Raw genomic sequence first — 137,289 nt, forward strand, 5'->3', positions numbered from 1 at the left:
GGTGCAATGCCAAAAGTACGACTAAGATACAAGTGAGAGTAAGTGTACAGCTCAAAGTCCAGCTGCTCGAGCAAAAGAGTGCGTGAATCGAAATGATAACAGATCGCGAGGTCTGGCCACAGCCCATGTCTCTCGCTCAGCCTCTGACAATTGCCCCGGCTCTTGCTGCAAGACCTCGTGCAGATACGAGGGCACGCTTGGCCACTTTGACGATAGCATCAGAAGATCCGTCCTTGCTACCACGGACTTGGCCTCCTGAGACAACCTCTGGGCCAGGGACGTCTGGATATTCAGTGATATCAGCTCCCCAAATGCTGAAGTTGATACTGGCATCGTCAACAGCGTAGACACCAGGGATTTTGACGGTTGGTGAAGGAGCGGAGCCATTGGATCCCCCAGCGAGTTCGACCTGGGCGCAAGCGTAGTAGAATTCCGCCTCTCCGACGTGGGCGCCATGAAGAGGGATGTGTTCGGCGCGAACCAGATATTGACCGTCGGGAATGGTCGATGGCATGGTGAACTCGATCCGGTCTTCACCGTATGTGCACCAGGCGTTGTCGAGAATGGCTTCGTTGCCAGGACTGGAGCACAAGAGCTGCTCGCTGACTTTGAACCAATCGCCACTTCCGTCGTAGCTCTTGACGTCTCCGGAAGGTGCTTTACTCATGTAGACTTGAACTGGACCTGGATGTTCCATGCCGGTACCGCCGAAGGCCTGCTTCAATGCGATCTTGTCTCCTGACTTCACGCTGTAGACGTCGGTACCTGCACCAGAGGCTCCACCAGGCTGGCAGCGAAAGTCGTTCTCCAGGATCTCACTGCCTTTGGTTGGCATGTAGCCACGAGTGTGCTCGCGAATGTACGTCCAGTCAGAGCCGACCAGCTCGTCGTTGACGACGAGCTGAGAGAACGTGTAGTGGGCAGTGGCCGTAGAGATGGCCGAAGCCAGGAGTGTGATTTTCCGGATCTGCATGTCGACGGCGAGAAGTGAATGTGATGCGCTTGGCTCTGAGATGCAAAGAAAATGAGTGATTGGCCTCGATCAACGAAGGTGGAATGTAGTCAACATCGCCATGTGCCATGCGGAGGAGATATTATATCTTTTTCGTACGATGAGTGAGTGGCTGACGTCGCCGGAGAAACCAAGATGGCATGGCGTGCCGCATAGAATAGAGCAAAATGCATGGTGTGCCACATAGTATGGAGCGAAATGCCAAGTCAGACGGTGAGACTCATAGTAATCTAGAAGGCGATATTGATCTGAATCTTCCGTAGCAGTGAGTACGTCCTTATGGTGGACCTTCCGCGAGCCGAGAGACTCTCCAGGTTGGACTTATATGTGCTTGGCACCAGAAAGTGTTTCGAAACGGCGCTAATAAACGAGGACAAGTTGTGTTGACCGTTCAAGCACCCAGTGACCGCCAAGTGATGGACATTTCAGGAGCTGCGTGTATTGATTGTCCGTTCCATCCTCCTCGGCTACTAGAGAAGCTCGTGGCGATGTTACGATTAGAATCAATGCTGCATGGCGGTTTTAGACAGATACAGATTGCATATCAACTTGTTCCCGAAAGATTAGGCGGCAAGCTCGCGCACGGGTGTTTCTCGGGCGAGTTATGTAGGGAGGCCTATATATACTAGATTGTTAATAGAGGTTCTTACCGCCTCTACTAACCTACCTCTACGACTAACTTTCTATATTTGCCCTCGCACTATACTCGCTATTAACTCGCAAAATGCCTCTATATATCGATCTCTCGCTATAAAGGGCTTAGATAATCTTATAAGTTAATAGCGGTACTATATAAGGCGAAATCCTATAGTACCTTATATAAGAGACTAGTTACTAGATAGCTCTTTCTACGCTTTATCGGAGGCTTAAGGAATAGAGGGTTAACTATAGCTATTACGCTTACTATAACCGAGTTAATAATATCGAGGTACTAAAAATCCGAGTCGTATATACCTTCTCCGCTTTACGCTTAACTAATAAAGAAGCGGTTAAAGTACTAAAGATAGATAGATTTAATATTAGCTAGCGGAGATATTAACGGATACGTTAAAAGCTTAAATTAAAATTTAAAGAAGGTATTATTATAAGATAGATAGATAGAAGTAGAAGAGGAGATAGTAAAGGTCTTATAGGAAGAGCTCGAGAAGTCTATAGTAGAGTCCTTCGGCTAACGGTACCTATATACCTATATTAGGTCTAAATATAATATTATTAGTAGAGATCGGCTATATCGTATAGCTTACTTACTAAATCCTAAAGGGTTGCGAGTCCGCTATAAGCGGGCGCGAGAGCACTATAGAGCGATTATTATACTAGGCCCTAGCTACGTAATATTAATAGATGCTTACTATAAATTCGAGTATTAGGGAATATAGATCTACGTAGCTATTAATATCTACTCGCGTTATATTATCTAGGTCTACGTAGGGATTACTAGCCGTATAGCTATATCCGTACTCGCTTAATATATTACAACGATTAAGAATAGTAGTATAATACTATAGATTATTCGATTAGACCGTAGAGCGGAAACGATTCTAGCCGTAGACGCTTACTATACGACTCGCCTTACGACTCGTAGTAACCTAGAACTAGAACTAGAACTAGAACTAGAACTAGAACTACTAGCTTTCGAAGACTGCTTTAAATACAGTATAAGTAAGATAAACTAGCGGATCGAGGTATAGTAGCGCTAGTAAGCACCTATATTAAATAGCTAGAGGGGCTATTTTTACAAGTTGCTACGCGAGTTACTATACGATACTAAATTGCTAGCCGATCGGATTGCCTTCCTTATAGTCTATATACTAATTATACGCTATAAAGTCCTCGAATTTATTTACCTCTAGAATAGCTATCGGATTAGGAAGTAGGCTAATCGACTATACGTCGTACTAGGTATTCCGTATATTCTATACTATTATCTAGAGCTAAGCGGGCATTCTTATTAAGGTATTCCTATACCTAACGGCGTACTTAATAATATAGAGGAAGACCTTTAAGGATTCGGTATATATTAGATTCTATAGTACTCGCTATAGACTCGCTAATAGACTCGCTCCTAGATCTTAAAGCCTACCTGCCCGAGGCTACGCCTACTTAGTATAAGACAGCATCACAGACTCGCGGCTTCTCGTATCTAGTTAGTAGTAGCGAGAATAATAGCGATAGAGAGCGAGTTTACCGCTAGGTATACTATAAAGGGCTACGCCCTAGGTAGAAAGCGCTAGCCTTAGGTATTCGGCCTACGCGACTCTAACCTACTACTTAGCGCTTAGCGCACCGTATAAAACTATTCGGATTTGCGTAGATAGACCTAGCTCTTTATTAAACCTATTAAGTCTTATATCTAGTATCTACGTACGCGTTACTTGTCCGTAATGTTAGGTTCGATCTTTGTTATAGGAAACGCTAAGGTTTACTAGGAACCCGAGTAAGAAGGCTAGGGGAACGCTGCCCCTACTACGCTAGAGATAACTAGGGATAAGATTTATCGCGCCTTCGAGAGTCTCTATACTAGGTAATAGACAATAGAAGCCTAGCTATAAGCTACGCGCTCTACGCTCTAATAGGCGGAAGTATCTCGCTAGGCCGGGTCTACCGAAAACATTACGACGCGAGACTAGTCTACGAACGAGATCCTAAAAGGACTCCTAGAAACCCTCTCGGCTACTAGCTAAAATGTAACGGCGTTACGCGAATAGAAGCTACTATCGTAGGATAGAAAAGCTAAGACGTTTTAGGACTACCTACTACGACTAAGAAGTTCGTACCGAGTTCGTTCTAGGTTAAAACCGAAGCTCTCCGAAGATTACTACTAGGATACTATCTACGATACCCTACCGGCGAAGGAACGCGCTAGAATACGCTACTTCTAGGAAAGAGGAAGCCTTACGAAAGGAAAGGACCCTAAGGCTTTCTTCTAGTAACTTAAGGACGTATTCGCGGATAGTAACGAAGCCGCTAAGGCGCTAGAGCAACTCTAAGCCCTAGGATGTGCTTAGAGACAACCCTAGTACGACTAATAGCTAGAATTCGACGGCCTTCTACTAAGCGTAGGCAGAGACCGCTAGACCGACGATACAAAAATCGGATACTTAAAGAATACCTTCTCGAACGCGGCTAAGACTTGTGCCGCCGCTATACTAAAGATTAAGGATTACTACCTCTATATAGAGGAAGTCGAGCAAATTATAACGAACCTCGAATCGACGGACTAGTTTAAATAGGCTACGAAACGCTAGTAAGAAAGGAAGAAGGAGACCGCGAGCTCTTCGGTAGTTATCCTACCTTATATAGCTCCTATAGCGAACCCGAAGGTCGACTCCGATAGGGACGTAGTTATAAACCCCGCCTAAACAAACGCCTTCTATAAGAAGAACCGCGGAGGTTAGTAAAGAATAGTAGGGAAGCCTAGAGCTAAATAGGTCGACTCTATAGAGAGAGAGAAACGTAAAAAGAAAAGGCTCTACTTTCGCTATAGAGCGAGCGGATACTATATTCGCGACTACCCGTACGTACCGCCGGTTTAACCTGCTAAGATTAGCGTTACCTCCGTATAACCTATACTAGAAGATATAGAGGAATAGTCGGACTTAAGCAGTTCCGACTCGGGAAAAGAATAACTCTCGCTTAGAGTTAGGAGTCGAGAGTAGATAAAGTACGGGTAAGGAAATAGGAAGAAGTTAAAAAGGATATAAACGGGAACCTTATATATACCGATATAGTCCTCGAAAATAACGTCGGAACTTCTACTCTTATCGACGAAGGATACTAGTACTACGCTACGATTAATACGGGCCTAGCTAGAGGCCTCGGGCTTAGCTATATTAGCCGAGAGTCCCGAGAAGTAAAAGGAGCGTCGTCTACGATATAGGACGCGAAGATTGTCGGAGTCGTCGCCTTCTAGATAGAAATTAATAGGTTCTAGTAGATAGTATATACTTACGTCGTACCGGGATTAACCTTCCCTCTTATCCTAGGAACCTATAGAAGGTATATAATAAGGTTAGGACTATACCTAAAAAGCGTCGGTACTATTATAGAAGGGCCCGGTATTAGGTTAACGAAGGGTATTACTACCGCGAATTCGATATAAGCGGGAATATCGCTACGATCGACGCTACTAGAAGCCTACTTACCGCTACAATTACCGAGGATATTAAAAAGGCCCTAAAGACGAAAGAATATCCGACGATCGAGGAGCTAAAGAAAAAGCTACCTCCGGAGGTTCGTAATATAGCTACGCTATTTTATTAAAAGGAAGCCGATAAGTTAGCGCCCTATCGCCCTAGTATCGACTATATAATAGAACTCCGTAAAAACCTAGACAAATCCTAGCCGTAGCTCCCCTAGAGCCCGCTCTATAGTATATCGAAATAGGAGCTTTTAGTCTTACGAAAGTTACTTAACGAACTCCTAAAGAAGGGATTTATTAGATCCGCGAACTCCGAAGCGGCGGCGCCCGTATTATTCGTTAAGAAACCTAGCGGTAGGCTCTAGTTCTACTACGACTATAGGGCGCTTAACGCTCTAACGAAGCAAGATAGATATCCCCTCCTACTAATCCCGGATACTATAAGGAACCTAACAGAGGCCCGGTAGTTAACTAAGGTTAACGTAGTCTCGGCCTTTTATAAGATTAGAATAGTAAAAGGATACAAGTATAAGACGGCCTTCCGGACTAGGCTAGGCTCGTTCGAATAGCTAGTATACCTATTTAGTTTGTCCGGAGCCCCGGCTATATTTTAACGGTATATTAATGCTCTCTTACGGGAGTATCTAGACGACTTCGTATTAGCGTATATAGACGACGTAGTTGTCTACTCGAGCGGGTCGAGGGAAGACTATTTCCGTAAGGTAAGGGCGGTTCTTAAGAAGCTTTAGGACGGAGGCCTTTACCTCGATATTAAAAAGAGCGAATTCGCCTAGAAAAAGATTAAGTACCTAGGATTTGTCGTCTATGCCGACGGAGGAGGAGTATTAGCCGACCCCGAAAAGGTAGAAGCTATATAAAAATAGGTAGTGCCTAAGACCTAAAAGGAAGTTCGTCGTTTCTTAGGATTTACGAACTACTACTATATATTCGTACCGAACTATTCTAAGATCTCTGTACTATTAACCGCGCTTACTAGTAAGAGAACCCTATTCTCCTAGGGAGAAGAATAGGACAAAGCGTTTAAGACGCTAAAGGATAAATTCTACCGCGCCCCGGTACTTACCTAGTAGGACCCGTCTCTTCCTACTTTCCTTAAGACGGATTATAGCGAGTTCGCGATTAGGGGCGCTCTTATAAGTTATCTAAGAAAAGGCAGGGATCCGCCGACCGGTAGGTTTCTTTTCGAAGAAACTAAATAAAGCGGAGATTAATTACGATATCTACGATAAGGAAATGCTCGTAGTCGTATCTAGTATTAAGTTTTAGGACTCCGAGCTAAAATTATATAGCCCCTTTACGATTTAGACGAACTATAAGAACCTAGAATACTTTATAGTAAAGCGCTAGCTATCCGAAAGATAGATCCGATAGTAGGAAGAACTAGCGAAGTACTAGTTTACCCTAGTCTACCGGCCGGGAATCGAAGCTATCCTACTAGATACCTTATCGAGGAGAGAATAAGATGCATTAGGCTAAGACGATAAGCTTTCGAGGTTCCGGAGATTCTTAGAGCCGGACCTCTCTCTAAACTAGCCGGAAAACGTCTAGATTTCTAGTACTACTATCCGTAGCTTCCCGCGTATAATAAAGGCGAGCCCGTTATCCCTACTCGCGAACGAAACGGAGCCCGCGTAGCCTTCGCTAGAAAGCGCTAAACTATTCTAGGACCTAGAGATAAACGATATATAGAAGAGTATTATCGAGAAAGATACGGTATACTAGATAGTAGTACGGAAAGTCCGTAAGGGAAGTAGAATATTACAACCGGAAATTAAAGTAAAAATTTAGATCGGGGATTATATAATAGATCCTAAGGGGTTCCTTCGCTACTACGGTAAGCTCTAGGTTCTAGGAGCCCTAGCGACGACAGAAACCGAAAATAAAGATATAGAGGCCGAGGAACTATAGTAGGATATACTATATACGAAGATTATCTAGTCGATCTATAACTCGCTACTCTACGGCTACCCTAGCCGGGATTCTACTACTTCTATACTAGGTCGCGACTTTTACTAGCCGCTATAGTCGAAGCAGGTACGGCAATTCCTACGGAACTGTAACTATTATAGACGTAATAAGGTATAGAGGGAATATAAACACAGCCTCCTAAAACTACTACCGGTACCCGACCGTTTCTTCTAGGAAATTTCGATAGACTTTATAACTAACCTACCGGAGTTAGATAGGAACTAGTATCTATAGGTAATTAAAGACCGCCTTAGTAAATAGATTGCCCTTATCGGTACTCTCTCTATAAAAGTAGAGGAATGCGCGGTTTTATTTCTAAAATACTAGGTTAGGTATTACGGACTACCTCGTACTATTACTAGCGATAGAGATACGAATTAGATAAGCACTTTCTAGAGGGAGATATATCGACTACTTAGCGTAAAGTAGAGGTTAAGCTCCGCCTACTACCTACAAACCGATAGGGGTCCGGAGCGCGTAAACTAAGATATATAAGCTTACCTATAGAACTATATTAACTAGATATAGTCCGATTAGAACTAATAGCTTCCTATAGTAGAACTAGCGTTTAACGGGAGATACTAAGCGGGGTTAGGAACAAGCTCCGCCTTCGCGACTTATAGTTACGAATCTACCTCCCCCGTTACGTTAGAAGAGGACTTAGCTATCGATAGATAGCTAACTATAGCGAAACGGGCGGAGGAGTTCGTAGACAAGATTAAGAAGATCTTAGATCTGTACTAAGTATAGATAGCGGAAGCCGTATAGAAACAAGAGGATAGCGCGAACAAGACTAGAACTCTAGCGCCGGTATATTATATTAGAGATAAGGTCTAGCTCAACCTAAGGAATTACTAGACCGGTAGACTAAAGAAGAGCCTCGACTCGAAGTACGCTAAGTATACGGTAGAAGAGGTATTATCGCCTATCTTAGTATAACTCTTAAAGATACCTAGTAATATTTACCCGATATTCTATACCGACCTTCTAAGACTTACGAGCCGGGACCCCCTTCTAGGGTAAGTAACTAACGACGAATAGCCGGACCCTATCTTATTCGAGACGTATAAAGAGTAGTAGGTCGAAGAAATCCTATATACCCGGAAAAAGAAGTAGGGCCGAGGGCGAGAAGTACTCGTAAAATAGAGCGGGTACTATAAACCTATATAGGAACCCCTAGACAATATTACGGATACCTCCGCGCTAGACGACTTCGAAGCGAAATATAGACAAATCGAGGAGAACGACGGGCCTCTAGGAAATTAGGAGAAGAGAGGAAAACGGAAGAAATAACGCGGTAACCTAGAGTTTTTCTACGGAGTAACGGGTTTACAGATTCTAGGGACTTTTGCTAACTTCTAGAGTTTGGATTTTCTTACTAACTTATTAGACTTAGGTTTACTAGAACACTAGAGAAGAGAAACACAATTTAGAGTTAAGAAGAATTTTATTTAGGTATTTATAAGTAAGTATCGGGTCTCCGCCCGAAATTAGAAGGTTACCTTAGGACTATAACAAAAATAATAATAACATATCCGAAACTACCTAGAGCCTACTAGAAAACCTACGGAAACCTTTACTCCTCTAGCGGACTTAGACGATTATTACCGAGGTAGAGGGCAGTCGGAACGCTACTAAAAAAGAGAGGTTAGTAAGAGAAAGTCGAAGGGTAGCGAGGAACTTACGTCTAAGTCTATTAAGCTACGATATTAGCGACGGTATTCGTTACCTCCGAAGCGATAGCGCTAAAACAAACGGTTAGCGAGGGTTTTATCGCGGGAAACGGGGAATCTTACCTAGATAATAACCCCTACAGCTAGAGAGACTTAAGAGCTTTCTATACTTTAAGAACCTTAAGAAGCTCGGAGTGCTTCTTAGCGATATTAGCGCGGGTCGCGCGGGTATAGCTAGCGTAGGCTACGTAGGCTATTTAAGGACTAAATAGTTAGCGAGAGATTCGGTACAAGAATCGCGATAACCTATAGTAGGGCGTAAGCAATTCTCTTACGAGCGTAATTAGCGCAAGCCCTCGAGCTAGCGGGCTTAAGAAAAGTTAGCGGACCCTACGACAAATCGGACGGGAACCTTATAGATTAGTCGGCGCAGTCTTCGTAGGAGTTATAGCAACTAACGTAGTAAATTCGACGAGCTATCTAAGACAAGTTAATTTTACGAAGGGAACTAAGGAGGAAGGGGAGGGACTTACGGTATTAGTAGTAGTAGTAGTAGTAGTAAAGGTATATATAGAGAAAAGAGGAAGAAGACGAAGAAGAGAGAAATATTAATACTTATAGAAAGCGATATAGAAGTAAAGGTCGCGAAGGCAACGGAAGGCGCGAGTATAAGTAAGGCGCGTTTTAGGAAGCGGTAAGTAGGTAAAAGAGCGCGGTTTAGTAGTCGCGAAGAAAGTTATAGCCCTTAAAGCCTAAGATATAGTAACCCCGACCGGAAAGTAGCGGAAACCCCGATTGTAAGGGAGGATACTACGAGCGCGTTACTTTAGAGAAGCTTAGATAGGTACAGATCTAATAGATAAAGTAATAGCGATAGAAACCGCGATAGAAGGGGAGGAGGACGGGGGTAATATAAAGGGCTACGCCCTAGGTAGAAAGCGCTAGCCTTAGGCATTCGGCCTACGCGACTCTAACCTACTACTTAGCGCTTAGCGTACCGCACAAAACTATTCGGATTTACGTAGATAGACCTAGCTCTTTATCGAACCTATTAGGTCTTGTGTCTAGCATCTGCGTACGCGTTACTTACTCGTAATATATACTTACTTCTTCGATAGCTAATTGCCGAGTATATAGCTATAGGGTTAGGGCCTAAACTAATAGAGTTAGACAAGCTATTAGCAGCTCGTAATTAGACGTTAGGTAGGGCGAATACCGGGGCTAGATTAATTAAGTTTGCAAATAATATATACTAATCTAAAATAAGGGATCTACGAGCCGGCCGCGAGCCGGCCGCAAGTCGCTTATTTTAGTTCTATTTACTTTTTAATCTTTTGATTCCTATCTTGTTCTACCTTAGTTCTACTACTAATAATGCCTATCTAGGGTACCTTTTATACTATTACCGGCGCTAACTATATAACACTATTAAAAACATACGTATTCTATAACTAATATAGTCTTAAGAACCCTAATCTACTAACCGAGCGATTTGTACGCGAGCCGTTAGTAGTAGCAGCTACTACCGCTGCTGCTACTACGAGTTTAACTACGAGTATAGTACGAGGCTTTAATACGTTCCCTTCTCTACCTAAGGCGGCGAATACTATACGCAATACTACTATTTAGTAGTATAAGCTAACTTCTCGACTAAATGCTAGATCTCGGAGCCTCTCGCAACGTCTACTAATACCTATATAAGCATTAAAGGAGCTAATAAAGGTATTATTTACCTACCGCTATTTAGTTTTTAGCTAGCGAGTAGAGGTTTCTTATAGAGGTAGAGTCGACCTATAGGAATATAATTAGCTAGTTCTATAGACTTCTATTACTAATATCTAGTCTAATAAAGACTTCGAAGAAGCTAATATATTACTTATAGACTAGGTTCTTAGTCGGATTAACGCTAAGGACCTACTATAAGGTAGCGTCTATTAGGTCGACGACTATACGGAGCACTTCTTCTATACTAATTTCGATAATAAGCGCTTATTACTAGATAAAGTCGCATCCAAAGCACTCGGCCTAGGACTAGTTAAAGAGGCTCTTATACTCTTTAAACCGCAAATAGGGAAAGCAATAAAGTAGCTACTAATCTATTACCTTAAAATTTAATCTAATAATAGTAGAAGCTATAGCAATAAAGGTAACTAAAGCGGAAGTACCGGCTAAGTACTCCTACTACGAGTAGTAGCGCGAGTGCTATAGCGAGTTAGGACGGGGTTGTTCTATCTATAGAGATTAAGTAAAAGAAGCTATAGAAGGAGAAGGTAATCGATATAAAAAAGCCGCCTAAGTTTATTAACCTAAGCAGTAAGGACACCGCGAGGCTACTACGAGTTACGCCTATTCTAAAAGAGTCGAGCGAAGCTAAGGACTAGCAATATAGTTAGCAAGATAGTTAGCAAGATAGCTAGTAAGAAGGCTAGTAAGGTTAGTAAGGTTAGTAAGGTTAGTAAGGCTAGCAAGGTTAGCAAGATAGCTAGCAAGATAGTTAGTAATATAGTTAGTAAGATAGTTAGAGCGGATAGAAGAGTTAGAAGCTAAAGCGTACTTAGAAGCTAGTTAATCTATTATCTATAGAGATACGATCGAAGAAGATAGGAAATTAAAATATAGACTCGCTACAGACTCGCTACAGACTCGCTCCTTAAACATTATCTACTAGTAGCTCGCGATCGCTATTTAGCTATAGCTCCTTCTATATCGTATATATATTCTTAGACTTAATAATAGCCTTATTCTTAAGCTATTTAAACTACGAGAGGTAATATTCTTCTAACTTATCGAACCTAGCTTCTAATGCCTTAATCTTTGCCTCTAATATAGTATTCTTTGCCTCTATAGCCTCGACTCGCGCCTATATCGCGGCTAGCTCGCTATTTCTATCGTCTTCTTTAACCTCTTCTATACTAGCTATATAGCTAGACTTACCCTTATACTTATAATAAGCGTAGATACGCTCGCCCTTACTATTAAGTATACGATACTTAAAGTTGTTAGAGCGTATACAGTAGTAGTATAGCGCTAGTATAAGCTTACTAGAGTCCGTTTCTATAATAAGTCTAGTAGCCTTATATTTCCGTAGTCTATTTAATACCGCCTTCTTCTTATCCGGTATTACTATTTAATCGAGTAGCTCTTACTATATCTACGCGCTATAATACTAGAAATCGTAGGTATTTATAGTCGCAGGGCGTCGAAGTCTAGAGCGAGTTAGTAGCGAGTCTATAGCGATGTGCCTCGCGATTTATAATAAATATTCTCCTCCTTCTACTAGTAAGTATACTACTAAAGTTAAAGCTAAAGCTAAAGCTACTAAAGCTACGCTAAGAATAAGGTCTCGCGGAATACTAGTTATAGCGGCTACTACTATTAGTGTCGCTATCGCTATCGCTATCGCTATCGCTATCGGTAGAAGAAGAATATTACAAAGCAAGGCGCGAAAGTATAGCGAGTCTAAGTAAGGTTTATCGCGATAATAGGTATAGTAAGGTTAGTAAGGAAGGCGTAACAGGAAGCGACAATAGACTAAAGTGAAGCTAACCCTCTATTAACAATCTAGTATATATAGAGCTCCGTCGCTATGCCCGTACTCGAGCTAATATCCTAAAGAGCGATTTCTACTTCTAGAATAATAAGTCGATTAACGTCCTTAAGAAGTCTAGTTAGATATCCTATAATTCTAGCACGAGCGGCGCCGAGTCTGTTAAGACAGATAGAACAAATTATCCCTCCGAGCCGTATATTCTCCCCTTCTCGTCTAAAACAACGCTAGGTATGCTACTACTACGTAGTTTCGTATATAGCCGGGAAGTAGGACTATAGTAAACGGGGTTTAGGTTAGCGCGAGATTAGCGCGAAGATAAGAACGCATATTCTTATACGTAGCGTACTTATTCTACTAGTTAGCGCAAGCCGATCCGATTCCTTCTTTATACATTACTTAAATGTAACTAATAATTGTATTTAGAAGAAGGGCTAATTATAGAAAGCCTAAAGATAAAGTATAGCAGTTACAGCCTTAGGTATTAGGTACGTAATGAACCCTAATACTACACACTCTAAGTTACCCCCTTAGTACGTATATATCGCTATAGAATAAAGGAAACACAATAGCTATTCGTTAGTAAAGCAAACAAGGGGGTATTAGGTAAGTGGGAATAACTAGACTAGGCTATTTAAACAAAGCAAACAAAAGCAAACAAGACCCTCCTTAGTACTTAGTAGCTAGCTTTATAGCGCTCTTAATAGCAGCCTTGCAATCTACTAGGTTTAGTTGTTTAATAAAGCGGCTATGCTTAATCTTGTTAGGTAGCTTAGTAAAGCTATTAGTAATCTAATCGTGTATACTAACCTATTAAACGATAATAGAGCTATTAGCAATCTTCTCTCGGATATAGTAGATACGAGTATCTATATGCTTCGTATAGCTATTAATGCTAGTCGACTTAGTAATAGCGATAGCCGACTAATTGTCCTTATAGAGCGTAACTAGAAAAATGTAGCCCTTATAGCCGATTTCCTTTAAGGAACGAGCTAAGGCAATCGCCTCCTTAGCGCCTATAGTAAGTTAGATATACTTAGCTTTAGTTAACGATAGTATAATAAGCGTCTAGCGTCCGGACTTATACAATAGAGGTCCGCCTATAATAGTAAAGTAGAATCCGCTAGTAGAACGTCGAGTAACTAGATTATTAGCCTACGAGGCGTTATAGTATCTAGCAAAGCTTAGCTTATCGTTCTATATGCCTTAGAAACGCATGCTACAACTAAGGGTACTAACTAGGTACTTAATTAGCTAAAGGAGTGCGGTATAATGTTCTTTAGTTAGGTTAGAGATAAATCGTAATAACAGGCCTATAGTATAGCAAGCATTAGGTCGTATAATTATAGCTAGCTATAGCGCCTCGCTAATACCTTCTTAATACTAAGTCTTAAAGGCGGTACTAGCTGTATAGCCCTTAGGTGCGCGTTAAATAGACGTCTTAATATAGCGAGGTGCTATTAGAGTAGCTAGACCGATACGGCTACGTATACTATATTTCTTACTAAGCCTATTTAAATAGGCATCTTAAACGACGTAAATAGTGCGCTAACCGCGGTTAAGGATGATCCGTATACCGAGATAGTAGTATAGGTCGCCTAGTTCTCGTATATTAAAACGGTCCTTTAGTAACTAAGTAACGGCCTCTAGTACTAATAGGCTATAGGTAATAATAATTATATCGTCGACGTAGATAACGATAATCGAGCCGCTAAGAACGTGTTTGAACATACACACGTTAGTTATTATTAGTACAAAGTCTAGGCTCTTTAAGTACTTCCGAAGCTCTTTATACTATAGTATTAGTAACTGCTTTAGACTATACAGTACCTTTAGCAATAGGCAAACTATGCCCTTGCTACTACAGTCCTTAAAGCTATATAGCTACTTAACGTAGATCTTATACTTATCGCTAATTAGGGCATTAAGGAAGGCTATTAGAATGTCGTACTACTTAGCTTCTAAGTTATAGTATACAATTAGGCTAAACAAGGCTCGAAGTGTATACGGCTTAGCGATAGCCGTATAGGTCTCGTTATAATCCTGTCCTTTAACCTATATAAAGCTACGGACGACCTAACGAGCCTTAAACCGGCTTACTTTACTATTAGCGTCTCGCTTAATAGTAAAGACCTATCGGCTACGAACTACCTTACGACCTCTAGGCACTTCTAGCCGAGAAACGTATACCTATATATAGTTGTCGATTAGCAACTTGTATTTAGCCTTATAGGCCTCTTTCTACTATAGCTAATATAGCGACTAGGTAGCCTCCTTATAGCTCTTCGGAATAGGAATAGCCTCCTTAGGCTTGTTAGACTGTTTAGCAATATAATAGGAAGCTGTAAAACCCTTAATATAGGCTATCGGTATGTTAGCTATTATACGTCGAGTCGACCGCTTAATACTATAATCGGCTAGATAGCTACGCAACAGCTCACGAGCGCTCTTATTGCTTCGTGTCTTGCGTATAGAACGACTACTAACGTTGTCTAGTCGCTTAAACCTAGGCAGCTAGCTAGGCTCGCCCTTCTTAGCGTTTAGATTATATACTAGCTCTTCCTTAGCTAACTAAAAGCTATCTTTATTACTTGAAGCTAGTAGTTAAACGTCTAGAAGGTCGTTATCGATAGGTAATAGACTAGCGACCTTATTAGCTATTTCCTATATAGGTCCTTATATAGGCTATTCTTCCTACTAAGCTAGAAGCGGCTAGACTATACTAGTAGCCTCGGTAGGCGACAGAGCCTTGTTACTTACAGAATTGAACAAAGCTAGCATAATAGACTCAAGGGTAACAAACTCGTTCTTAGACAAGTCGTTAGTATTAGTATATAGCTTTATACCATCTAGAAGTAGGAGGTTAAGGTTACCCCCTAACTTAATAAACTAGACGTCCTTAGAAGCGATAACCTTATACTAATTAGGCAGGTAAATTATGTATTTTCCGGAGTCTATAGAGCCCTTAGTATAGCTAACTAGCTTGCTAACTAGGCCTCTGCTATCTATCTTCTTTCTACGAGCAACACTATAATCGTAGGCAATTAACGTATAGCTATATACTCGAAGGTACTAAAGACGCGGCTGTATTCGTAACTAATTAAGCTCCTTAGCGACAATAGTATATAGGCTTCCTCCGTTAGCGGTTAGCGTAATATTAAGAACCTATATAGCGGAGGCAATAGTATATAGCTATAGGAACTTAGGAAGGTTAGCCTATAGTATTATCTTTCTCGCAGTCGTATATACGATATAATTGCTAACCTTAGTAAGGCTATTCTAAGTCGAAGAGTAAGGTGCTATAACTTGTAGTATAATGCCCTAATTACGAGCCTAACTTAATAACTAATTTCCGCCGTATTTACCCCCTCTATCGAGTCGGTAGATCGGGATCGAGTAACTAGTCTATATACGGACGTATATACGATATTCCTTAATAGCTACTACAGCCCCTAACTTAAGTAAGCTAGCATACTCGTAACGATAGCCTAACTTAGCGTATATAAACAGCGTAAAGTAGCGTTCCTATAATAGACTAGGGTTAGTAATAGTAACTATATCTATACAGACAATGTAATAGATTGTAGATAGTCGTACGCGCGGCAGCCGATTGTATTCCTTATATAATATAGCTATACGATAGGCAATGCAGTTGCGGAAGTCCTTCTTAGCACTAGTAATAACAATTTGACCCTTAGATTCTATTCTTAGCAGCTTATAGTAATAAATATAGCTATATCGCAGATGCTATTTATCTATAGTACCTATAGGCACCCCCTTCTTCGACAAAAGGGCAACTACCTTACTATCTAGACTAGAGGTTAGTATATAGAGGTAGGGGAGACTATTCTTACAGTACGTCTAAGCGATAGTAACCTTATTGCCCTCTACTATCGTAAACAGTATACGCTTATTATTACGGTAGAAACAACCCTTATTAGCAAGCTTCTTAGTAGATAGAAGGTTAGCTACTAGACTAGGCATATATAGTATATTAGACAACTTTATATTGCTTATACTACGCTTATTAACAACCTCTGTCTAAGCTATGCTAACTATCGTAGCGTGCTTCGTATTGCCTCTAAACCGGATAGGGATGTAGTAGCCTTTATATTTAATAAGTAGCGAGGGGTCGTTAACTATATATATACTAGTACCTAAGTCGACAACCTAATTAGTAGTCCGAGTGCTAGTAGTAAGAGCCGTAGACACCTAGTCGCTAATAGTAACTATAGTATTTGTAGTAAAGGCGTAATTGTCGCTTAGGCCTAATAATACCCCCGGGGTAGCATTAGCCGTATATAGCCCCTAAGCACTATTCTAACTAGATAGCGGCTGCTACTATTACTAAGTAGTTAGTCTACGCTACTACTATTGCTATACCCCCTTCTTCTTAGCCTTCTACTGTTTACGACGTAGTCGGTCTTCCTCCTTTAGGTAAGGGTACTTAGTATAGTAGCGGTTAGAAGGGTGTAATCCCTAACAATAGGCGCACTTCTTACGGTTAGACTAATAACTATTCTAGTTGCTTCTACCGCGGCCTCGACCGTTGTTATTATTTCCGTAGCTACTACGACCGCTACGGTTCGAGTTACCTCGACTATTGCTATTGCTATTGCTACCTTACTATTATAGTTAGCGTTAAAGACTAAAGAATCTATTATATTAGGCCTAGTTTAATTAAGCTATATTCTTATTAAGTAACGCGCTAATAATGTTATTAAGGGTGCTATTATTAATAGTATATTCTAAGGCGCGCATCTGCTTACGGCGTATCTATATAAAAGCCTCGTAGAATAGAGAGATCTATATAATAAATATATAGACAGCCTAATATTAGCTAATAGCTAATTTAGTATCCTTTAAGGCACCGAGCTTCTTCTTACATTCGTTATAGAACTTCTCGACGTCCTTACTATCGTAGCGAAGGGTAATATAGTCCTAGAAGAGTATAAATTTAGTAGACCTGCCTTTACTAGTATATTTCTTATATAGATAATCCTATACTACCTTAGAGGTATCGAGTCTAAGTAACGACTACTAGATCTCCGACATATAGTTAGCGAATATCTACGTACGCGCTAACTGGTCCTTTGCCTCCTATTTATCTTAGCGGTCTTTAAATTGCTCCTATGTTTTAGTAGATAATAGTTTAATCTTAGGCTTTAGACGGGTCCCTTAGATATAGCGCTATACCTATATGCCTTTAAGGGCACCCTTAGCGGTATAGGCCTATACTAGATAATTCTCCTTGTTCTTTAGCTTAGGGATGTTGCTTATATAAGCGTTAGTAGTTATAGGGGAAGCTATTATAGATAGTAACAGCGATATAGAAAGAGACTATAAACTTGTCTTAAAAGGCGGCCGATAGGCGCGCCTAGGTTTTAGTATAGCGGACAGCCGACACTATTGTTATTAACCGACTCGAGTCGGACTAGCACCTGCTAGAACACTCGAGGGCGGCGGCGGCGATAATAATAGTATTAGCGCAATTTTTAGTAATAAGCGCTAGCTACGTAGCAGTCGGAGTAACTATTAGAATACGTAGTAAACGTATCGTGCGCGTTAGAAACGCAGGGGGCTTATAACCACTTGAATGTAACTAATAATTGTATTTAGAAGAAGGGCTAATTACAGAAAGCCTAAAGATGAAGTGTGGCAGTTACAGCCTTAGGCATCAGGCACGTAATGAACCCTAACACTACACACTCCAAGTGCATCCGCGAAGCTCGAATGCAGCCTTCAAAATAGAGCAGAACAACGACCGAGGCTTGGAAGACTGACAGGAGATAGATAGGAATGCTTGACGTCCTCTAATTTATTCTGCAAACTGCTAATGCATGGCCAAAACGTAAGCTGCTTCTCCGGGCGACAGGCATTAGCTTAGTGCGGAGACGTCTAAGAAAATCACTAATCGCGCTTCGACATAGTCCTTCTACGACCTTAGAATATTGCAACGACATCGACAAAACGCACGTCTGCGCTATTGCACCGAACACATTACTGCAGCACTCGTTAAAAGACGGAGAGAGGCATAGCATAGCATAGGCCTTTGCTAGAACACAGTTAAGCTATAAGTAAATAAAGAGCCGGATGAAAGAAATGTGAAAGCTTAATAAGATGTATAGGTGGCTACTAGGGAGCGCTAGTAGATTGATTAGACATTACCGGAACAGCACAGAGCCGCAGACTCTCGTGGCCTCGGTGATAGGTGCTACTATACGGCGCAACTCCAAGACGGCGACCTCTAATAGAGTCTCCAGTTTTCAGTCAGGTTTGCTGTTAGGTTTCAAATAACGTCGAACGTATACTTAACGGGTAATGGCATAGCGATGTGATCTAGGAAACACAGCGGGCGTTCTAGTCTACGAGTCTCTAACATCATCTCTTAGGTATGCAAGCTCAGACAGTTCAAACTGCGCTTTCGTTCCGACGGTACCGTCTCTTCTACTCTCTAAATTCATAATCGGTTGCACTTGAAACGTTAGGCTATTAGCTAACTCCATTTGTAGGCGCTGCCCTATGCCTTATATAAAAGCTCCCCCTTCGCTAAACTTCCGTTCTCTACTGTACCTCGACTAGTAACTTGCTCCTTATAGAGAGCGGAACCAAATCAAAAGCAACACCTAGCAGTAGCGGAAGCTTGACTAGACACGAGCAGTCTACTATCTAAATGCTAGCATTGTTTATTACCGAACTAGCCTTACTAGAACTTCTCTTAGTCGGGAGCTAATACTTAGCTATAATAACTAGGGAAGAATCTAGAATACTTAGGAGTAAGGCTAACTTTACGACGAAGGCGTTTAAAATCCCTTAGACTACTTTTAGGGAGTTACTATCTAATAGCGATAAATACTTAATATCCTTCCTAACGACTATAGAACAGATAGTTAGTCCTAACTATAAGGCGAGGGAGTATCGTACTCGTAGTTAGAATATCTAGGCTTAGTAGAGCGAAGTAAAGTAATATTTACCTTATATAATCTTATAAAGGAATGCGACTATATAATCGGTATAGAAGGCGTTAAAAAATAGTAGCGAACAATTAGAGACGAAGGGAAGACAGTTAAGAAGGAAGGGAGGACGAATAGAAAGTACTATATACTAGGGTAGAGGAGGTACTAAAGGCAGAAGATAGAAGAACCCCTAAGAGGGTATATAAGATAATAATCTTAGAACTCCTTAGAGGACTAAAAGCAATCTACAACTAGGCAAGCTACGTAATTATAAAGGTAGCTAATATAGTCGTAGCAAAGATTACGAAGAAACAATAGGAGACAAGCCTAAACTACCGCACCTAGGCAGCAGTAGCTAGTTAGGAGGCGCTAAAACCCCCGAGGATAGTAGTTAGAGTCTATATTACGGACCTATAGGAGCAAAAGGAGATCTAAGGACTTATAGGGAAAGAGATTATAGAAAGAATTATAGTTAAAGAGGTAATTAGGGCTAGGAACGAAGGTAAAGGGGTAATTAAGCTATTTATAGCATAAGAGCAGGACAAAAAGAAGCTAGAAACATAAAAAGAATAGACAACCAAGATAGGGAAAACAGTAAAGGTCTCCTAATAGCAATTTATAATTATAGCCTATAGCATAATAAGAAGCTTTAAGGAAGAATAGGATATTAAGAGCCTATAGAGACAAAACTAAGCTATATACCTAGGCCTGAAGATTATAAAAGTAGTATAGATTAAAAGGAAAATCGAAGAGACTAAGAAGTAGTCTTCCCTAATTATCTAGGTAGGGAGTGTAGAGCAAGCTAATATAGTACTAGACTAGGGGTTGTTCTAGGACTTTAAAAGATTAGAAATAGAGATATATAGAAGCAACTATAGGATAATGTAGTACTTTAAATGTCAACACTATAGACACTTAGCAGCTAAGTACACAAAGACAACTAATACCTACTCCTACTATATAGGGGATTACTAGGTCAAGGAATGTAAAGCATATAAGGGAGAAGCAAGATATGTATGCTGCACTAAAAGACACCCCTCTTAGGCGAAGGAATGCCTAGTAAGAATACAGGCAGCTAGAAAGGCAAAGGAAGCTAGAATCAATATACTAAAAAGATATACAATAAGCTAGGGCAGCTAGGTACAGAAGCAACCTAGCTAAGTACTATAAAAGAGGTCTAGACAAGATAATAGGTTTATATTTAGGGCCTTACTAGTATAAGAGAGTCACTAGCTACTAGGGAGACTAAGATACCTTAACATTATAGGAAAGGAAGCAGGGCAGACAAAGCTTAGTCAAATATTAGTCTAAAGTAAGGGAAGACTAAAGGAAAACTTATAGGGAAATAATATAGATAAAACCTAATAAATATTGCAACATTACTAAACATTATACAGTATAATGTCAACAAAAGCAAAGACAAGGTATAGAGGAGCTTCCTTTAAGTACTAAACCTAAAAGAATATTACATTATTGCAATCTAAGAGCCCTAGCTCAACCTATATATAAAGAGACTAGCAACAGTTAAAGACCTAAGATACTACCTAATTATCTATAACTAGGGAGCCCTAAGGATATGCATCTATATTAGTAAGGAGATAGATATAGAAACCTAGTAGGCTATACTATAGGAGGATAGGGACCTAATATCAGTTTAAGTAGAGAAATCCTAAGGTACACTCTAAGTCTACTATATATACAACCCACTACTAGACTTAAGAAGCAGTACCTAACTGAAAACCCTAGAGAGACTACCTAGAGTTATCTAGGGGAACACCTACTAAATCCTACTTAGGGATTTCAACCTCTACTACCCCCTCTAGGGCTTAGACTTTACCCTAGCTTACTACTTCCTAGTAGGAAGACTAATTAATATATTAGAGAGGGAAGGAATAGAAATTGTTACCCTAAAGGGACTAATTACCTAGGAGGCAAGAGGAAGCAGTAGTATACTAGACCTATGCTTTGTATTACATTAGATTAAGAATAGGATTATAAGATATAGGGTCAACTAGGAACTAGAAGAATTATTAGACCACTTCCCGGTATAGATTAAGCTAAATATCTAAGCTAATTAGGAAAGGGAACTAGAGGAGAAGCTTAACTAGAAAGGTACCTAATAGGGCAGGATTAGGGAGGAACTAGAAAGGGACCTAAAACTAGAGGAACTCTTAACAAAACACCTACTAAGACTAGAGGACATTAATAAGGTAGTAGAAGAACTAATAGGAATCCTAAAATAGGTAGCTAGAAAGCATACCCTAGCAAAGAAACATTCACTATACTAGCAACTATACTAGACTAGTAAGTATACAAGGAAGGTTAAAGTAGTAAGGAAGGCTAGGAGGTAGTAGATATAAACCTATACCTAGGAAGCATAGGACAACTATAATAAAGCCTACTAGGAAAAGAAGATCTAGATTAAGAAGGACAAGATACAAGAATGGAGATCTATAATAGGAATAATTACAAAGAAACTAGAGGAGATATAGAGGATAGCTAAATAGGCAAGGAGACCTAAATAGGATAAGGACATACTACTACAATTCCCGGACATTATAGACTAATAAGGACAAATATAGACTATAATAGAAGGGAAAGCAAGAGCCTTAGGCTAATACTTCTTCTATAGAAAAGTATAAGCAGATCTATTAGATATAAAGGAGAAAGAATAAGAGACTCTACTACTAGGTATACTAGGAGACACCTAGGTCAAACCCGAAACTATTAAAAGGATCCTGAAGAAAATTCTAGGCAATAAGGCACTAGGAGAAGACAAGATCTACAACAAACTTCTAAAAGTATATAGGAAGGGGCTAGCCTTAGCACTAGCTAATATCTTTTTATAGAGCCTAGCACTAGGACACTACCTAAGACTATTTAGGAAGTCCCTAATAGTAGTGCTAAGGAAGCCCTAGAAGGAAGACTACATATAGCTTAAGGCCTATAGACTAATAGCCCTACTTAATATAATAGGCAAGGTGCTAGAAAAAATTGTCGCTAAAAGGCTAACAACCTTTACCGAGGAAAGGAACATCCTTCCTAAAGGCTAGATAGGAGGAAGAAAGAAGAGGTCAATACTAATAGCTATAGAACTAATTACAGAACAGATTAAGCATATCTAGCACTATAGTTAAAACTAGGTAGCAACCCTCCTCTCCCTTAACATCTTAGGAGCCTTTAACAATATCTCCTATAAAAGGCTCCTATATATACTTAAATAGAAAGCTATACTAAACTGGATAGTCTAATTTATCTAGTCCTTCCTATAGGAAAGATTAATATAGCTTATTCTAGGCAAATTTAAATCAGACCTAATACTAACTAAAAAGGGAATCCCCTAAGGATTAATACTCTCCCTAATCCTCTTCCTTATCTTTATAGTAGACCTACTCCTACTCCTAGAATCAAAAAACACATTAGCATTAGGATTTGTAGATAATACAAACATCCTAGCCTAGTCTAAGACAATAGAAACCAACTACAAGATCCTAGAAGAGAAGCACTAGGAGTATAAGAAATAGGTAAGGAGGTATAGAGCAAAATTCGCCCTAGAAAAGTACTAGCTTATCCACTTTAGCAAGGCTAAATCAACCTATAATATAAAGCAATCAATCACTATCTAGGGCTTTAAAACCCAACTATTAGCAGAACTTAGGGTACTAGGGATCTAGCTGGATCTAAAACTAAATTAGGGACTATAAGTAAAGAAGGCAAAGCAGAGGGCAGATACTAATATACAATCCATTAATAGGCTTATAGCCTCTATATAGGGGGCTATATTCGAGAAAGCTAAAGTTATATACAAAGCAATTGTTAAGCTAGTAATGCTATATAGAGTATAGATATAGACAGCCTAGGAGAAAACACTAAAGAGGATTAAGCAACTAGTTAGTAGGTCCTAAACCTAAAGCCTAAAGAAAATCCTAGGAGCATACAAAACTACACTAATAAGGGTAGTAGAAATAGAATTAGGGATCCTACTAGTCAAACAATACTTCAAGGGACTAAGACACTAATATATAGCAAAGACAATAGAATACCTAGCCTAACAGACTATCTAAAAGGCACTAGACAAGATAAAAGCCTAGTACATTAGGACTAGGAGGCGAGACAGACTACAAATAACTCCCTAGAAAGTTAAAGACCTAGAGCAATATAGAGTCTTAATAAGAGAAATGCTAGAGAAAGAGCTTTAGGGACCAAATATAAGGCTAAAGGAAGACAAGCTAAAGGGAGAGAAACAAAGCCTAGTAGAATTAATTGCTAGATACCTATAGGAGTAGGAATAGAACAAAACATAAGTTAGACTAGGAACCCTAAAGGCACTAATCAAATTTAGTTAACATAACTACTAGCTCTATAAGGACCTAAATAGGGCCGAGGCAAGCCTAGCTATCCAAATCAGATTTGAATATATTAGACTTAGATCTTACCTATTTAGAAGAAACGTCCTAGGAATTGAAAGTAGAGCTTGCTAATATAGCTACCAATCTTAGAACCCTAAGCATATACTACTAGTCTGCCCTTAATAGTTAGAAGGTAGAAGTAATTAGAGACTAAAAGCAATAGAAAGGGAATACGACAAGCTAATCTAGAGCAAAGAAGACCTAAAGAGGATAGTAAAGTGGATCATTAAACAGGGATTTGTATAACAATTCGCACTAGTAAAGGAAACTAAAGAGTAGATAAGAAGGAGGGAAGAAGAGGGGGAAAGAAGGGCAGGGTAGCAGGCAAGGTAGTTAGAGGGTAACAACTATAACACTAGTACACCCTAGAGGAAGGAAAACAAGGAAACGAGGAAGATTAACACTTATAAATAGGACAGGAGGGAGGTTTTTACTAACTAAGTTAGTTTCCTACCTAAAACAATACATAGAAACAGACCTGCATAGGCCGAAAGGCACTATAATAGGCAAATGAAATATCTATCTATCTATCTATATAATCTTATAGCGTTAATCGAGTAGAAAGTCGAAAGGTAAAAGAGATATAAAAATACTCTTACTTAAATATTAGCGACTATTCGGACTACCTATCTACGGACTAGTTACGTTTCTAGGCACTAAAGAAGTCGACTAGGTAGTAGGTACTTTATAACGACTACGCTATACTAAATTTCCCTTTCCTAATAGCGAACGTAATTACTAGCAATCGGATCTAAAGTAAATAAGTAGGATAAGCTTTATTTAATATTACCGATAGAATCTATATAACTAAGTTAAAAGAGTAGCTAACTAGATAGCTAAGTACTTAAATGATTTGAAATAGTATAGCGGTATTTACTTTCTACCTAGAGCCTATTAACTTATATTCGTAGATAGTAATATAAACTCTAGCGCTACTTATCTCTAAGGTAGTAATACCCCCTTCTCTCGCCTTTATAATCGTAATAAATAACTAGTATAGGCTAGCGAGTACTATACCTATAATTTTGCTTATAATAGTCTCTAAGATCGTTCTTTAGTAGCTTCGAAAGAAATTAAACTCTATCGTAGCGGCGGTAGCGCTAGAAAAGTATCTAAAACTTTTAGATACTTTTCTATTCGTTCTAAGAGTTAGCTTATCGAAAGTAGGTTATAATCGATCTCGGGTATATATAAAACGTCCGGAATCGTAGTCGGAATCTCCTTAAACCGGACGAGGATTATATCGGATTCTACGACCTTTACTATTTTACTATTCGCTAGAGTAACTTTTCCGGTTATTTCCTTATAGTCTATAAAGTAGTTCTTATTATTAGATATATATCTAGTATATCTAGAGTCTAGGATCTAATCTCCTTTATTAGATAGTGGAGTCGTAGAATCGATAGCTATCTATTAGAGGCTATACGTAATTAGTATATAACCGGCTCGAGTAAAGCTAGGGTCTTAGTGCCTTAGGTAGGGCTTAGCGCTTAGCGTTAGGCTAACTAGCCTGCCTTCCTTCTTCTCCTCCTAGGTCTCTATCGAATACTATACTAACCTACTACTACCCTATCTACCTACTAATATAACCCTTCTTATACTATCTAAGCCGCAATCTTAGATTCCTCCTTATTATTTTCTTAGATTATTCCGTTCTTTTAGTCCTATTTACACTTCTAACAGTCCTACTTAAAGTGCCCGACCTTTTAGTAATAGTAATACGTCTTTCCTTTAGCTTTATTAGGTATATTAGGTATATTACTCTTCTTTCTATTACCGGCCTTATCTTTCGCTACTTCCTTAGTATATCGGGCTACTACTTTATTGCTTTTAGAAGTAGTAACAGCACATTTAACGTCCCACAGTCGTTAAACTAGTTCCTTATAGGAAAGAGTAGATAAACCGGCCGCCTTTAAGGCGAGTATAGTAGACGAATACTCTTCTCCTAAAAACGATATAAAGACTACCTTCTTAGAGGCCTTCGAGGGAGCTTTACCTTTAGCTACGGCCTTAATCTCGGATTAGATTTACGTAGGGGTAAAGCTATAGTATTAATATCCTTAAGAGCTTTAAAGAAATAGAAACGGAAGAGTAGTATCGAGACCCGTTCCTTTATTAATACCTCGCTTACTTCCTTTACCTTATCGATTACCTTCTTAGTTATACGTAGTCCTAGGAGGTATATACGCTTATCCCTAGCCGTAGACTTAATAAACGTAACCGCTCTTATATCTTCTTCTTTAGTCTCTCTTACTTTAGCCGAATCTTAGCTTATAGATTCTAGTATACCGTTCCTATACTTCTAAAAGCCTTATTCGAATAAATAGTCTTAAATTAGATTAATCTAGATAGTATAGTTCTTAGTAGTAAGTTACGAAATTTCCTTTATTATACTAATAGTAGTCTTAGTAGTAGATATCTTTATTATTAGATTTCTCGACTTGTACTAGTCGTATTATTAGGATTTTTAGATTGTTTAATTTATATTAGTCGGTTCTTTTCGCCTATAGACTAGCGTCTATAGCGGAGTAAGAAATATTATCTTACTATTATTTAAAGTTAGTCGCTTTTTTCGACCTATAGAGTAACGTTAGATAAGGTCTAAGCTTACGTAAGCGGACTGCCTAATCGGGTAATTCCTCGAACTTTCTTATTTCTTTACTTATATTCTAGGCTTATAACTATTATAGATAAGCGGTAAACTAATAGAATTATTTACTATTTAAATAAAGAACTTACTAGCTACTTATATACCCTAGCGCTAAGCATTATAAGCTATTACTACGCTATAAGTAAATAATCCTTTAACTTCCTTATCCTTCTCTTACTTATAAATTTTACTAGCCTTATATAGTATTCTAATATAAACTTTAATTATCTTTCTTTCGCGATCTGCCTCCTACTATATAAGTATAAGGAAGTAGTATATAGGGAGTATTAATACGAGTAAATAGTAGTCTTAGCATTTAACGATATCGCCTAAGGAACGAGCGATTCTCGAGGTAGGAATAGGCGCCTTATCCTATAGTACTAAGAGTTAGGTAACTCGGGGTTACCGGCGAGGCACCTCTAGGGTGCCTTACAGGTGCCTAGTAAGGGTCTCGGCGGTATAGAAGGGTATTCCCTTATAGTATCCCCCCCCCTCGATAGCCTATCCTTAGGTTATATGTTTTTCCCGCGCCGCTACCTCCTCTACTACTTGCGCTTTCCTACGCCGCTACTAGATTAGTATAGCGATACGCGGTCTAGTAGTAGAAATATTACTACGGAACGTTAATAGTAGGATAGAGGTACCTCTAAGGTATCTCTATATAGGGCTTACGCCTCGAGAAAAGTAGGGCGCTAGGGAGTAGTTCTATATAGACCTTCGCCCTACTTCTAGTAGAAACCTCTAGCATCGACGGCAAGCGCTAAACGACTAAAGAGCTATTCGCTAAGGCGTAGTCGTTGCCGTATATATAGGTATCCGCTCGGCGGTTACGCTTATTAGGCTTAGCCTTAGAACGTGCTATTTGTTCCTATTACCTTTAAGATAGGGTTACGGTACCTTTGCGGTACTTGCTCCTTTACTTAGGGAACTTTTATATATAGGGTTTGTTTGCTACTAGGAATTAGACAATCGCGTATTTTTCTTCTACTTTCTCCTTCTCCTAATTTCGCCCTCGATATCTACTAAACACTATAGTTTCCCCGGGAAATATAAAGAGTGCTTATACGCTAAAGCGTAGAAGTAGTCGAGGTCGGTACGCTTAGTTTTTACTACGTTATATACGCTTCACTCGCGACCTCTTAGAGTTACCGCCGAGGTGCCTATAAGGTACTAGAAGCGTCTATACGCGAAGTAAGTATAGGTCGCTAGGGTTAAAAGCGCGCGTTTCGTTAAACAACCTTCTTCTTCTTTTTATTAATACTAACTAGTATTAGATCGCCCGCTCGATACTACTCCGCTCTAATACACTTCTCCTAGTCCCTTAAACACTAAGGCTAACACCTCTTAAGCACTACTATTACCGCTATTATTATAAGAGCTAACTCTCGCCGACCCTTTTATTATAGCTTTAGGTTCCGGTAGTAGTAGCAGTTATAACTTTACTCCTATTAATTAAGGCGGTAGCGGTATACCGCGTAATGCTTCGGACAACTCGTTTACGTACGCTTAGAAGACCTTAGGTCGCGGTAGCCTCTTAGAGTACTATAACGATAGCCGCCTCTATATCGATAGCGAGGCTAATACCCCTTCTAAGGACGTCCTATTTAACTTCTATAAAGTAAGTCCGGTTCTCAAACCTCGCCTAGAGCTTCGTACTAGCTGCGCTATCTGCCTCGAGTGCGTCCGTAGGAGCTAGAATATCGGTACGAATAAGATAACTATCGGTAAGTAGCTCTCTATACTAGATAGCTGCGAATTTAAGGAAGATATAAAGTGCGGCCGATATAGACCTATATAGGGTTAGGGTTGCAAGCCTATAAGTATTACCTACGAGGCGCCTTAGAGGCACCCGCTAATCCGCTATATAGATCCCTCCTATAATATAGCGTATAGCTAATTTTCTCGAGTACCTCCGTCGCCGCGCTAAGGTAAGTATTAACAACTATAGCGCTCTTTATTAAGATACCCTTCGCCGTAAGGCGGATTAGCGTAACTACGCCGACAAGATATAGGTAGGCTATAACCGTATCCGCCTTTGCCTAAAGAACGACAATCTCCTTAACCGCGAACCCTCTAGCTAGGATTAGTCGAATTACGATAACTAGCTAAAGGCTAACTATTAGGCGGCTTAGGAGGCTTTCTCGAAGGGTCGCTTAGTCGATCTAACCGCCGAGGGTTAGAATATAACTATCGATAGGGAGATAGAGTAGTAGTACTTTAAGGCGATTAGTAAGGAGTATCTTAGTACGAAGTATTAGCGTCTAATCTTCCTTAGCTATAAAGTCCGCTAAGGGATTTTCGAGAGGTATCGGAGGTACCTACGAGGGGCTTAGGTTAAGCGGGTAGGGTATAGAGTATTGTTTTTATAAATTTTCGAGCGAGAATATACGCGACTCGAGAATACCTTAAGTACGCTTAGCGTATAGGTAGAGATAGGAAGGTTCTACAAATAGGCATGCTTTTAATACTATTATCCTAAATAAGAAGAGGATACTTTAGATAGCTAGGAAATTAATAACGGTCGCCTGGTAATATTAATAACTTCTATAAAGTTTATCTACTAGTACTATCTTAATTTGCCCTTAGTCGGAGACTAGGCCGACGAGAAGAAGATACTTTAGTCGTCGGTAGGGTCTTACGAGCCCTCTTAGAGGGCCTCCGAGGTACCTCTATAGTGCTTTAGGTACCGGCGGCGTTTTTAATCTTCTCCTTATACTCTACGAGTAGATTTAGAGAATAAGCTAACTACTCTTCCGTTATCTAATCGTCCTATTCGGGTAAATATCCCTTCTATCTAACCTTAAACTTCTTATTCTTTCCTCTTCCTTTATAAGCGACGATCTCCTCGACCTTATATTCTTCCTCCGATCTATCCTCCTTAATATCGTCGATAGAGGGTAGCTAGTAGCCTTTACGAGCGTTATATCCTTCTAGTAGCGATATATAGAATACCGGGTATAAGCGCTTTATCGACGGAGGTAGGTTAAGCTTATAAGCCTAGCTTCCGAAGCGCTCTATAATAGTAAAAGGTCTAAGATATTTATTATCGAGCTTACGGTAAGGACGCTTCGTACGAATATTCTTTACTAACAATAGGACTTAATTACCGATAGCGAAGTGCTTATCCTTCGTTGCTCTATCGTAGTAGCGTTATTACAGCTCCTAAGTATACTAGAGCGAGGAGCGAGCTTCTTCGAAGTCTTTTAGTCTATCGGATAGAAACGTATACGCTTCTTCCGCGAGCTTCTTAGTCCTCGGCGGTACTAGCGAGGTACTATCGAGGTACCCTAGAGGTAGGTACTCCCTACTCGATACGATCTTAATACTATTAGGAAGGTTCGGTTTAATACCGAAGGCAACCTTAATTAGAGATTTGCTACTAAGTCTATTATACGGCTTGCTATTATAAGCAAACGTAGTAGTATATAGCAACCGAGCCTAATCGTCTTAGTCCTAATTATAGTAGATACGAAGATAGTTCTTAAGCTACTAGTTTATACGCTCGGTCTAACTATCGGTCTAAGGATAAAAAGTAGTGCTAAGACGGCGTTTAATAGCGAGATAGTAATAGAAAGCACTCTAGTAAGCACTAGTAAAGATTAATCCCCGATTAGAAACTAACTTATTAGAAGCTCCGGTATTATAGACGACCTTATTAAAGAAAAGCTCTACTAGTGTAACCGCGTTAATGTCCTTTATAACAGGGAAGTAACGTACTATTTTAGAAAATCGATCGATAATAACTAAGACGGAATTATATATACGACCTCTAAATCTAATAGAAGGCGGCAACCTAGTAATAAAGTTTATAGAGAGGTACCTCTAGGGTACCTTAGGAACCTCTAGCGGGCGTAGCCGACTATAAGGCTTATAGTGTTTAGTTTTCGTTCTTTAATAGATATCGTATTAGGAGACGTATTTAGATACTTCTTTAGTAATCCTAGGCTAATAGTACTTAGCGGCGATAATGTATTAAGTTCGTATAGTACTATAGTGCCCGGCGATAGGATTATCGTAATTCCGTCGAAGGATCTCTTACTTAAGAGGTATAAAGCTAGGAATATATACCTTTCCGTCGCAACGAAGAAGGTTGTTATTATCGAATTCCTAGTATCTTTCTAGCCGAGGGCGCTAAGGTGCCTTTAAGGTACCTAAGAGAGGCTCTATTAGTGCCTTATCTATACCGCTTCTAGCCGCCTACGTAGCTCTAGTTTAGATATCTTCTATAAAAGCGTCCTTTTGCTAAGCTTCCCGAATAAGGTCTATAAGGGACGCCGGTAGCTCGATAGCGTACGCCGTTTTACTATCTACTACCGTAGTAATAAGATAGCAAGGTATTAAGAGGTTATAGTTCTTAGTACTAGCCGTCGGTCCTGCCCTAGTAAGGCACAGCCCGACGATATTATCGAAAGCGTAGTTGTCTAAGTCCTCGTTCTCTTCTTAGAGGCAGAGGCTTACTATCGTTAAATAATCTGTTTAACTACCCTCGAGCGAGTCCGTAGGAGAGGACTATTCTACCGATACGGTCGCGAGGGGTCCGCGAGGTACCTCTATAGCAGGCCGCGGGTCCTAGGTAACTTCTAACTAACGCTTAAGGCTAGGTAAGAGGTCCCTTAGCTCTCTACGTTTAGTATTATCCTTAAACCTATCGAAGTAGTTAGGATAGCGGGAGAGACCGTCCGATAGATTAGATATTCCCTTCTTATACTCGATCGTAAAGTTACAAGCGGTAAGGCGTTTAGCAATACGGGCTTAACGGCTATTAAGCTCCTAAGTCGTTATAAAGTACTTTAGGTTATAATAGTCCGTTATAACTCTAATCGGATACGCTACTCCTTTAAGGTAGTATCGCTAGACTTTAAAGCATTCGGAAATCGCTATTAATTCTTTGTCTAGTATACTATAACGGATCTACGCGCCTATAAAACTCTTAGAGTAGTAGGCAATAGGGTGCTAGTAGCACTAATAAGGTGCCTCCGAGGCACCTAGTTAGAGGAGGATACTAGTATAGGCCGTATCTAAGGCATTAGTAATAACTATAATCGGTAAAGTAGGGTCGAAGTGTCGCAAGATAGGAGCTTCTTAGAAGGCCTACTTTAGAGCACGAAACGATTCTTCGGTATCTTCTGTCTATTACTATAGCCCTCTAATAACCTTCTTCTTCCCCTTCCCTTTCTCTTCTAACTTCCCGCTAGCTAACAACTTATTTAATAGGCGGGCGATACGTAAATATCCCTATATAAAACGTCGATAGAAGTTAGCGAAACCTAAGAAGACTTAAACGTCTCTATAACTGCGAGGTGTAGGCTAATCTTAGATAGCCTTTACCCGCTTTTTATCTATAACGACACCCTCTAGAGTAACAATAAACCCTAAGAATTCTATATACTTAGTATAGAATTCGCACTTAGAAGGCTTAGTATATAGCTTCTATTAACGCAGTCTTTTAAGGACTATCCGGACATACTTATTATACTCTTTAGGGTTCTTAGAATAGATTAAGATGTCGTCTAAGTAGACTACGTAGATACGATTAACTAGTCCTATAAGGGCTTAATTAATATATAATTAGAAAGTAGCAGGGGCATTAGCTAGGCTAAACGGTATAACGAGATACTCAAATAGTCTATAACGAGTCTTAAAAGCCGTCTTCTATTTATCTCCTTCGCGAATACAAAGACGATAATAGGTATCTTTAAGGTCTAATTTAGAGAAGATCTTAGCCTTGCTAAGCCGATCGAGAAGCTTACTAATAAGTAGTAACGGATAGCGGTCCTTAATAGTAATCTTATTAAGGCTACGATAGTCGATATATAGACGAATACTACTATCCTTCTTAGGGACAAAGAGGATAGATATACCGTATAGGGACTTGCTAGGCCGGATCTAGCCTTTAGCTAGAGCCTAATCGATGTATTCGCGGAGTGTCTTTAATTCGTCCTACGAGAGGTTATAAATAGGAAGTTATAGAGGAACTTTACCTACTTCTAGTTTAATAGTATAGTCGTACTAAGAATACTAAGGAATAATGCTAGCAAGGTCGGTATTAAAGACATTAACGTAGTCTTTAAATACTTCGGGTACTTCTTAATAAACTTCGGTAGCAGCGATAATAGTATACTAATAGATAGAGCCGGGAAGCGAAGCTAATTTAGGGTAAGGGTCGTAAAGGGTTTTAAACCTAGAATAAGTAATAAGTGCCCCGATCTACTAACGATCTTATTAACTACAATCGATAGTAGTAGGATCGCGGTTACCTCCTCCTTAGGCGGAGAGGATTATAAGAGCCTCTACTACCGGGATATAGAGGTAGTCTAGAGGTACCTCCGAGGCACTAGCGACGTTAGGATTATTACCTAGTAGTTCTTCGTTAGTAGTTTCGGGTCTAACAATGTACCGGCTATCTTTAAGCTAGAAGGTAGCCGATCCGTTAACGATTGCTATAAGAATACGATAGATAGGATTATTCGTAAGGACCTCGTAGGAGTCTCCGAGGGGCTTATTAGGCGCCTTAAAGTAGTCCTCTAGGTCTCCGGTAATCGGGTTCTAGATAAAGGTTCCCTTTCGGAAAGAGATAAGAGGATTAGTATTAGCGAGCTAGTCCTATTCTAAAACTATATCGTATCTAGTAAAGGTCCTAGCCTAAAAGGTTTAAGGGATAGTACGCTCGGTACCCGTCTTATCCTTTACTATTAGAGAGAGGGAGTAAGCCTTGTAGATCGTTATACGATTGTTGTCGAGGAAAGTAACTTTCGGAGGGACTAGATCTAGCGGCACTAGGTCTAGGACTTTCGCTATATACTAAGAGATAAGGTTAATTTAGGTACTATAATCGATTAGTGCCTTAAGGGTGCGCGTAAGGCCCTTATAAGGCACCTTAACGTCGACGATAATACGTCGTTCTCTTCCTCTAGTATTAGGCCCTAGTCGTAGTAAGGAAAGGGAAGCGACTAGGGCTTCGTGTTTTCCGAACCGGTAGAGGCTTAGCTATCTCCGGCGGAGGAATTAGAGGTTAGGTTTACTAATCCCGGTAATCCGCCCTAGGCTTAGCCTCGGCTACGGTTTCTAAACCAACCCCGACCGCTACCTCTACCTCTAGGGCCCCTTAGAGATGCCTATAAGGTACTAGGAGGGGTGTCGGTTCTAGAACTAGATACTTGCTTAAAAGACCCGCTAGAATTGCGAGTATTCTTAGTAGTATCTTTCTTCTTTATAGACTCCGAGTCTTCGATACGGTATACCTAGTTAAAGAGATTATTAACGGTCTAAAACGAAATTAGCTTATTAATACGGATAATCTCTACTTAGATGTCCTTAAGAAGCTTAGTATAATAGAAGTCGATACGTATAGTTTTATACGATCTATCTTTAGGAAAACTATACTCGATTTAGCTTTCGACCTTCTTTATATAGGCGAGTGACTTTATTACTAGTTAATTAGCGTAGTATATAGTACCCTAGTAGGATATAGTATTCTCGGCTCGCTATATAGCCGGAGGCCTAATAGTGTCTTTAATAAGTTCTTTATACTCGGACTATCTAAACTTAGTATAGTTATTTATACACAATTAGATATATTGTTTAATAGTAGTAGTAATCTCTACTAGTTTAACCTTACTAGTCGCCTATAGAGTACGTCTAGTACCGTCTCGATCGGTACAATTTATATAGAAGAAGCGGGCCTCGTACACTTAGGCCTACTTAAGAAAAGCTTAGTTATTTATAGTAAGAAGCTCGGGAGGATCTTTCTTAAAGAGCTTAATTAAGGGGTCTCTTAGAGGCCCTAGAGGTACCTACGAGGCGCCGGTAGGACTTGCGGTCTCGTCGACGGTCTCTACCCTCTTCCTTTTAATAGCAATCTTGCTCTTAAAGGAGGTAAGGAGATCTGTAAGGGTTTTACGCTTCTAAACGTAAGCGTCGAAGGCTTAGCCTTCTAATTCCTCTAGTAGTAAGGCATCGAGGGTATTAATAAGTCGAGAAACTCGATTAATATTATTCTTTACCGTCTACTAGATATTAGCCTAAGAGTTTAGGTCCTAATCCTCTTCTTTAGGACCGGATTCCGTACGGCTACTTATACGGGAGCTACGAGGTCCCTTTAAGGTACTTATAGTGTCGTCCGGAGTAGTATCGTTATCTTCTTCGTTATCGTCCTAAAGTTAGTCTCTAGGTCTAGTAGGGAATGTTTATTCTTCTACTAGAGGGTTAATATTAGGACCTTTTCCCTTAGATAACGATGCACCGGTTCCGCCGGCGGCCCTACTACTTCCTTTAGAAGATATAGTACTAATAAGTAGGTAGTACTACGTTAGGAGTAGGTACGCTAGTTAGAGGTGCTTTCGGGTAGCTTAGAGGCACTTCGAAGGGGCCTAGCAGGTACCGACGACGTAGGTACTACTACTTAGAGGTCGTACTTAGTATAGCTATATTCCTAAGGAGGATTCGGAGGCAATATTCTATAAGGAAGTAGTATATAGGGAGTATTAATACGAGTAAACAGTAGTCTTAGTATTTAACGATATCGCCTAAGGAACGAGCGATTCTCGAGGTAGGAATAGGCGCCTTATCCTATAGTACTAAGAGTTAGGTAACTCGGGGTTACCGGCGAGGCACCTCTAGGGTGTCTTATAGGTACCTAGCAAGGGTCTCGGCGGTATAGAAGGGTATTCCCTTACAATAAGCTCCTACTATACTATTAGCCTACGTCTTAATAAATGCTCTTAATAATACCTACCTATCCTAGCGTAATATATACGAACGAATACGTTCTATTATTAAATTCTCTAATAAGACGTAGAGTGCAAGCCTTAATAGTACCGTCCGAGAGCCTATTATAGCTAGACAAGTTACCGAAGGTGCACTCGTAAGTCGGAATAAGCGAGACGGAACTATAAGTACTAATATCCTAAATAAAAGTATAAGTAAGGGAGCGAGATTTCTCCTTCGTAAACTTAATATTAGTGCCTAGCGAGATAACCTTAAAGAGATTAAAGCCGGCGCTAATACTAAGGGACTTTCTAGAAGATACGGTAGTATCGATAGCAATCTAGTACCCGCCCTCGCTATTGCAATTCTAAGTAGGGGATACCCTCTACTATAGGCTACCCTTAGTATACTTCTACGTTTAAGCGTAAGAATAGCTATCTCCCTAGCGCTTAGAGTATTTAGCAAGTTAAGAGGAGGCTATTAGGATACGAGTATCTTCCTAATAGACCTCTACGCCGATATCGTCGAGGAGCTCTTGCTAGATCGCTTAGCGGGTTAGGCGAAAGAGGTTATATTATCGAATTAGAGAGACGTAATAGCCGTAAAACCTTAGAGAGATACAGCACAGGCTTTAGCAGCGGTAGATATTAGAGTAGCTTCGTCGCAGTCTCCGGAGCCGTAGTAGTACTATAGTATAAAAGACTCTTAAATTAAGGTATAGTAGTACGCGGCGTTTCTCTATCTAGTTAAGTAGTAGCTATAGGCTAGTAGGGTAGTTAATACGGGGGTACGAACAATAATCTAGTAGTTTAGCTCTAGTTAACCGCTATTCTACTATACTCGGTAGCCCTATTACGAGTTAGTCTAAGCGATAATAAGATCTAGTTAGATTTCCTATATTGCTACTCCTAGTATCGTAGCTATCTAAGTTTCCGGCTAATAGGTATGTAATACAGTCTAGAAACCCCTCGGTAACGATAATATACCTTAGGTAGTCTATATAGGCTTAACCTTTGCAAGCTGCTGTTATAGTAGCTACCTAGAAAGCACCGACAAGTCCTATAAGCTAGCCGCTATGCTATAAAGTAATGTCGGATTTGAGTTGCCTTAGTAGTAGAGGCCTCTAGCGAAGTAGGTCGCCTAGTTAGCCTAGGTCGCCTAGGTCGCCTAGGTCGCCTAGGTCGCCTAGGTCGCCTAGTTAGCCGCCTATTTAGCCGCATAACGTAATATCTTAGGGACTCCCGCGGAGGCCGTATATAGTAGAACAGTACGTTATATATTAATATACGAACGACGGGACTATACTAAACTACGCGTACGTATATACGGACGATAGCAAGCGAGATATATAGAGTCGTAGGATAGATCCGAGTAGTAGGAAGGAACCGGAAGGCAGGGAAGAGCTAGGAGAAACATATTTGCTTAAGAGCGGTTAAACGAGTTCGTATACGCGCGCTACGCAAGTTAGCTAGGAGATAAAGGCGCTACGAGACAGCGGACATACGTGCTTACGCTTACGCGTCGGACGCGCTAGACGGCCGTAGGGCGGAATACTAAGGAAGGGGCTCTCCCTCTAAGGCACCCTTCTTCCTTTCTTCGCAGTTCGTCTTATATAGATAGTAGCTATATTAATTTAGTGCTCCCTTTAGTTTAGTTTAAAGTTTCGTATATATTCTTACTGCTTAGCTACTAACCCTTATATTACGAACTGCCTTAAAAAACGCCTCTATTAAGATAGATACGCCCGACGAATAGATTTAAAACATAAGACCTAACGAAGTACCCGATTTTTTAAGCTTAGTATAGAATAAAATCCCCGCTACGCGCGAACAGCTAGACTACGCCTACGCTACCGACCCGGAACTGCTCGCTAACCTACTTAAGGCTTACAAAGATGCTACTCGTTTCCTCTCGGTCTCCCGTACTAGCCTTAGTACGGCTCTTAGCGACGCGAATGCTTCTATCGCGGAAAAAGAAGACGAGGTAGGCCGCCTCTAGTCGTAGCTCGCCTCTACTCGCCTAGGCGCCGCGGTACCCGCGTCTTACCTATTTATACCTACTTCGAATAAGAGTAAGAAGCTAAGCGACCCCGAACGCTTTACTAGTAAGCGTAAAGTATACGAAGAATTTAAGATATAGGTTAAGATCCGCTTTCTCGCTAACGCCGACTACTATCCGACTAAAGCCTTAAAGACCGGATTTATGTTTTCTCTACTCGGTAGCTCCGCCCTCGATTCCTACCGTAGCCTCTTAGAAAATATAGAAACAACTATAACGGCTACTATCTAGAAGGCCCTCGACGCTAGTTTCGGCGACCCTAACTATAAGCAAACTACGCGCCTAAACTTAGACAAACTTAAGCAAGCAAACAAGACCTACTAAGAGTACTATACCGCCTTCTAATACAAGATTAGGTACGCCGAATACCCCCCGGACGTCGCTAAGTAGATCTTAGTACGCGGCCTTAGCGAAGAAATAATACTATAAGTCCGCGATAAGGATACGGAGAATCTAAATATTACCGAACTATACGCCTTACTTACGCGTATCGATAATACGACTCGAAACTTCGCGAAAATTATCGCTAACCGCGGAGGCGCCCGTACGAATACCGGTCGCTTTACGTCGCCGTTTGCTACGCTACCGTCGAAGTTATAGACAGCTTAGACGCCGGCTTTAGTACTAGCTCTAGCTATAGCCCTAATACCGCTAGGCGCCTAGCCTACCGCCGATCCGATAGATTTAAGCGCTACCTCGCTCGGCGCCCGTCTACGCGCGCCCCTAGTAAATAGTAAGCTTTTAGAAGAAGAGAAGCAGCGTCGCTATATAGTAGGAGAATATATCTACTACGAAGTAAAAGGATATATTGCTCGCCTCTGCCTGTCTCTCGTTAGCCGGCTAAATACGCTAACGATATAGCGAGTCGCCGCCGCGAATGTTACGACTCTAGATACGCCTTTACTAGCTAGCGCTACTCCGAGCGGCTAGGGAAAAGCTTAAACCTTATATATAGTCGCTTATAAGGTTTATTCGTTCTAAAACTAAGAGTATCTACTACTACCTTCCCTTTCTCTAGCTCGGCTATAGAGAAAGAGTTAGTCTACTAGCCTTTTATAGTAGAAACGTTAATAGGAAATTAAAAGAAATTATTAAAAACTGTAGCTCTTATTAATAACGGCGTAACCGGCTACTCGTTTATAGATTACGACTATACGAGAGAGCTCGGCTTAACGTTCTAAGACCTTACGTACGCTCGGGAGTTAGAAATGTTTAACGGTACGACCGCGGCCGCCGGTAAGGTAACCTAGATCTGCTACTTATCTATTACTATCGGCCTATATACCGAATATATTATATTTTTCCTTACGAAACTCCCGAAGACTTACCCCGTTATTCTTAGTCTTCCTTAGCTTAAAAAGTATAACCTAGTTATCGACTAGGCCTCCGAATCTCTATCCTTTACGAGCAAGCATTGCGCTAAGTACTACTTTAACGAATCTAGTTCTACCTCCGATACTCCCTAAGATCGTACCGTATTCGCTATTAGCGCGGCTGCCTTCTCGCGTCTTGCCCGCGACAAACGTACTTAGATCTTCGCTATAATAATATAGGATATCGAGAAGGCTATCCGAAAGTTCGACGAAGAACCGACGGATCTAAGAACGAAACTACCGAAGGAGTATTAGTACCGACTCTACTAGTTTTCGAAGAAGAACGCCGACATTCTACTACCGTACCGGCTAGGTGTCGACTACAAAATCGAGCTAATCGACGGTAAGCCGCCGCCGTACGGCCCTCTCTACTCGATATCTCGAGATAAGCTCCTCGTACTAAAGAAATACCTAGAAGACAACCTATAAAAGGGCTTTATCCGCCCTAGTTCCTCCGAAGCAGCTATACTAGTTATGTTTGCCCGGAAACCCGGCGGAGGTCTCCGTTTCTACGTAGACTACCGGGGCCTTAACGCGTTAACGAAAAAGAACCGCTACCTAATCCCTTTTATAAACGAAACGCTCGAACGCCTTTCGAAGGCTCGCTAGTTTACTAAGCTCGACGTAATCGCCGCCTTTAACGCGATCTGTATTGCCGAGGGAGACGAATAGTTAATAGCCTTCCGAACCCGTTACGGCCTTTTTAAATACCTAGTCTTACCGTTCGGGCTCTATAACGGACCTAGTACGTTCTAATTATATATTAACGATACGCTTAAAGAATTCCTAGACGCCTTCGTCTTAGCGTATATAGACGATATCCTAATTTATAGCAAAACGAAAGCGGAATACTACGAACATATCGAAAAGGTACTTTAGAAACTCGTAGAAGCTAGACTATATATCGATATCGATAAGTGCGAATTCTATAAGTAAGAGGTGAAATTCCTCGGCCTTATTATCTCTTTAGAAGGTATTCGAATAGATCCCGGTAAGATCGAAGCTATACTAAACTAGGGAGTGCTACGAAACGTAAAAGAAGTCTAGGGCTTCCTCGGTTTTGCTAACTTCTACCGGAGATTTATACGGAATTTTAGTAGAATCGCCCGTCTACTTATAGCACTTACGCGGAAAGACGTTAAATTTGAATAGTTACCGGCCTATTAAGAAGCCTTCGACTAGTTACGGTAAAGTTTTACGACCGTACCGATCCTATAGTACTTCGACTTCGATAAAGAAACGCGCCTAGAAACCGATGCTTCCGACGGTATAACTAGCGCCGTTCTCCTTTAACGAACGACCCTAGAAGATGCGTAGCTGCCCGTAGCCTACCTCTCTAAGAAAATGTCCTCCGCGGAATGCAATTACGATATCTACGATAAGGAGCTCCTCGCAATCGTTAAGGCTTTCGAAGAATAGCGTCCGGAACTCGAAGGTTCTAAGTTACCGATCTAAGTTAGCTCGGATTATAAGAACCTTATCTACTTTCTTAAGAGCAAAATCCTTAGCCGTAGGTAGGTACGCTAGAGTAAGTTTCTTTCCCGGTTTAACTTCGTTATTTAGTATACGCCCGGCAAAGCAAACTTATAGGCCGACGCACTTATAAGGCGTAACAAAGACTTGCCCTTAGATCGAGGTCCGTAGTGTAAAGAACAGTCTATCCTTAAAGAGTATAACCTTAGCTAGGAACTATATAAGCTCCTCGGAGACGACTTTACCGGCCTAGAGCCTCTCGTAGCATCCTTTATACTAATAGCCGCTCCCGCCTTTCTCGGAGACGACGATAGCTCGGACGACGAAGATACGAGTTTAGAAAGCTTAGATAGCGACTAGGAAAGCGAAGAGGAAGTATAGGACCTCCTCGAACCTACCTAGCTCGAACAGTAGCTTACGATAGCATACGCCGAAGACGCCTTTACTAAAGGTCTGATTTAAGCTTTATAGAACGAAGAGCGGTTATACGAGAATGTTTCTCTCTCGGAGTACGAGCTCCGTAGAACTCTACCGCGAGTACCCTATATAATATTTAGAAATGCCCTCTACGTCCCGGATTTCGAAGATTTACGCGACTAGATTATACGTTCCGCTTATAACCCTCTCGGAATAGTACATCCCGGTCGAGCTAAGATATTGTCTTAGCTCTAGAAGTAGTACTACTAGCCTAATCTATACCGAGATATCGACCGATTCGTTAAGAACTACGTAGTATACCGTAGAGCGAAAGCAGATACGCGTAAGCCGCAAGGGCTGCTAAAACCTCTTAAAGTCCCTCTACGACTATAGTAATACATTTTAATAGATTTTATTATAGACCTACCGAAAGGATCCGACTTTAACGGCCTCTAGTTTCAAAATATACTAGTCGTAGTTTGCCGCCTTACGAAACGCAAGAAGGTATTAAATGCCCGTAGCCTAACCGTAAAGAATACGGCTTAGGTCTTCTACCGAGACGTATAGAAAGATATAGGCCTACCTAAATTAATTATATCTAATCGCGGCCCGAATTTCGTTGCCCGTTTCTAGAAGCGCCTCTACGAACGATTAAAAATTCAAGCGCGCCTTTTAACGGCTTACTACCTATAGACCGACGGCTAAACCGAACGGGCTAACGCGTAGATCGAGTAAATTATTAGGTGCTTCTATAATTACTACTAAAACGACTAGCTAAGATTAACGCCTTCTACTAAATTTGCTATTAACAATTAGGAGTCGGCTATAACTTAGACTACGCCGTTCTACGCCTCTACTAGATTTTACCCCCGAACCGGTATAGAACTAATAGAGATCGAACTAGAGCCCCCGGTAAACGATCCGGAAAGAGACGCCGATACCTTCGCTCTTTAAATAGCCTAGACCTACTAAGAGCTCTAGGACGAGATAAGGTATGCCTAAGAAGTATACAAGTACTACGCCAATTAGCGCAGACGCGCTACGCTAGATTACTAGGTCGGAGATTACGTCTACCTCGACTTACGATATATTAGAACTAACCGACCTTCGAAAAAGCTCGACTAGAAAAATCTAGGACCCTTCCGAATTGTAAAGAAAGTCGGTATATACGTATACGAACTAGATCTCCTAGAAAATCTTAACATTTACCCGGTTAAATACGTTATTAACCTAAGAACTGCCGGAGAAATCGCAGATCTTAAAGACATCCCGCCGATACCGGAAGCTACCGAGGCTACCGATTAGGCCGAAGACGAGCTAGAATCTACCTTAGGCATAGTACGAGCGATTATCGGATAGAGCTTTAGTAACACAAATTTCGGAAATCTTAACCCTCCCGGGCCGTAGGGAGAGGTATAATAGGAGGGGTACTTAGACGAGGATACGACCTAGGAACCTCTACGCTATATTATCTTCGCCCGCGAAGCAATCGAGGAATTCCTACGAGACTATACCGACTATACGACAATAGAAGGAGCTGTTCTAGAACATTTTCTCCGAGAAGCGTACGAATAGAATTTAGATTAAGGTCTCCGACCCGAACTAGGATAAGAACACTAGTACCTATTATATACGGACCTTCTTTAGCGTCGTAGGAACTCTACGTAGAACAAGGGGGGGGCTACTATTATAGTAGCTGCCTAGAAAGCACCGACAAGTCCTATAAGCTAGCCGCTATACTATAAAGTAATATCGGATTTGAGTTGCCTTAGTAGTAGGGGCCCCTAGCGAAGCAGGTCGCCTAGTTAGCCTAGGTCGCCTAGGTCGCCCGAGTCGCCTAGGTCGCCTAGGTCGCCTAGTTAGCCGCCTATTTAGCTATATAACGTAACATCTTAGGGACTCCCGCGGAGGCCGCATATAGTAGAACAATACGTTATATATTAATATACGAACGACGGGACTGCACTAAACTACGCGTATATATATATAGACGATAGTAAGCGAGATATATAGAGTCGTAGGATAGATCCGAGTAGTAGGAAGGAACTAGAAGGCAGGGAAGAGCTAGGAGAAACATATTTGCTTAAAAGCGGTTAAACGAGTTCGTATATACGCGCTACGTAAGTTAGCTAGAAGACAAAGGCGCTACGAGATAGCGGATACACGTACTTGCGCTTACGCGTCGGACGCGCTAGACGGCCGTAGGGCGGAATACTAAGGAAGGGGCTCTCGCTCTAAGGCACCCTTCTTCCTTTCTTCGCAGTTCGTCTTATATAGATAGCAGCTATATTGATTTAGTGCTCCCTTTAGTTTAGTTTAAAGTTTCGTATACATTCTTACTACTTAGCTACTAACCCTTATAGCTACAATGTTACTATTCTCGGTATTACCTTAACTATAGGCAGCTAGTAGAATAGCTAGAACCTAGAGCGGAAGGCTTTTTAGTATCGTATTAGCTATATAAAATGCTCTTAAAGACGTCCTCGAAGGTACGCTAAGTCTAATAAGGTTAAAGGCTTATAGAATGGTTTTTAGAGCTAATACTATTTGCTACTTAGTCCGGTCGTAGTGTTTATATAACCTACGCGGACATTACCTTCGACCTCGAATATATTTATATACGCCCCCTCTGCCTCGCCTCCTACTAGCAATACTATCGCCGTGTCTCTGCCTTAGTAATTACAATCGGCTAGTAAGTAGTCTTTATTAAATTACCGATAGACTCTCGACGTCCTAAGAAAGTCGATTTATATACTTTAAGTACTTCTAAAGAGGCGCAATTACATTTACGCCGCTATCGCTATTTGTTATATCTTTACTCTATATTAAAACGACCTCTTAGTAATATATCGAAATCGAAGCTATCGAAGATATTATAGAGTAGCGCTCCTTCGAATCCTCCGGACAGTCTTAAGAGGCATATAGTATATTAAAGCCTACCTTATAATAGTTAAAGCGGAGGTGTGTCTATAGACAATCTACGATAGCTAAGAGAAGATAGAGTTATACGAGCTTTAGTTATTACTTCTTTGGCGATGTTCTTCTTTTAGGTAATATTAGTATATACGTATAAACATAACGATGTAATAGTAGTAGCCGTATATAAGTAACAAGTATACGTGCTCTTAGCGAATAATCTTAGAATAGCTAAGGTAGGGTAGGCCGAGATTCCCTTACGGGCCGGTTAGAGTATCCGAAGGATTATAGAAGTCTCTTAGTAATATAGCCTTATCGGCTCTCCGGACATATAAGAGTGCTAGCTTAGCGCTTCGAGTATAAGTTAATATAGTAATAGCTCCTAAGACTACTAGAATCGGAAGAGGAAGACTGTTACGATATAACACTATTGCATATACGATAGTAGGCAGCGGTTACTATCGACCGCTACGGTCGCTATTGCTACTAATAGTAGGACTATTATATAGATAGCTTGCCTCGCGGTACCTTAGAGAATATATCAACTTTTGTACTATACAACCGTTACGATACCTTCGTACTATAACCGTATGCCTAGCAACTTAGTAGCTTCGCTTAACACTTAGTTAGCTTCTATACTAACTACTAGTCCTCTACCCGAATCGACCCCGGTCGTTATAGCTACGACGAGAATCGACGCGATTAGCTACAGGTCCTACCGATCTTCCGCCGATTACTACGATTTAACTCCTACCCGTTACGACGGTACCTATTCGATTTACTACCCTTCCGTACTATACCCTACCGACGCGCGAGCGCCTTATCGGCGATCCTATTAGTACCCCGAGGAGACAGTAGTAGTAGTTTCTACCTTTAGTAGTAATTGCCTACTATACCTAGGTCTAGGGGTAGCCGCTTTCCCTAGGAGGACCTGCCCGATAAGCTACGCTCCTCTACCTTTAGTCGGTTCTCCGTTGTTGTCCTCCGTTTAGAGACTATCTCGCCTCTACCCTCTTACTAATAGTTTACCCGCTTGCCGTAGCTCCTTCGGACTCGCTTCTAACTCCGGTAGAAGCCTCGAAATTAGCTAAGCTAGCGGTTTAACCGCTACCCTAGTACTACAATCTCGGATTGCCGGATATAGAGCCCTATATCCTACGTATCTGTTCCTACATTTAGAACTACGTCGATTATAGCGAGAACTTCGCGACCTAACTTAGGGCAAAGTACGGCCGAATCGACTTGCTTGCCTTATACGTTCTATATTATTACCCGCTCGTAGGAAATCCGCCGCCTCTATAGGCTAAAATCGAGGAGCTCTACCTAGACGCCCTTAACGGTTACAACTTCCTAGGATAGTAGGTAGTAGATAAAGGAATCCTAACCAAATCGGTTAAGGAGCTTAAAGCCGCGCTCCTAACGGTGCGCGATTTACGCTATTACCGTTAATTCTACCCGGAGATCTATCTACTACCTATAGTAGAGTAGCGCCTACTAGCCCGACCGCCTTAAGTCCTACCGCGGCCTACGGTTTCGCCTATTACTACGGTAGAAATAACCGTGCCGCCGGAATAGCGTCCCGGTTCGCCTAATAGCTCGCTTAAATCGGTTTTCTTACGGAGGCTACTTAAGCTACGGTACCCGGCGGACGAGAATCCTTAGAAGCTAAGGGGGCCTCTACCTAAGACTTCCCCTAAGGAACCGTTAACCGGGCCTTCCGATCTATTAACGTCGCCGTTCCGGGATATCGGTCGCAGCTAATTGCCTCTAATAAACGACGGCCTCGCCGACCCGTAGGCTAACGAGCCGCGTAGTCGTTTCTAATATCGTACTCTAGTAGACGCCTCGTAGACAACTAAGGAGATCGATAGGGCGAATATCGCTATATAGTAAAACCGTTAGCGTCGTAATTATCTTCGCGAATTAGCTAGACGAAAAGGAGTCTATCTTAACGAAGTCGTATTAGACTTTCTAATAGAATAGGCGATTTTACCGCTATCGGCTACGCGTAAGCCAAGTCCGCCCTAGCCGAACCCGGATTAATACAATTACTAGTAGAGGGCAGACGTATATATAAATGCCCGTAGGTATAGCCGCTTACGTCGGGGCGGGTTTGCGCTAGGCGATCCGCCTAGTAATCCGCCTAGTAATCCTCCTAGCAATCTACCCGGAAATCCTCCCGACGATCCTCTACTACCGCTACCTAGTAACTTCGATCCGGGTAATTCCTCTCGTAAGCCGACGTAGGGTTAGCCTTTGCCCTTTCCGCTATTAGACTTGTAGGGTCTGCTATAGGAAGGCAAGAAGCAACGCTAGAAACACTATCGGTATAGGGATAATCCGAGTAAGGATAGATCTTTATCTAATAGTAAGGATTCGGACGACTCCGATTAATCCTCGTCGGATAACGATAGCTCCTTAGATAGTAGTTATTATAGACACGCCCGCCGTCGTAGACACTGTTAGTATTATCGGGACTACGTCGTAGAAGCGCTAGTTTCTAAAGCGAGTTATGTCTAGAGGTACTACGCCCGCCCCTAGCGGCTACGGTTCGATCTAGCGTATCTTAGGTTCTTCGATCCTCTACTTAGTATTACGGATTACGGCGAGAGAGACTACGCCTTAGTCGGGAATAAGATAATATACCGTTCGGTATATACTTTTATCGAAGCGGCTAAGGATTATACTTATATTATAGGGCGAGAGACGGTTCGTCTTAACCTCTCTCTTTGCTTTCGAGGGGTAGCGCTTAGTTAGTATTATAGTTACCTTTCTAGCCGCAACCGAGTAAAGCTCCGCGGCGGACACGGTCTAAAGCGCTAGGAACGTTATCTTAGTAAGAAATAGAAGGTCCCTCCGATAAAGGCGATAGATCTCCTCGATAAGTAACGCTACGACCGGTAGGATATTACTTTAGGGCGTTTAGTAACAGACTTTATTATTAAGACGGTGCGACTCGCTAAGGATACCGGCGTACGGAAATCGAACCGGCTCTTAGAAGCTTACTGTCGAATAGACCCGCGCCTCTAATTAAATATAGACGAGCTAAATCGTCGTATAAAGGTCGATAAGTAGGTTACGTACTACGAGAAGTAGGTATTAATCTAGGAGTATATGCTTTCGTCCTCGTTTAATCGTCGCTAAGACGCTACGACTAGGAATAATAGCCGCGCTAGTAAGGCTACCTAGTAGAACCGATACGAAGGGAACGCCTCTTATACTCTAGCGAGCTTCGCTTTAGTAAGAGCATCCCCTAACTACTAGAACCGCGATGCCGACCGACCGAACCTACTACGCCCTACTAATACCTATTAGCAGAATCGCCTACCTAACGCCCCTTAGTAGAATCGCCTGCCGCCGGTAGGAAATAGTAAAGGACCGTCGAAGGGTAGTAGCCCTACCTTCCTCCTAAAAGACTTAAAGCGAGTCGATTCGCGCCTATTTAATCGATAGGATAGAAAGCGTAACGATCGAGCTCGTAAGTAGGCTAACTTTACCGATAATAGTAAGAAAGCAGGCGATACCGTAAATAATGCTAACTAAGCCGACGACGTCTATCGGGAGGATAGTTAGGAGGATAATAGGAGAACCGACGCGGATAATTATAGCTATTTTAGTAACGCCGGAGAAGACGCCGACTACTTTACCGACCTATACGACTCCGATCCGGGCTTAGGAGCTTACTTTGCAGGCATAGGCGATTGCTCGCTATTAGCGTTAAACTCGGTACTATAGGCTAAAGCGTCCCTACTAGCGGCGATCTAACTATTTGCCTCTACGAAGCACGCTTATAAGGTCTGTAGGTAGCGATTCAAGTTAGGCAACCTTCTATACTAGTATATTCGCAAGGAGTATATAGGGGCGACGACGCCTTCTACTATTATCGAACGCGTATTAGTAAACCCGGAAGTGATTTAGTCGAAGGCGCCTCCGTTAGCTTAGCAAGGTTACGTATTCCGGAATTAGCAATATATAACTTTCCCTCTTCGGTTGTTACTATCCGGTGCGTCTATATAGGTCTGCCTAGATACTAGCTATACGCTTACTATTACAGAAAAAGACTTCGTTTTAAGCTATTACCCGGACGTAGAGGTACGTAAGCTACGCGAACCGATCGAAATCGGCGGCATTGCCGGCGCGTATCGCTCCGGGGAATACGTCGTATTAGACATATTTGTCCCGGTAGCTAAGACGGACGGTATAGTCTCCCTAGTACGAATAACTCGCAAGGTTTACCTAGTTCCTAAACTAAAGGCAAAAATCCTAGTCGGTATAGATACGATTGCCCTAGAGGGAATAAAGATCGATATTCCTATACGGACGGTTACCGTAGCTAGTTAGGATAACGCCCGCTTTAAAGTAGCCGTTAAGCGTAAGAAAGGGAAGTCGGTCTAGCGCCCTATAAGGCTAGCGGAGGACGTAACATTAGCGCTGCGTACGGTCGCCCTCGCTCTAGTTAAGTACGGCGGCGACCTCCCTAAGGGCCGGGATTTTATTCTTAACGCCGGTTTCTTAGTCTAGCTAACTAGTAATATATAGGGATTGTCGTTACAAGCTCCGCCGTTAGTAACGGCGTATAATTAGGTCGTAGACGCTAATTTTTCTTATATATACATTCGTAACGATGCGACGACTCTAGTAACGATTCGAGCTAGATAGCTACTCGGTTTATTAAGTAATAGGACTATTGCTAGGGCCTACTATATCGACGTAGCCGACTACGGACTAGCGGGATTGAGTCCTAACGCTTTTACGGCTACGCGGGATATGCTAAATGCATAGCGGGAACACTAGCACGCGTTAGGCGTAACGATCTATAGTAACGATAACTAGGTAGACTAAATCGCTATAGCAGTCGAGCGGTACCTAGAGCTTTTTACGGATCGCTAAACGGTAGTCGATATTCCCGAGTACGATTACATGCCTATCCTAACTATACTAAATTACCTAGATCTATTACCGCCCCCCCGTATAATTAACCTAGGCAAGAGGGATCGTAAAGTAGTAGATAAGATATATAACGACCTATACCGCTAGGGGAAGATATAGTATACAACCGAGCCTACGCCCTTCGGCTTTCTAGTGTTTGTCGTATAGAAGCGCGTTACTAACGGTAAAGGTAGTATAATTAATAAGCCGCGGGCGGTAGTCGATATACGCGCCTTAAATAAGGTAACGATCCCCGACAGCTATTAGATACCGCTCTAGGCGGATCTCTTTATATAGTTAGTAGGGTGCTAGTATATTAGCACTATAGACTGTCTAACCTTCTTCTACTAATAGGGCGTAAAGCCGGAGGATCGTTACAAATTAACGATTAATACTTATCGTAGCTAGGAACAGTACAAGGTCGCTATTATAGGATATTCGAACAGTGTCTAATTCGTATAGCAGAAGCTAGATTAGATCCTTCGCGACTATCGCAGCTTTGCGCGAGCTTATATCGACGATATCGTAGTGTTTTCGAAGACATTGCCTAAGTATCTCGATTATCTAGAAGCGGTCTTTTAGAGGTTAGACGCCGTAAGGATTAGCATTAGTCCGAAGAAGACTTTCTTAGGCTTCCCCTCTGCGACCCTTTTAGGTTAGTACGTTAGCGGCCTCGGTCTAGCTACGAGTAAAGAGAAAATCGCAGCGATTACCTTACTTTAGTTCCCGGAGAACGTATAGAAGCTAGAGTATTATCTCGGTCTAACTAATTAGTTACGGCAATATATCCTATACTATGTATAGATAGCGGCGCCTCTATAGGCGGAGAAGACACGCTTATTAAAAGGGGCGCTAGTTACCGGCAATAGTCGTCGCCGGTACGTCGCTATTACGACGCTAGGTAAGAACGATTAGTACCGCGACGAGCTAGTAAAAGCGTTCCGCTTGTTACAATCGATGTTCTACGAGCCCTCCTTCCTATACTATTTCGACCCTAACCGTCGCTTATACGCTAATATAGATTCCTCTAAAGAGTTTGGCTATAGCGCGGTACTCTACTATATCGATAGGGACCTAGACCCTATTCTGTCTAAGGGAAAGGCGCAGTTGTTTCCTTATTACAAGGTTTAGCCTATTTTGTTCTTAAGCCGAGGCCTAACTTAGGCGGAGATACGATATTAGCCGATAGAGCTCGAATACTCGGGAATCGTATAGATAGTAAAGAAGGTAGGCTATTTAATATATGCTTTATCGAGGCCGACGACTATCTTTATAGACTACTATACCGCGGTCGGTCTTACTAACTCGGTATCGATAACTATAACTACCGATATAGGTAAGCAGAACCTAAAATTAGTAAGGGCATCGATATTCCTTTCCTAATATCGAGTCGATATAGTTTACCGTCTAGGGCGGATATACCTAGTTCTAGACGCCCTTAGTCGACTTCTAGGGAATACGGAGTCGCCTAAGCTAACGCCGGACGAGGAGAACTTAGACCCGCTCTCTTACTATACCGACGCTACGCCCTCTTCGGCCGATCTAGAGGAAGTAGCCTACTTCTATACGATATTAGTAGAGCTAGATCCGGATTTCCGACGTCGGTTAAACCGAGCGTACGATAATAACGAACATTAGTCTAGGGTTTTACGACTAGTTCGATAAGCGTAGGCGCGGAATGCTTTAGAGCGTCTCTATTCGGAGGGAGCTAATATACCTTCGGTAACGAAAACGCTAGTTCGGTATAAGGGTAGCAAAAATCCGGACCTATTCGTAGGTAATAAGTTTAATAGTCCGCTAGGCATTCGATTCTTCGAGAGGGACGGCCTCTTGTATTTCCGTAACTAATCTTTAGGGCGTAAGCGACTCTATATCCCTCGAGCCTTAATAGGCGAGATCTTCGAGTAGGCTTACGATAACCGTTGCTACTAAGGCTTTTAGCGCGTCTTCGACCGCATTTAAGCTTCCTTCTTTATATATCGACTCGCTCGCTACCTTCGCCTCTATTTAGATTATTGTTACTAGTATCTCCTTTTGCGTATCCCCCGATACGCTCCTTACGGCGAACTTTACCCGATCTAGAATATAGAGGGCCTATACTATACTATAACGATAGATCTCGTAACCGCCTTGCCGGTTACGACCGATAGATTTAATGCACTATATACGATTACTTATAAGACGTCTAAGCGGGTAGCAGTCGTCCTAGGTAAAGAGGACTAGAAGGCCTACGACTAGGGTATCGCTCTAATCGATAGGCTTTGCTTAATAGATATAAGTATGCCGGTAGTGCTTATCGCTAATCGTAATCCTCGCTAGCTAAGCGACTTCTTTAAGGGCGTTTTCTCGCGCCTACGTACGAAGCTAGCTACGTCTACGGCCTACTACCCTTAAACCGATAGTTAATCCGAGCGAACTAACTAAACGGTCGAGACGGCGATTCGTTACTAGTTAGCGGATTATCCTAGCGAGGATTAGACGACGTTTATCCTATAGCTATAGGCTACGCTTAATAACTCCCGCAATGCGACTACCGGTTAGTCGCCGAACGAGGTTGCTACGGGCGTAAGGACGAATCTCGACTCGCTCGATATACTATACGACTATCCGTATAATAGGGCGGTAGCGCGTAGCTATATCTAGAAAGAAGTCTAGGACGCGATTGCTTAGGCGAACGTAAAAATAAAAGAACGGTATAATAGCAAGTATAAGCCCCTATTCCTTAAGCTAGGTAACCGTATTATACTTCGCCTATACCGTAGTTACGAAGTGCTAGGTTAGTTATACAAGTTTAGCTACCGTTTTAAAGGGCCTTTTACGGTTCTCGAGAAGGTCGGACGACTAGCCTACTATCTCGAGTTGCCGCTATTAATACGTATCTATCCGGTAATATCGGTTTCGCAGTTAGAAAAAGCTCCTAAAGACCTAGATCCTTTTAAGAGAACTATTAATTACGAGCCCCCGCCCGTCGTAGCTAAGAACGGTCTAGGTTCTAGCGACGAGGGCGACTCTTACGAAATCGAGCGCTTTCTTAGGCGACGGACCGTCGTCCGAAGAGGCTAGCCCGTTCTCTAATACCTAGTAAAGTAGAAAGGGTATAGGAGCGCCTATAATATATAGTATAATATCGACGACTTAACGGGCGCGGACGATCTTCGTAAAATCTACGATAACGTATACCCTTTAGAGGAGGTACCGCTATCCCGTACCCTCCGTAGGGTAGTAAAGCGGACGAGAGCTCGCTAGCCTTTTTTAGAGGTTACTAGCTCCGCCGATAAAGGCGAGGCCGGACAATCCCTCGCGGTTTGTCGCAAATCGATACGACTCCGTAGCGCGACTCCTCCTTCGGAGTCGTAATCCGCCTAGGCGTGCCCTTATATCGTTATCGTAACTACGTTACTTAGGCAACCGTTATACGTAGACGCGGGCTATCCCTTATTTAGTATCGATCTTTCCGGACGATAAGAGAGCTTTCTATTAATTACTAACGACGAATAGGAATGGCCCTCGAGCGCGACAACCGCGTCTATTATAGGGAACGTAAAGTAGCAGCTTTTTAGCAAAAATTTCTATAGTACCGATCGCGATATAAGCGCCTAAACGTTATATTATTCGAGGCGGAGTTATAGCGCGCGTCTCGCCTATACTATAAGGCCGATACGCTCGACCTCCTCTAAGGAGCGATAGCTAAGGAATATCGTAGAAGCGAGGATCGAGACCCTTAGGATACCGTAATAGGGAATAGTAAGATTAACGCTCCTCGCGGGGAACCGCTACTATTAGACGGTCTAGGATCGGCCGGATAGTCCTTGTTTATTACCGGCTCGACGCCTACGCCTAAGCTAAAAAGTAAGGCAAGTAATAAAGATATAGTATTAGATACTACGGTTAAGAATTATACGGCCGCGCCTAAGCTAGAGGACCTAACGGACGAGGCGAATATAGTATTAGATACTACGGTCGAGAGTCGTACGGCCGCGCCGGAGCTAGAGAATATAACGGATAAGGAGGATATAGTATTAGACGAAACGGTCGAGAATCGCATAGCCGCGCCGGAGCCTAGGGCCGTAACGAGTAAAGAGGATATAGCCTTAGACATCCCGATCGAGATTCCTACGCTCGCGGCTAAGCTTAAAAATATAACGAACAGAAAGGATATAGCGCCTAGCGCTACGGTCGAGATACGTACGGCTACGCCTAAGCTAGAGGATATAGAGAACTCGATAAAGGATTCGGTAGGTAGAGAAGACGCAATAGCGGATTAGATCGGCGAGCATCGTAGAGAGATAGATAACGCTACGCTTAACCCGCAATAAACGCGACTAGAGGAATACGGTATTAACCTAGCGTAGACGTTAGAGGGCTTTACGATCCTCGCTACGGCGGAAGGCAATCTTCGATAGACCTTTCGTAAGGCGCTATCGCTTATTTCTACTAACGGTAGTTTAAGCACTAGCGAGGTTTAGGCGGTATTAAGCTACGCTACTAAGAATAGATATATACGGCCTTTCCTAATGTTTACCGAGGACGGATTAGATATAGAATTGTACTACGTATTAATAGACTCCGGCCGACAACTATTATAGCGATACGCACCGTTATTCTTAGGCCGTAGTCGTATTAACGATACGCTAATAGCGAGCTTAGCACCGTTACCCCCGGCTAATAATATAGACGGATCCGATTTCGACTTACTTAAGGTAATAGCTCGCCTATAATCGTAGGGGACGCCGGGTAGCGAGTTTGGTACTATATAGCGTTAGACTATTACTAGCCTATCGATAGTACTTCCGAATCTAGACTATCCGCTCTTTAATATTAGACGATTTTCCTTTCTAAAATATTGCGTACCGGCGGTTATCGCGGTAGTTAATCTAGATTACGTTTTCGATAGGAAGTCGTTTATATAGGCGGTTACGGCGCTTACTACGAAGAAGAAATAGTTAGCGGAGCTAGCGAAGGCGTTACTAGGCGAGGGCTAATAGACGGGCCGAGCGCTCTATAAGGCTATAGCCGACTACTTTATCGACAACGACGACCCTCCGCCGTACTATTTAGGTAAATAGGAGTTTGTTTAGAAGGGCAAAGCGTTATAGGTCGAGATCCTAGAGGCCGAGAAGCTATAAGACATCGTGCCGGGCTTCTTTGCCCTTTACCGAGACGCCGCTACCTACGCGTCTAGTAGCCCGGCTAACGGTACGGAAAGCGGCCCGATTAATCCCGTTAGCGTATAGCCTCTTAATGCGCCTTCGGCTTTAGAATCGGTACTACCGTTAATAATACCCGCAAATCGACCGGCTTTACTAGAATTACTATCTCCGCTAGCGCGCATACTTCCTAATTTACCGCTACTATAGGCAACCGCCTCCCTAACGTAGGCGCCGAGTAACGGCTCGCTATAAGCGCCCGTACTAGCTCCTCCTAAGCTCCTAGCTACTCCGATTAAGTCGGTTTTTAAGGAACCTCTAGTCCTATCCCCTAAAGAACTCAAGTTCGAGCGGTAGCGGCTTCGAGGCTAGTACGCGCGCTAGACTTTAATTAATAAGCGTCTCCTTCGCGCTAACGAGACGCCCGAACAAGCTACAATCCGGTAGTACGTAGAGTACGAGGACTGTAATAAGAAAGTCGATACGCTAATCGCCGCTAATCCTATAGAGCGTAATAAGAATAGAGACGTACGCTTTATCTAGGCCGCGAAGCTCGTACGTAACGCTTACGCTAAGGACGCTAACGGTCGGCTGCCTAATCTTTTTCGCCTACGTCCGCGCAAGCGAATAGTCGAACACTATTTAGTAAGGCTTTAGTATTACCTATATTATCTGTACCTTATAGCTAGCGATCGGCGCTTCTAGATTCTACGCGAATTATATTAGTATATAGGCAAGCTAGTTACCGATTTTAAAAACCTACTCTTTACGCAACCGTACTCCTTCTAAATTGTAAACGACGATCTCGCCTATAAATACTCTATCTTTAGGACCGACCTCTATTCGGACGGTTACGATATATAGTAGGAGATTTACGCGATTCGCTTTAGCGAGTACGTAGCGCTTATAACGGCGGGCGAATTAAAGGAGCTTCCTAATCTAGCTAACCTCGATACGAATTTTCTACTAACTGTTACTTTCTACTATACGAAGTTATAGCACCGACTCCTAGTAAACATTACCCGCTTACGCGAGAACTTCCTTAGCTTAAGCACCTATACTAGCGACCTACGATTCTAGCTAGCACCGTCTCTAATCCGTAATAGAGCTGTCGGTCTTATAGTACGCGCTATCTTACACTTCCTATAGACGGTCGACCTCGTATAAGAGTAGTTCTACCGCTTCGTCCTAAAAGAACATCGCGATAGTATTATAGTAGGCGGTTACCCGGTCCTATATAAGCGTAGCGAGAACGGTAAGGACGTATCCTACCGTAACTACGGTAAGGAATACCTAAAGACGGGTAAGCGACCTATTAGCGAATACGTCGGAGCGACGAAGCATTATAAGATCGACCTAACTACCTACGGCGAAGTCTAATTCTTATAGATAGTAGCTACCGGACGACTCTCGATAGTGCGCCTACCTCTACTAGACTCCTAGCTTAAGGACTATACAGTTTGGCTGCTACTAATCGGTATAGAACTTAGTACCTAGTCGGCTATATAGCTCTATAAGTAGTACGAGTCGTCCCTTAATTCTAATAGTCTGCCCTACCTATACCGTCGCAACCTAGGTCGCCTAGCTATTACCTAGGACGTCGTCGCTTATATCTAGCGGTATATTACGGTCCGCAACGTATATATACTTCGCGGCGAGGGCTACACATCCGCCCTCTATACTAATAAGGCGCTTACGGACACTAAGGCTACTAATACGTCGCGTACGGAATAGTACGCTTAGCTTACTAGTAGCGGTTGCTACTAGAACGGTACCTATACCGCTAATAAGGGTAAAGGTATACCTCTACTACTCCTTAACCGTTAATGCCTAGTAGACTTTAGCCTAGTCTACTAGCTAACTTAGATCGATCCGGTATACGCCTTATCTACCTTTATCGCCTATATCTAGACGCTTAAGGACGGCGCTATCCCTAATAGATTAGAGCCCGCGCTAACGCTATAGTTCTACAATTTGCCGAAGACGGCCTCTACCGATCTAGTCTTCGATCCTTTAGGCGTCTAGGAGCGTATTATATAGGGCAATACTATTTTCAAGTACGATAAGATAGTAACGAATAAGAATTACTAGTAGTACAACATCGACTATACTTAGGATCCTATAGGTATATTCCTAGTACTGTTACCCGACTACTCGCTAGACGAGGCCGACCTTACTAACGCGTACCTTTTCGGCAAAATTATCCCTCTAGAGCTCGCGACTCGGGCTAAGCCGGTTGCCCCGCTAACTAAGGCGATCTAGCTAAATTCCTCGCGCGCGTTACTATCGACTAAGTTAAACACTTGCTAGAAGCTAACCGCTAGCCCGTTCTTAGCGCCTCGCCTACCGTCGAAGATGCCGCTACCGTCTAACCTATTCTCTACGCCTACGAAGGCTCTAGTTGCGGCTTAGCTACTACTGCCTAACAACACGGTTGCGTAGCTGTAGCACAAGCTCCTATCGCTTCCGATACGCTTGCTACCTTTGCCCGCCCTATAGGAAAATACTATAGGCGCCTACGGATAATACTAATATAATACGACGGCAATTAGTATACGTACGCTTAATTTACAAGCTCTCTACTATATGCGCTAGTCCGAGTTAGTAGCAATCGAGGTGCACTAGCTGCAATAGATACTAGCTAAGGCGTAGATCCGCGAAGCAACTAAGCGCTAGATAGCCTAGTAGTGTCGTCTTTCCGCTACGGTCTTAAAGGAGTCGCTTACGCTATCGCTAACCTATCTTTACTACGATTTCTTACGCGTCGCGCCGTAATAGGCAATCCCTATACTATACCTAATTAACGAGGACGCTTTTAAGCTGCTCGGCGGCATATAAGGCAATGCTACTAAGGATAAGATCGCAAAGCTTAACGCATAGATAACTAACTACTTTAAGCTATACGGTGCTATACGCGACGCCGATACGCTACTATTGCTAGGTACCGACTTCCCTAACATCCCTATCGATTAGTTAGACCGCGCTACTACTATAGCGGACGTAGTTAATACCTCGCTGTCCGATAACAAGACTATAAAGACCGTCGCGCCTTAGCCGTAGCTAAAGGCGGTTTAGACTATACCGACTAGCTTACGCGACGCTCTTCGTAACCGTCGTAATAAGCAAGTATAAGACCGACGCAGTTATTACTAGAGAGACACGATTCTATACCTAGCATTACCGTTCTAGTATACTGTTTAGGCTTAGCCTTTATGCGACGCTATTACGCTCTTTTGCCTCAAACCTTCCTACGGTACGGCCTACTAAGGACCTTTGTTTTAGGACACTATAGACAGTGCCGACCTTTTTTATAGGGGGGGAGGCTGTTACGATATAACACTATTACATGTACGATAGCAGGTAGCGGTTACTATCGACCGCTGCGGTCGCTATTGCTACTAATAGTAGGACTATTATATAGATAGCTTGCCTCGCGGCACCTTAGAGAATATATCAACTTTTGTACCGCATAACCGTTACGATACCTTCGTACTGTAACCGTATGCCTAGCAAAGACGTATTAGTCCTAAGTAGTTAATCTATTAGTATCTAGTAGCCCTAGTTTTCTCCGCATCTAGGCAATATCTAGATAAGCGTTTACGGAAACTGTATTAGCGGCATGCTATTCTAGGCGCGTAGTAGAGATCCTATAGCCGCTCTATCGGAATGTATATATCTTTACGTCTTAGGAAAACAGTATATATACTCTACTACCTACTCTAAGTTAATCCTTAAGTATTAGGAAACCTATTCTACTATTAGCAACTATGTCTGCTAACTTACTAACCTACTCCTACTCTATACTACATTGTTCTAGGAGGGTACGTATACTATTAACCGCGATCTAATCTCCTTACTAATACGCGTAGACATCGTCGGATAGACCTTTACTATTTAGAACCTAGAAGCGCTACTCCGCCTATTAACTTTATAGAAGACTGCTATATCTAGTGCAATCTGTAGCTTAGCGGCTAAGGAGATAATGTAACGTAGCTAGATAATGCTATTAATAGCTTCCGTATATACCTAAGTACTAGGTAGAACTCTTCGACTCTAAGGGATAAAGTATACGGCTAGAGGTATAGACAGTAGTAGCACTACTTCTCTAACAACCGTCGAGGTAACGGCTACGACGACCTCGTCTAAAAGTTCCTCTACGCCGACTAAAAGCTTAGGATCGCAAGTTGCTCTAGGCGGCAATACTAAGCTTATAGGATTAATAGGCGCTCTTTTAGTAGCTAGTATATTAATCGGTAGCATTTAGCGCTAGGGAAGACTTATATATTCTTTATACAGGTCGAGATACAAATTATCCTAGTCTGCGATATACTCTTTCTTAACTTCGCTTAAAGGTATTATAGTTATTACGATATATAAGTTCTACCCTAGCTCTTGCTTACGCCGGTCCTTCTATAACTAGATCGACTCGTCGCTCTCGTAGCCGCGAAAATATATAAGATAGAGCGATAATCGATTGTGTTTAGCTAAGAATATATTGTCGGGAAACACTACGATCGATCTATATATAATAAATCGGATCGCGTCTTACTCTATCTATAAACTACGATAGATACGAATCTTCGTTTAGGGAAACGTTTTCGTCTATTGCTCTCGCTATCGTCCTAAATGTTATAGTGCCCTCGCCGTAAAAGCGTAAAGGTAGGTAAATAATAGGGATAGAGAAACACGGGAGTCGCCGCGGAGCACTAACTATACCTTTCTCGCTCTTATATCGTTCGTTCTATTACTTATCTATTATATATTATTCCGGAGTTTCATTCTTTAGCTATCTTATACGGTAAAACGGTTGTCCTACGGGAAAAGAGATAAACCTTTATTTAGGTAAGGCTAGCTCCTAGCGGTACAACTTGCAGCTCTACGTCCGCTACCTTAAGCTATATCTTAAATTCTACGAGAGGACGCCTTACGAGATGTTTCCTAGCCGCAACTTAGCGAAATCTACCGCTATCTATAGCCTAACGACTCCCTAACCCTCCTATTTATTAGGTCCCTAGAAAGAGTATAGTATTACGACTATAGCGCGACTAAATATATATTATAGCACAATATGTAGGCAACTCGGCTAGTAGTTAAGCGCAATAGTATAATAGTAATTTTTACCGCGGTAATAGTATTACGTATCGATAGGGTAGTTAATCCCTAGATCTACTATTAAAATGCCTTTAAGCACTAGCTTTCCTATATATAAGGAAGCGCGGAGATATTAATCCTAAAGCAGACGAGATATGCGGCTAGGTGTGTAATAATCCTAGGTATAAGGATTAGACAAGATTAGGAGCTTTACTCTAGGTAAAAGGCAGGGCGGGAAGTAGCAAGTCTACTATAATAGAATCCCTCGTTACGTAGGAAAGGGTAGATCTAGGACGACAATCGATACCCTAAAGATTAAGATAACGCTATACCTCTTTACTAGGCTATAGCAATTACAAAGCTACTACTAGCTACTAGTAAGGTCGATGTTAATACTCGCGACGACATTAATAGGATACCGCTATTATAGGCAGTAGCTAGAGGGCACGAGGCTATAATAAAGCTGTTACTAGAGACAGATAAGGTCGATATCAATGCTCGCGATAATATAAACAAGACAGCCCTACTATTAGTAGCGTGTAAAGGGCGCGAGGCTATAGTAAAGCTATTACTATCTATTAATAAGGTAGACGTAAATCTAGACCCCGCAGTAGTTCGGGTTAGTTTAGTTTAGTTTGCTAAGCCGAAACTCTAGTTTAGTTTAGGTTAGTTTGCTAAGCAACTATATAAGTAGCTAGTTCGAACTATATAATTTATCGGTTTTTAAGAAGTGTACGAATGTATACGTAGCTTCAAGCAAGCCCTTTGTAAGACTTAGTAGTATAGCCGGTAGCGTAGCCGGCATTTTTAGTCCTTAGTACTTATAGAATTTTCGAATCCTACTTAGGCTACGTAGTTGTATAAAGGTACTTATATAACCTCAAATCTATAGACAATTAGCTAAGGGCACTAACTAATCAAAAGCATATACACATATATATAAGGCATTATAGTTCAGTTCGGAAACTGCACTCCTTAGGTATGAATTTCATCCTTTCGTTTACGGTTCAATTCCCTAACTGCTTAGTAGAATGTCTTTATCTAGATCTAGGCAGAACTTATCGATTTCCCTAGAAGTCCTCCTCCTTAAGAAGTTTATACACTTTCCTACCGAACTATTCGATAATATTAAGTACTAGGATAGCTCCTCCCTCGGTATCGGTATAGTATATAAAAGAGCTATAAGGCAGCTCTATAGAACGTTCTACTAGTTACTCGCTATACTAAGGCCGAATGCTAGTTCGTTCCTTAGAACTCTTAGTTATTTAGGAGATATAAAGGGTAGGGCAGGTAGTAACTTCGTGTTATATAAGGAGGTAGAGGCTGCTATAGAAGAGGCCTTTAACCTATAGAAGATAGTAAAAGATATAGAGGCAGCTACAGGTCTAGGTACCTAGTTGAATTTTCAGTAGGTAGAGTATAAGGATATTTAGAGGGAGTATTAGGTAGAGTTGCGAAGGCAGGTATATAATATGCTCTAGAAAATAGGGATAGTGCCTATAACTATAACTATTAGGCTCTTCAACCTTCCTTATTTTTCCCTGTTTTCTTTTTATAAAAATCTAAACTAATACAAATTAACCGGAATGTCTATCTTCTTTTAGTTCTTTAAAAAACCTAGCAGCGTAGCTAGTAGCGTAGCCGGCAGCGTAGCCGGTAGCGTAGCCGGCCTTTTTACTCCTTAGTACTAACGGGATTTTAGGAGACTTCTATTCCGTACGGCTAATAAAGTATACTATACTATATATATATACTTAGAGAGTATTTAGAGCGCGGTATGTAGCGCTGTATAATAGCGGCTTATTTCGTATATAGAAAAGCTTGTAGATAATACTACGAACATCCTTTCTACTAGAATATCTATCCTACCTAGCACCGTCTCGAATGTAGACATTCTAGCCTTATAGAATCTAATCGAGTGCTTTAAAATCCTTGTCTATAATCGTTATACGCTTCGGGTAGATAGCTATAAGGTTAATCGCTAAAATAGTATTAGTATAGTCCGAAAAGAGGTAGAAGAGAAACATACATTCGAAGATACGAACTAGGTAGGCTTCTATAGCCTCTTAAAGGGCGCCTATCGCGGAGGCTTAGAAGCGAAGGTCCGTTCTATAATTCTAGGCAATTTCGCGAATAAGTCGTTAGAAAGGAGCTTTGCGGATTAGGAGCTAAGAACTCTTCTAATACTGCCGAATCTTACGGAGGGCTACGGCTAAAGAAGGATTAGTAAAAAGACAGTAAGAATGCCGGCTACGCTACCGGCTACGCTGCCGGCTACGCTACCGGCTATAAATAGGACTTACTTCCTAGGCGCTATCGACGCTTCGTACGATTGCTACTAGTAGTAGAAGCGCTAGTTATCGTCTTACGTAGAGCCTTGCCCGCCGTTGTCTTACGCGGAGCCTTGCTCGCGACGCCCTTTCTAGTACCGGAGCTAGCGGTAGCAGTAGTAGCCCTCTTATATTGATATACTATGCTCGCTCTACTATTTCCGGTCTTATTGCGACCCGTAGAAGCACTAGGTCCCTTCTTACAAGGCGTCGTAACTTAGTTAAGTAGACTCGCTATTATAAAAGTCGTCGAATTAAGGAAAAAAGTACGTTACGAAGGTATACGAAGGCGCGCGCGGAGCGAGGGTATTACGGAGGTAGTAGATATAGAGCGTAGAGGTATAGGTATCGATACGAAGGTTGAATATAGCGGTAGTATCGCGGTATCGCTAGGTAATAGAGTAAGCTTCGCGCAAGCCTATATTATAGTAACGTTAGAGCAAGGAAAGAAGGTAGGTACGGCTAAAAAAGGTAGGTACGGCTAAAAAAGGCAGGTACGGGAGACTTTAAAATATAGCCGGCATATATAGCCGGCATAGTAATAGGCGAAAGCCTCCTTTTAATAAATAGCCGGCGTAATAATAGTATCTTACTATAGTATAGATATTCTTTAGTAATACCTTTACTAGCTATAGTAATCTTATAAGTAACCTAGGCCTATTGCTAGTAAATATAAGAAATATCAGGTAGGCTATACTAAACAAGCTAGTTATTTAGTAGGAAAAGGCCTACTACCGTCTCTATATGCCGGCTACGAGTGCCGGCTATCGCTCTAAATTCAACTCCGCCCTATCTCGGAGGCTAAGGTACCGAGCGGAAACCCTATAGCTTATATTTACTCGGTTGTCGCGGAGCGCTTATAGGTAAGGTATTAGAAAAGAGTATAAAAAGTACGAGAAGAGTATCCTAGGATATAGGTCGTAAGTGAATAAGAGTAGTACGCCTAGTTATTTATATAGTACGTTACTCTATACGACTAAGAGCCTATATTATCTTATACTTCGCTTGTAAGACCTCGACTCTACTAGTATACTATCGATCTCTTCCTCGGTCGCTAATACGCTATCTTAATTCTTCTTCGAGTTGCCGGACTTAGTACGCATCTATAGCTATATAATAGCGCTACGCATTATAGAGAATTTCTCGTTAAAGTTTCTCTCTCGTAGGCTTGCTATCTGCCTCGTAGTATAGAGGATCAAAGTGCTAATGCTAAAGAATCTCCTTATAGTTAGGATACTAGGGCTCCTTAGGACCTTTATATTTTAGGTCTAAATAGAGACGTATTATAAACGTTCTATCGCCCTTTCGCTTACTACCCGCTAGGTCGCGATATACGAAGAAACTAATCTAAATATAGCTCGTCTCTATAATAGCCGGGTAAATATAGAGCGCTAGGTTTCTACTTCGTACCTTAGATTTAGGGACGGCGCGGAGATAAAATTAGAAATGTAGCCGGCACCTATAGCCGGCAAAAGGATACGAAAATAGGCCTCCTCCTAGGTTAATCTAACGACTAAATACAATTTCCAACTAATCCGCTATAAACCGACGCCGAATTTTAGCTAGAAGCTACATATCTTTATTTTAAAGAGTAACCCGCTTCGTATAGATAGTAAGGAGGTTTAAAAGCTTAAGCTCGGTTACGAGAAATGCCTCCGTAGCTTCCTAAAGAGCACTAATCGCCTTAGCCGTAAATCGTATACTAGACCGAAAATCTAATATAATTTCTCGGACGAGTCGCTAGAAGGGAGTCTTAGGGATTAAAAGCTCGGTCCCTCTTTTGTTTTAGAAAAGCCGGATCTAGCGAAGGGTAATAGTACCTAGTTTAAAGCGCCGCTTCTTTGTCGTCGAGTCCTGCCTTGTTCCCTTTCTTTTAATAGAAAGATAACTTTTCTTCGCGATAGTCTTCGTCCGCCTACTCTTTTTAGCCTTCTCCTATCTATCTATAGCCTTCTTATTTTTCGGTACTGTTTTCCGAGGAACCCCCTTCCTTCGTATATACTACGGAGAGCCTTACTCTTCCGATATCTCGTTCTCGCTATAGTCTCCCTATGCTTAGCTTGCTTTACCCTTGCCCTTTAGCCTCTAAAGATATTTATCTGCGCGTTTAGGCGACGAGGGTATATCGGTAGGACCTAGAAAATTAATAAGTATATAATCGTAAGGAGACATTAATGCTTCTTGCCTTCTAGAACAAATAGTCTTCTATTAAACCGCCTTATTAGGTTATCGTTAGATTCGAATAAAGGATAGTAGCTTAAGGAAGGGAAGGCAGCCGGCTTAGGAAGGCCCGAAGAGCCGAATCCTTAAGGTATATTTGTCTTTAAGAATATAGGGAAAGGGAAGAAGGAGAGGAAGAGCGAATAGAGAATTAGAAATAGTCCGTAGGTAAGCGGGGTCGGTTGCTATAGCAACTAGTCTGTTTAGGTCCTAGGAATTCGAAACATATTTCGGATATATACCGGCTATATACGCCGGCTATATTACCTTATACGTAAACGCTTCGTCTCCTTAAAGCTGCTCTAAGCCTATATACGTTTCCGCTTCTCGACCCGGTATCCCCTTCTGCCTCCGCCCTCCTCCTCTTCGTTATCGCTAATTAGGGTTTCGCTTAGACTAAATTTCGTATTCTCTTCGCGCTCCTAGGTTTCTTCGATCTTAAGGTTTTCTAATTCCTCGATTAACTCCTTTAGTATAATCTTTAGTAACCTATCTTAGCGATTCTAGTAGAGGAGATAGTATCGGAATACTATAATAGATTTAAAGGTAGTAGGCGAGTATATTCGATTAAAGCGGCCCTAGTAACGAGCGATACTAAAAGACCTCTTATAGCCTATACCTACGCTCGGGATAGCGAGGACGTCCCGAGCGACCGACGCTATCGTTAGAAACTTAGGCTCTAACCGCTACTATATAGCGAGAATATCGTCTCCGAATTCGTCTAGAAGACCGGTAAGATCTAGAGATTATTAGCCCTCTTTCCGAGCCTACGGGTTTGTACTTACTCGCGCGCCGATAGAGATCGAACTCTTCTTTATTTACTTTAGTAGTTGCTTCCTCTTCTGCCTCTACTTCCTGCCTACGAAATAGGTATAATATCGGAGCCTTCTAAACCTTCTTTTTCTTTATAGGAGCTACATTTAGACTAGTTTCTTTCTAACGCTCGTAGAATATCTTTTCTAGAATAGTTTAGTAATGCTTCGGCTATACCTCGTCCGCCTTCTATTCCGGCCTCTACTAGTATATATCCTTTTCTACCGGGTTAAGCAAGCACGTAACGCTATAGATATCCCTGAACGAGTTAAAGGTAGTACTATAATATTTATGCAACTTAGTATAGGAGGTATCTATAGCTTTCGTTATAGCTACTTTCTAGGGAACGCTCTTCTTAGCTAGCTTAGCTACGGTTTCCTCGAGCTTATTAAAGAGCTAGTTATAGTACGCAAAGACAAGGTAGATCGTCGGTCCTTAGGTTCTTCTAATCGTAGCAGTAACCTTCGCGTAATGCTTACTAATATCGACGAGATACTCTGCTTAGCGCTATTCGGCGGCGGTAAGGCCGAGCTACTTAATACCCTCGGAACTCTAATAGATCTCGAGAGCGGTACGTAAAGTATATCCCCTCGTAACTATATAGAAAGTCGAATCGAACCGGGTCTTAACGTCTTAGGTAAAACGGAGTAGGCGCTAAGGAGGCCGCTTTTGCTATCGCTTATTCTATGCGATATTCTAGGCATCGGTTTTAGGGCGCTCGATTAGGTTCTTTTAAATAGCCTCGAATCGGTTATATCTCTATAAGCTCGAGTTCGTATATATTACTAGACGACGAAGCTAGAGAAAAAGAGTTAGAACTATACTAGGTTGCTAGCTATAGGTGCCGGCTACGGACAAAAGTTATACCTTATATAAAACGAGAGCGAGGCTCTCTACCTTATCCTGTCTTATTGCTATAATAAGTTTCTCGACTTTCGACTTTGCTTTATCCTTATCTAGGATCTTCTATTAGTCGTCGTTTAATAGTGCAATTTTAAGCGTCTTAAAGAGGGCTCGGATCGCGATTTAAACTATATAAGCGAGATAGGGAAACTTCTATAGGGATGTAACTAGTAACGACGTCGGCTCCGATTCGTTAGGGCTAGGGCTATTAATAGGCTCCTCTTTATCGTTATTATCGTACGTATTGTCGTACGTATCCGGAATCGTAGCGAGCTTAATATTCGGAAGATTAAGCTAGATTATAGACCTTGTAATCTCCTCTACGTACTCGACCCTATCGATACAATTAGTGATTTTAAAGACATATACGAGTGAATTATATATACAACGCCTTATATAATGTTCGATTATTACTAGCGTTGTCCGTAGTAATCGAGATTAGTTTCGTTATTACGCTAACCCTATCTATTGCCGTATAGACAAGCTTCGCTATATCCTTACTAGTATAGGAACCTAGAATTTTAGGGAATCCGATTATAAGTTCCTAGAGTTTCTAATCCGAATTGATAAAGTATAGTATAATCGAGAGGAAGGAGGCTCTTATAGTCCGGCTTAACTAGCTATCGATAGCAATAGCTACTCGGCGAGTATTACGGAGGATCTCCCGAATATCGTCTAACGCAGCCTCTTTGTTCTTTTCGAATATAATACGCTAGGTTGTCGCGCCGAGAAATAGGGGAGGGTAGTTTATAAGATATAAATATGTCTTCTATATAGACTCCCTTTCGTAGAAGTCTTCCGGAAGACCGTTTGTAGCTAGCATTTCGTTTACTAGTTGCTTAAAGTCTTCGGAGGAGAAATCGGTAGCCTTTAATCCTAGAGCTTCCTTAAGCGCAGCCTATAATAATTAGCTAGACCTCTACGGTTAATTTAAGTAGCCGGAATCTATAGCCGGAATCTGTAGCCGGAATCTGTAGCCGGAATCTGTAGCCGGAATCTATAGCCGGTAGCTATAGCCGGTAGCTATAGCTAGTAGCTATAGCCGGCATTTTAGAAGACGTACCTCTTTCTAGAACGCTATATCTATATTAACTCTCCTCTCTCCTTACGATTCCCGACACCGTTTAGAATAGAGATAGTTCGTAGGCGATAAGTTCCTATCCCCTAGTTTCGGGTGTTTTAAGATTAAACCGTAGAAGTTGTAGACAATTACTAGTTAACCTTTAAGTCGAGAAGTCGTATAACGGTACAATGCCCCCTCTATAAAGAACTTCTAGAATGTGTCCGTTCGCTCCTTACTCCCCTATCGCATCGAGTACTTCCGGAGTTTACACTCCTTCGAACGTAAATATAAAGGGAACTATATCTTATAGACCTATTAATTGAACTACTCTATATACTCGGGTTTCTAAAGATACGCCTAGCTAGCCTTTTCGAAGATTTCCGGGTTAACACTCGATATTCTTATATCTCCGAACAACCTTCTACTTAGACTCCGTAAAGGTAAGGACTAGGTAGTAGTACCCTATAATGAATTCCTACTACTAGGATTCGGAGAGGATAAATCTAGCCCTAATCGTCGTCTAGGACTCGATAGGCTCGAAGGTAAGTATACGACCTCCTCTCGACGTTATCGCAATCTCGCTCGTATACTAGACTGTTTCGACTATTGTCTCGTTATTACCCTTCCTAGTATAGCGCCTAGTATATATATAATGTCGGTCGGCATGTTTTAAGGTTTCGTACGGTAAGGTAAGGACTTAGGAGTAGTAGATGTATACTAGTAGCTATAGGGAAACACCCTTTCTTTTATAGTATCGTATCGTTAGGAACAGCTAGGTAGTAAATAGCTAGCTACCTTTTTTTTTGTTTCCTAGCTACCTAACTACTAGATTTTTTTTCCTAGCTACCCTAGCTAGCCTAACTACCAGAATTTCTTTCCTAGCTACCCTAACTACCTGAATTTTGCCTTCTATACGGCGGCTCTCTCTTACTAACGGAACCGAGCTACTATACCTAACGAATCTAAGCTCGTTTTTAGTCTTAATCTATCCTCTTTCGGTATAAGACACTCGATAAGCAAATGCTTAGGCCGAGTCTAACTACGAAACCTAAGACTAACTAATAGCTCTATTAACTAATCCTAATCCTCGAACTCCTTCCGCTTCTTAGTAAAGACCTTAAAGAGCGCTCGAGCTTCTTCGGGTACCTACGGAGTAGTCGAGATAAAGCCGTATCGCTAAAATAGGTAATCCTTCGGAGGCTTATATAGAGATTTAGAGAATTCTAACGCTAACCTATCCTACTAGCAGCTTAGATTCCGGATATAAGCCCTCTCTACCTTAGTAAAGATTTTATATAGTAGTAGTACTCTGCCTTCGAGAAACGCTTTCTATTTAACTGTTAGTATCTGCCGGCTACGAACGCCGGCTATATATACCGAGTATAGAATAATTACCTATATCCCTTCCTCCTATAGTAATACTTCTGCCGTCCCTAGATACCTAGCCCCGATCGCATTAATCGCAAGCTACTTTGCCTTTATAGACGCAAAGGCTTCGCTCTAATACTAATAAAGAAACTTCTACTCTATATCGAGGATACAAAGACGACTAGTCTCGATTCCAATCCTTACTAGCTTTTCGTAGTAGCTTTAACTATGATTTTCTAGATTAATAGGACTTATGCCTTAGCCCTTTACTAGTATCTCGTCTCTTTAACTATACTCGATCTACTCCTAGCGCTTATCGTCTATAGCGTTAGGCCCTAAGACTGCACCTATTACTAGATCGACGTATAGTATCTCCTCGCTTTTTTTAGTTCCTTTATTCGTAGTATTAAGCTCTATCGCGGCATCCTAAACTCTAGCATTGTTGTTCTCGGCTATCTAAACATCTCCGTTACTATCGGTCGTATCGATAGAGGTAGCGGCTACAGGTCTAAATGCTATTAGTTAACGTATTAAAGAAAAATATGCCGGCTACAGCTGCCGGCTACGGCTGCCGGCTACAGCTACTAGCTACGGCCGCTAGCTAGATTGACTTACGCTACTAGAACTTTACGCTCGAAAACTAGCCGTAATTCTTTCCTCCTCTTAGCCTTCTCTTAGGTTGTCTTCTTATTCTAACCTTCACTTTTTTCTATAGGCGCTAGCTATCGATAGAATGCCTTATTCCGCGCCTTTCTTCTCTTATCCTTAGCTCTTTTATCCTTATCTATCTTGTCCTTTCTCTCGCGGTCTTATACGGAATTCTTCTTCGTAGAGTACTCCTCTTTAGTCTTACGCTTTTTAGTTAGACGCTTAGGCAAAACAAACTCGCGGTCTTTAGTTCTATCTTCTATTTAGCGCGCGGCGCGCTTTTCTCTTACTATTATAAGGGAAAGGGGCGGGGGCGTAGCGTATAGTAGTTATTATCGGTATAGGTATAGAGGAAGAAGTTGAAAGTGTAAGAATATCGCGAAGCCCTAATTGTTACCGCCTACGTAACGTTATATAGGTAAGCTTTCGTAACTATAGCAACTACGCCCCGGCAATAGTAACTACGCCCTAGCAACGGCAACTACGCCCTAGCAACGGCAACTACGCCCTAGCAACGGTAATAAAGCGTAGTAAATACAACCTAGTAACTATTATAGCCGGCAATCGTAGCCGGCAGTCGAATAAGAGTGTCCTTATAGCAAAACTACGCCCTAGTAACGGCAACTGCGCCCTAGCAACAGTAACTACGCCCTAGCAACGGTAAAAGAGCGTAGTAAATGTAATAGAGTTACTATTATAGCCGGCAATCGTAGCCGGCAGTCGAATAAGAGTGTCCTTATAGTAAAACCAATATAGTCTCTAGTTCAAACTAGGAATCTATATAGTTCGAAAAAACCAAACCGGAACTAGAAAGCTAGTTCGCCGCTAAGAAACCAAACTATATACGTTTAGTAGTTCGGAAACCGAACTACTACGGGGTCTACGTAAATCTTCTAGACTAGCGTAGTAGAATACCGCTTAGGTAGGCTGCAGAGTAGTATAGTAAAGGGTTCTTACGGCTTTTCTTGTCTTATAACAAGGTCGACATTTATACTCGAGATTTAAACGGCGATACGGTCCTCGACATTGCTAGGAAACGCAACTCTAACTCCGTTATAACTTATACTATTGTTAGAGGAAGCTTAAGAACGAAGATCAAATTAGGCTATATATCTATAAAGAATTAACTAGGAATAGTAAAGAGTTCTAACTATAGTCTCCGTAATTATTTTTACCGCCCGATACTTATATACCTAGTATCTAAGCAAGTAGGCTAGGAGTCGCATTCTCCCGATACGCCCGAAGCTTTTATATACCGCCTTAGCTCCTCTATGTTTTTAGAAAGTTTCGAGGGAAGATAGAACCTAGGGGCGCAGCTCCCGCTTATAACGCTCTCCTCCTAGCGGAAGCTAATATATTAGTATTAGGAATTTTGTTAAACTTAGCGTACTCTACCGCAATAAGGGAAAGCATACCTATACCTGCCCTAGCTACCGCTATACTATTCCTATCTTGCGATTTGTATACTCGGAATCTAATAGTATTGCCGAGGACGACGCCGTAGCTATAGCTAATACGAAAATAGTTATTATAGTTGCTATCGATATTAAACTAAGAGCTAAGCTATCGATATTAGTATACCGCAGTCCGCTAATAAGCGTAGTAGAGTTGTAGGTAGCGCACGCCGACGAGTCTTTATAATTCTACAAGTCTATTTAAAGGCACTACCTCGATATATAGCACTTGTTTCGCAAGGTACTAGGGCCGCAGCTCTGCTTAGGTTAGATAAGACGCCTAGAACATTATCTAAATAGCGGTATAATCGAATAGGCAATACGGAAAAAGCAGCCGTCGAACTATATATAGTATATAATAGTATAGTTAAGCAATTGCAGTTAGAAGCTACCTCGCGACGCTATATATAGAATATCTTTTCGATAACAACCTATAACCTAACGCCCGGACATCGAACTAGCTATCGAAAGGAGCATTAGAGATAGGCTAATATACGATTAGATACTCTACGTCGATTTATCTGCTACTGCCTTAAACTCCTTCTTAGTAACTTCCCTATACTAGTTACAGCCTACGTCTATTAGATACGCTAAATTAATATTCTTTACGAGATGCTTACCGCCTAACGCTATAGCTATATACGTTATAATACTACTCCCGCTCGCCCCGTACTAGTGTTTCTCGCCGCTAGGAATATAGACTATATCTCTAATACAAAGCTTTCTTAGCTACTAACCCTTACTATAGATAAGCCCTTCGCTACTAGTAACGAATAGGATTTGGCCTCTTTCGTACGTATACTAAAATGTTCGGGACCTAGGCAAGAATATAACGTTAGCGCAGCTGCAATCTAAGTCGTCTTTAGAAACAAATACTAGGTCGGCGAACACGATACCTATAAAGGTTTTCGGAAGTTATATAGTCGTAGTACCGAGTACCCTAGTATATCGGATAAGCTATATACTTATAGATACTTAGTAAAGGGACCTATTAGTTCTACGATCTTATCGACGTAGAAGTTATAATTTATAAATGTATTAAAGTAGGCTATGTTCGAGTTTTATAGAATCAATATAGAGCCTAGATAGCTCGGGCCCGACCGAATACTAGAAAGAGTAATAATAATAATATAATACCTCTATACTAATATAATACAGGTATTATATACAGCTACGCTAGACTTAGGTTATAGAGTTTCTTACTAGCTTTAACTTTACTATTAGTATAGGCTTCTCCTAGACTAAGTAGACCTTCTACTCGGCCTAGTCTTCCGGGAAAAGGCGAACGATATCGAAATGCTATATTAGCCTCGCGAGTATTAACCTTATTTCTATATAGGCTAGATTGCGACTAAGACAGTCCCTTAGTCCGACTAAAAACACCTAGGTAGCTTCCCTCCGATCGTTACCGTATTTAGGGTCCTCTTAGGTCTACCGTTTAGGGATGAATTTGTTAGGGTTACGGAAGTTTAGCTTACTCCTATAGGCGGCAAATATTAGAACCCTAACGGCTACGTTACCGGGTATAAACTAGCTATCGATTAGAAGTCTATCCTTAGGGGTAAAACGAGGATACGTTACTAGGGATAGAGCTTAGATTCGAAGGGTCTTATCTAGGCATACTAGAAGATATTAGTACTAGTTTATAGCGGCAATATTCATCTCCTAGGAATCTGCAAATTTACTTCGAACTTCTTCGGTTGCCTTCTATAGTTTATTAGGATATATAACTAGCTAATAGGTAGTATATACGAGTAGGGCTACTAAGGTTTCCGTTCCCGTAGCTATTAAGAATGTAGCATTAGAGTTAAGCTAGAATATAGTTATTTTGCCTTCCTTATAAGTCGCTATAAGCTTGTCTAGAAATCCCGTAGTATCCGATATACGATTAAGGCTATAAGAAACCTTTTCCTATAACTTCGTTAGCAAAATAAAGTAGTTTACGAAGACTAGCGAATACCTAGCTAACGGCGTAAACGGTCTTGTAATCCGATATAAATTTCTTTGTTAAGAAGGTAGCTATAAAAGGATACCGCAAGAGCTTTAGCAATTTTTCTAATGCTTAACTAAACGCTATAGGTCGACTAAGATTGCGGAACTTCTATACCTATATATATAGTGTCGACGTATTAAGACAGTCGAGGGTCTCGCTATAAGTAAGATAGGATATAATATCGAACGCGAAGAAATTATACTACTTAACTAGGTCTATTTGTCGCTACGCCTAGCTTTCCTTCTTAAGATATATAATAAAGACGTCGACTAACTGCTAAATAATTGGTTCTTATAAACGAAGAGCAGACTCTAAGAAGCTATATACTAGTCTCTTTCTAAGCTAGGAGTAATATTCCTTGTCGCTAAAGAGTAGGGTCGCCTCGCCTATACCGCTATAATACTTATTATCTTTACGTAGCTCGGGTCGTCCTAGAATAGAGCCGTAGATCTCTTTAATAGCTACAGGGCTAATAAAAGACAATTCGTTAGGCGAAACTCTTACAATCGGACTATATCTATTATACAAATCTAGTGTTTTCTTAGGCGTATCTCCTCGAACAAGACAAAGAAAATATAGCAGCTCCGATACAGCTCGCAATCTAGGCCTAGGGAATCTAGCAAGCGGATAGAAGAATATATTGTATATCGCAACCGTAACTAAGTAAACAACTATCTGCTATCTAATTAGCTACGTGTATTATTAACCCTTCTTTTTAATTATAACGTAGCATACGAGGAAGACTGCCGCCTTTATAGCAAGTAGAAAATTACTATTCTAGTAAAGATTCATTGCGACGGATTGTTTTTTGTCCTTTAGATCGGCTTAATATAGTCGGGAAAGTAAGACGAGGTACGCTATAACTGTTAAGGATACTATATATAATAAGCGGCGGCATATCGCTACCTTACTTCCGACGGTTGTCTAAACCTTAGTAATTACTATTACTACGAAATTTAGGCAATAGCAATATAGATAGTAATTACTAGATAGTAATTGCTATACTACTACTATATTACTACCTTTTATTAATAGAAAGGTTCTATTAGAATAAGAGATTCTTAATAGCTTTCTATAGATATTATAATAGGGGTTATATAAGCAGGTAGATAGTATAGTTAAAAGCGGATAGTATTCGATAAGGTTTATAAAGAAGGAAGAGGAAGATTAGGAAGTTAGGCTAGTACTAAGCGCTAAGCCCTATCTAAGGTACTAAGATCCTAGCTTTACTTAGCCGGCTATATACCTTTTATATAGCCTCTAGTAGATATAGTACTACTATATACATTTTCTAAAGATTATATAATATATCTATAAAAATAAAGTACTTCTCTATATATAATAGGATTCTAAAAAGAAGTAGTAGTAGTAATTACTATTACTACGTCTTAGAGTTTCTATCGTAATTACTATAGAAATAGTAATTACTGCTTACTAAGGTTTAGACATTATTGTCTTCCGTTATTTAAACACATTAGGACTAGGATAGAAGTATAAAGAAAAGTCTAAAAAGACTAATAATACTATAATCGCTTAAGTGCACTTCGGACATATATCTTCTATATTGCTAAATGTCTATAGAATCGCCTAAAGCTTAGCTACGTGCTTATTCTTATAGAACATTGTCTTTCGCTTAAAACATACTCGAGCTAACATGTCCGGATACATATTAGCGTCGATAGTAAAATTCTTAGGTCGTTAGCAACTATTAGGAAGCCTCTAATCGAACCTTAGTAGCAAGTAAGTTATAATCAACTTAATCTCGTTTGTAATAAAGAACCTTCCTAGGCAAGCATATCTGCCGTATCTAAAAGCTATATATACAGAGTCTATTATACTAAACTAGTAGCGGTTAGCATTCTACGGTTGTTTACAAAGACGCATATATCGCTAAGGATCGTAAACTTCTAGATTACAACCCGGTACGAGGTAAGAGTCCTATAGCATTTAGTTTTAAAGTACCGTAATGCGAGTTCCTTTCGGTAGATGCATTCTATTCGAGAGTAACACTGCCGTTAGAAGAATTCGTTAAAACGTTAGTAGGAATACTAGATTTAGGCGCTATAATTCTTTTAGCAAGCTATTAAGCTTAACTAGCCTTTATAACCTATCTTTATCGATCGATACGGAAGATCGGAACACTTCGGTTATTTCGTCGTAAATCTCTAATAAGTAGTCTAGATAAGAGCAAAGATCGAAGATTGCCTAAGCTATAGTAAGCGCTATAGTATGAATAGTAGAGAGGCTAATAATAAGCATTCGCTAGGCAAAATTGTCTAACTCTAGCTCTTTTCCGTCGGCTAGTTCCCTTATCTATTTAAGTATAACGTGTTACGTAGTGCTGTCTTGTAATCGATCCTATATTATATCTCTAATTATCCGCCGTATGCTTGCGATATTCCTAAGTAGACCCCGATACGTTAGTAGTATCGGTACGAAGACTAGTCGCAACTACCGTAGTATAAACCGTAGAATAAAGCCGGTTAGAAATACGTTCTTTGTGTATTCTTCTATCGTTTCGAGCTACTCCTCGTTTCGGCAATCTTTTAGGCTAATTAGAATACGAGCACTAACTCGTTTAACGATCCGGGCGAGGATATTAGTAATATCGAGCTCGACCTATTCCTTGTCGTCGCACTTAGGCAACTCCTAACCTAGAGCGAAGTCTAATTCGTCTTTTATATAGAGTACTAAGGTGCTTAAGTTTAGTGTAACTTTCTACTATAAGACGCGATTTTGTAAGTTACTCTCGACGAAAACTTCTCCTCGCGTATACTCGCTACAAAAGTTATTAAGGAATGCCTATATAGAGCGGCTCGAATTATTAGTGCTCGCTCGAATTTCCTAGATAAGTTTATAGTTATAGATTAAGACTACGTCTCCTATTAACCGTAGTATAGTACAAGCGTCCGCGTTATAGTTGTTAATTAGTAAATAGCAATAATTACTAGTTACTATAATTATATATAATTATAATTATAATTATTAAGTAAGTGACTAGTAATTATAATTACTAATTAGTCGGCATTTCTAAGGCAATACTAGGGTATGTATTATACCTATAGAGGGTATTAAATTTGCACTGTTTCTACCTGTTTCTATACTGTTTCTATAGACAATAATACACTCGCAATAGGCGCCTTTTACTAAGAGGTAAGTAAGTAAAATCCGGGTACAGAATGTCGCTAATTCGGATAGGTTGCTAAGTTAGTGTCTTCTAATAAAGACCTCTTACTATCGCTACTACTCTAGACTTCTAATTAATCGACTAAGGCCTTCTTAGCACTATAGAGCTACTATCTATAGCTAATATATAAGGATATACTAGCTGCTTATCTAACTCTTAGCGAGACCGACTATTGTATTAGTCCTACTTAGCTCTATTTCTAACAAGCCGGCATTATGTCCTTTATTAACGAAGTAGCGTAGAACGACTTCTAGTAGTATATCGGAGAGGCGGAAAAGGAGGGTCTATAGCTACTATTCCGCCGGATTACGAGGAAGACTACGAAGAGCCTCGTATATACGGTAGAAATCGTTCGAAGGGCCGGAGAATATTAAGAACGTATAGCTAAAGGTGTTCGAAGAGTGCGTAAAGCTATAGATCGGAAGAGGAAGCGAATAGCGCTAGGTTCTTGTCGTTACTTTAAATTCGGCAAGAAACCGTGTCTCTGCTTATTTGAGTGCTCTCTCGGGCAGAAACGGTAGTATTCGCGGCGGTAGATATATTTTAAGGCTCGGATCGACAAGGTACTATATCGTCTAATCTATAGTAAGGGTCTCGAGAGTCGTACTAGCGGTAGCGAGGTTGTTATAGAAGATTAAGTATAAGATTAGTCGTAGATTAGTATTCGAGCTTGCTATCGTACCTGCCTAAACCGCGAAGATTGCGTCACTTTAGTACCTTAGGGTCTAGTAAAGCCTAGTAGAAGAGCCTCGCTTAACGCGGACGGCGAGGGCCGCTAAGCTTAGTACTATACTAGCAAACTCAAATCTCGAGCTTTTATTGTTTAAACTATAAGAACAATACCTTCGATATGCGAGACAACCTACGTAAGAAGCATAAACCGACTTAGAAAGTGCTAGAAAATTGTGCTGATACCTAAGGACTATATTAGGAAAACTAGGTTCTAGATCGGATACTATTCTATAAAGATTCGAGCGATCTAAGCGATATACTAACCTCCGAAGCTAATGCACCGCCGTCTCTAATACTAGATAAACCGGATCTGGATACCTTATTCCTCTAAGACTCTAGTACTTCTATACGACTATTAACCTCGTAGTTATTATCGAATATACTAGCGCCTCCTCTCGCCGAGTTAAAGAAGCGGAAACGATACAGAAACTAGCTAGATCCGGCGTTATAGGAGCATTCTAGACCTCTAAGAGATAGTAAACCTCTAAAAGTCGATAGAGGTAGGTATAGGGCATTCTACTATAGGTACTACGAAGACAACGACCCTAATCGATATAGATCTAGTTCTAGTAACGTACCTTAGCACTTAGCGAAGAAACACTTTATCTACGTTAGTATTAAGAAGCAGAAGCGTAATAGTATATACGAGAAGCAGTCGAGGATTAATCTCTCCTTATTATAGAAGTAATAAGGCACTATCGATGCGGATAAGACTATTAACATTCTAAAGAACGCCGCGGATAAGAACAAGTTTAGATATGCACTCGCTCGCTATACTACTACTAGCAGTATTGCTTATAATGCCTTAGTTACGAAGGAGTTTAAAGAGATAATACTTGCTATTAATCCTTATACTAAAGAGGCCCTTCTTAAGAGCTGTATATCGCTATATCCTCGTATTCTATATAACTTCGAGAGCTAGCGAGAACTTGTTAAATAGGCTCTATAGGTAGCGCTTAGCTGTCTTTACTTCTACACTAATACTTAGAAGTTATAGTACGGCTATAAGTTCTTCTAAGCTATTAATTGCTAGTGTATTAGCGTATACGGACAGCTAGTTCAAATACTGCTAGATATACTACAATTGCTACCTAGCTCGCACTTAGGTAACTTCCTCGCTAAGAGCGTTATTCTATACTTTAAGCCCTTCGAGATAGCTAGCAAGCTAGGCTAGATAACGACTAATAGTAGCTCTAATAATAACACTCTCGCTGTCGCTATTAAGCGCTTTATAGACTCGTAAGGGCACTCGTACTAGAAGAACCGTCGGCTACGCTATATTAGATATATTCTTAACCGTATAATAGTAGCCTTTATATTTACTAAGGACATAGAGACTGCTAAGAGTAAGGAGTTTAATTAAACAGTAATAAGTAACGATAGTAACAATATCTCTATCTCTAGGCAGCTCGATATAGACGTAGAGTCCTTTATTAAGTAAGGTCTACTATAACGGCTATTCGTACTCGCTAAGCTTCTATATAAGAACGATAACAACAATATCTTCTAAGAGGTCTGCAAAGCGTAGCCTTAATTGCTATATATAGTACCGAAGATCCCTAGTAAGATACGCTAGAATAGTTAGCTTCTACTAATCGAAGAGGCTATTTAAACGAGGCCTATCTTAAACACATTCTTCGATAGAATGCCGCACCTACGCGAGTTTAGCTTATCGGACGACGATTAGAGGGTTCTTGTCTATACCCGGAGGTTCCTTAACCCCTTTAAAGAGGTTACTCTACGGCTAGAAGGCTACGCTATTACATTCGATATATATTAAGAGTCTATAGAATACTTAAGGAGCCACTTTACTCGCTTAGCTACTAAGAATACATACCGGACAGTCCTTATTCGATCGATTAGTATAGTAAGAACGCTATTCGAGAAGTACTATATACTAAACTAGAAGAACCCTCTCTACGTTACTATAGTGTTACTATACCTAACTCGACGACTTGCCTAGCTTAAGAGCCGGTCCGTAGTAGACGTTAACGTCGCATTGTTATATACTAGAGCGCTCTAGAATAAGTATAAGACACGCTTCGGAAAGAGCCGTTAACTATAGTCTACGTAGCAACGGTCGTTTAAAGGGCTCTCGGACCTAGAGCGCTAGTAGATTAAGTCTTAAACTAACCTAGTTGCTACTAAAGAAGACCCCTTCGAAGCCTATATCTACTCGAGTCTAATAGTACTACTAACAGTTAGCTTCGAGAAGCCGGTTTAAATAAGTCCTATTAAGTAGTAGGTCTAGTAACGGAAGACCTGCGATTTAGTACTATAGTAACTAGCTATTAACACACTGTCCGTATTCGCTATATCCGTAGAGTCCGAGAGAACCTTTAGTAAGAGCCGCCGTACTACTAGATAGGACTGTATACGACTAAGTAGCGATTATATTCGAATAAATGAATGCTCGAAGAGTTAGATAAGAATAGGGGTTACTAAAGTGCTATTAGAATTAGCCTTACTAGAAGAGGCGGAAGATCTACTATTGCCGGCCTCCTACTTAGTTAGTAGCGCCGCTAGTAGCGACGATAGTGTATAAATATGCCTCCTTCTTAACCCTAATCGTTACTACGGTCGCTAATTACGTAATTATGTGACTATAACTACTAATTATTTACTTACTATTAACTATAATTATAATTATAGGCACTGATTAGTAATTACTTACCAATTAATAAGCATAGTCCGTATACTAGATTAATCCTTAGCGCGACTAGCTATCTTAAGATATAAGTTAAGTCTTACGCTCTTATACCCCTATTTAATAATATTTCTACTATTACGAATAAAGCGAAGACGTAGTAGCTAATCTATTTCGAACCTCGTTCGACGTCCTATAATAGGGAGTCTAGTTCTTGCCTTGCGGTCTAGTAGTATAGACGCCTAATATAGGCTAGCGACGAAGATAATCGAAGCACTCTAACTATTAAGTAATAACATTGTTTAGGCAATTAAATTACTTTATAACGGTGTCGAGTATTCGTTAGTACTACTAGTCTATTATCTCGAAGCTTCGCGATATAATTAAACTACGTCGTAGGAGGAATCGCTAGAATAGCCTAAGTATCTATATTCTTATTACGAGGAAGAAGATTCGAGTATAGTAATTAATATACGGTTCTACGTTATCCTAATCTATCGATATCCCTTATACATTTCCTAGCGATCTAGACAATCCTTAACCTAGCTCCGCCGAAAAGCCTCTTAATTAGTAAATGCTCGGCAGCTAGTTCGCAAGTACTATCCTACAGATTACTTTAGTACTATCCTTTAGAGTTAGAGCTACCGACTCCCTAAATTTTAACACTCTTTATTCGAGACTAGTCTAGTATCGCTTCGCGTCTAATTTCGGACCCCTAGCCGCTTTCTATAGCCTTATTAGCATATTACAAACTTGTCTAGTTACTCTTAAATCCAACGTTAATAACTTACGTTTCTAACTACTAATAGGAGTATTCGGCTCCTAAGGAAGGTACAGGACCCTATTAACTCCTATATATCCTACCTTAAGTCGTTTAGACGTTCGTAAAGCTCGCCCGAGATTATTAGTCTAAACAAATGCTCTAAGCCTATACTCGGACTTATTAGCATAACGAATAACCTCCTCCTCGCTACGGAACTTGAATATTACTAGTATAGGGCTAAATATCTCCTCTTTAGCGACGGCTAGGTTAGGCTCCGGGTTAATAATAAGAGCTAGTCGAATATAATATCCTCTCTTAAAGATTAATCCGCTACCGATTACTATAACATTTCCTAGCTTCTTCGCGTTTTCGATATACTCTAAGACTCTGTCTCGTTAACGGTGATTGAATAATAGCGAACTCTAAGTAGTTATATCCCTAGGATTAGATCCTAGATTCTGCTTATACAATTGTATACTAGCTTTAATCTTTTTAGAAACTCTATTAAATATTGTCTCGTAGACGTATACTCTAGTGCTTAGTATGCAGCCTTGTCCGTTTAGCATTAGGAACTAATAGTAGTGCTCGGCCGCTCGGTCGAGATCGGTATCGGGAAACACAATTGTAGGCGATTTGCCTCCGAGTCCTAAGGTTACACTTTTAAGATTTAACCGAGCTACGGCGATCTAAATAAGCCGTACTGTTTTTAGACTTCCCGTAAAACTAATTTTCTAGATCTTTATATAAGATACGAGCGCGTCTCCGGTTAGACCGTTACCCGTTACGCTATTAATAATACCTAGAGGGATACTAGCTTATATCGCTAGTAATACGACTAATAGAGTCGACAATAGATTAAGCTCGCTTGCTTTAACTATTAAAGCATTTCCTATAGCTAACGCTAGCGCTATCTTTATAGCGTAGCAGACTAATAGCGCGTTATAGGGCAAGATTGCTACGCAGACCCCGTAAGGCTGTCTACTAGTATATCTAAGGGCTCCGGCTTTATAGCTTAGGAGACTGCCGCTTTTATCGTCTAGTAAATTGGTATAGTCTTATATATGCTCTTAGTAAGCTATAAGACTGTCTCTTAGCTAGATATATTAATCTTATATTATAACGTTTTAATACACGCATCGATCTTATATATACTAAATAAGCGCGCTTTGCTAACGAGGATAGCTTCTAGCTAGATAAGCTCTTCGTAAGAGTCTCGAATAAGGTTAGTATACGTACGAAGCGCATCCCGCCGTTAATCCTTTAGCTATTACAAAATTAGTCGGTCGGCACTTTACAACGGGATTTTACGTTAACTAACCTTGCCTAGAGCTTGCTATACTCTTAGGCCGTTTGTAGCGTTTTCTATAGCAAGATTAACATCTTCTACGGATGCCTAATATAGATCTTTAGATTAGATTAGTCGGACACTAGGACCGTCTCGTTTACACTTTTAGAAGTCTAACCTTCGCATATTACCTAATTATTAACAGCTAAAACTAGCTTGTGCGTATCCTACGACTTGCTACTAACCTACTATCCGTCTAACTATAATTTATACGGAATTTTATAGCAGCTAAGATTAAAAACTATAGAAGCTATTGCCCTAATCGTTCGTGTTAACACTCTTAAGATTAATTCTTTAAAAAGTGTAAGGTTTCCGAACTACGTAGTCGGATCTCGTTACGTTACGGTTATATAATTAAAACATCCTAGTAGTCGAGGGTATAATAGATAGAAAGATTAAGCGTAACACTCGTATATAGTCCGATTATAGTAAGCGAGATAGTAGACGGGTATATTCCCGTTAACCGCAACTATAGCCGAAACTACTTAGCCTAATACCTACTAAAGACTAACATTTTAGCTTCTATACCTCGATTAAGCGAGATAGCGGACGGCGGTAATCCCTAAAAACGGGATCTAACTAGTTAAAGCTAGCGTACTGCCTAAAGGAATTGCCCGTACCTTTAAAAGGTTTACGTCTAACGCTTTTAAGCTAGCTACCGTTTACGGGGATTACCCCCGTCCGCTATCTCGCTTAATTGTACTATATAAGTTAGATCCTGTATTTATAAGGATATACCCGTCTACTACCTACCTTAATCGGAGTAGCGTTCTACGCTACTTAGAAGCCCTACTAAGATGTATATAAAAGTGTCGACAAATAGGTCCTTCGTATCTATATATATCGTTTAGATTCCGCGTATATCCGTTAATCCCTCGACTTTTAATAGTATCCTTAATGCTTCTACAAATAGCGGGAATATCTTAATAGCTAGTCCCTAATAAGTAAACGAACCTAGTCTAAGCTTAGCTTTTAACGCGTTATACCGGTTCTCGTAGTCGACACTTTATTAGGGCCTACCTAGTTCAAAACGCAGGGTCTAGTCCTAGACGCTTACAATATGCATTGCTCTAGACTGTAGAACGGAGAAAGGAGTACGAATGAACCGAGTTGCGGGACTCAGGCACGAAGCAGACCGATTGCGGATTTGGTAAAGACATCGACGGTGTAATTAATAAACGCAAACTTACCGCCGAAGCTTTGCAGACAGGCGTAACTTTGAGCGGCAGTCAGGAGTGTTCAGTTCGAATTTCGTATTCCCGGGACTACTGTCGGCCGCCGGACTAGAGGCTGAGATCAAGAGTCCGTTCACCAGTTTTCAGTTGAGATTATTGCAGACCGATTGCAAGTTTGCAAACCTACTTGGGTTTTGAACTGAACAGGCCTTTGTAATAAAGCTTCGCGGAAGCAAAAGCCTTCGCCGAATACGGGCAATTGCGACTTGCTGATCTGACGTACAGAAAGCATTTGCATCTCTCGAGGACTTGATGAAGCATTGTCCCTTCGGCGTACAATCAACACTCGTACATACCAATATGTCCTCTCCAACGACCTCCGGCGATGACAGTAAGGGCAGCGACTGCAGCTTTTCGTCAAGCATCTATGAACGTTCAAGCCAAGCACGATCGTTGCTCGACAGAGCCCTAGCTCTCAACCATGCAAGATATGGATTCTCTACCGCCAGTTGTCAGATTTATGATACCGCTTGGGTCTCCATGGCACGTTCCTCTTCCATGTTCTCATAGAGTAGAAAGTTCTAGCACTAGAGCTTTACCGCATCTCCTCACAGATGGCTAATCAAACTCTTATAGATCAAGAGATCAACAAAAGGCATCGTAGAGTGGACTTTCCCGGAGTCGTTTCACTGGCTCATCAGAGCACAGAACAGCGATGGATCCTGGGGATCCAGCAAAAGCTCACGAACCGCCAAAGCCATAGACACAGCAGCATCACTTCTAGCTCTGCTCAAACACGCGGAATCGCCGCTGCAGCTTCACGAGTACGGATCGAGCGAGCTCAAAAGTCGAGTTCAGTCGGCATTAGAAAGCCTCACCACGCAACTTCGTCATTGCAACGATATCGAGAGTACCAATCACATCGGTGTTGAGCTGGTGCTCCCGGCCTTGATACGATACCTTCGAGAAGAACTGCCATCGTCAAACTTCTTCCTTCGGGTCCCTGCCGCACTGGAAGCCATGTCAGAAGCCAAAGCCTCGCAGTTTCAGCCAGAACTACTGTACAAGCAAAAATGGTCTCCAGCAATCTATCATCTGGAAGCATTTGTCGGCAAAATTGACTTTGACCGAGTCACTCAACAAGCTTTCGAGAATGGCTCCATGTGGACCTCGCCGGCAGCGACAGCGGCTTATTTGATACATGCTACGACGTGGGATGATCAGGCTGAGGCCTATCTGCGCCATGTGATCCGCGAAGGTCAAGGTCATGGCAATGGAAGTGTTCCCGGTACCTTTCCGACGAAATTGTTTGAGTTTAACTGGATTGTAGCTACGCTCATAAGCGCTGGCTATGACTTATCCGAGCTCGACAGTTTCACATTGGACAGAATTGGATCGATTGTGAAAGCGGAATTTTTGGCGGGACATGGAGTCATCGGTCATGGTAAGTATTTCGAAATACGTAGTGGCATACCGTTTCTCAAGCTGATGATCATCCTGTAGCTGCTGTACGATCACCAACGATACTGAATTTTGCACGAGACAATCAGCTTACTAGGACAGGGCGCAACGGATGCCGATGATACAGCAAAAGGCCTCCTCGCTCTGAGGCTTCTGGGCAGAGAAGATGGTATATCTCCAGACCATCTGATCAGAACTTTCGAGAAGGAAGACGGATTTTCGACTTTTGGCGGTGAGCGAGACCGGAGTGTCAGTACAAACTGCCACGTCCTCCTAGCGCTATTAAGCTGGAACAACCCATCACAATACGCATTGCAGATTCGAAAAGCAGCAAGTTTCGTGTGTGAGTACTGGTGGAGCTTTCTTGGCCAGTGCAAGGACAAATGGGTATCAATTTTCCAGCCTCGTTTCGCTACGTACATTTACTGATGAACTCTGTCAGCACCTCAGTCGCTTCTATGCATGGATGTTGATTGTGGAGTCCTTGGCCAGCCTTCTGCAAGTTGTGGAAGCAAACCTCCTCTCGGATCTTCTGGACGACGATCTGAAGATGAAAATTGCTGTGATCCTCACTCAGATCTGCGTCCGAACTATGCAAGAACAGGAACCTGATGGCTCATAGGAAGAATCCGTGCGAGCAGACAGCATACGCCGTACTGATCCTTGGTAAGGTATGCCGTATGTGCTTCTTGAGTGGTATGTATGGTGTCTGCCTCCGAGCACCAGTAATTGTTTTTGGATTCAATCTCTCTAATCAACGGACAGATCTTGCTTCTATCATAAGATCAACGATGGACCTAGGAGTCGCATATCTGGAAAATCGAGAGACAAATGCTTACGATGAACGATACTGGACTTCGAAAACCCAATACGGCGTCAAATTTGTCACGGAAGCTTACGTCTTAGCAGCTCATCGCGTAGCACTTTCCGGACACGCGCAGGCAACAGTAGGGCCAAGATTAGGCTTCACAAACGACTTGGCCGGAATGAAAGACCTTGGCTAGTTACTCAAGCGGACAAAGCACTTCCGTAACATGCCAGAGTGGCTGATGCAAGCATCACTCATCGAGTCAACTCTCTGGCTACCAGGTTTGCGCACTCGCCGGCTTGAAATCTTCCCACGCGATGATCGTCGTATTGCCAAGGACGCATACTTCACGATATTGCCTGCTCTGTGGATCTGCTGCCAGAACCGCTCCAAGAAATTCGTCCCCAACAGTTTCGTCAACGACATGTTATTCATGACGTTGATCAACATTCAAGTAGACGAGTTCATCGAGGCCGTCATCACGCCTACCTTCGAAGACCATCCCGGAGACTTGCATGACATGATTGACCACATGATCGACGACGTTTCCGAGAACCGCAAATCACTGGAGATGGACGGAATTGTCCTCAGAGACGAGGACCGGGTAGAGGTATGCTTACTCCGCTGGGAGCCCGTCGAAACACTCGCCTTCCAACACTGATCCGCTATCACAGAAATTCCTCCCCCTCCGTCGCTTCGCCGAACATATCCTCCAACACGAACGCATCCGCACCGCAAGCCGTCGTGACCGGGCCATCTTGCAGCAGGAGCTTCGAAGCTTCTTACACACACAAGCAACGCAAATGGAAGACAACAGCAAGCTTCGCAAACAACCCGACGAGCAAAACCTGACCTTTCACACCGAAATTCCATTCTTCACCTGGGTACGAACGACCGCAGCGGACCATGTATCCACACCATTCACCGTCGCATGGGTCCGCTGCTGGATTTCTTCCGTCGTGGGCAAAGGCACCGAAGCCTTCCAACTTCCCACAGAAAAGTATTTCGCATCAGCTCTGGCTCGACACATAGCAACGACCAACAGAATGTACAACGATCTGGGTTCCATTCGACGAGATGTAACCGAACGGAACCTGAACTCCGTACATTTCCCCGAGTTTGCGGGATTTGATGCGGTGGAAGAACGGAAGAAGGCACTTCAGAGCTTGGCTGAATATGAGCAGAAATGTGTCGAAGGCAGTCGTGAGAAACTCGAGGAGGCGTTTCGAGAAGCTTGCTCTGGGGCGTTCGAGAATTCGAGGGATGAAGCGAAACTGCATATCCTAGGCGCTCTGTGCGATGTTGCTTCGTTGTGGGACCAGCTGTATACCATCCGCGATCTGTCGAGTCAGATTAAACTTGATAGATCAAAGCCTTAGAGTACGTTTGGATGGCATTTCTGCCTCGAAGCAACGTCATGGTTGATTTCGCCTTCGCGCTTAGAATGCTTGGAAAGGGATGCTGGTCGATCCATTAGAAAGAGCAGGCTTCATTGCGGATATTCGTCTGAATCGCCTTCGAAGATGAAGTAAGTACTTCAGCCATAGGCAATAGAACGATCGATCGATCATGAACGATGAATCCAGCCAAACTCCAAACAGCTTGCTGTCGAAGCCTCAGCGACGAAGGCACCACTTTGTAAAAAGGTCAGAATCAACCTCTTTCGGGCCACGACCATCTAACTCTTCAATGATCGTAGACATTATTCACAGTATCCCAACGCCTCAACTTCACCTCAAAGATCCCGATCCAGGATCATGCTCACGAGGTGCAACAACCGCAGCCGCAGCCTCTCGTTGCTCATCAACAGCATTTCTAGCAGCATCAGAAATCTGCCGGATCGCCATTTGCGCCTGTTCTTGTCGTTGAGCGATCGCAGCACGTCCAGCCTCTGAGGCATCTGATATGGAATTTTGCACTTGCTGCTGCTGTTGTGCCATCGCATCTTCCGCCGCATGCTGGGTACCCTCATATGCGTGATCTACTCCAACTCTCGCCGCGTCAGCTATGCCACCCGCAGAATTCTGCGCAGTTTTGAGATAATCATGTGCCAAGTTCTGTTGCCTCGCAGCCTCTTCTCGCGCAGCTTGCACAGAATAATCGTGAACACCATCATAAGCATTCCGAGCTCCTCGCTGCGTCTCAGCCTTAGCCTTCGCTTCCAACTCCTGCCCAAAATTCCCGATTTCCTTAACCGCATGCTCGACTTGTGCGGCGATGCCTTGCTTCTTCTCTTTAGCCATATTCTGTCCATGCGACTCAATTTCTTTCTCCATCTGTCCAAGATCGCGAAGTTGTTGTTCTAGCATCTCTTTAATACCCTGCGCCTTGCCGAAAAAGCCAGAAGCGGATGTTTGTGCTTGGTTCAGAGCGACGTTCGCTTGCGCTTGCTTCTCGTTGAAGCCGTTCGTCCATCTCTTGCTCAATGAGTCCGTGCTAAGTGTTCTCGCGGGTCGCTCTGGCGCATTCATACGATTGTTGACGCCCACAAATCGATCTGGGGTATTGGTCTCAATGTCCGAACGCACGAAATCATACATTGTGCGGATGTGATCGACCTCCTTCATCACATCGTCCCGGCCGAGGACGCCAAAGCTGAAGTCGCGCTCGCGTTGTTCGATGTATTCTCGTAGCTTTGCCCACTCGTGCTGAAAGTATTTGACTCGATTGGGAAGGCCGGAGCCTTTGAGGTAAGTGAGGAAGCCGGCAATAATCGTGTTGATGGCGCCGAAGACTGTGACCTGGACGGACACATTAGCAAAACGTCGACACCTACAGATTTCATGGTACGCACTGCACTACGGCTACCATTCGCCGCACCTAAAGCTGTCAGTGCCGCTGCAACAACGAGCTGCAAGCCTAGAGCAATGTTGATGACCCTCGAAAAGGATGTGTAATTCCGCTTGCACTTGATCTCCTTGTCACAGACGCTGGTGTAGATGCCCATATTCGGACTCGGACGATGATCAATAGAAGCCTGCGGTCGACGGTTTGGCTTGAATCCTTGAGGCGGGCTGAAGGATTTGTCTTGATGGACTACAAGATCGCGTCAGTAATGCTGATCTGTGGTCTGAAGCGATTCCTTTGAATCCAGACATACTGCCTAAGAGGAGACGAAATTGCTGTAATGGCGTCCTTTCGTCTGGATCTTGCACGCTTGGGTCGTGGTGGTGCCAGAAGGAGGACTTGCGTTCCCCTCCGTGGCCGGCTTCTGTTTGTTTCTGTCGATTCATTGCGTCAAATTCGGAAGGCCGTCGAAACTCCTGCCATGCGTGACGAGCGCGAGTGACAAAGTCCAGAGTAGAGTCCATTATGACTACCCAGGTGACTCTCAAGCTTCACGAATCGTGACAGTCCCTTTGATGTTGTAGACCTTGTCAAGCCTGGCTGTCACTGCGTGCTGCTGAGCTACTGTGAGGCCATACGCTCGCTCCTCTGGGTCCGGAAGTATTCGTGAGAAGACAGTGAATACAGCAGTGGGGTCTCTAGCTTGATGAAGTACTGCCACAAGAAGCTCATCTGCAGAGGCGATGGAGGCATCGCCAAAGCTAATTCATGTGATTACACCACCACCTGGCTGAAGCGTCACGCCATGTGAATATAGGCGTGCTATGGTGACTTCCGATTGCTTAGACTTCGCTCCGGTTGATCATAGTCACTGCTCGTTTATGAATCGTGGCTGGCGTTAAAGCATGGTATATCTGTACTACCTGACTGTCCGATACCGAATATAGAAAGCACAATAAGAAGATCTCACTCTTATTCTAGTAGTATAAGAGCAGAATGTCTCCGAGGCATAAGATCTGTGCCTAACAACTCTGGTGCTTCAACAAAAATGTTGTATAGGCCTAGGACAGACAGACAATTCTTTCGAATAATGAGAGACAGGGACGCACAGCTGAGCGCGTGAAGTGTCGCTGCAGCCACAACGCCCAGCAGACGCCATCGCAGCTGCATAGCCGGCCGATGCCGAGGCTCGATAGCAGACATGCAATTATGCAAACAAGCGTGTCGGATGATGTCAGGACGAGTATGTCAGCAGTGAGTGAATAAACAGCCAAGCAGCAGAAAGTAGTGAGGTCTGCGGGCTGACCAACCCATCTCGAGCCGACAAAAAAGACGATTCTAGGATCATAATCATATCGGATCGCTACTCAATAAATATACACAAACTCATCATTCTTCCTATCCGTCAAATCCAAAAAGGCCTGATCCCCAATCCTCGCATGCTGCTGCACCCCAGCTTCCACACGACCCTCCGCAACGCCCGACGTAATATCAATTTCTCCCTCGATATCGTGATACTTGCTTTCCATACTGACATCCTTAATTTTTGCGGGCTTGCCGTTCTTGACTCTCTTACGTTCCTGGAGCTTGTTCAGAACCATGAGGTTGAAGGCTTGGAGAATCACACATGCTGCGAGGGCGACGAAAATGCCTAGGACCGCGCGGAGGCCGGGGTGATAGGTTGGTGCGTCGCGGGAGTTGAAGAGGAGTGGGCCGATGATGTTGCCGGAGGATGAGGCTGCGTTGAATACGGACATGACTGCTGACTTCTTGGTTGCGCCAGCGGTGTTTCCGACGATCCATGAGACGATGAGCGGGTTTCCGCCGAAGAGGAAGGCCAGTAAGTAATAGCCAGCCAGCAGGGATCCTTTATGAGCATCCGTGTGTGAGATGGTGTACAGCATTGCGAGACCGGCAATCACGGGTAGGCAAAGACAAGCCAGGATGATGGACTTGATGCGGAAACGCTGTGCAGCCCAGGAGGCGAGAAGGATGATGGTGAATTGCAAAACGCCGAATGGGATGTTCATGAGACTTGTAATGAACTTGTCGTAGCCAAAACCTTTGATGATGAGGGGCCCGAAAGTGTTCGTGACCGATGCTCCAACGTTGAGAAGCAGGGATAAGCTGACCCAGAGGTATGTCTTGGTATCCAGAGCCAGCTCAAGCACATGAGACCACTTGAACTCACGCGATCCAGTACCGGTCTGGTTGGCTCGAAGTCGTTCAATGGCCTTTGGCTTGTCTTCGTCGGAGAGAAAGCGAGCGGAGGGGATGTCGTTGTCGAGAAACCAGTACAGGAATGGGGCCGTGATGACGGTGACCAGTCCAACAAACAAGAAGATGCTGTTCACGATCAGCGAGCGCAGAGTGAAGTCGATGCTGAAACAACCTACATCTGCCATGACTCCAGGACGGAGGAATGGATGTGTCCGAGAGCAAAAGAGAGGAGACTGGCCGCGATCGTGGCGAGGCCGTTCGTGCTGTACCACGCAGCGACCCGAAGCGGCTGTTCCGCTCGGCGAAACCATTGGGAGGTGATAATGCTGAAAAGAGGCAGACAACCACCCTCGAAGAGCCCCAAGAAGAAACGTGCTGCCAGCAGTCCACCGTAGTTGTGACAAGCAGCCATACACGTCTGGGCAACTCCCCATCCGAACACCAGAGATGGCATGAGAATGCGATGAGGCACTCTCACGATGAGATACGACGAGAAAGGCTGCCATGCCAGTTGGGCGATAGGGGCGATGGAGCCCACCATGGAGTACTGGTTGCCTACGAGACCCGTCGATTCTTTGAGACCAAACGTCGCACCGTACCCGAGCACTGACTTGTCGAGGATCTGGAGGAAGTATGCCCAGACCAGGATTGTGAGGATGACTTTGTCCGTCTTGCGTCGGATGCGTCTGTTCTACGGCATTGTCAGTGTGACTCTCCGAGCACTACTGGTCCGGCCATCAGTACATCTTCCTCGGTCAGGCTGACTCGCCCGTCTCCAATGATTGCAAGCGCAAGATCGCCATGTTTGGCTGCGTCGGCATCAAGCGCAGACAAGCTCCCTCTTTCTTTTCTCCGCCCATCCTCGTTCTCCACCACCACATCCATCGACGTCTTGCTGGCCATGCTGCCACACTCGCTCCCCAGCAGTGCCGAGTTCTCCCCGTGTTCGTCACGAAGTCCGATGCTGGCGCCAACGTCGTTTGTGTACTCGGATTGCTGCCGGCCGGCGACAGATGCCGATGAGGAGGAGGAGGAGGTGGTGGCGGTGGTGGAAAAGCTGGAGTCCCCGACGGAGCTCTATATATACCAAGAAGCCAAACCACGGTTGGCTTCACTTAAGGCTATTGTTGCTTCCTATTATTGTCGCGCCTTCCTTACGCGCAACTTTACCGCGTAAACCTTACCGTACTCGCTATTCCTTCGCGCCTCGACTCGCTATATTCTTCTTTATCTTCTACCTTTAGCGATAGCGATAGCAATAGTAGCGTTACTACTACTACTACCGTTTCGAGCTATAACTAGTATTTCGCGCGACCTTATTATTATAGCTGCTTTAGGTACTTCAGCGCCCGACTTAGTACCTACCTTACTAGTAGGAGTACCGTATTTATCGTAAGCTACGAAGCGTATCGCTATAGACTCGCTACTAACTCGCTCTAGACTTCGACGTCCTACGACTATAAATACGAAAGATTTCTAGTACTATAGCGAGCAGACATAGTAGGACCTTATCGACGATACTATAAATCTATAAAAGAAGAAGATAGCTTTAAATAGAATACGTAAATACTTAGCTGCTAGTATAATTATAGAGACTAAGTAAGGAAAGGTAGTACTATCGCTATATTACTTCTATACTCGCTACGATAACGGCTATAAGTGTCGCGTACTAGATGCTAAAGGAGAGAGAGTCTATACTTATTATAAGTGTTAGGGCAAGAGTAGCTATACTGCTAGCGAGATTAAGGTTAAAGAAGACGATAAGAATAGCGAGCTAGCCGCGATATAGGCGCGAGTCGAGGCCCTAGAGTCGAAGAATACTCTATTAGAGGTAAAGAGCATTAAATTAAAGACGAAGAATATTACATTAGAGACAAAGATTAATACTCTTAAGACTAGGTTTACTAATCTAGAGGGTTATTATTAAAAGTGGTTTAAATAGCTTAAGACTAAGGCAATTATTAAGTTAAAGGATATATATACGATATAGAAGGAGTTATAGCCAAATAGCGATCGCGAGCTACTAGTAGAAGACCTTTAAAATAGTAGCGAGTCCGCTACGAGTATAGCAAATAAGATAGCGATTCTATAGCGAGTCTATAGCGAGTGTACTACGAGTCTATACTTCTACTTCTATATCTTATTTCTTCTTCCGACTACGCTTTAGCCTCTAACTCTTAGTATGTCCGCCGCTGTTAGTAGGTTGTTGCTACTTAGCTTACTAGCTAGGTTACTGCTTAGGTTGCTACTTAGATTGCTACTTAGGTTGCTAGCTAGGTTGCTAGCTAGGTTGCTAGCTAGGTTGCTAGTCTTTAGATTCGCTCGACCCTTTTAGAATAGACGTGCCTCGCGGTATCCTCGCGGTGTCCTCGCCGCTTAGGTTAATAATCTTAGGCGGCTTCTCTATATCGATTATCTTCTCGGTCTATAGCTTTTCTTTCTTAATCTCTATACTGTTAACTACTCTATACTTACTCGCTATAGTACTCGTAGTAGCACTCGTAGTAGGAGGAATACTTAGCCGGTACTTCCGCTTTTGCTACCTTTATTGCTACTGCTTCCGTAACTAGATATAGATAGGTACCTCGTAGATTGTTGTCTTTATCGTTAGTTTAAACGTAAAAAGAATCTATTTAATCGATAGCAAGCTAACCGCCTTAGAGGATACCTTGTCTAGTTAATTATCTTTATCGAAGCTAGCGTAGAAGAAGTAGTTAGTATAGTCTTCTATGCCCTTAATATCGCTATTGTTAGGTAGCTCGTCAATCCGTTTATTTAAAATCTAGTCGAGAAAGCTTATATTAGCGGCTTTGTATACTTCTTTAGATACGGAATTAGTCGTAGTAGAATACACCTCCGATTTATAGTATATCTACGTCTCTATAGAGGCTATAATCTTAACTTCGACTCGCTAAAGATAGATAATATAGCGGTACCGGAATAGCTTTGTTAGCTCTGTTTTTTCCGAAGAAGAAGAAGCAGGTATTGCTAGACGCTACGAGAGGCTCCGAGACCTAGCGTTTAGTCGTTAAGTTAGCTTATACTGCTAAATAGCAGCGTTGCGTGCAGCGTTAGCCGACTTAGGTAGAGAGGGGAACGTATTATAGCCTCGTACTATACTCGTAACTACACTCGTAGCTGCCGTAGTAGCTGCTACTAATAGCTCGCGTACAAATCGCTTAGTTAGTAGATTAGGGTTCTTAAGGCTATATTATAAACAGTATACGTATAATTGAAACATTACTATATGCTTAACGCCTAAGATAGAGCAAAAGGTACCCTATTTAGCAGGCATTGTTGTGTTGTTAGTATAGAAATAGGTATAGAATAGAGGTAGAAATAGGTATAGAATAGAGGTAGAACTAGCTAGGGAAAGGACGAAATAGAACTAGAATAATCGACTCGCTATATACTCGCGGCTAGCTCGTAGATCGCCGATTAAACTATATTATTTTCAAACTCAATTAATCTAGCATCGGGGTTTATAAGCGCCTCTTAGTGCCGAGCCGTTACTAACGTCCAATTACGAGCTGCTAATAGCTTGTCTAATTCTACTAGTTCCGGCTCTTCCCCTATAGCTATATACTCCGTAACTAGCCGTCGAAGAAGTAAGTATATAAAGCGGTAAACGCGCTCTCTATCGCTATTATTCTCGCTGCTACTAACTAGATACAAGAAGTTATAAGCCTACAATGCTACCTAATACTAAGTAAGCGTAACCTCGGGTAGGTAGGCTTTAAGATCTAGGAGCAAGTATATTAGCGAGTCTATAGCGAGTCTATAGCGAGTCTAGAACTAATATATACCGAATTCTTAAAGGTCTTGCTCGATATTATTAAGTACGCCGTCTAGTATAGGAATACCTTAATAAGAATGCCCGCTAAGCTCTAGATAATAGTATAGAATATGCGGAATGCCTAATACAATATGTAGTCGCCTAGCCTGCTTCCAAATATAATAGCTATTCTAGAGGTAAACAAACTCGAGGACTTTATTACGTATAATTGGCATATAGATCGCAAGGAAGGCAATCCGGTCGGATAATAAATTAGTATCGTATAGTAACTCGCGTAGTAACTCGTAGAAATAGCCCCTCTAGCTATCTATAGCGGATACTTACTGCCGCTACTATAACTCAATCCGCTAGTGCATCTTGCTAGTGCCGTATTTAAAGCAATCCTAGAAGGTAGGTAGCGGTTCCTCCGATTCCGCCTTAGTACGAGTCGCAAGGCGAGTCCTATAGTAAGCGTCCGCGGCTAGAATCGTCTCCGCTCTACGGTCTAATTGGATAATCTATAGCATTATACTACTGTTCTTAATAGTTGCAACGTACTAAGCGAGTATAGAGATAGCTGTCCGGCTAGTAATGCCTATATAGATCTAGACAATGTAACGCGAGTAGACATTAATAGCTACATATATCTATATGCCCTAATGCTCGAATTTATAGTAAGCATCTATTAATATTGCGTATCTAGGGCCTAGTGTCCGAACTATACTATAGTGCTCTCGTACCCGCTCGCAGCGGACTCGTAGGCCTTTAGGATTTAGTAAGCAAGCTATACGATATAGCCTGTCTCTACTAACGATATTATATTTAGACCTAATATAGGTATATAGGTGCCTTCGGCTAAAAGACTCTACTAGAGACTTGTTAAGCTCTTCTCGTAATACCTCCGCTATCTCCTCTTCCGCTCGTGCTTATAAATACCGGTCTATTAACTTCTTTAATCTAAGCTCTTAACGTATCCGTTAATATCTCCGCTAGCTAATATTAAATCTATCCGCCTATAGTATTTTAACCGCCTCTTTATTAGTTAACCGTAGAATATAGAAGGTATAGGCGACTCGAATCTTAAGTTGCTCGATATCGTTAACTCGCTAGTTAGTATAACGGTTATACTAGATATTCCACTCCTAGAGCCTTCGTATAAGCGTACGCATAGATATCTAATAACCGGTCTCCTATAGAAGGTATTATAGGATTGCTTCCTTCGTAGTGCCCCTCTCGACTTAAGAGATTAACTAGGCCCTCTATAGCTCTAAATTAATACGTAGAGCTATTATACGAGTTAATAGCGAGTGTAGTGCGAGTCCTTAAGGTCAAATATAAAGAATTAGGTAGTAGAGGCGGTAAGAATAGCCTACCCTAGTTTGGCTTCTTAGTATCTACGGGCCTCCGTAGTCCCCGTAATTAGCACTAAAGGAGTAGAGGTCGGCTATTGCTACGCGCGTAGTATGACCTGACCTGCATTATAAGAATTTTCGTTGCCAAATAGCAAGGTTGGCACTAGAAGGGGTAGCTTGTAGGTGCGGCAACTTAGTATATAGCGTCTAATTACATCGGAGTGAAAGTAGGCATTCCCTAAACCCTTGCTCCCTATAGACTATAGCGAATAGCAACTTGCTATTTAGCGGTCCGACCCTAGTTACTTTTACTCCGATATATTAAGACGCTATATAGGCCTTCCGAGCCTTAGCTATTAGATAGAACCTTTTATATACTAATAGCGTACGTAAATAACTACTAAATCTATATTCTCTAGTATAAACAATATCGTTATATACTACTTCCTATCGAGTAACGAATAAGGTATTATTTAACGAAAGGCTTAAGTTAAAAGAGGAGTAAGGAGCGGAATTCGAAGCGGCTAATCCTTAGATACCTATAGAGGAAACTAATTTATATAAAAGTAGAAATAGGAAGGAAAAGATCGAGTTTACTATAGTAGATAGGCTAGATCTACCTCGATAGTAGAACTTTATTCCTCTATAGGCGCTATCTAGTATTAAGTATAGAACGTTAGTTTTATATCTCTAATATTAATAGGAATTACTTATACGATACAGAACTACCTAACGACTATAGTAATACCTCTACTAGTAAAAATAGATATAAAGACTATATCGCTAGTCGGACCGAGTTTAGTAAGGCCTAGAATCTCCTATAGAGGGTATAGGAGCTGTTTTAGACCGCGGAAGTAAAGGAGATAGTTACTAGGTTTACTAATTAGTAATTTAAGTAGTAACTAGATAATAGCCTTACTAATAAGGTTAAGCGATAGGCGGCTAATTATAAACCGACTACTAGCTAAGACGGCGGAAATTAATATCTAGCCCGGAGTCCCGGACTAGTATACTATATTAGCGTAGTTAATTAGAATACGCCTAGCGACTACTAGTCTAATAATTTAATAATACCGTACTACCGTACTATACGGCTTATAAAGAAACGTCGCTTCTAGTACTACTAGTAGGCAAAGAGGCCTACTAAACTATCTAATATCGTAAAGAATTAGGTAGTAGTAATAAAGCATTAGTATATAAGACTAAAGCTAATTAGTAGTTACGTAAAGGCCGCGTTTAAAAGACACTACTTACCTCGAAGCTAGGTATCGATTAACGAGATTATTATTCGCTTTACTATCCGTAGTAGATACGTAGTATATATATACTACGTCTTTCGCTATCGATTAGTATAGAACCCTATATCCTACGGCCTACGCGAGATCTATAGTCTATATAAGACTAATACTAAACTAATAGAAGAAGTCGCTTCGAAGATTAATCTACTATACTACCGAAAGTAGCTACGAGTTACTAAGCGAGGTAACTATATTAAATAGAATAAAGCGAAGCTACTAGTTTAGCTCTACTTCCTAAATAGATATAAGCCTATTCGAGTAGATAAGAAGTACTATTAATTCTATATATTTAAAAAGAGGTATTAGTAATAGCAAGCAGATAAATGTATAATAAGGTAGCGTTGCCTCTATATTAAGTACTATAACGACTTCTACGACCTTATATCCGATTATTACTACTAGACGTTACCTTATAGTAGACTAGCTATAGTATCTTCGAAGGCTGCTTAGCTATATTAGCTAGTAGACAACGACGCGCTAACTAGGCCTAATGTTAACTAAACTCGTTAAGGTGCCGCTCTAATAAATATACTTTACTAATAAGCCGATAAATTAACTACTCTAGCCTTAGATAGTAGTCTTTAATAGAAGAAAGGTTATCTATTCCTAGGTCTAGGTCTACGGATATAGCCGGCTTACTAAGCCGCCTTAATATCGTTCTAGTATCCTCTTCTTTAGGCTTCTTTACTTATAGTTTTAGTATAGTTCGTAGTATACTAGAAAGGATAGAAATCTAAGTTCTAATCTAGATATAGCGATAAGATAGACTTATTATTAGAATATTAGCTCTATAGTAATAGTAATAGAATTAGCCTTCTATACGGCTTAAACTACTTGCTTCCGCTACTTCTAACCGCTCTATTATAGCTTATATTTACTATAAGGTCTATTATATACTAATAGTATAGGATTACTAGTACCTAGAAGATCCTAGTATAATTATATACTAATAGTAAAAGACTACTAGTATTTAGAAGATTTTAGTATATACTAATCTAGAAGGCGCTTGGTTATTAACCTAACAGAAGGTTACTAGGGTTGAAAATACACTTTAGACAGCGAAGGGATGCAACTGCTCGACTGATCCTCCGCATCTTGGCCGAGAGGTGTTTCGGTGGCAAGCGAGGCAAGTTTGGGGTTGCCATACGTCCGGCAACTGGCGGTGAATAGAGAGCCGGGCATGCTATACCAGCTGCCCCTGCCCTGCCGTCTCCCTATCGGCTATCATGTATACACAATACACACCATATCCCGCTGGTCTGTATGCCAGTAGCCGATTCTGCGACCTCGAGGCATTCATGATTGAGGCATTGTCGTGCCTGCCTACCCCCCGACCATAATGCACCAAAGCGAGACTCAAGACTCACAGGCCGGAGAGCTCGGGCACCTCGACGAATGATGAACGCAACCAGCGCAAGAGCTTGGAATGTTGAGCGTCAGGCACATCGATGGACTGCGTTAAGATGTCGGTTGTGAAAGCTTGGAACGCAGGACCAGATCAACAGTACGAAGACTGTGCCACATACAGCGTACAAACAGCATATTTGAATGCGAATGACGGCGTCATCATAGTTCGCGATGATGACTTGCCAGCAATTCAAGCCCGCCGAATGGAGATGAGCTGGGCGACAAAAGATGCCCAGATGGCTGCGGAATACATACCACTTCGGTGCCAGCCCAGTCGGCACGTCTAAGCAAATATGTGCACCAAATTTGCCAGGCAAAGGAAAGTTGAAGGATTCTTCCGTAGAGAGGCTTCCTGTATCATATGCAGGTGACACTCTGCAAGGTTCTTCGAAAGACGGCAAGCCCAACTTAACAGGCCCAGGCACCTCTTCAAATGAGAATAAGCAGCAGAGTCTCTGAAGAGATTTGACACATCGTCCACGAGAGACAATAATTCGCTCCATCACAAACAAACCCCACAAGTAACACCACCACCTACTCCCATCATGGACCGTCTAATCGCAAAAGACGAGATCCTCCAAACCGTATACCGCATGAACTACGCCGAAGACGATTGAGACGAACACCTCATGCGATCCTGCCTCCTCTCGAACCGCAAAATCACTCTCGACAACTCCTCCCATCGAGAGATACCTTAGCTGGACATACAGTCGTGGAAGTGAAGGAGGCGACAGTCTACAGCTTCGCAACAACCTTCATCAAAGCCTCAACCACCTCTCCTGCACCTCTCTCGCCAGACCGAACAGCACCTTCCATATATCCCTTCCAAGCCTCACTCGTCTCCGTCCCAACAAAATGCAAATCTTGGAAAGGATCTCGAATCGCATGACCTGCTGCCTGAAGCACGCCTGGCGGTAAAGCCGGACTGGGACATCCGTAACCAGTAAACTCCTCATCACTCCAAGGCGTTGTAACGAACTCGACCAACTCGGTCCTAGCATTGGGAGAGCGGTATAAAGCGACGATTTGATCCAACAAGACCTTCTCTCGCGTGACCTGATCCTTCTTCGACCATTCTTGTCCGACCGTCCCAGCTACGAAACATGTCAAAACCCACTTCTTCTCGGAAGGGATGCTCGTGTCTCGAATCACTGCTGCAGGTCCGGTGAAGGATTGTATCAGGCCGCAGTAGCCTTTCGAGATCCAGAACGGTGACTTAAAGACAACCATGACTTTCTGGTAAAAGCCGTAACGGAAAGAATCGATCAGGAGCTTTTTCGCCAGAGGAAGAGGTGGGTCGAATGACATTTTCTTCAGGACTGGTGGTGGGACTGCGGAGATGACTTTGCGAGCTCGGAAGACTTCGCTGTCGGTTTGGACGAATACGTTTTCTTTGCTTTGCTGGTGGATAGCCTGGACTCTGCCAGAGAGCTGCAGGACATCTGATGGTAGAGAAGCGGCCAAACCTTTGGCGAAGGCCTGAGTACCCTCTTTGATGCGGAGGTGTTGACCGCCGCCCTTCCGATCAGAGCGCATCTGGAGCAGGCCACCGCCGCACTTGCAGTAGCTTAGGAAGAACAGAGCGGAGATGTCTTCGGGATCATGACCAAGCATTGCTCGCGTCCAGACTGTGGCAGTTTTCAGGGCATCGTCCGTGGCGCCAATTTTGCGTAGATATGCAGCGAAGGTCATGGAGTCGAGCTCAGAGTCGTTTGGGTAGGAAGAGTCGAGCTGTTGGCAATCGGCTTCTGTCTGATCCCGTACAAAAGCCACATTGTCTTTGATCGCAGCTTGGAATGGCGGGAGTTCACCATATGGAAAATCACTTAGCTCGCCTTCGGTATTTTGAAGCACACAGTTGCCCGTCGTATTCTGCTCGATCAGCTCGAGTTTCAACGTCTTTGCCAAAGCTATCATCCTGCTTTGATTTGTATCATTGATCCAAGCGGCGCCTAAATCAATGTTGCCCTTTCCATCGCTGGTCGTTGTCGTCCACGTTCTGCCTCCCACGCGGTCCCTCGCTTCAAGAATGACGCAGGAAAGACCCGAGCGTAAAATCTGTGCTGCAGCAGTAAGTCCTGCAAGACCAGCTCCAACGATCACAACGTCGACGGATCTTGGTGTAGAAGTGGAGGACAGTGCTGGACTGATAGGATTTGCCCGTGGCTTCGCGACCACGGCATCAATCTCGAACAACCATCCTTCCTGAGCCAGAGAGGGTACCGGGACGAGGGTCATTGCTGGTCGATGCGATCCGAGGAACTTTTGCATATGTCTCGTGTGAAGTCGCCGAGCTGGGCGATAGTTTACAATGTAGAAGGTGAGTTTCAACACATCCGAAACCTGACATCCTGCTGCGAGTATGATCTTCTTCAAGTTGAGTAGGGCAAGCTGAATCTGAGACTCGTAGTCTCTCGGTGCCTTGCCTTGATCATTAGTGCCAGGTTGACCCGCGATATGTATGATTTCTGCTGCATCAGAAGACGTTGCCGCAGCATAGTAGGCTTGAGCGCTGTTGCCCACATCAATCGTTTTCACTGCTGAGGGTGCCATGGCGGTTGCAGATCAATACGCATGCAATGTCGATTGTACTTTTTACTTTCGTGCTGAGTATTCTAAGTTCTCTGCGGCCGCCTGATAGGCGGTGTGGAGATAGGCCAATGCTTGTCACATGGAGAGTCCGGCCTGTCGCTGGTACAGGTCAGTTAGTTAGTTGGAAGATGTTGAGAAGAACATCTCCCAGTGTGTGTAGACATTCTTTCGCGCAGCTCTTGACTTCTAAGCGTCCCAAACTCTACGTACTCGGGATGGCCTTCCCATCTCGCTCGAGCTAGAATATCCATGGCTCTGCGTGCAGCGGCACTTGAACGTCATTCATCTGTCGGCCCCGAGGAAGCTGTTCTCTTACTCGGCCTGATACAGACAGGCTCTGGGCATTGGACGGGACGGTGTGAGTGGATGGAAGGCATCGGAGCTCATGTGCTTGCCGGTCGCATACATGTTCGACGTAGAATCCGTCTTGATCATGAGGGTCCGGGCATTGAGAGACAGTGGAATAGATTGCGAGTCTCTTCACTGTCAACGTTATGTCGAAATGTCGGCACAATGAGAAGTGGAAGGGAGTCCAGCAGGGCACGGTTGGAGATGTTCACAGCGATGTGGTTGGCCTGGTGGCTTGGCACCCCTGCCGTCGCTTCCAACCTCCAAGCACGATCAAGGTAAAGGCATCTGGGATCCTGATCAAAGCAGTGAGTGAATTAGCACTGCAGAGATCTTGTTCCGTCGACCACGCTCGATCTCCCGCACGCCATAAGCGACCTCATTTGCCATATCCAACCATAGACTGTGCATCGAGCCAAGACATGACAAAAGAGCTCGGAAGACCATAATATAGCTATGGCTAGGATAACGAAATGGCAGTCTATCAGATATGCGGCGGCCTATCGTATGGAGCCCACTCTTGGAACCAACAGATATGCTCTGCTGTCTTGCAATATGCTAATGAGCCGCTTTGGACTGAATATTCATGATAATCTGAATGGCCGCATGTTTCACAGACAAGCTTTACAGAGCTTCCGCTCTACCAACCAAAGATTTTCGATTTGGTCAACAGCCAGACAGAAACGATGCTTCTTATAACCCACAGAGCAGGTATGCAGGAATCTTCCGATCGCCTTCGCTACAGATACCTACTCTACCAGACACTCCAAGACGAGCCTTTCGCCACTATCGCGGAAAGATGAATGGGGAACGCAATCTCACGCCGGTCAGGCAGCCGATTCGATTCAACATCGACAATTTTTACCGAAGGTGTACGACAGACCAGCTGCGAGATTTCATTGCCAACCGACGACGCTCTCACGTGTGTTGGCCACGCCGGCAGGCTTGCCTAGCCATCCTCAAACAGCTCGACCAAGCAGCCACGTTTCGCTTTCTTGCTCTCCCGAACGACATACGGCTGATAATCTACGACGAACTTCTCCTCTTCGACAACGAGCCCGATCGAACTCTATGCCCGCAGATTCTAGCGACGTGCAAGAAGATCAATGAAGAGGCGACACCGATTTTCCAGCAGAATTTCCGAACCACTACTGTTGTACGTATCAACTATGAAGAGACTCCCGTTGTAGACAAGCCCACTTTCCGTCTCATAGGACCTTCGTGCTACTACCTCCCGACTACGTGCTGGTACGATTCCGAACGTGGATCTTGGTCGAAACTCGCATATACTCGGAGGAACTTCGGTTGGCTGGAGTTCAAAGCTGCTCCCGAGGTTCAAAACAAGGGACATTTGCTCGTGTACCTGCGTCTAGACGCGAGGGTCGGTCATATAAGATCGAGGTTGTGGGAACATATCGATGCCTTGGTGCAGCTTATCAACGCCCGAGACTCCAAGATCAAACATGTCGACATCAGGGTACATGCTTCTCTCAACAAAGGGCTCATATCCTGTGATACCTGGCTGTGTCTCCTCCAAGAACTAGCCACAGGTATCCGTTTCACCATCGACATCAGCTTGCAGGGTACGCCAAAGGCCTGTTCGGGTACGAATTGGCGCTGCGGTGGGAGTGTCCTCGACACATTGCAAAGGCGGAGAGTCAACGAGTATCGGTATCAGAAGGAGGGACTGCCTTGATTGTTGACCTATCGGATCTTGGGTACTTTGGCAGTAAGTCGGCTACGAGTTGGGCATGTTTATGCGGTTATATACTGAAACAATCCCGATCCGACGAACCTCTATAGTTAATATAGTAATCGAGCGAAAGATATTAACGCTAGCGTCTTCTAGGTTAAGTACGTTAGACGAGAAAATAAGCTATAGTTACTTTTATATAAGATAATATATAAAATATTAGTACGAGGATTGTACTATAACTCTAATTTCTTTAAGTATATATCGAGTTACGAGTAAAGCGGAGAGAAAATACTTACGAAAGTTATTAATAGTATAGCTTAATACTACTAATAAAAGTAGTAGGATTTTTCGCGAATATACTCGTACCTATAACCCTTAACCTATTATCTCCTCTAATCCTAAACTTCGAATCTAGTACTATATTTTTATTACTCGACGCTATATAGCAAGTATAATAGACCTAATAATCTACTACTTTAAAGCTACCTTACTCGTAACTCGAAATATTCTATCTAAGCCGAATTTCTATAGATACGCTATTAAGCGAAATAATAGCCCCTCGTCTCTATATTAGACTTAAATACCTTTCTCTTTATTCGTATTTCTAGTACCTACCTTATTAAAAGACCGAAAAATCGATCGTTCGTAGAATATAATCCTAATAGTTCTAGTATTATTATAATATAAGAGTAGGCTTTACGTACTAAACTAACTTTAAAGATTTCTAGGCCTCTAGGAAGCTAGAGTAGAAACCTATAAAGGCCGAGGATAAAGATAGGAGTTAAGAGAGAAGGATAATAACTTTAATATTATATAGAGAGCTTACCTATAGCTCTCGTTACGGATATAATAAAAGAAACAAGCTTTAGATTCTCTACTATAAGAAGTAGCTTATTTGTAACTAACTATCTCTACTATATCCGCTCGAGCTTTTTAAACTTTAAAGTAAGTTAGGTAATTAAGAATCGTCGCTAATTAGGCTTCGAATATATAATTAGTCGCTCTCGTATAGATAGATTATAATACTTAGTTGTAAGAAGGGTTATATTAGCAGGTAGATAGGGTAGTAGTAGGTATAAGTAGTATTCGATAAGGAGCTAGGAGGAGAGGGAGGAAGGCGGGCAAGTTAGCCTATTACTAAGCGCTAAGCCCTACCTAAGGTATTAAGACCCTAGCTTTACTCGAGCCTAGTTATATACTAATTACGTATAACCTCTTTAGTCCTAATATACGCTTCCCTTCTAAAGGCTACGCCCTTGTAGCCGGTCTTTGTTCTAATCTCAACCTCTATTACTACTAACTTAGTAGGTCTAATAAGCCGCTTAGTCCGCGCTAAATTAAACGCGCAACTACCTTATTATATAACTATATTACCCTTACCTCTAATATAATACAATGTTTAACTCTAACTACGCTATCCTTATATATAATAAACTATAAAGTAATATATATCTATAAGAATTAAGGACTATCGACTAATTATAATACGAGCGCGTCTTCCCTACTATAATAGGTAGGCGTACGAGGTATTATAGCACTGCCTCCGTTCTAAGTAATATCGTTCCGAGTTCTTTACGTCTACTCTAAAAGACCTAGAAATGTCCGCTCCGAGGGATTGTTCTTATTATTACGAGGGCTATTATTGTTCGTAGTTTCGCTAGCCCTAATTAGTTAGGTTTAGTACCCTTTAATTATTAATTAATCTTATTTTTTTAAAAACACAGTTCGTCTAGTTTCTATAGATAAAGGCTATTATAAGTGTAATAGTTAAGGTTCGCCTCGCTTAAAGGATCGGAAAGATCGAGGAGTAACCTATTATCCGTAAGATCGACCCTAGCTAGCTTAGCTCTATATTTTTCGCTCTTAGTTAGTCTAATAGTCGCTTAACCTTTTAACTTAGTTAGCGTATATTAGGGCTAAAGAGGCTATACGTAATTAGTATATAACTAGGCCGAGTAAAGCTAGGGTCTTAATGCCTTAGGTAGGGCTTAACGCTTAGCGTTAGGCTAACTCTCCTACCTTCCCCCCTCTTCTCCTAGATCCTTATCGAATACTACTTATACCTACTACTACCCTATCTACCTGCTAATATAACCTATCTTATATAGTATTCGATCTACCCTTTAAGGGCAGTAGCTAGATAGTCCTTATTTTAAGCTTTTAGCGGTATAGCTACGAAAACCGTTAATCTAACTATATTACGCCCGAAGAACGGGACCTATACGTACTATTCTATTAAAAACAACCGTACTAATCATTAAGCAAGGCCTTTTACACGGCCTATTATACTAAGTTAATCGCACTAAGCCGATACCTACTAATTCCGCTATATCCGTATCTTAGGGCCTAGGGGCCTATAATATATTATTAGTGTTACCCCTTACAATAGCCGGCTTATTACGAAGTAACAACAACCGCGGCGCCGCTAGTAGCGCTAGCAATAACAACGCTAGTAGTACAGTTCCCGCTAAAGTGTCTACTAAATTGCCTACAGAAGAGCCTACTAGAGAGCCTACTAAAGAACCTATAATCGAAGGGGATAACCTATCGTTGCCCGTTAACGACATTCTTAGCAATATTGTTAACCGCCGATATAGCTAACTAGCCTTTAGCCCCTAGCTAATATCGAGACTTTAAGAAGCTACTTAGAATAGGCTTACTGCCTTACGTTAAGAACAATAGCTAAAGGATAACCTCCTCGAAATTCGCCGCCTATAGGAGCCCCTAGTATCTAATACTAGACTAGTAGTAGGGCCTTCCTTACTAACTATTTAAAAGAAGGATACTAAACTTAAGGACTATACTATGTTCGATAGCTCTAGTCGGAAACAATACAACGACTATATTCGTAACTATAAGCTTAACTAACGCAATATGCCGAGAGCGCTGCTAGATAACTATTCCTTAGTCGTCTATGCTATATAGTACATTAATAGAGACCTAAAACGCACCTAGGATAACTATTTTAACTCCCTTAATAACTAGACCGCTATTTAGTAGCGAACCTATAAAACTATTATACTAGACACCCTTAGAAACCCTATACTAAGGCAATAACACGCTTAGGACTAGTACCTTCGAGCTAAACAAAAGACTAATTAATCGGCTCGCTTATTTAAGGCCTATTTAAAGACCCTCGAAGATAACCTCCCGGCTAAGACTAATTCTATATAGATCTCCGAGATACGCCTAAAACTTAGGTAGGAGCTTATCCTCGAATTAGACCGCCGCCGTATATTCGAATAGGCTAATCTAATACGTATTTAATTTATAGTCGAAGTAGAAACAGCTAAACGAGCTATTTAGCTCTAATAACGGTTAGAATCTAAGATACGCCTAGCTACCTATCGTAGCCGCGGATGCTAGGCATACGGTTATAGTACGAAGGTATTGTAACGGTTGTATAGTATAAAAGTTAATGCATTCTCTAAGGTACCGCGAGGCAAGCTATCTATATAATAGTCCTACTATTAGTAGCAATAGCGACCGTAGCGGTCGATAGTAACCGCTGCCTACTATCGTATATATAATAGTGTTATATCGTAATAGCCTCCCCCTCTATAAAAAAGGTCGGCACTGTCTATAGTATCCTAAAACAAAGGTCCTTAGTAGGCCGCACCGTAGGAAGGTTTAAGGCAAAAGAGCGTAATAGCGTTATATAAAGGCTAAGCCTAAACAGTATACTAGAACGGTAATGCTAGGTATAGAATCGTATCTCTCTAGTAATAACTGCGTCGGTTTTATACTTACTTGTTGCGACGGTTACGAAGGGCGTCGCGTAAGCTAGTTAGTATAGTCTAAACCGCCTTTAGCTGCGGCTAAGGCGCGACGGTCTTTATAGTCTTGTTATCGGATAGCGAGGTATTAACTACGTCCGCTATAGCAGTAGCGCGGTCTAACTAATCGATAGGGATATTAGGGAAGTCGGTACCTAGTAATAGTAGCGTGTCGGCGTCGCGTATAGCGCCGTATAGCTTAAAGTAGTCGGCTATCTATACGTTAAGCTTCGCGATCTTATCCTTAGTAGTATTGCCTTATACGCCGCCAAGCAGCTTAAAAGCGTCTTCGTTAATTAGGTATAGTATAGGGATTGCCTATTACGGCGCGACGCGCAAGAAATCGTAGTAAAGATAGGTTAGCGATAGCGTAAGCGACTCCTTTAAGACCGTAGCGGAAAGACGATACTACTAGGCTATCTAGCGCTTAGTTGCTTCGCGGATCTATGCCTTAGCTAGTATCTATTAAAGCTAGTATACCTCGGTTGCTACTAACTCGGACTAGCGTATATAGTAGAGAGCTTGTAAGTTAAGCGTACGTATACTAATTGCCGTTGCATTATATTAGTATTGTCCGTAGGCGCCTATAGTGTTTTTCTATAGAGCGGGTAAAGGTAGTAAGCGCGTCGGAAGCAATAGGAGCTTGTACTATAATAGCGCAACCGTATTGTTAGGCGGTAGTAGCTAAGCCGCAGCTAGAGCCTTCGTAGGCGTAGAGAATAGGTTAGATAGTAGCGGTATCTTCGACGGTAGGCGAGGCGCTAAGAATAGGCTAGCGGTTAGCTTCTAGCGAGTGTTTAACTTAGTCGATAGTAATACGCGCGAGGAATTTAGCTAGATCGCCTTAGTTAGCGGGGCAACGGCCGGAGGTTGCGGCTTAGCCCGAGTCGCGAGCTTAGGAGGGATAATTTTACTAAAGAGGCGCGCGTTAGTAAGGTCGGTCTCGTCTAGCGAGTAGTCGGGTAACGGTACTAGGAATGCGCCTATAGGATCCTAAGTATAGTCGATATTATACTACTAGTAATTCTTATTCGTTACTATCTTATCGTACTTAAAAATAGTATTGCCCTATATAATACGCTCCTAGACGCCTAAAGGATCGAAGACTAGATCGATAGAGGCCGTCTTCGGCAAATTATAGAACTATAGCGTTAGCGCGGGCTCTAATCTATTAGGGATAGTGCCGTCCTTAAGCGTCTAGATATAGGTAATAAAGGTAGATAAGGCGTATACCGGATCGATCTAAGTTAGCTAGTAGACTAGGCTAAAGTCTACCGGGTATTAACGGTTAAGGAGCAGTAGAGGTATACCTTTGCTCTTATTAGCGGCATAGGTACCGTTCTAGTAGCGACCGCTACCTATAAGCTAAGCGTACTGTTCTATACGCGACGCATTAGTAGCCTTCGTATCCGTAAGCGCCTTATTAGTACAGAGAGCGGATATATAGCCCTCGCCGCGAAGGATATAGGCGTTACGGACCGTAACATACCGCTAGGTATAAGCGACGACGTCCTAGGTAATAGCTAGGCGACCTAGGTTGCGACGGTATAGGTAGGGCAGGCTACTAGAGTTTAGGGAGGACTTATACTACTTATAGAGCTATATAGCCGACTAAGTACTAAGCTCTATACCGATTAGTAGTAGCTAAACGGTGTAGTCCTTAAGCTAGGAGTCTAGTAGAGGTAGGCGCACTATTAAGAGTCGTCCGGTAGCTACTATCTATAAGAATTAGACTTCGCCGTAGGTAGTTAGGTCGATCTTATAATGCTTTATCGCTCCGACGTATTTACTAACAGGTCGCTTACCCGTCTTTTAATATTCCTTACTATAATCGCGGTAGGAGACATCCTTACTATTCTCGCTACGCTTATATAGGACTAGGTAACTGCCTACTATAATGCTATCGCGATGTTCTTTTAGGACGAAGCGGTAGAACTACTCTTATACGAGGTCGACCGTCTATAGGAAGTATAAGATAGCGCGTACTATAAGACTAACGGCTCTATTCCGGATTAGAGACGGTACTAGCTAGAATCGTAGGTCGCCGGTATAGGTACTTAAGCTAAGGAAGTTCTCGCGTAAGCGGGTAATGTTTGCTAGGAGTCGGTGCTATAACTTCGCGTAGTAGAAAGTAATAGTTAGTAGAAAATTCGTATCGAGGTTAGCTAGGTTAGGAAGCTCCTTTAATTCGCCCGCCGTTATAAGCGCTACGTACTCGCTAAAGCGTATCGCGTAAATCTCCTACTACGTATCGTAACTATCTAAGTAGAGGTCGGTCCTAAAGATAGAGTATTTACGGGCGAGATCGTCGTTTACAATTCAGAAGGAGTATAGTTACGTAAAGAGTAGGTTTTTAAAATCGGTAACTAGCTTGCCTATATACTAATACAATTCTCGTAGAATCTAGAAGCGCCGATCGCTAGCTATAAGGTATAGATAATGTAGGTAATACTAAAGCCTTACTAAATAGTATTCGACTATTCGCTTATATAGACGTAGGCGAAAAAGATTAGGTAGCCGACCGTTAGCGTCCTTAGCGTACGCGTTACGTATAAGCTTCGCGGCCTAGACAAAGCGTACGTCTCTATTCTTATTGCGCTCTATAGGATTAGCGGCAATTAGCGTATCGACTTTCTTATTATAGTCCTCGTATTCTACGTACTACCGGATTGTAGCTTGTTCGGGCGTCTCGTTAGCGCGAAGGAGACGCTTATTAATTAAAGTCTAGCGCGCGCGCTAGCCTCGAAGCCGCTACCGCTCGAACTTAAGTTCTTTAGGGGATAGGACCGGAGGTTCCTTAAAAACCGACTTAATCGGAGTAGCTAGGAGCTTAGGAGGAGCTAGTACGGGCGCTTATAGCGAGCCGTTACTCGGCGCCTACGTTAGGGAGGCTAGTACCTATAGTAGCGGTAAATTAGGAAGTATACGCGCTAGCGGAGATAGTAATTCTAGTAAAGCCGGTCGATTTGCAGGTATTATTAACGGTAGTACCGATTCTAAAGCCGAAGGCGCACTAAGAGGCTACGCGCTAACAGGATTAATCGGGCCGCTTTCTATACTATTAACTAGGCTACTAGACGCGTAGGCAGCGGCGTCTTAGTAAAGGGTAAAGAAGCCCGGTACGATGTCCTATAGCTTCTCGGCCTCTAGAATCTCGACCTATAACGCTTTACCCTTCTAAACAAACTCCTATTTACTTAAATAGTACGGCGGAGGGTCGTCCTTATCGATAAAGTAGTCGGCTATAGCCTTATAGAGCGCTCGGCCCGTCTATCGGCCCTCGCCTAATAACGCCTTCGCTAGCTCCGTTAACTATTTCTTCTTCGTAGTAAGCGCTATAACCGCCTATATAAACGACTTCCTATCGAAAACATAATCTAAATTAACCGCCGTAATAACCGCCGGTACGCAATATTTTAGAAAGGAAAACCGTCTAATATTAGAGAGCGGATAGTCTAGATTCGGAAGCACTATCGATAGGCTAGTAATAGTCTAACGCTATATAGTACTAAACTCGCTACCCGGCGTCCCCTACTATTACGGGCGAGCTATTACCTCGAGTAATTCTAAATCGGATTCGTCTATATTATTAGCCGGGGGCAACGGTACTAAGCTCGCTATTAGCGTGTCGTTAATACGACTACGGCCTAAGAATAACGGTACGTATCGCTATAATAGTTATCGACCGGAGTCTATTAATACGTAGTATAGTTCTATATCTAATCCGTCCTCGGTAAATATTAGGAAAGGCCGTATATGTCTATTCTTAGTAGCGTAGCTTAATACCGCCTAAACCTCGCTAGTGCTTAAACTGCCGTTAGTAGAAATAAGCGATAGCGCCTTACGAAAGGTCTATCGAAGATTGCCTTTCGCCGTAGCGAGGATCGCAAAGCCCTCTAGCGTCTACGCTAGATTAGTACCGTATTCCTCTAGACGCGTTTATTACGGGTTAAGCGTAGCGTTATCTATCTCTCTACGATGCTCGCCGATCTAATCCGCTATTGCGTCTTCTCTATCTACTAAATCCTTTACCGGGCCCTCTAAATTCTCTAGCTTAGGCGTAGCCGTACGTTCCTCGACCGTAGTATTAAGCGTTATATCCTTTTTGTTCGTTATATACTTAAGCTTAGACGCGAGCGTAGGAACCTCGATCGAAGGGTCTAAGGCTATATCCTCTCTACTCGTTACGTCCTTAGGCTCTAGCGCGGCTATACGATTCTCGACCGTTTCGTCTAATACTATATCTTCTTTATCTATTACATTATCTACCTCCGGCGCAGCCGTACGACTTTCGACCGTAGTATCTAGTACTATAACCTCCTTGTCCATTATATTATCTAGCTTAGGCGCGGCCGTATAATTCTCGACTATAGTATCTAATACTATATCCTTATTACTTGCCCTACTCTCTAGCTTAGGCGTAGGCGTTAAGCCGGTAATAAATAAGGACTGTCCGGCCGATCCTAGACCGTCTAATAGTAGCGGTTCCCCGCGAGGAGCGTTAATCTTACTATTCCCTATCGCGGTATCCTAAGGGTCTCGATCCTCGCTTCTACGATATTCCTTAGCTATTACTCCTTAGAGGAGGTCGAACGTATCGGCCTTATAGTATAGGCGAGACGCGCGCTATAAATCCGCCTCGAATAATATAACGTTTAGGCGCTTATATCGCGATCGGTACTATAGAAATTTTTGCTAAAAAGCTACTATTTTACGTTCCCTACGACGGACGCGGTTATCGCGCTCGAGGGCCGTTTCTATTCGTTATCGATAATTAGTAGAAAGCTCTCTTATCGTAGGATACTAGAAAGATCGATACTAAATAAGGGATAGCCCGCGTCTACGTATAACGGTTACCTAAGTAACGTAGTTATAATAACGATATAAGGGTACGCCTAGGCGGATTACGACTCCGAAGGAGGAGTCGCGCTACGGAGTTATATCGATTTGCGACGAACCGCGAGGGATTGTCTAGCCTCGCCTTTATCGGCGGAGCTAGCAACCTCTAAAAAAGGCTAGCGCGCTCTCGTCTACTTTACTACCCTACGGAGGGTACGGAATAGCGGGGCCTCCTCTAAAGGGTAGGCGTTATCGTAGATTTTACGTAGATCGTCCGCGCCTATTAAGTCGTCGATATTATACTATATATTATAGGCGCTCCTATACCTCTTCTACTTTACTAGGTATTAGAGAACGGGCTAGCCCCTCCGGACGACGGTCCTTCGCCCTAGAAAGCGCTCGATTTCGTAAGAATCGCCTTCGTTACTAGAACCTAGACCGTCCTTAGTTACGACGGGCGGGGGCTCGTAATTAATAGTTCTCTTAAAAGGATCTAGGTCTTTAGGAGCTTTTTCTAACTACGAAACCGATATTACCGGATAGATACGCATTAATAGCGGCAACTCGAGACGGTAGGCTAGCCGTCCGACCTTCTCGAGAACTATAAAAGGCCCTTTAAAACAGTAGCTAAACTTATACGACTAACCGGGCACTTCGTAACTACGGTATAGGCGAAGTATAATACGGTTACCTAGCTTAAGGAATAGGGGCTTATACTTGCTATTATACCGTTCTTTTATTTTTACGTTCGCCTAAGCAATCGCATCCTAGACTTCCTTCTAGATACGACTACGCGCTACCGCCCTATTATACGGATAGTTATATAGTATATTAAGCGAGTCGAGATTCGTCCTTACGCCCGTAGCAACCTCGTTCGGCGACTAACCGGTAGTCGTATTGTAGGAGTTATTAAGCGTAGCCTATAGCTATAGGATAAACGTTGTCTAATCCTCGCTAGGATAATCCGCTAACTAGTAACAAATTGCCGTCTCGACCGTTTAGTTAGTTCGCTCGGATTAACTATCGGTTTAAGAGTAGTAGGCCGTAGACGTAGCTAGCTTCGTACGTAGGCGCGAGAAAACGCCCTTAAAGAAGTCGCTTAGCTAGCGAGGATTACGATTAGCGATAAGTACTACCGGTATACTTATATCTATTAAGCAAAGCCTATCGATTAGAGCGATACCCTAGTCGTAGGCCTTCTAGTCCTCTTTGCCTAGGACGACTGCTACCCGCTTAGACGTCTTATAAGTAATCGTATATAGTATATTAAATCTATCGGTCGTAACTAGTAAGGCGGTTACGAGATCTATCGTTATAGTATAGTATAGGCCCTCCGTATTCTAGATCGGGTAAAGTTCGCCGTAAGGAGCGTATCGGGGGGTACGTAAAAGGAGATACTAGTAATAATAATCTAAATAAAGGCGAAGGTAGCGAGCGAGTCGATATATAAAGAAGGAAGCTTAAATGCGGTTAAAGACGCGCTAAAAGCCTTAGTAGTAACGGTTATCGTAAGCCTACTCGAAGATCTCGCCTATTAAGGCCTAAGGGATATAGAGTCGCTCGCGCCCTAAAGATTAGTTACGGAAATATAAGAGGCCGTCCCTCTCGAAGAATCGAATGCCTAGCGGACTATTAAACTTATTACCTACGAATAGGTCCGGATTTTTGCTACCCTTATACCGAACTAGCGTTTTCGTTACCGAAGGCATATTAGCTCCCTCCGAATAGAGACGCTTTAAAGCATTCCGCGCCTACGCTTATCGAACTAGTCGTAAAACTCTAGACTAATATTCGTCGTTATCGTACGCTCGGTTTAACCGACGTCGGAAATCCGGATCTAGCTCTACTAACATCGTATAGAAGTAGGCTACTTCCTCTAGATCGGCCGAAGAGGGCGTAACGTCGGTATAGTAAGAGAGCGGGTCTAAGTTCTCCTCGTCCGGCGTTAACTTAGGCGACTCCGTATCCCTTAGAAGTCGACTAAGGGCGTCTAGAACTAGGTATATCCGCCCTAGACGGTAAACTATATTAACTCGATATTAGGAAAGGAATATCGATACCCTTACTAATTTCAGGTTCTACTTGCCTATATTAGTAGTCGTAGTTATCGATACTGAGTTAGTAAGACCGACCGCGGTATAGTAGTCTATAAAGATAGTCGTCGGCCTTAATAAAGTATATATTAAATAGCCTACCTTCTTTACTATCTATACGATTCCCGAGTATTCGAGCTCTATCGGCTAATATCGTATCTCCGCCTAAGTTAGGCCTCGGCTTAAGAATAGAATAGGCTAAACCTTATAGTAAGGAAACAACTACGCCTTTCCCTTAGATAGAATAGGGTCTAGGTCCCTATCGATATAGTAGAGCACCGCGCTATAGCTAAACTCTTTAGAGGAATCTATATTAGCGTATAAGCGATAGTTAGGGTCGAAATAGTATAGGAAGGAGGGCTCGTAGAACATCGATTACAATAAGCGAAACGCTTTTACTAGCTCGTCGCGGTACTAATCGTTCTTACCTAGCGTCGTAACGGCGACATGCCGGCGGCGACTATTACTAGTAACTAGCGCCTCTTTTAATAAGCGTGTCTTCTCCGCCTATAGAGGCGCCGCTATCTACGCGTAGTATAGGATGTGTTACCGCAACTAATTAGTTAGACCGAGATAATACTCTAGCTTCTATACGTTTTCCGGGAACTAAAGTAAGGTAATCGCTGCGATTTTCTCCTTACTCGTAGCTAGACCGAGGCCGCTAACGTGCTAACCTAAAAGGGTCGTAGAGGGGAAGCCTAAGAAAGTCTTCTTCGGACTAATACTAATCCTTACGGCGTCTAATCTCTAGAAGACCGCTTCTAGATAATCGAGATACTTAGGCAACGTCTACGAAAACACTACGATATCGTCGATATAAGCTCGCGTAAAGCTACGACAGTCGCGAAGGATCTAATCTAGCTTCCGCTATACGAATTAGACACTATTCGAATATCCTATAATAGCGACCTTATACTATTCCTAGCTACGATAAGTATTAATCGTTAATTTGTAACGATCCTCCGGCTTTACGCCCTATTAGTAGAAGAAGGTTAGACAGTCTATAGTGCTAATATACTAGCACCCTACTAACTATATAAAGAGATCCGCCTAGAGCGGTATCTAATAGCTATCGGGGATCGTTACCTTATTTAAGGCGCGTATATCGACTACCGCCCGCGGCTTATTAATTATACTGCCTTTACCGTTAGCAACCCGCTTCTAAACTACGAATACCGGGAAGCCGAAGGGGGTAGGCTCGGTCGTATATTACATTTTCCCTTAGCGGTATAAGTCGTTATATATCTTGTCTACTACCTTACGGTCCCTCTTACCTAGGTTAATTATACGGGGAGGCGGCAACAGATCTAAGTAGTTCGGTACTATAGGGATAGGTATATAATCGTGCTTAGGAATATCGACTACTATTTAGCGATCCGTAAAAAGCTCTAGGTACTGCTCGACCGCTATAGCGATTTAGTCTACCTAGTTATCGTTACCGTAGATCGTTACGCCTAATACGTACTAGTGTTCCCGCTATGTATTTAGTATATCCCGCGTAGCCGTAAAAGCGTTAGGACTCAATCCCGCTAGTCCGTAGTCGGCTACGTCGATATAGTAGGCCCTAGTAATAGTCCTATTACTTAACGAACCGAGTAGCTATCCGGCTCGAATCGTTACTAGAGTCGTCGCATCGTTACGAATATATATATAAGAAAAATTAGCGTCTACGACCTAATTATATGCCGTTACTAACAGCGGAGCTTGTAACGACAATCCCTATATATTGCCTATTAGCTAGACTAAGAAACCGGCGTTAAGAATAAAATCCCGGCCCTTAGGGAGGTTACCGCCGTACTTAACTAGCGCGAGGGCGACCGTACGCGGCGCTAATGTTACGTCCTCCGCTAGCCTTATAAGGCGCTAAACCGACTTCCCTTTCTTACGCTTAACGGCTACTTTAAAGCGGGCGTTGTCCTAACTAGCTATAGTAACCGTCTATACGGGAATATCGATCTTTATTCCCTCTAGAGTAATCGTATCTATACCGACTAGGATTTTTGCCTTTAGTTTAGGAACTAGGTAAACCTTACGAGTTATTCGTACTAGGGAGACTATACTATCTGTCTTCGCTACTAGGACAAATATATCTAATACGATATATTCCCCGGAGCGATACGCGCCGGTAATGCCGCCGATTTCGATTAGTTCGCGTAGCTTACGTACCTCTACGTCCGAGTAATAGCTTAAAACGAAGTCTTTTTCTATAATAGTAAGCGTATAGCCGGTATCTAGGCAGACCTATATAGATATACTAGATAGTAATAACCGAAGAGGGAAAGTTATATATTACTAATTCTAGAATGCGTAACCTTACTAAGCTAACGGAGGCGCCTTCGACTAAATTACTTCTAGGCCCGCCGATACGCGTTCGATAATAGTAGAAGGCGTCGTCGCCCCTATATACTCCTTATAAATATACTAGTATAGAAGGTTGCCTAACTCAAATCGCCGCCTATAGACCTTATAAGCGTGCTTCGTAGAGGCAAATAGTTAGATCGCCGCTAGTAGGGACGCTTTAGCCTATAGTACCGAGTTTAACGCTAATAGCGAGCGGTCGCCTACGTCCGTAAAGTAAGCTCCTAAGCCCGGATCGGAGTCGTAAGGGTCGGTAAAGTAGTCGGCGTCTTCTCCGGCGTTACTAAAATAGCTATAATTATCCGCGTCGGTTCTTCTATTGTCCTCCTAACTATCCTTCCGACAGCCGTCGTCGGCCTAGTTAGTATTATTTATAGTATCGCCTACTTTCTTACTATTATCGGTAAGGTTAGCCTACTTACGAGCTTAATCGTTACGCTTTCTATTCTATCGATTAAATAGGCGCGAATCGACTCGCTTTAAGTCTTTCGGGAGGAAGGTAGGGCTACTACCCTTCGACGGTCCTTTACTATTTCCTACTAGCGGTAGGCGATTCTACTAAGGGGCGTTAGGTAGGCGATTCTACTAATAGGCGTTAGTAAGGCATAGTAGGTTCGGTCGGTCGATATCGCGGTTCTAGTAGTTAGAGGATGCTCTTACTAGAGCGAAGCTCGCTAGAGTATAAGAGGCGTTCCCTTCGTATCGGTTCTACTAGGCAGCCTTACTAGCGCGGCTATTGTTCCTAGTCGTAGCGTCTTAGCGACGATTAGACGAGGACGAAAGCATATACTCCTAGATTAATACCTACTTCTCGTAGTGCGTAACCTACTTATCGACCTTTATACGACAATTTAGCTCGTCTATATTTAATTAGAGGCGCGGGTCTATTCGACGGTAAGCTTCTAAGAGCCGGTTCGATTTCTATACGCCGGTATCCTTAGCAAGTCGTACCGTCTTAATAATAAAGTCCGTTACTAAACGCCCTAAAGCGATATTCTACTAGTTATAGCGTTACTTATCGAGGAGATCTATCGCCTTTATCGAAGGGACCTTCTATTTCTTACTAAGACAACGTTCCTAGCGCTTTAGACCGTATCCGCCGTAGAGCTTTACTCGGTTACGGCTAGAAAGGTAACTATAATACTAACTAAGCGCTACCTCTCGAAAGTAAAGAAAGAGGTTAAGACGAACCGTCTCTCGCCTAATATAATCCTTAGCCGCTTCGATAAAAGTATATACCGAACGGTATATTATCTTATTCCCGACTAAGGCGTAGTCTCTCTCGCCGTAATCTATAACGCTAAGTAGAGGATCGAAGAACCTAAGATACGCTAGATTAAACTATAGCCGCTAGGGGCGGGCGTAGTGCCCCTAGATATAACTCGCTTTAGAAACTAGCGATTCCGCGACGTAGTCCCGATAATGCTAATAGTGTCTACGACGGCGGGCGTGTCTATAATAACTAGCATCTAAGGAGCTGTCGTTATCCGACGAGGATTAATCGGAGTCGTCCGAATCCTTACTATCTAATAAGGATCTATTCTTACTCGGATTATCCCTATACCGACGGTGCTTCCGGCGTTACTTCTTACCTTCCCGTAGTAGATCCTATAAGTCTAATAGTAGGAAGGGTAAAGGCTAACCCTACGTCGGCTTACAAGAGGAATTACCTAGATCGAAGTTACTAGGTAGCGGTAGTAGAGGATCGTTAGGAGGATTACCGGGTAGATTGCTAGGAGGATTACTAGGCGGATTACTAGGCGGATCGCCTAGCGTAAACCCGCCCCGACGCAAGCGGCTATACCTATAGGCATTTATATAGCCGTCTACCCTCTACTAGTAATTGTATTAACCCGGGTTCGACTAGGGCGGACTTAGCTTACGCGTAGCCGATAGCGGTAAAATCGCCTATTCTATTAGAAAGTCTAATATAACTTCGTTAAGATAGACTCCTCTCCGTCTAGCTAATTCGCGAAAATAATTACGACGCTAATAGTTTTATTATATAGCGATGTTCGCCCTATCGATCTCCTCGGTTGTCTACGAGGTATCTACTAGAGTACGATATTAGAAACGACTATACGGCTCGTTAGCCTATAGGTCGGCGAGGCCGTCGTTTATTAGAGGCAATTAGCCGCGACCGATATCCTAGAACGGCGACGTCGATAGATCGGAAGGCCCGGTTAACGGTTCCTTAGAGGAAGTCTTAGGTAGAGGCTCCCTTAGCTTCTAAGGATTCTCGTCCGCCGGATATCGTAGCTTAAGTAGCCTTCGTAAGAAAACCGATTTAAGCGAGCTATTAGGCGAACCGGGACGCTATTCCGGCGGCATAGTTGTTTCTACTATAGTAATAGGCGAAACCGTAGGCCGCGGTAGAACTTAAGCCGGTCGGGCCGGTAGGCGCTACTCTACTATAGGTAGTAGATAGATCTCTAGGTAGAATTAACGGTAATAGTATAAATCGCGTACCGTTAGGAGCGCGGCTTTAAGCTCCTTAACCGATTTAGTTAGAATTCCTTTATCTACTACCTACTATCCTAGGAAGTTGTAACTATTAAGGGCGTCTAAGTAGAGTTCCTCGATTTTAGCCTATAGAGGCGGCGGATTTCCTACGAGCGGGTAATAGTATAGAACGTATAAGGCAAGCAAGTCGATTCGGCCGTACTTTGCCCTAAGCTAGGTCGCGAAGTTCTCGCTATAATCGACGTAGTTCTAAATATAGGAATAGATGCATAGGATATAGGGCTCTATATCTAGTAATCCGAGATTATAGTACTAGGGCAGCGGTTAAACCGCTAGCTTAGCTAATTTCGAGGCTTCTACTAGAGTTAGAAGCGAGTCCGAAGGAGCTATAGCAAGCGGGTAAACTATTAGTAAGAGAGTAGAGGCGAGATAGTCTCTAAACGGAGGACAATAACGGAGAACCGACTAAAGACGGAGGAGCGTAGCTTATCGGGGCAGGTCCTCCTAGGGAAAGCGGCTACCCCTAGACCTAGGTATAGTAGGCAATTGCTACTAAAGGTAGAAACTACTACTACTATCTCCTCGGGGTACTAATAGGATCGCTAATAAGGCGCTCGCGCGTCGGTAGGGTATAGTACGGAAGGGTAGTAAATCGAATAGGTACTATCGTAACGGGTAGGAGTTAAATCGTAGTAATCGGCGGAAGATTAGTAGGACCCGTAGCTAATCGCGTCGATTCTCGTCGTAGCTATAACGACCGGGGTCGATTCGGGTAGAGGACTAGTAGTTAGTATAGAAGCTAACTAAGTATTAAGCGAAGCTACTAAGTTGCTAGGCATACGGTTATAGTACGAAGGTATCGTAACGGTTGTACGGTATAAAAGTTAATGCATTCTCTAAGGTACCGCGAGGTAAGCTATCTATATAATAGTCCTACTATTAGTAGCAATAGTAACTATAGCGGTCGATAGTAACCGCTACCTACTATCGCATATACAATAGTATTATATCGTAATAGCGGAGGAAACTAAGGTTCCTACTAGAATAATAATGCTAATAATAGGAATAGTAACAACGACTATAGAAGAGGCCGTAGCTAGCGGCTATATAGAGGAGGCCGCGATAGGGGCCGTAGAAGGGGCTCGTATCCCTATAATGCTAACCGCTCGACTAATAATAGTAGTAATAACAGTTATAGCAACCCCCTAACTAGATTGAAGTGCTTTAACTACGATAGTACTAGCTATCTACTAGGCTAATGCGACAAACCTAAGGATTAGGCCCGAATCGACCGTGCTACCGCTAAGTACCGAAAGTACCTTTTAGTCGCTAACGCTACCCCTATCGGTCCTTCCTATTAGTCGAAAAAAGAATAAGCGCCGCACTAACTATTAGCCTTATATAGCGTAAGACTATTAATATTATACTAGCTATTATACGCACCTACCTTATATAGGATATGTATAGTACTAACTATAAGACTAAGGTTACGCTAGACCTAGGCAATTTAGTTAGGGCCCTCGTTAGCTATCGCCTAGCTAAGTAATTAGACCTTCGATAATTAAATAGGGCTAACCTACTAACCCTTGCTTAGTTTAATAACACTCGGTACTTAACCTATAGGGCCTATTACATTCCTATAGTCCTAAGAGACGACCTCGGCAATAAGCGCTTATTAGATTTTACCGCCTACGTAGTAGACATAGATAGCCTTCTATCCGATATTATTATTAGTAACCCTATTCTTAAGTGCTACGCTATAACTATAGACTTAGGACTCTAATAATAGCGATTTAGAATCGCTAGGAAAGAGGATATTAAGTATATCGACGCTAGCGAGTGCCCTAACGATATTAGGGTCCTATTTATTAGCAACCTAACTCTAGCTAATCCGACTGCCGACCTACTCGGTAGTAATAACGACGAACCTATGCCCCCTAATAGCATAGACCCTAATTAGCTTGCTCGTATACTATAGCCTGTTCGAGGGACCTATATTAATATATTTAAATACTACCTAGCATCGACATTGCCTATATTTAAAGAGACGGGCTATAAGATCGATATTATATAGGGCAAGGAGGTTCCTTTTAGGCCCCTCTATAACCTTAGTAAACGAGAGCTTACTATATTGCGTAAGTACCTAGATAAGAACCTAGCTAATAGTTAAATTTAGTATAGCAACAGCCCTACTAGTGCACCTATCCTATTTATACTAAAAAAGGATAGTAGCCTACGCCTATATATTAATTACCGTAGACTTAATACTATTACTATTAAAGACCGCTGTCTACTTCCGCTTATTAATAAGACCCTCGACCGCCTATCTAGCGCCTGTTTCTATACTATATTAGACATTAAGGATACGTACTATCGTATCTGCATTCGTAAGGGCGATAAATAGAAGACAGCCTTCCGCACTCGTTATAGCTATTTTAAGTACTTAGTTATACTATTTAGGCTAGCTAATGCCTCTATAATCTTCTAGTCCTATATTAATCGGGCCTTATTAGGCCTATTAGACTACCTCTGTATAGTTTACCTAGACGATATCCTAGTCTATATATACTTACCTAACATTGCAGAATACTAGGCTATAGTCCGTAAGGTACTCGATCGCCTAAGGGCCTATAGCTTATATTACAAGCCCTCTAAATACACCTTTGCTACTAAGGAGGTGTCCTTCCTTAGCTTCCTCGTATTAACTAAGGGTGTTAAGGCTAATCCTAATCGGATTAAGACTATTACTAAGTAGCTAACACCTACTAGTATTAAGGAACTTTAGTTATTCCTCGGCTTCGCTAATTTCTACTATCGGTTTATTAAGGGCTATTCGAGGCATATAATACTACTAACTAAGCTTACTAAAACTAAGGCCAATCTATCTAGAGACTTTAAATAGACTAATAAAGTACAAGCCGCTTTTAACGGTTTAAAGAAGCGCTTTACTAAAGTCCCCTTATTATACTACTTCGTACTAAGCAAACCGATCCGTATTAAGACTAATGCTTCGCAGTTTGCTATATTAGCTATTATATTATAATAATCGGACAAGGACTATTATTAGTACCCGATCGCTTTCTTCTTAAGGAAGATAATTAACGCTAAGCGTCGCTACGAGACCTACGAGTAAGAGTTACTAGCTATTGTCGAGGCCTTTAAGTATTAGAGGCACTACCTCGATAGGGCTTAACATATAATATAGGTCTATACGGACTATAACAACCTCCGTAGTATTACTAAGGTTACTAGGGTTATAGGTCGATAGGCTAGATAGGCCGTCTACCTCGCTAGTAAAGGACGGAAACCAAAACCACTACTACTACTAGTAGTAATAGTATAGGCTACCGAGGGTAACATAACCTATAGCAATATAGGCAGCTATGTTTAGCATAATAGGATAACAAGACGGTTACTTAGGCTAATAACTAGAGCCCTATAACATAGGCATTATAGAAGTGTAACGTAAACAATATGCTATACGAGGTTAATAATCTATCTACTCTATAGAAGGAGGCCTCTTATATAGGCTCAAAACTAGCCTATAGGTATAGGGCCGGTTACTAGCTAATATCCCTCCCTTTCTTCGTATCTAACTAGATACGCTTTACATTGCGCGCTTAAAACAAACATATATACATCCTTAGCGCTCTTAGCTAAGGCTATTTTTAGAACTCCGTAATAACACCCCCGGGGTAGCATTTATCCTAGATACTATAATTATGCAAAAACAACTTCCTAAGCAATACTATATAGACTTACTATTGCTTTAACGCGCCGTAATCCTTACTAGTAATAACCTTATCTACTAGTCGGCTCTCGAAATCTCCTCCGTATACATTAAAGCTATTAGCACCGAAGTACTATCCCTTATAGAGAGCTTAATTAACGAGGAGGTTAGTAGCCTTTTCCGTCGTAGCATTCTCCTAATTGTATAGATATTCCTTAAGTCCTTCGTTATTAAGCTAGAGGATCTGTTTAACTTCGTTCTAAACAACGTAACTTAACTAAGGAATCCTACTAACTAGGGCGTCGGAGATATCGCCGAGGCCTTCGACTAAGATAGCCGTAGGGAAAGCGAATAGTACGAAGGAGTTAGAGGCTAGGAGGGCGGTTAGATTGCGGTGCGCTTTAGCAACCTAAGAGACTATTAAGTTCTCGTAGCCCTTAACCTTAGTGCCGTTAATAACGCGAGAGTAGCCTAGGTTAATTAATATACGGTTGCTCTTAGTCTTTAGATTACTATATAGCAGGTATAGTATCTAAATAGAGACCTCGCACTCCTTTAGAGGGTTAAGGATCTGCTCCGCTTTACGCCCCTTACTATTAGGCTAACTATCGAATATGTAGTCGAGATCGTCGTCGGTAAGGTACTTGTTAGTAAGCTTGCCGATCTTGCTTAGTAGGACTAGGCTACGAGCCTTAGGCTTCTCGACCTAGTTCGTAAAGACCTCGGGCTAATATATGCCTTCGATAATAGTAGAGCAGCTAGTCTTATCCTTAGACATAAGGCAGACCTTAATACGTAGGTAACTAGCACCCTCGCTAGCTACGAGCTTAACTATATCTTGTCCGAGACGAGTAGACTCCTTAGAAGGACAGTTTTTATAAGTACCGCTAACTTTAAAGAACTTAGTAGACTTAGGGACGGAGATAAGCTTATATACGTAATTAGGTCGAAGGGCGATAGCTAAGAGCTATAGGGCAGGGTACTAGCGGACGATTTAGTTACTTATATTATAAGTTTAAAGGGCATTGCGGCCTTCTTGCTTAGACTTAGGCATTATACGCATATACTAAAGGTATATTTTAAACTCCTCCTATATTAGATCGATAAGAAAAGGAAGGTATACTCTACGAGGCTCTTACAACTAACTAAAGACTTAAGGGAAGATAGTATTGCTAGTCTAGCGAAAGCGGTCGAAGGAGGTGCCTTAGCTAAGGATGCCGGTAACGAACTTGCTCTAGCGATCCGTTAGCGTAAGGGCGCGAGTAATAGTACTAGTAGGGTTAAACGCGTAGAGTCCTAGAGATATCGGGGCGGCAATAGGGCGTCTAGGAAACTAGTTAGCATAGGCCTAATTAGCCTTAAGGGCAGCGAAGGCATCTTAATTAGCGACATTACGTCTAATCTTTAATAGGCGGCTAATAAGGACACTCGTCTTAGCACTAGTATAGAGACTATACGCCTTAGCGGCCTTCTTAATATAGCTAGTATATATAGTAAACGGATCTTCGCCTAGCTTACTAAGGTCGTCGTACTACTAATAGATAGATAGGGCGATAGATGCTTTACCTATATCGGCCTTGTAAACTATATCGATCTCGGTAATAAGATATACGACAGAGTTACTCTTATAGGAACTATAGATATTCTTAGTTAATAGCATTAGCGAGAGGCCTCTATACCTATGCTTACTAAAGGAATCTTCGGAGGAAACACTATCTTCTAGTAGCGCATCTAGTATATTAATATCCGAGTTACTATAGTTAGTACTAGAAGGTATAGTAGACTTCTTAGCGGCCTTCTAGAATACCTAGCGAGCCTGTAACGCCTTCTAACGCGCTGCTTCTACCTTAGCGCGCTTATCTTAAACTTCTTAAGAGACCTTATAGTTACGGGTCGAGCGGCGATCTTATACCTATATCTCTATAGCGAGCGCTAGACTAGCAGCCGTATCGGCTTCCGTCTTAAGGCGAAGGACCTTGCGTTCGAGAATATCTACGATAGGAGCCTCTTAACCCTTAATAATAAAGCCTATACTATCTATACGATAGCCCTTCTCTTTTAGTAGATCTTTAGTAGACTAGGCGTTAAGATCTACCTCTATAATAGCGTCCTTATACCGCTTCTAGTAGGCTGTCGTAAAGTCGTTAAGTACGAAGGTTAAGTTAACTAATTGCTTACCGTACTTCTTACTAGTAGTAGAGACTCGATAGATTATAGTACGGGAAAGGTGCTCTACTCCCTCGCGACGGACTAGATACTTATTAACGAACGACGCAACCTGCTTAGTACGCTCTTGTCTATCGTAGGCGAAGTTAATAAGGCTCTTTAGGAGACTACTCGGTCCTCCCTACTACTCGAAGGCTTAATTAAGGTTCGTAAAGCGTATACGAATCGTAGTATCCGCCGTCTCGAGGCTATAGACGATAGGAAAGGCTTAATAAAGCTCTATATCCTAAAGAACGTCTCGCTTAAAGATGCGCTTACTAATGTCCTAGCGTAAGTTGTTTATACCGTACGATACTAAGATAGTAGCCTTCTTAATATTTCGATCGATAACGCGTAGTAAGGTGCGAGCGGTCTTAATCTTCTTTTAGGGGTCGTCGATAGCGTTAACGATCTAGAAATAGTGCTCGAGGCTAGTTATAGCGACTAAGGCGCTATCGGAGAGGGCTTCGATCGGGACTAGTATACCTAGGTTTAGGGCTAGTAGGTTGCTACTACTACTAGCGCCTAGCGGATTTAGGGCGCCGGAAGACATCTTAGTCGACCGGAGCGGAAAGGAGTTAGTAACGAGTTTGCAAAAACGTTCGTAGCTTGTTAATAATAATTAAAGGGTTTAGATAGAAGAAGGGGGGGGGGGGTAGGCGGTAGTAAGTCGGTTAGTATTCGAGTAGAAGAAAGAGCTTAGAAAGCTCGCCTTAAATAGGGTACGAAGGTAGCGTAGTCCGTATATTCCGGTAAAGCAAACGGATAACGACTATATATAGACCCTAAAAAGTAAAGCTATATACGAGACTCCTTTATTAGTAGGGTAGCTAAAGTTTAACAATCGATCTAGCTAATTGCTAGTAGCGACTACGCGCCTTTTATTAACCTCTAGCTTTCGTAGATTCCTACGCACTCGAAATATAACTAGTCAGTTCGAGTACCTAGTAGTAATCTATAGTAGTAAGGCTAGCGGGACTAATAATATCCCCGGGGTAGTATTAGCTTTTCTCTAGAGATACTCGGCAACTAGGAGCAAATCGCCTAGGCCTAGCGTAGCTTATATTAGCCTATAGCACTATCGTTGTAGATATAGTATTACCTTTTATAGTAGCAGGTATATAAACGTAGCCCGTACGTTCTTCTTTCTTCTAGATACTAAGCTTAGCGGCCTAAGGTCCCTATTCTTAGAGGCTATAGGCCTAGGTTGCTATGTCTATCTAAGAGCTAGGAAAGGAGAGGGATCCTCCCTTTCTTAGTGTCCTACGTAACTAATACTAATTAGGGCAGGAACAATCTTCTCTAGCGGAGTATCTTATTGTCGTTACTACCTAAGGGCGGTTGCTAGAGACTAGGAAACTAGAGGGAAGTAGTCCTAGAAGAGCGGGAGGTTAGGTTCGGCTAGCTTCCGAATGCTACCCCCGGGGTATTATTCGGAAGTTATGCCTCGTATAGTTCTTTTCTAAGGAAATATAAAAAGAGTAAAGCTATAGCAACATTAATCGAAGGCAAAAGACAAAAGAGCAAAACAATAGATAAGGTAAAAGCAAAGGAGGGTAACAACCGAGAGTATTAATATTAGTAGGAATAGGTAGTAAGGACTAAAGCTATAGGGCGGCACTATATTAATAGCGCGGAGAATAGTTAATAGAGGTAAGGAAAGCAACGTAGCAGAGGCAGGAAAGGATATACGATTATTTAGTCTCGGGGTCGTCTAGCTATAATTCTAGGCGGTCTTTATCGCTAGACTAGTTAGGTTCCTCGGAGTTAGAGTTAGATAGCTAGAAGTCTAGTTTACTATCGGAATCAATATCGGAAATGCTCTATATATAGTTAACCCGTATATAACCCTCCCTCTATTCTTAAGTTATTCCTAATAGCTTACTAAGACGAATCTAGGGATAGGTATAGTCCTTAGGTAGAATAGGATCTATAATAGCGGTAGGATCCTCCTCCCGATAGGTATCTAAGGACGGTAGAGGGTCTGTAGAGGCACTAACTTCCTCCTTGGTCGGCGGAGGGCGGGTAGGTTCTCGTAACTTAACGATCTTCTTTAGATTAGCCCGAGGGTAAGTGTGCTTTAAGGTAGCACTATCTAGCTCCTAAAGAAGGTATACAGAACCCGAGTGAAGGACCTCCTTTACTCTATAAGGACCCTTCTACTTAAAGGCTAGCTTATAGGAGCAACTATACTCTAGTTCGGACCGGTATAGAAGGACTATATCGCTAACCTTTAGAGGTTCCTAATTAATAGCATTATAGTTATTAAAATACTGCTTAGCCTCTTCCCGAAGGCGACGTTATCGAGTAAGACCCTCTTAAGAAGTCGTAGTTATATCCTTAAGAGCCTTAGCCCGTAGGGTAAGAAGATCTGCCCTAGTACGAACAGACCCCTAATCGTAAACGCCGTACGTACGATAGGACAATTTAATAGAAAGAACGGCGTCCCTCCTAATTATAAGCTCCGCTAGTATAAGTCTAGTCGTGTCGATAATAGTAGTTCGGTCCGCCTAGAGAAGGGCTAGGACGCGGGTAGAAATAGGAACTAATCTATCGCTACTATTAGTTATCTTAGATAGGGCATTAATTAACGACCGATAGCCGCGCTTAATAATAGCATTCGACTAGGGATAGTACGGGGAGATACGAACGTTCTTAGCCCCGTACGAAATAAGTAGCGCTTAAACCTCCTTAGCTATATTATTCGTAGCGTTGTCTAAGATAACCTCGTAAGGTATTCCCTAGCGGCAAAACAGATCCTTAAATAGGAAGGTAGCTATATTACGGGCATTAATAGCACCGCAACCCTTATAGAAATAATAGGCCTCCGGCTATCGAGAAAGACCCTCTCGAATAATATACAGGCTATTATTACGCTAAGATAGACCCTATCGCTATACTACCGCTCCCTAACTAACTAGGTAGTAGGGATACGTAGCTCTCCTAGACGTCGGTAGCTATTCCTAAAGTTGCACTTAGGACAGCTCTTATAGTAGCGGGAGATATTAGCCTATACGCCGTCCTACTAGTAGCGTCGACGAAGGATATCGAAGGTGCCCTCCGCCGCCCGATAGCCGAGCTTATCGTAAACAGAACGAAGGATTTCTTATCGGGCTACCGGATCGTTAATAATACGCTAGAGCGGTATATTAACTATAGCCTATCGCTAAAGGATACGATCCTTAATAAGGAATCTCCGAGAATAGCGAATAATACGACGGTATTAACTCTTTAATAGACCGGGAGCTCTCTTCGTATAGGTAAGGAAGTAGGCGATATTATAAAAGTCGTCGGAGTAGACCCTATTAAGGATATTATCCCTACCTAGTTCGCCCGCCTTAGTATCGTCCTAGCCCTCGTCGTTAGTAGTAGGGTCTTCGTTAGTCTAGTTAGTAGGTTAGTCGTCGGCAGTAGGCCTAGTAATTACCGGTATAGCATTAATATAGAAGATAGTAAAGAAGGTGCGGTTAATAACCGCGTCGATATCCTCTTCTTCTATTATCTCGGCGATGTCCCCTTCTATAGTAGGCCTTCTAGAAAGGCTATCCGGTCTAGTATGCTTCTTACTAGGAATATAGAAGACGTCGAAATTAAACAAATAGATCTAGGTAACCTACCGAGCTATCGTAGAGTTAGGCAGGTCGGAGGCTATACGGTTAAGTTAATAGACTAGCGTCTAAGCGTCGACTTCTAGGCGAAAGAATACTCTAAAGAGCTAAGGTCGGAACTTCTTAAGAGCCTTATAGACACTAAGGCACTCTCGCTTGCTAGTATCGTATCGGGCCTCGATAGGTTTCTATAGACCGGACTCGTACCGGATAGGGTAACGTAAGGAGGGCTTCTTACGATTATACTATATTAGTATCTCGCCGTAGCCTTCCCCGCTCGAGTCGATAGCAACAATTAGTAGACCTATACCTTCCGAGTAGTTAATAGAGGTAAGCGTAGGCGCGCTAACAAGCGCCTTAGTAACCTTGTCCTTAGCGGCTTAGTAAACGGAGGTCTATTTAAACTCTATATCCTTCTTAAGTAAGGCGTATAGAGGCTTATATACTAACGCAAAGTTTTCGACTTAGATATAGAAGTAGGAGACTACTCTAAGCTAGATCCGGACATCTTTCTAATAGGTAGGGTCTAGCTAGGATACAATCTTTAGGACCCGTACATTGTTAGGATAACGGCCGTTCTTATTAGTAATAAACCCGACAATATTTATACGCTTATATAGGAGCTAAAGCTTCTCCCTATATACCGTTAGGTTAGCTCGCTCTAGGTCGTAGAGGACACTATCGAGGTTCTAAATATATTCGAGAAAGAACCTACGGATACTAGGCTCTACTTCTTTATTATCGTACCTAGTTTTAGGGCCCTTAATACCGATGTCGTCGAGGAAAGGCATCGCTATATAGGAGATATAGGCCGCGAGGACTTAGTTTATAATGCGAACGAACTAGGCTACGGAGTTAGTTGCCCCTTAGGGAAGGGTAGTTTGCCTATATAGCCTAAGAGGTATCTCGAAACTAGTAAGGTCCCGGCTATTAGGGTAGAGAGGTATCTAGTCGTAGCCCGAGAATATATTAACTAGTATAGTCGGGACGAGTAGGTCGTAGGTAGAGGTATATATATAGGGAACTATATACTATAGGCCTAGTACTTTATATCTCTTAGGTAACTACGAGGGGTCGGCGTAGTATTATATACTTCGAAAGGGAGGGGTTGTAAATATTAAAAAGAAGAGAATAGCCGTAGGGAGGGCTATATTGTAGCTAGATTAGGTACATTTCCTATGTCCTTCTTGCTATATGTTATCGTAGCTGTGTCCCTTTATATTATATATATATATTGTCTAATTATAAAGGTAGCTATATCTTCTAGGGTACAAAAATAAGGAGAGGGGGTACAAGTGTATATATAAGTGCTAAGCCGGGTTTCCCTACTATATTTTCCCTCCCGGACTAAGAAGTCTGCCCTTAGACTAACGCTTCCTTACCTCCTAGACTAAAAAACCTTAAATACGCAAAGAAACTAAACTAACTATCCTATAACGGTATCCTAGCTAGCTAGCTACTATACCCTATTACTTATTTCTTTCTACTACGAGTCGCTAGTCTACTATAGTTACCTCTACGGCCCTAGCCGCTATAATTGCCTCCTCGCCCCTGCTAGTTAAATTAGTCGATAAGAGCCTAGGTCCGCGTCGCCTTAGCCTATATGTCCTAGCGGGTCTGTCGCTTATTCGGATTAGCTATAGGGTTCGTAGGCTACTTTAAAGAAGATAGCTAAGGAGGCTGTTTCTTAGAGGTACTAAGCTACTAGGAGTTAACGTTCGGGAGTACTCTACTAGGAGTAGAGACCTTCGAAGCATAGGTAGCAGGTTTCGCTAAAGGGGCGCTAGACTGCCGCTAGTTAGTAGGAAGGTCTACCTTACTAGGTTCCTATTAGTATATAAATCCCTAGCCTCCCTAATTAAACTCCTCCCTAGTATTAGGCGTAGGCTAATATCGGTAGAAATTATCCTAATTTAGGCGTATATACCGATCTTCGCTATTGTTTAGGATGTAACTCTAGTCTTTTAAAGACTATATAAGAGCCTTAAAGAATAATTTCTCCCCGAAACGTTCCTACTCGAGCCGAATAACCTTACTTAATATCTTAGAGTATGCCGACGCTATATCCTTACGATACTACTTTAAATAGTTCTCGAGTATATATAAGGAGCCTTCTTAGTTAAGGTTGCGAAAGAGTCTTCGAATATATTGCTATACTATAGTATCGTCCTACTTTAATCGACCGACGAGGGCTTCCGAGATTAGGTTGTTATTACGTAGGCGTACTATAGCCGGGAACGCGTACGGAGGGGCACCGTACTTGTTTATAAGACTAGAGGGCGAGGTAGGGCTAGGAAGAAGGTCTCGATAGGTAGCGGCGAGTTCCTAAAACGTACCTCTAGCCTCGCAATCGAGCTTTCTAGTTACTAAGTCGTATCGGTAGAACTAGGGGAGCATAGTCATCCTCTTAGTGTTCTTCGGTAATACCTAAGCGCCGTATAGAAGGTAGGGAAGGGTTAGGCGTACTCTAAGGGCACCGACCGGGTACTACTCCTAGCCTATATTTCGACACTTGCCTTTTAGCTCGTTCTTAATAAAGTTATTAAGGGTATTCTCTATCTTAGTATTTAGGCAGTGTATATTATAGTTAATAGAGAGAATGTAACCTCGAGGGGCGTACGTAGAGCCCTTTTCCTAGCAAAGGATCTTAAGTTCCTTATACTATTTATTAAAGACTTCTAGTTAGTAGATCCTAGCGAAGACCTTCGTAGTAGTCTCTACCGTTTTAGGAAGGAAGGATACGGAGCCTTAAACTTAGTTTATAGTAATGCCTTCTTAGAGATCGAGAGGGTGCTAGTTAATATAGGCAAACTCGGTCGAACCGCCGTTACTAGGTTGAGTTATCTTAGCGTAGTACGGATAGGAGATTAGGTTAAGAGCGTAGTTAGGGCAGGTAAGGCCGTAGAGGAGCTAGTAGATAGGGTCTCCTCGGTAGATCTACTAGAACCTAGAATAGAAGGCGGTTCGTAGCTAACCCTTATTCGAGACTCTATTAACTATACGCTAATACTAGAGGTATATTGTAGCCTCTAGCTTAAACTAGTTAGATAGGGATATCTTTCCGAAGGATAGAGGGGCCGCGGCAACTTCGACTTTCTTATTATTATACTAACCGAAGACGGCCGCTCTATATAGTTTAGTAGAGCCTTTGTCGCTCGTAATACTATCTAAGGTAACAGTACCGTCTCTTGCCTAGGCATCCTAGCTAGCCTTTATTATTACTCCTATACGGGAGAAGGCCTTACGAATCTTAGCAGCAATCGCTAGGGTAACGCGTTTAATAGTTAAAGGGATATATATCTTGCTCTCGTAACTATAGGCCTTAGGGAAAAAGCGATATAGTCTAAGGTAGTCGCTAGGGATAGGAGGACGGCGAGTCTTCCGAAATAGGTTAGGTCTCTTATTTCGAAGGCGGAGAAGGTCGTTCCGGTACTTATATCTAGGGCTACTTAAGGTTTCTATTATCTGCTCTCGACTAACCTTTCCTCGAAACCTAACTACTATCCTAAACAGGTAGTAGGTATAAGTATAGCAAGGCGGGTAAGGGGTAGTTATAATAAGGGCAATTACTCTTCCCTATATAGCGTTATTAGATTTACTATCGTACTATATTAAAGCACTACGGTCGGCTTCCGAGAATCTATTATAGCTATAGTAGGCTAGGCTGTTTCTAATATAAGTATCCTTATCGGGGGTTAGCTCCTTATAGTATATAGTGCCTCCCCGCTTAGGTCCTAAGGCATTAAGGTCGTCGGTTAGGTTCTCCTCGAGGGGTGCGGCAAGATCTCTACTCGGTTTATTAAGTCTATTCGATCTGCGGGTCCTTCCTAGAGGGGGGATAGGCGTAGTAGTCCGAATTCGACGAGCAGGCGGAGCCCCTAAAGCAAGGCTATTATTACTACTCCTACTACTAGTCCGATTAGGCAGTAAAGTAGAGTTTTCGACTAAGAGATTAGAGCGAGTCGTATTACGTTATAGAGGCGTATTTTAGCGAGAGCCGATAGGCTAAGTAGGGCGAGCGGGTAATAGCTACTAGTTGTCCTATCTAGCTAGAGGGTCGCTAGCCGGGTTGTATACAACTAGTAATCTAATAGGTGTACTAATTCGCTTATATATACCTATACGGGATTAAGGGACATTAAGCCCTAGGGTCCTAGAAGCAGTGCCTTTAATATAGGTACTTAGCGGTCTCGAAAAAGGGCGCCCGTCGGAAGTAATAGCAATTATAGGAGGGCCTTCGTATTAGCTAATTCGAATACCGATAGCCTCGAGCTTCGCCTTACTAGCCTCCGTTCTCTAGGAGAAGAATTTATTCTTACCCTCCTTACGAGTATCGTCCTCCTTATCTACTACGTAGTCCTTAGTAGTAATAGTAACGGTATTAACATCTGCCCGTCCCTATCTCGCCCTAAGCGTTCGGCGGTATAGGTAATTACTTAGGATACGAAGAACAAGCTAAATTTCGGAAACCTAGCCGGCGTCCTTAAAGTTTACGTAGTTATTAAGCTTTCTATCCTTCTATAGCCTAAAGACTCGAGCTATTTCTTTTGCGGTATTACCTCAGACATTGTAGAGGTCTAGGTAGTTCCGAAAGAATGTAGGACTATTAGTAATATCGTTTTTGCGGCGATCTTCCGTAGCCTTCCTACGAGTAGCGGCGGCTTATAGGGTAGCAAACTCGTTACCTATATACTACTCGAGGGCCTATACTATAGTAGATCCTCGGGTACGAAGAATATCTCCTATTTCTTTTAGCAGTCCTTTAAAGAGCGCCTCCTTAAGCCGATAATAGGTTAGCTCCGTGCCTTTAATAAAGTTGTTAATACTTCCTAGGTTATCGTAGATTATATCTACTTTAGTTTAGCGAGATAGGTTAGCGGATTAAAGATATTATACCTATTCGAGTAGGGTATTGTAATTGCTTAGTCGCTAGTCGGAAGGGAGGTAGGAAATACCGCTATAGGCTACGCTCGTAATAAGGTCTCGACTAGAGGCTTCTACTATTGCGCGCTTACGAGGCGGTAGAGAGGGTTTTACGTATCGGGTCGCGTAGAGGAGGTAGGGGTTTGTCGGTCTTTAATAGTTAATTAAGGAGGGTAGTGTTTGCTATAAGCGCCTATCGCTTTGTCGAGGGAAGGGCGGTATAGGTATGTTTGTTTATAAAGAAGTTTAGGCGCGAGAAAGATCGCCTTTTTATCGTAGTAATAGCGCGGGTACGCGGGAAGGGACGGGAGGCACCTACCTTACGCGTATACGCGCGTTTATATATAAATCCGAAAGTAAGGTACGTGTCCTAAAGGAAGTAAAGGGTTAGTAGTAGGTAGCGGCGACATTTCTAGAGGCCTAGGTAATTCGCGTAGTAGCGAGATTCGAGGGCGCAGGACTAGAGCACTTAGATCTAGGGAGTTAGGTATTATATAACGCACTAACCCCTCCGCTTTAACCCCTACCGCATTAAGGCATAGTTATAAGGGCTCCTCCGGGTAGTATAGGGGTAGTAGTAGTAGTCGTAATATATCCTAGCTAGCTAGCTACTATAGGCGGGAGCTCCCGGGATTCTTAGAAATCTCGTTATACCGGCCGGCGTAGGCCGTAGAAATAATACAAAGGAAAGGTTTTTAAATAAAGGAAATCTTTAAGGTTAGGTAAGGTTTTCCTAGGCTTACTCTATAGGGTAGGCTTCGGTTTTAGTAAGCTAGGCGTAACGTAGAGCTTCTAGTAGGTCCCCTTTTACCGAGTTAAAATTATTTACTCGCTCCGCGGATAGGCTAGTACTTAGACTACCCTAGGGAGCAGGTCTAGGGATATTATTAAGGATAGGGGCTCTTTACTAAAGCCCCTACCCTCGTCGGTAGTAGTATAAAGGAAAAGAAGCAACGATAAGGCTCTAGTAGTAGTACTCTATCTAGCTACTAATATATAAAGGGACAATCGATCCTAGTATACGTCGATAATCCGTTTAAATGCGCGAATAAGGGTACTAGCGAGTAAAAAATTCGGTATAAGGCGAGTAAATAGGAGTAAAAGGGAGGCTATACGCGAGTAGTTATAGGTTTATCGGGCCTACTAAGGTAGTAGTAGTCTATTTCGTTGCATTCTATAGCCTACTCCGCTTCTAAGGGTTCGTTAAAAGCTCCGGGGTTTAAGCCTAGGCCCTTAGAGTTAGCGGTGCAGCGGAGCTCCTCTTGTTCGATCTAGGTAAGCCGAAGCCTGTCTCGTGTTCTTATTAAGGATAGCCTATATTCGTTGTCTCCCTAGTTCGCAATGTTGTCTATAGCCTCCTAGGCGAGAAATCTAATGCCTCGCCGCCTATATAGGTTAGTATATACTAGGGTAGCAAGGCTAGTTTCTACTAGGGCCTTAAGGAGATATAGATTGTATTCGAACTTCAATATATTTATCTCGTCGTAGACCTAGACTCTCTAGGTCGTCTACTAGCTAGGGTCTCGCTATAGTACTAGTCGAAAGCTAGGGTTCTAGGTAAGCCTCGGAAGAGCGCTAACGTAGTAGGCTTGTTCGTATAGGTCCTGCCTTCTATATAGAATTGCTATCTAGCCGAATCTATAGTGTTAAGCTAAAGGCTAGGTTACCCCTCCCTAGGTAAATAGGGCTAGGTAATTAAAAGCTAGAAAACTATTAGGTTCGGTCGAGCTATTAAAGAAGAGATAGTTATTCGAATAATCTTCTATAAGGGGTATACTAAGAAGGTCTCGTATTAGGTTGTTAATCTAAGAGATAGGATTAACTTTAGGGTCGACTCGGTATATAGCTATAGTATAAGCTTAAAAGGCTCGCCTTTGCTCCTCCCTAGGAAGGGATATAATCGTATAGACGTCTATATCCCTTTCTTTACCGGACTTAGTATTAGACTAGCTATCGTCCCTAGACTTAGAGGACTTAGACTAGCTATCTCTATCTACCTCGACTTCTTTATTAATAGGTTCGTTGTTCGTCGTAGTAGCGTTTTTACCCGAGATCCGGTTAGGCCGGAATAGAGGTACTTCCTTTAGTCGATCGCGTAGAAAGGTAATAGCTAGATTAGCCCTATTAAGTTCCGTAAGGTAGTACGAGGTCCTAGAGGTAGTAATCCCCGTAATACGAAAGGGGCCCTTCTAGCGAAAGGCAAGCTTACTAGACCTCGAGTACTCGATTTCGCTCCTAGTAACAAGTATAAGGGATCTAATCTTAAGGGGAGCGTTAGATACTACTCCCTTTTCGTCGTACTAGCGAGCATTCTCCTCGCGAGTCCTCTTTAGCCGAAGGGTCGCCTCTTCGTTATTATTAGGTATATATACTAGTTGCTAAGTACGGTATATAAGTAACGAGGCAGTGTCGCGTATAGTATCCTAGTCGACTTTTTAGAAGATTCGGTAGGCATTCTCGATAGGAAGGATAACGTCGGCCTCTCTATATATAACTTCTATAGGCGTTTTTCTAGTCGTTCGTCGGTATATCGTTCGGTCGGCCTATAGGACAGGTAGGACGTGTTTTCTCTAACCCCTTATAGTGCCGTTCGTTAGTTTAGAAAGGGCAGCTAGGATAGGTCGGTTTCTAACTTCGATTTAACTATTTACCTTTAGGTAGTATAGGGAAATCCGTATCCGGTACGTAGCTATTCGCTTAAGCAATTCCTTAGTGTCCTTCCGATTCTTAGATCCGTTATCTATAACGAATTTATCCGGATAGCTATATCGGCAATAGACCTCTTCGTATAGGAACTTAGCTATTTAGTATATACTAACCGACTTGCCCGAGTAGTTAAATATCCTCCCCTCTACCTAGCCGCTAACAACCTTACGCGCTAAGGCAATAGACCCCTTGTTGTCGATATAAAGCATATCGGCAACCTAGCGACGGCTAATAACTCGAATATAGGTAGGGTAAAGCGTCCTAGCAATCTTGTATCCCTCTCGTATCCGGTATATACGATAGGACCGAACCTATATAGCGATTTAGGACTACATTCTATACTAGAAGTACCTTTTTAAGGCTAGATAGTATACTACCTCCCGGCCTTTATAGCTATAATCCTCGTAAAGTAATTAGATGATTTCCTCCCTAGCCTTTTCGCTATTAATTACTCGTTAAAGGGGACAATTCGGATAACGCTAGTAGAAAAGGAGCCGATCCTTAATAATATACTTCTAGGTAGCACGTCGAACCCTTCGGGCTTCGCTTCGAGAGATACCTTATAGGAAGCGAAGAGTCGACTTAAAGTATCCGATAAGAAGCGATTCTCGAGACTAGTATTCGTCCTCGTTAAGGAAGCTAGACTTAGCTAAGGGATCGACAGGCTTAGTCTATACTATACTATAAAAGAAGTCGTTATCGATTATATTATCGTCGTCGATTTAGTTATCTCGTTCGACGATATCTTCTTTAGTAGGGTTATAACGGAATAGACTATTAGCCGTAGAGTACTTTCGCCCGGGGATATACTTAACTTCGAAGTCGAACAGTCGGATCTAGGCTACCTAGCGAGCTATTGCCGAGTTAGGGAGGTCCGAGGCGGATTTATTAAGCTAGTAGACAAGGGTAGTAGCATCGATTTCGATCCGAAAGTACTACCTAACGAGATACTTCTTAAACTTCTTTAGCAGTTTAAGTACGGTAAGGCACTCTCGTTTACTAGTATTATATCGGGCTTTACTTTCGGTCTAAAGACCGCTTTCGTACCGAATAGGGTAACGCTTCTTTGTATTGTCCCTTTCGTACTAGTTTAGGCTACTACTATATCCGGATCTACTCGCGTCTAATAGAAGGATAATTAACCTAGTACCCTTAGTATAATCGATCGAGATAAGAGTAGGGGTAGTAGTTAGCGCAGCCTTTAAGGTATCTATAGCGACTTACTAATCCGGTCCCTATAAGAATTCGATATCGGCCTTTAGGAGGTAGAAGAGTAGTCTTACTATTATTACGAAGCCCTCGATCTAGATACGGTAGTAGACACAAACCCTAAGGAAGGCCCGTACGCTAGACTAGTTCTTAGGTACTAGCTATACGACAATCTTTGCAACTTTCTCTATATTAGGGTATCTTCCGGAAATATTAATAACGTAGCCGATACATTTTAGCTTTTTATAGAGGAACTAAGATTTTAGACCTAAAACAGTATACCTAGTACGCTTAATGTCTGTAAGAATACTATCTATCTATTAAATATACTTAGTAACGAATCTTCTTAGGCTAGGTTCGACCTCTTTATTATTATATCGGGTCTTTAGGCCCTTAATACTAATATCGTCGACAAACGGCCTCGTACGGTAGGAAATGTAGTTAAAAAGGATTCTTATTACTACTCGGACAAACTAGGCAACGGAGTTTGTCGCTCCTTACGGAAGGGTAGTTATTCGTATAAGGCTAAGCGGGGTATTAAAGGCAGTTATATCTCGATCGGCCTCGTAAAGCGGGACTTAGTCGTATCCGGAAAAGAAATCGATTAGGGACGAGATAGTATAGTTAGCAAAATCCTCGGTAAAGCTGTTAGTATTAGGAGGAAGGTTTCCGTCCCGCATTATATAGCGGTTTAGCTCTATAGTAGCGTTAATTAGGCGATATTTCTTAGTTCCTTTCTTCTAAACTAAGAACTATAGGTTCCGGTATACTCCTTCGCTAACTTTAAGTACCCTATTCGCAATTCGTTCTCGGATTATTTCTTCTATAATATTTACTAGGCTAGGCTAGAGGCGGAAGGTTAGTTTTCTCTAGGGTTTATAAGGAATTGTTCGGATCCGTTAGGGAGGTGCTATATCCGCGTCGACTCTTCTAATTTCGGCAAAGCTCTAGGTAAGGGCTTTCTCCCTATTATAAAGCATTTCGTAGAATAGATCTAGCTCCTTAGGAAGAAGTTCCATTTTAATAAGAAGCTTTGCTTTCCTTTCCTTAGTTAGGCGCGAGCTACGTAGTATATCTAAGAACTTCTTAATTAGGTACTTCTAGTTATATAGCCCGGTTCTAGGCGGAAGCAACGCTTCTCGAGTAAGCCGTTTCTTTTTCTAGTAAGGGTTACTACCGGTCGTTACACTCCCGGTTATCGTAGTACTAGCTTCTATAGGTCTTACTTTGTCTGCCTTTTTCTTATATATACTATAAACTCCGACCGTACGGCTAGTATCCGAATCTTCCTTAAGCATTTTCTTAATAGATAGTAGCTAGGTAGGGAACCTTCGAAAGCTCTAAAACCTATAGTGCCGCTTATACTAGTTACAAAACCTATTCGCTTCCGACTACTAAAGGATTACCGCCTAGTCGTTACGAGTTGTAGGTTCGAGAATTGCCTCTATACGCCCGAGCTAGGTAAGGCTAATCGTCGGGCATAGCTAGGAAGGATCTTCGAGAAAGGACTAGCGTTATATAGCTAGGACCGGTACGTCGTCGTATACCCGCTCCTAGATAGGGTTCCTAGCTAAGCGGCTTTTATATAGAGTACTACTAGAGGGCAATTGCGGGGACGCGGGAATACCGGGGCTAGCGAGAATGCCGGGATAAGCTAGGGCTAGTCTAAGCGAGGTTAGAAAAGGTAGTAGAAGCGGGGGCGGGCCGACTGCCGGACTAATTAATATACCCTAGCTAGCTAGCTAGCATACCCTAGGGTTACTATCCTCTTTACTATATAGCCCTATAACAACATTTCTTATTAAACAATAGGTCGCAATAGTACGTATAATATTCCTACCTAGCGGTTTCGAAAAAGGGGCGGACTCGACGCTAGTTTCTCGTCTGCTACCTAGTTTTTTAACTACTAGGTATTATTGCGACTAAGGAGCTCCTTAAGTAGGATACAATTCTTAGAGCTAGCAAGGGTAGTAAAGGTAGTAGAGCAGCCCCCGCGCATAGAAATAGTTCCTTCCTAGGAGCCGTCGTCTATATTTCGAGCGATAAGGCAGTTCTTACGAGCCTACGGGCGACTAAGAATAATAGGGAGGTCGTTATCCCCTAGGGATATAATAAGGAAGTCGGTTTTATACTCGATATTAAAGGTAGAGATAGGAACGGAAGTGCTAATACCGATAAATTTAGCTCTTCCTCTAGCTCCTCGTATATTTAGAATAAGACCCTTTAAAAGAGCAAGGCTAGCTCGCTATAGGAACTTCGCGTTTAGTATATTCCCCTCGGAGCCTTTATTAATAAGAGCGCGGATCTTAAGGCACCTATTAATAGTAATAGTAATATATAGACTAGGAATAAGGGCGAAGTTGTCGTCGACTAATAAGAGGCGAATCTAGCTAGGGTCGATATAGAGCATCTCGTTAGGTAGGGCGTCTACCCTAGATAAAATAACCTGTACTATATAGCAATTAAGTCTATTTCTCCGGCTAATCGAATTATGGTCCCGGAAAAACTCT

The 137,289-nt window shown here is 42.3% G+C and overlaps 10 protein-coding genes across 10 annotated transcripts in view; 3 read left to right on the forward strand and 7 right to left on the reverse strand.

Annotated features, from left to right (window-relative positions):
• Positions 1 to 1,468, reverse strand: part of MYCFIDRAFT_155007 (glycoside hydrolase family 61 protein) — a 1,494-nt gene extending 26 nt beyond the window's left edge. The window contains exon 1 of the mRNA XM_007929919.1: positions 1 to 1,468. This exon is cut by the window's left edge and continues 26 nt beyond it. Within this exon, the coding sequence (XP_007928110.1) occupies positions 137 to 973 (837 nt within the window). The 5' untranslated portion in view covers positions 974 to 1,468 and the 3' untranslated portion in view covers positions 1 to 136.
• Positions 700 to 11,466, forward strand: MYCFIDRAFT_208143 (uncharacterized protein; the record flags this gene model as incomplete). The annotated part of the gene is made up of 8 exons (XM_007929920.1): positions 700 to 1,028; positions 1,063 to 1,075; positions 1,122 to 1,157; positions 1,200 to 1,225; positions 1,276 to 1,389; positions 1,416 to 1,502; positions 1,539 to 1,598; positions 11,454 to 11,466. The coding sequence occupies exons 1-8, from the start codon at positions 997 to 999 to the stop codon at positions 11,464 to 11,466; spliced, it is 381 nt and encodes a 126-aa protein (XP_007928111.1). The 5' UTR covers positions 700 to 996.
• Positions 11,467 to 18,001: 6,535 nt separating this feature from the next.
• MYCFIDRAFT_176081 (uncharacterized protein) lies at positions 18,002 to 18,400 on the reverse strand (the record flags this gene model as incomplete). The annotated part of the gene is made up of 8 exons (XM_007929921.1): positions 18,002 to 18,028; positions 18,069 to 18,087; positions 18,119 to 18,138; positions 18,168 to 18,182; positions 18,211 to 18,221; positions 18,271 to 18,301; positions 18,336 to 18,342; positions 18,372 to 18,400. 8 exons carry the CDS (start codon positions 18,398 to 18,400, stop codon positions 18,002 to 18,004), a joined length of 159 nt encoding a protein of 52 aa, XP_007928112.1.
• A 53,218-nt stretch (positions 18,401 to 71,618) lies between these two features.
• MYCFIDRAFT_139500 (uncharacterized protein) lies at positions 71,619 to 71,951 on the reverse strand (the record flags this gene model as incomplete). The annotated part of the gene is made up of 1 exon (XM_007929922.1): positions 71,619 to 71,951. A coding segment is annotated over one exon (333 nt), but the record flags the coding sequence as incomplete, so codon positions are not given.
• A 6,800-nt stretch (positions 71,952 to 78,751) lies between these two features.
• On the reverse strand, positions 78,752 to 78,991 carry MYCFIDRAFT_140016 (uncharacterized protein; the record flags this gene model as incomplete). Its single annotated transcript, XM_007929923.1, has 1 exon — positions 78,752 to 78,991. A coding segment is annotated over one exon (240 nt), but the record flags the coding sequence as incomplete, so codon positions are not given.
• A 2,494-nt stretch (positions 78,992 to 81,485) lies between these two features.
• MYCFIDRAFT_189135 (uncharacterized protein) lies at positions 81,486 to 84,773 on the forward strand (the record flags this gene model as incomplete). The annotated part of the gene is made up of 9 exons (XM_007929924.1): positions 81,486 to 81,516; positions 81,571 to 81,668; positions 81,762 to 82,569; positions 82,684 to 82,973; positions 83,029 to 83,169; positions 83,228 to 83,282; positions 83,352 to 83,533; positions 83,591 to 84,004; positions 84,069 to 84,773. 9 exons carry the CDS (start codon positions 81,486 to 81,488, stop codon positions 84,771 to 84,773), a joined length of 2,724 nt encoding a protein of 907 aa, XP_007928115.1.
• A 351-nt stretch (positions 84,774 to 85,124) lies between these two features.
• On the reverse strand, positions 85,125 to 86,705 carry MYCFIDRAFT_79907 (uncharacterized protein; the record flags this gene model as incomplete). The annotated part of the gene is made up of 3 exons (XM_007929910.1): positions 85,125 to 86,135; positions 86,189 to 86,430; positions 86,495 to 86,705. The coding sequence occupies 3 exons, from the start codon at positions 86,703 to 86,705 to the stop codon at positions 85,125 to 85,127; spliced, it is 1,464 nt and encodes a 487-aa protein (XP_007928101.1).
• An 843-nt stretch (positions 86,706 to 87,548) lies between these two features.
• MYCFIDRAFT_140524 (uncharacterized protein) lies at positions 87,549 to 89,286 on the reverse strand (the record flags this gene model as incomplete). Its single annotated transcript, XM_007929925.1, has 3 exons — positions 87,549 to 88,527; positions 88,578 to 89,092; positions 89,146 to 89,286. The coding sequence occupies 3 exons, from the start codon at positions 89,284 to 89,286 to the stop codon at positions 87,549 to 87,551; spliced, it is 1,635 nt and encodes a 544-aa protein (XP_007928116.1).
• A 7,682-nt stretch (positions 89,287 to 96,968) lies between these two features.
• Positions 96,969 to 99,170, reverse strand: MYCFIDRAFT_189137 (uncharacterized protein; the record flags this gene model as incomplete). Its single annotated transcript, XM_007929926.1, has 2 exons — positions 96,969 to 98,770; positions 99,158 to 99,170. 2 exons carry the CDS (start codon positions 99,168 to 99,170, stop codon positions 96,969 to 96,971), a joined length of 1,815 nt encoding a protein of 604 aa, XP_007928117.1.
• A 149-nt stretch (positions 99,171 to 99,319) lies between these two features.
• MYCFIDRAFT_79909 (uncharacterized protein) lies at positions 99,320 to 100,869 on the forward strand (the record flags this gene model as incomplete). Its single annotated transcript, XM_007929911.1, has 3 exons — positions 99,320 to 99,481; positions 99,791 to 99,884; positions 99,935 to 100,869. 3 exons carry the CDS (start codon positions 99,320 to 99,322, stop codon positions 100,867 to 100,869), a joined length of 1,191 nt encoding a protein of 396 aa, XP_007928102.1.
• Positions 100,870 to 137,289: the final 36,420 nt, after the last annotated feature.

Source organism: Pseudocercospora fijiensis (assembly GCF_000340215.1).
Source record: "Pseudocercospora fijiensis CIRAD86 unplaced genomic scaffold MYCFIscaffold_6, whole genome shotgun sequence".
In the NCBI taxonomy this organism is placed as follows: domain Eukaryota; kingdom Fungi; phylum Ascomycota; class Dothideomycetes; order Mycosphaerellales; family Mycosphaerellaceae; genus Pseudocercospora; species Pseudocercospora fijiensis.